The sequence below is a fragment of the Phasianus colchicus genome, chromosome 2, assembly GCF_987193195.1.
Source record: "Phasianus colchicus chromosome 2, bPhaCol1.hap1.1, whole genome shotgun sequence".
Classification (NCBI taxonomy): Eukaryota; Metazoa; Chordata; class Aves; order Galliformes; family Phasianidae; genus Phasianus; species Phasianus colchicus.
In genome coordinates this window covers 55,354,497-55,470,856 of record NC_143437.1, presented here as the reverse complement: position 1 = coordinate 55,470,856, position 116,360 = coordinate 55,354,497, and the positions used below count along the sequence as shown (strand labels likewise).

The window sequence follows — 116,360 nt, the reverse complement described above, 5'->3', positions numbered from 1 at the left end:
TGGGTCTTATGTACTAAATCAGGTTCTTAGAAATACATGGTTCTTTGTACTGCCATACCAAATCTTTATCGGTATGGCAAAACACTGATTTTATTTTATTTTTTTAATTGTCCTCTTTTTTTTTTTTTTTTTTTTTTAATAACAGCCTTTGAATTTGCTGCCTTAATAGCATTTGGTGCAGCTTCACCTGCACTTAATTTTTTATACGACAATGTACTGCCTTGTAGATAAATAAAGTGTGTTCTTTTTTACTTAAACCCATATGGTCTCCTAATCTTGTTTGTCTTTAATGTTTAGGCAGTGTTGTTCTAGGCAACAATCTAGCCAAGAAGGTTTTTTTCCAGCACACTTAGATAAGTAAGGAGTAGAGTGTTGCATACAGCATAAGTAGCCTCAACATCCTCAGTTGTTGAAAAGCTGAAAAAGCACAGCACAAGACCGTCCATGGGATGCTGTGGGCTCAAGGTACATCTGTGGTGATGTGAAGTCCAGGTCAGCCTCAGCTGGTGGGAGGCTTTATGCATCTTTTGTGCAAAACTGCTCTTCTCCCAGAATACTAGCTAACTTATTTCTTCATTGAAGACCATCAGATCAGGGACCAGTAGAGTTAAGAGCAAAATATTCTGGAGCTCCTATACTGTAGGACAGACTTTTTCACACTTTCTTAAGAAACCAGAGGTTGGTATACATTTTGAAACTCAAGCACATAACTTGGTACAGCATGTAATTGGGCAGACCTGAGAATGTCCAGCCCCAGGAAAGCTAGAGAGTACTGCCTTTCAAAAAAAGAAAAGAAGAAAAAAAGAAAAAAAGAAAAAGCAAACAACTTGCCAGGAAAACTTTATTAAGGATACTGAAGTGCATCCTTTGCTGATAGTTGTGTAAGCTCTCCAAAGTTGTCCTTGAGAGCAGAGTTCAACTCTGTGCAGGAAGCAATTGAGGTCAGTCTCCAGAGCTCTCTGCAGGTTGCTGGTAAGGGCTGGGGCAGCTTCAAAGCCTCATGGCTGTTCAGAGGAGAGCTGTCCCAGCAAAGATGTGTACCATGATGGGAGTATCCTTCGCAGCTCTACTCTGCTGGGCTCATACTGGGCACTGCACTAATTTTAGAGAGGGGAACCTGAACTTTCCAGGATCCTACAGGTTGGCACAAGGAGTGGGAGAGGATTGATGAAGAGAAGGACCAGTTTCCAGGCTTACGTAGCAGGGGGCCCAAGGAGAGGCAATCTGAGGTAGCTCTGGAGCAGTTACTGCAGGCAGGACCACGGATCTGAGTAGAGATTACAGAGAAGAGGAAGTCTGCCGGAGTGCTTATGTGTGTGAAGGTTGTGGGCTTGAGCCATAGAAACACTTGTGCAAGATGTGTGAGGGGACTGCAGGACTGCATGGCGTGCAACTTGGGAAGGGGGAAAGGTCTGCCTTTGAGGTACGCCACAGTTTGAGCAACATATTACAGCTTAAAAGCAAAAAAAAAAAAAAAAAAGGAAAAAGAAAGAAACACCAGGCTTACAATCCAGTCTCAGAGGGAAAGCTCTTGCCATGTGGGGCTCCAGCTGCAACTGTACTGGGCATGGCTGCATTTAAACAGATTATGTAGGGGCTATCTATCTGCACAGTGCAGAGCAGTGCTGGGAAGCACAGGGGCTCACCTTGCAGGTGCCCAGCATGAGGATTTTTTTTTTTTTCCAAAACCTACAGTTGCCTAAAATGCGCTCTTACATGCAAAATCATTGCCATAATTCTCTTGTTGATGGGCATGCTTACCTCTAATATAGAGGAAAATGTTTCTTTTTCCTCCTCTCTCATTTCATTGAAAATGCAAAACACTTGCTAGATTAAGAGAGATTTACATATGATTCTGCATGCATGTGGCGCTCAGCATGAGTGAAGGAAAAGGCTTTGTTTGTATGCTGTAGCCCAGGAACCTAATTAGTTTTCCTCCACCAATACTCAATAAATTTCTTTCGCCACCTCCTACATGTCTTTCTCACACAAATATCCCCACCACATGACTATGTTCTGCCTATAGCCAAAATACACGCCTTTATTCCAGCAGTTCAAGAGGTATCTTCTGTGACTGTCAAATTCTGTCTTGTGTATTGGCAAGCAAACTCTGTGTAAATGGTGTCAGGGGCAGATGTTTGGCCTTGCAGTGACCCTTTGTGCAGGTGTATAGCCATCCCAGACCCATTCAAAGTCAGAGTAACCTCCCAAAATGAAGGGAAAACAGGTTCAGTCAAGTTCTCATTTAATGGAGGTAAGATATTTGGCTCAAATTCCAACTTAATAATGTTGTCAGTGGGAATTCTTTTGATTTCTGAAAAGAATGTAAATTATAATTTCAGCATGTGCCACTAATTAAAAATAAAGAGGCAAAGGAGCCAGGGCAAAAATAAAGGGAAATACCAGAGCATGAGGTGTTTCCCAGCTAGACTATGTAACCCTCTAGCTTTCCTCAGCATACTGTTCCTCAGTAAAGCATACTTTGTCACAGAAGTAGGACCTGTGGGACTTGAACTCCTACAACTTCAATCCCACAAGTCATACCTCTGTGAGCATCAGACTACAATGAGAAGGTGCCAGAGATGGAAATGTTTTAGGAAAAAATAAAACAAAACAAAACAAAAACTACCATTTGAATGAACAAGAAGGATTTTGTAGTTGGGAGCCAAAACTGCAAGTCTGCTTGAGGGTAAAGCACAGAGTCCAGCACTGAATATTCTGTAACACGGAGTGATTTTTCAAATAAGCCAGAAGAAAATGTGGGTTTTTTTTCTCAGTATTTATTGTCGTGATACTTGCCCAAGCCAGCTAACTCAATGGCCACCAACTCCCTCTGAAGCATACATAGCCAGTCACATAAGAAGAGAATGTTGCTATGGGGCTGTAGCATTGTAGTCTTCACCTCCTCCTATTCCTGCCACATTTAATTGTATTTCTGTTCTATGCCGGCTGTGGGACAGGGCTGATGGCAAAGTTCAGAAAGCAAAGATATTCTTAGAAATCTATTAAAAAACTCTGTACCCCTTGAAATGGAAAAGACTATGTTAAAAGTATTCCTATTTGGGGAAGATGAATGGTTCAAGGCATTCTTCTGCATCTTACTTGCCTCCTTATTCCCTGGCATAAGTGGTATCAGTTGATAGCCCCAGTGCTGCTCAGGCTCAGTGTTCTGATGCTCTAACTGGGAAGCCAAAGAAAGACACTGGCCACCTCTTCCAATTACTGGGATAGTGTCTTAATTCAGATAGAAACCATCATTCCTGATCAAATTTGCTTGCTTCCTTTGACTCTTTTCTTTGAATTTGACTTAGAAGTCTCAGCAGTTTTCACTAAAGATTCCTCATACCACCACAAACTCATCTGTGACTTCTTTGCTCTCAATGACTCCTACAGGTAACATAATAAAGATATGAAGGTCCAAATTCTGCCTTCAGATGTGCTTGCAAACTGACATTGGACATGCAACATGCAACATGCATTGTTAAATTGTAAAATGTAGCCACTCCACCATTATTTGTCTGTAAATTCTTTGTGATCATGATTTTTTCACACTGCCTCTTGATACATGGCATTTTTACAAGGCATTTTTCTTGTCCACTTGAATATCACAACAGTTACTGATTTTGTTTTACTTCTTAACAAGCTTCTGCTTCTTGGGCTGCATGGATGCCCACTTACAGACTTGCTCATCTTACACCTGAGGAAATTTCATTTCATGGGGAAAGAATTTTTCTAGCTGATCAAATTACTGCTCATCACTACAGATTCAACACACAGTCTTCACACATGCCTGTCAGAGAAGTGTTCACCAACAGCAAAGAAGAAAGTTTCAGGAAGTTCTCTCTGAACAGGTTTCTACCCTAACCATTGAGACCATCTCTGTATCTCCCAGTTCCTGCTGGCCCAGCTGCAAGCCTGTCGTGGCTGTCCTGATAAAGTCAGCAGTGTGAGAATCTTGAAAGTGTGCATGCAGGTGTGCTTTCCTGCAAGCCCTATCTCTGCTCGCTTCTTCTAATGTTTCATTAACACTCTCATCAATGTGCATCAATATAAGAGTTATCTGAACTCAGAGGGAGGCCATAGCTATCTAAGTGATGAGTTTTCAGCATTTAGGTTCCTATTAGTTGTAGGCAAAGACCACAGAGGTACCGGCTCAGCCTTCCTGTGCAGATAAAGGTGTGCATTGCGCTGCTTGCATCTGCTGCCAGTGGGGAGATAGAAACCTTCACAAGTTTTTCAGCTTGTACCTACCTAGCCATGCTCACCGCACACCACAATAAAATAGAGGAATTGCCATGATTTGCTTCAGTCAAAGCCTGAAACACCTTTCAGTGAAGTAACAAAGAAAGGCAGTGATGCTTCATTTTTCTTTTCAGCTCTGCGCATTCTCCTGGCCACTCCTAGTCTTCCCATTCCTGCTTCTGGCAGATTCAGCTCTATTTCAAAGCATACCCTTCTGAAAGGTTTTGCCTCCCAAACACCTCTAAAAGTTGATTGCAAAAAGTAGCTGGTTTCTGTGACCTCAGAAAGTTCAAGGCCTCGCTTTGTGAGAATGGAGAATATAGATTATTTCTCACTTCACTGCTGACAGGCCCCACACAGTGATGAAGACAGGCCCCATGAATTTAGGATGGCAGTCCTGTTACCCCTTGTAAGAAATTGCCCTTGTTGAAGAGGGAACTGGGTTTGTATACATATCCAGTACCATCCTCTGGCCAAGCTCCATCTGTGCTCAACATCCTTTCACTGAGGTGACCTCCCCAGGCGGATGGAACAGGTTGTCTGCCTGCTCTCCCATCAGGATCAGCTTTGGCATCCTTTCTGCAGGGACCAGGATGGGGACAATGCTTCCTGCCACTTTATGAATGTCCTGTGGTGGGTCCCCAGGAGCAGCAACCCACAGTGAGACATCTTGAGTTAAATCCAATTAAGGCATGCCCTTAACTTTCTCTAATCAAAGAGGTTAGAGTAATCCTTTCCTTGCCAACCTCTGATTTGTAGCCACATTCTCTAACAGAAAACCTAGAATACAAATTGCCCTTCATATAGCAGTAAGCTACAGAGGCAGTGTGATAGTCATCCTTCCATCACCACACTAAAAAACCAGCACAACTAGTTTAGATCTCAAAAAAAATAGCCCCCCTGTCACAGAGGAGGAGTGAGCCTGACACACCTGCCCCGCGATTTTGCCACAGGCATCACAGAGCAGCAAACTCACTTACATGATGATTAAAATAAGCTGCCAGATTTTTTTTCCTATTGTTAAGTTGTCACTTCTAAGGCTTACTGTGCTGTCTGACATTCAAAAAAATAACCTGTTATCATCCTCTCTGGCACTTGATCAATGCAACAACTGGGTTTTTATATGACAGCTTGAATGGATAGAGTGTGAAATTTAAATGATACCTTAGTTTGTCTTCCTAACTGTCGGGGTACAAGTTCCTCTTCCTTCCTCTTTAACACATGTAACTGACTTTTTTTTTTTTTTTTTTTAAGGATTTTCAATAGCAGAAATTAGTCTATTGTCTAAAGGGCAGGAAGTATTCCAGAAGGCCTGAAGTCTCACTCTGGCCTCATGCACTTGCTTAAAATTGATGCTGACTGCTACAGTTTCAGTATTGCAATGCCAAAGCAGGTTTTTACTCCCTAATCCAAACTTCCCACTAGAATCGAGCTTAGAGGAAGCAGGAGATCCTGATGGCTATATGTGTAGGTGTGGTCTTACCAGTTTTCTATTAGTTGTGCATGTAGGCTGGCAAAGGGCAGGATGGCTGTCGGATGGCCTAGAGCACTGATGAGATGCTGTGAGAAGCTGCATGGTGAGTAACACAACAGAACAACAAACACGTTGTCCTCGCATTTTCTAGTCACTGAATGTCCGAAGGAAGTTTGCATTTGTAAGAGACGTGCTGCAAGTCAGCAAAGGAGAGGCACTGATTTACCCCAGGAGGTGATTGTTTTTTGTGTTTGCTTATGTTAAGTGCAAACAAATGCAAACAAATTCATGTATCTCCCTAAATATACATTTACTTATCCTATTAAAAACTGTAAGAATATTTTAGTGGGGAGACATAAATCCCAACTAGCAGTTGAGCCTATCACAGTTTGCGTATCACACGCTTGAGTAATGGAGACATTTGGCCACTGGAACAGAAATCATACGGGCCAGAATTCAGAAAAACATCAGACTCATAAAAAGAGAAAACAATCCAAACAAGAGATTGCTGTGAGAACATCTTCTGTGATGAGAACTGAAACTGCAAGTCACTGGTTTTCATTGAAAGCAATGCAACCAGGAGTCTGAAATCAGTCATGTCCCCCAACCGATGAGTTGTCTGAAATCTGCCACTTTCCAGAACACATGGATCTTGAGATCTCTCAGCTTCCTCATTTGTGATCACATATTTATGTAAAAGTGTATTTCATGATTAAAATCAAATAATGATAAAGAGGCTAGGGAGGAAAAATGGCTGAAGTTGTCCAAGCCATTTTCTTCTCTTTGATGAATAATGGATTCATTTTTGAATTTGTGTCACAAATTCATCTCACATAAAGCCATTTACAGAGGCTTGTCTGGACACACTGCAGTTCAGAATGGACTGGACTTAATTTCACAATCACATTTTAATGTAATTCGGGCATGCCTGATGCAAATGTTTCAAATGAAGTCAATGGGAGTAATCATGTGAATAACACACGAAGGATTCGGCCTGAAAATCCCTACTACCCTCATTTGTGGGTCAAGGTTGGTCTGCTTGGGGGAAAGCACAATGCAGTGCCAACAGTGAATGGCCTTTACATGGTCCATTTCCGAGAGATATAATGATACCACCAAACCACCAGGACTGTATGCACATAATGAAAAGTGACAATGCAGTCATTTGTGAAGGATATAAGACAGCCACGGTAGTTAGGGCAACATTTGCATAATCACATTAACTTTAAGGACCTACTTTAAAATTGACCTAACAATAGCTGCCATTGTTTAAAGCCACAGCTGCCCATGCTGATCTGAAAACATGCTTGGCCAACTTGTGTTGCAGCCATCTTCTTCAGGAGGATTGAAAAAGTTTGACTGGAAAAATCATGAGCTCCAGGACATCCTGTGAATGCTTGGCCTCCTGTCCTGATTCTGGTAAATGGGAATCCATGGGTTTCAAAGATGCCATTTTTTTTTTCAAGCTGTTGCTTTTTCATTGAGACCGAAGTAATGTATGACATAGCTTTCCTTGTTTTTCAGTATTGTTCATCAAGGTTGTATGAAAAAGCACACACAGATCAGTAAATAACTGCTAAGAATACTGCTAAATATGAATAGTCTAAGCTCTGGTTATTTTAGGCTTGCGTGAGTTGCAGCTAAGATATGAAAAGATCAGAACTTGCACTCCAGGCAGGACACATCAGCCACATGGTCCCCTTAAATATAAGGGGATTATTTCTATCTTCATATGTGTCTTGTACAGATATTTTCCATTGTGAAATTGCTGATACCCAGCCAAAAATATACGTGGGAAGTGTTATTCATTTGAAAAATATTTACTTAAATTATCAATGTATTTCCCACCAGCTGGTCACATGCAAAGTTCTGGTGAAAAAGAGACTCTTACTTCCTAAGACTTCTTGTTCTTGTTCTCATTTGTTCTAGAAAGGCAGCCTTGTCCACCTTGAAAAACATGTTTATTTTAAGCATTTTCAGGATTCTCAGTCAAGCAAGGTGGTACTGGATTAGCTGCAGGGAACTTCAAGTTTCAGTTAGAGTGTGTCTTCTTTGAATAACTCTAACCACAGGTAAGAGAATGACTAGAATACATACTCTAGACTGGAAAACAAATAAAAAGAAATGTCAAAAAAAAAAAGAAGTGTTGTAGCAGAAATGGTTCAGCCATTTCTGAGAATGAGGTTGAGGAAAACTAGTTTATCCTTGCCCTGCTATGCCTAGTTAGCATAGCTCAGCATAAGCCCATGAACTTTAACTGACTTTTTGTTTTGCATTGCATATATCTGTAATTAAAAAATCATTTAGACTCCACAGTCTCACTTGGTCTTAACCCATGATACTGATTCAAAAATATTTTTACATTGTTTTCAAGGGAGAAACACTCCTGCCTCCACACCGTGGATCAGGGACTTGACATTTTATGAGGGCATATTGTTTGTGATTCCCTTTCCTGCACAGATCAACGTAACTGAGCAAGTTGTGACCTCTGAAAATGTCCTTTGGCACAGGAGTGGCAGAAGCTCACTGCAGCTGGCAGCTTACCTATTGCAGAGCCCCTGGGCAGTGGGCACCAGCCATCAGAGGCTGCAGCTGGCCACCCTGTGCTCCTTGCCCTCAGGGCTGGACAGACATGAAGCAGCTCAGCTCAGTTCAGCTCCTGCTGTCTCCCAGCAGGCCTCCCATTGCCCCTTGCTGAGGCTAAATGCAAAGGAAGTCACCTGACACAAGTAAAGAGAGATACAGAGCAAAGTGAGTACAAGGACAAGTTGGAAGAAATAGGAACTACTGGCTAGGATCCATATGTAAATGTGCATATGAGTGTGTGCACGCATGTAAATGTGACTGTGCAATGAAGATTAGTATTATAATGCACACAGAGAAAAGTGGGGAGTGAGAGGAGGGTGAATTAATTGCACGGAGAGCCTCAATTCTGACTCCCCTAACTTTGAAGTACTGTGCTCCCAAGCCTTAATGGACTTTTAATTTATACTTTAAATGATAATTTTCATTTTGCTTATTCAAAAGATGGGCAACATTTTACACCAACACTTTACATTCAAGCAAAGAAAAGTAATTGAAAAGATGCAAATGCTTTTAATGGAAAGATATGCAGAATGCACTTCTGAGTGAAGAACAGGTAAACTGAATGAGCATATTAATATAGGCAAAGCTTCATTAACCACAGTGTTATTTAAATTTTAGGCACTTAATACATCATGAGGATCAGCATTCTTTCCTCATACTCATATCTGAACATACTTAGTCTACTGGAATAATCCAATATACTACATGAGAAATGCAGATACAGCAAAAATAGGAATGAACTCTATGAAACTTTTTCAGAAACATCTATATTTTTCAGCACTTCTATACTGTTTCACTACTTTAGAAACACCTATGCTTTGGGACTGAAAGAAAATACAGATTCACGTCATTTAGATTCACAAACACTGATTTTCCAGTACCAAGGAAAGAAGTGAATTCTGTTGAAAGAAAAAACACAATGGTTGTCTTTGGACAGTCAAAACCAACCTGTGGTAGGCCAAATGATGTAATACCTTAATTTGATCTTATTTTAGATATCCCCTATGGCAGTCCCTTTATCTTAAGTTAATATCAGGATTCATTATGTAGTTTTTACCTTTGGAAATCAGCAGTGTGCTACTTATGCAGTCCCATAGATTTGGTTATTACTGAAAGCATTGAATTAACCATGTATTTAATTATACAGAAAGTCTTGCATATGTTTGTGCTAATCAAATAACAGAAACAGAGGACTGAATGTACATTTTTCAATGTGACAAGGACGACGTGAATAGCCTTGGGATTTCTATCTAGTGAACGTCTTAGATTTTCAAAGGAAAGACCAAAATGTGTAGAGTAAAAACGAATGATGATCTAGAGAATCCATCAGTGTGCTGAGTAAGCAGAGTACCAAACACCTCTGCGTCATCAGACATGTCCAGCACTGCCTGTCTATCAAAAGAATATTTCTGTGTTTGTACATGCAATCAGATGCCATTCCCAGCACACCCTAACATATAAGCCTATACAACACGGCTAAAACCTGTCTAAAAACAAACCTTTACCAAGTGGAATGCTAACAACCAAGCAGCATAGCTTTTAACTCAGACCGTATCCACTAATTTGGCTCATTCAAAGTTTGTACACCCAAAGTGGAAGTTCTCTTCAGGAAATCACACCTTTCTTATGCGTTCGGTCCATTTGAAGCACACATTTTTTCTTCTGTATAAATAATTTGCATTCATGCACCTCAGTTTTAACTATTTGCTAACAGATTAGAGTATTTCAGGTTTTGGTTCCACCATTCTACGCAGGCTATACCACTTACACAAAATGTGCATGTGCGTTGTGAAGGCAATTTGAAATGATGTCAAATAAGAGCTCACAACAACCTAAAATTGCCAATTTACAAATAGCACCTATTGCAAAGAGTTCCGACTATAAATGTGACAGTAAATTCAACCTGTCTGTAAGACAAGAAATAACTAATGCGTCTGGACGTATGATAGAATAGAGACATAAAATAGAGCGATAGCATTGTAAATGCTTTATGCAATTCCCAAAACCAAAGAGAAATAATGAGTCATTTATCTTAATGGCATTGATATTCTGCCAAACATAAGATAACAGTGAAGATTGTGGATAGAAGGACCGGAAACCCATTCATGCACCATGCAACACAGGATTATGTAAGAGTGAACTGGCTATCAAGAAAAGCAACTCATTTACAACACAGTAAGACAAGGTTTATAGGGAGAGCAATATTTTTATTAGACTATCAGATACAGCTTCTTAGACTAACAGTTGAACCAATGCAAAAATATATTGACTTTGCTCTTTGTAGCAGGTAGCAGAATCTCACCCATGTCCTTAAACAATCACAGCTACAGGAGCATTCGTAAGTTACACGAGACACGTGGGACGAAGAGGTGTCCCATGACTACATATGAAACTAGCATTGCAAAATGAGCATCAGCAAGACCTTCCTACACAGTTAAATGTGTCCTTCATGCCACACGTGAGAGTCCAAATGTCACAGAATGCATAGGAGCACACTGTATTCTAAACCAGGTAAGATCCCTTGTTCAACCCCTTTTACATCTTGCCTCTCACACCAGATGATGGTACCTGTTGCAGTACACACAGATGAGATCCATCTACAAACCAGCTCAGTATATTCCATGGCAGAGAAGAGGCTACTGCATGTCTTGGCATGTGCGATTTTCATAATCGTTCTAAATACCAAATGTTATTCTGTAGCCAGCTACCCATGCCACGTACATAAAAATACATTGATTAAAGATAGACTACCATGAGAAGGCAACTCAAAATACAATTAAAAACACCAAACCAACAAACCAACTACCTGTTTCAGAGCCCCCGCATATTTCATTGCAATATTCATGTGTGTTATTTTCAGCTGCTGTAACTCGTTGATCTCCATTTAGCAACTTCTGTATTTTTTCCTCTTTTTAAGACACTTTGAAGGCTTAGGGTTATAGAGTAGTGATGTAAAATAGTAATCTTAGAAAATAGTCTAAGTTAAACTCATGTTCATACCACTGAGTAAAAAGAGAGAGAGAAAAAAAAGGTCTTTTTTCTTCTAATATTATTTCTGAAGCCCACACAAAAATACAGAGCTCTGTTCAGAGTTTTCCATTGAATATTTTGGTATTTTCCCTACACTACAGTCCTTTCGTGGAAACTTATCCTACAAGTTTTATGCTTCCTTGAAATTTAAATATCTTCACTATCAAATTGTTGTTTATTTCTATCACAACAGTGGTTAAAAATATGAAGGAGAGCATTATTGTATGACACACTGTAAGGCAACCTCAGAAAGTTCCCATTGTATTAAGCAGAATTTGCTATTACCAGCTTTATTTAAGAGTTCTATATTGTCATGAGAATAGATACAGCCCTTCAAAGGATCTGTGTGCTATCTGCTGCTCCACTACAGGCAATGAAGGTACCTTCATGAGCAGGTGGGACTATTTATTTTCATCCTACAGCAGCACATTATGACATAAATCTATAGGGTCTCTGTGAGAACTTCTTTTGTGAGCACACATCAAGCCTTACAATTAGTGCTCCTGCGCAATCTTTTGCCTCACATCAGATTATTGGAAGAAATACAAAGCTCCTCTGTTGAGGAAATATAATAATGATAAGGTGTGGCACGTATTATAAAGTGGCTGCTTCTCTCTTCTGTATACAGTACTCAGTTTGGGATTCCTTCCATGCAGTCACTGTCTTTCAAGATTAAAAAAAGAAGAGAAAGAAAGAAAGGAAAAAAAAGGAAAAAAGAAAGAAAGAAAGAAAAAAAAAACACAAAAAGAGAAAAAAAAAGAAGAAAAAAGGGGAAGGGAAAAGAAAAAGAAAGGGGAAAATTTCAAAAAATTTCTTTTGAGTCCGCGCAGCAGTCAGGCACACACATCCTGTTGCCTGTTTTGTGCCTTGCCATGCTATGTGGCAATACAATAACTTTGATCCCCAGGGAGGTGAAGCGGAAGTTGGTCTTCACCATTTAATTTTTTTATAGATAGCAAAGTCCATCCTTCCACCTGCATCCAAAGCATTGAGGCAGCTGGCAGAACAAAGCGCTAGAGAAAAATAGTTGACCAGAATCTATGTGAAATTGCCAGCATACAGGTGCAGTCTTGTTTTTCATCTCAGTTGCAGCAGTCTCTAGTGACTGGCAATGTTTTACTGAGACTAATTAACCCTTTTTTTGCCTGGAGTCGACCGAAGCAAAAAACATTACCACCCCCCATCCCCCCCCCAAAAAACCCACCCAAACAAACCCAAGGCACCACCCAAGTTTAAAGTTAAGTGAGTAACAAAATGAAGTCCAAAACAATGGCACAAACTAAAAGGTTGCTACAAGGCTTAAAAAAAAAAAAAAAAGACTGCCAGAGTAATGGGAAAATTTTGCATCTTGGGATCTCTGAGGCTGTTCCAAGCACTAGCATGTTGTTTCTCACACCTGAATGAGAATGTGAAGATAAACACAGAAATCACTCACTGCTGAAGCACAGCCAATGCTTGAGCATAAAGGAAAAGTTGTTAAACAAGGAATAGTAGAACTAAACAATAAACTTGGGTAAGTACTGTAGACAGGAAGTTGGGAAATATAAACAACTGAACATAGAGATAAGAATTTGAGGATAGATAAGAATTCCCAAAGACCTAGCTTGGCTGAGATGTCAACATTAAACATTCCTTTGGATCTTCAAGGAGAAGTGGCCAAGAAGCCTTACAATCCTTAACTTTCTTTCTGGAAGAAGCCAGGTGAAATCAAATTACCTCTGCAAAAGGCAGGGGCATTCCCCATGATGCAGTTTCTTGCGCTCCTTCTCTGTCTGGTTGTTCAGGTCCTAAACTGTGGGCTTCCAATACTCCCCTGGGGAGATTATTCCCTAATCCCAGTGTTAGGATTCTTCCATTTATATGCAGGTTAAGTTTTGCTTCTCATTTTCATCTCATTCTTGCTATTTATACCTCCCCCATTAAGAAGAAAATGTTGATCATTATTATTTACAAGTCTCAAATATTTATCTGATTTTCATCTCCTCACTAGCTAGATGGCTGTCAGGAAGCTGAGATGTTTACTTCTCTGCACATTTCCACGCAGGTCACTCCAAGTGACAGCTGAGCTCTGCTCTGGATCCCCCAGCTGCCCACCACAGCCTCAAGAATGGCACCACCAAAAAAAGCTGAGTGAGGCCATTGCAGGAGGGCCTAATAGGAAAGTGACCCCTGAGCTTATTTTTACCTTCATCCTTTGGTGTGGCCACGTTCAGAGGTGAGACAGGTACATACAGAAAAAAATAACTGAGATGCTGCCTGGCTCTGTTTCTCTGACAGTCTTCCATGATTTCTGTACCTCAGTTTCCAAGGTGGAGAGGGAGCTTTGTGGCCAGTCTTAAGTTGTGACAAACCCTCAATTCTGACCCGTCAAAGCCTCTGTATTCATAAATAAGGTGGTTTTGGTAAATACAGGACATATAGGACACAGCAAGCTGCAGGAGGGATAATGCTGAAGAATGCTGGCACCATGAGTTCAGATCCAGTGCCAGTGCTGCTGGGTGCTCCCAGATTCACTCCAGTGAACCAGCTCAAAACACCTCACCAGCCTGGAGCTCAGGATATCTCAGCTGCCACCACAGGCCTGGCCCTCCACAAAATGGCCTGCTACATGCTACAGCAGTGATAGCAAGTGGAGTGATGGCTCAGACCCGTGAGAGGGAAGGAGGTCTGCTGCCAGCTGGAGCTGCAGGAAGGCAGGACTGCCATCAACTGCCTGGCAGCCTTAGGCAAGGCTGCACTCAGACTGTGCTGCTGCGCCTGTGGTGCCTTCAGTATTCCCCTCATGCTGAAGAATGCCTCTCACTGATTCAGTGAAAGGAAGACCACTTCTTGTGCCAAGACACTTCAGCAGCCAGCTTTACACATTATGTTGGCGACAAAAATAGAAAATGCAGTTGCAAAGAATCTCAAGATGTCATGTTAATTCTAGTGTTTTTAGGCAGCACCGAGCCTATGAACCATTCCTGCAGCAGATTTGCTCAGCCTCCTCTTGCGTGTCCTCAGCAGCGGAGATGTTGTAGTTCAAGCTCATTCCTTCCATTTGGATTGGCAAATCTCATAGAGAATAACCTTCTTTCCCTCTTTGCTGCATGATCAACAGTATTAATAAATGAAACAGAGTGAGATTTAGAAATATTGTTCTTTAAGTCTTCAGTTGAAAGTTCACACAGCTTAGTAACACAGAATACGTTCCCTGTAGGCCACACAGGGCTCCTAGTGTCATTGCTCAGGACTTGACTGGATTCACTCTGTTACACTAAAATTCCAAAGCAAGTGGAATTTGAGCTTGCAAAATGACTTCCTCCCACTCATAAGTCATATCACTTTGCATATGTTTGAATGGTCAAACATCTATTTAGTCCTTGGAATGATTTGTTCTTTCATTAATGGAGACTAGATGAAAGCTGCAGATAACAGCTTATAGTGATTGAACATGAAGCAGAACTCCTTTATTGTACAGGATCTGCAACCTGAGCACCATGGCAATAATCTAATGATGCCAAAACTTGGATGCCCTTCAAATACACTGGAACAATAGGTGCTGTCAGCATGACCTACATGAGGTACCAGCAGCTGAGCAGCCAGAGCCCAAGGTTTCCCTATGGGTGAAGGGTGAGCATAGCATCACAGGAGCACACAGCAAAAGTTGTGCATGCAGAAAGCTGGATGAGGAACAGCACTGCCCAGACTCTCGGTGTGTCTGAGTGCCCCATTTTTATTTAGGCCTTTCAGAACCTGTCTGCCATCAGCACCATTGCTAAAACGCATGCAGGGCTGAATCAGGTGCATACAGAGCAGCTATGCCAAGCAGCTCCCATGACTTCAGTGCAACCTGCCCAGAATAAAATTGTGTAAACATTTATACTGTCAGAAATTCTACATTTTAAAGTTTATAGCAAATCAGCTTGTGTAAGGGATGTGGGGTGGAAGTTAAACCCTGAAGCTGCTCCTCTTTAGAGCAGACAATGGAGGAACCTTCACAGGGCCAAGTTTGGTTCTCACCACAGACAATAAAATAAATTGATTGAGTGCATTCAGCTGTACATCAGTTGCTGTAGAACAAATGTGCAGCTTCCATCGCTTGCCACCAAGTTATTTTAATGGTCAGTCGGATTATTCAATGTGAATGCTATAAAATCCATATGTACTTGGTATAGTACGAAACTAAAATACAGTTGGAGTGAATACATTTTGCTCGAAGGCAAAAAGTGATTTCTCAGCCTAATACTTCAGTAAATTTGGCATTTTCAGGGTGTTTGTGGGAATTGGAAAGGGTGGAGAAAATAACCCAACCAAAACACAGAGTAGTTAATTTCCTGTCTAGTATTTTCCTCCTTTCTGCCAAACGGCTACAATATTTCCTGAATAGAAATAGTGTTAATTTTGAGCCTTGGAGAAAGGTTCCTCCATTGAGAAAAAATGTGAGATCATTACAAATCACTCACTGACTGAAATCACAAAAGAAGAAAAACAGACTTGAAAAAAGGCCCAGTTTACAATGGTGAAATATTTCCAACTGGACTGTGGTATTTATTCTGGTTTAAACATATTGCTCAATGAATTGATGAACTGAAGGTGCACAAGTCAGGACCCACCAGGAGTCCCTCCTTCCTTACCATAGTAGTAGGCCATATATTTTTCAAAAGTCTAAGTGGTTACAGCCTCTGTTAGTCCAGTTTCAATGTAAACCAACCCTTAATGAGGGTGTGCTCACAAGTGAGATGAGCACCAGAACTGCAGCATGACCCTTGGATCTTTTGACACTGCATTATTATTTCAAATATTGTAAAAAAAAAAAAAGCACCGTCTCCCTCATTACTTCTTAATGCGTTTTGCCATCAAATTAGGACACTGTCCAAAGTGTGAGGTGCATTCCTGTTTGTGGGGGACAACAACTTGAGTACTTTCTCTGCCAGCTTATCCAGTATTTATCTTCTCTGTCTGTTTTGATGGTAATTATCACTTATGAATGCAAGAAACCCGAGGGGAAAAGACTTCTCTTTCCTTGCCATGGAATACACTTCAAGGCTTTAAGTTTTTCTGGCTAGACTTCCACCCCAGAGTTTTGCTCCAGCAGGGCTTGCTCTACAGTCTGTTTGAGAGCTGCCAGGGGAAAGCGTGTTGTCTTAACTTAGAGTCACCAATACAGCTGAATAATCCTCCCTTCCAAAGAAAGACCTTCTTCAGAACTTTTTCATCACACATCTGCTATTGTCAGTCCCCCAAAATAAGATCAATACAAATGTCTATCCAAGCTGTAATACTGAAAAATGCAAGTTTACAAAAGTATGTTAAAAAAACCCTCCAAACTTAGTCTCACCATAAATACAGACTATTTGCCAACTACTTACTGAGTCATACCAGTGCACAACAGCCAAACTTTTGAGATTATGCTAGACAAGGGCTTGAGGTCTGTATATTGTCAAGGCATTCTTATACAGATTAGCTCCCGGGCTGTCTCCAGGAGAAATATTAGTATCTCCAGCTAAAGACAGGGAAATAGAGGTGGAAGTTCAATCTACCCAAGGCCATACTATAAATCACTGGAAGAGTGCGATTAAAACTGAATAGCCATGGGCTCATGAGTTCTGGAGAAAGATTCAGGGTCAGGATTTTTGCTCTAGTTAGAAATTTACGACAGGGAAGATAACGATTAAAACACTTTCACTGTCATTTTTTTTTTCTAAGAGCAGTCAAGCACCAGCACTGATCTAGTAGGTCTTACCAATGCTATATTAAAGGAAGAAAAAGGCAACTAATAATACATGTAACACGGAGACTGAAAGGAAATATTTGACCATCTAATTTAAATGGTCCCAGAAATACTTGTTTTGTCTCTGTCACACTGCTGTCAAACAAAACTAATCTTGCCCACCAAAGAGAGAGGAAAAATAATAGCCATGTTGTGTAAACAAACAAACAAACAAACAAATAAAAATCACATAGGCATAAGTTATACAAAACAGAGGGCTGCTAACCTGTTGCTTTCTATAAACACCAACACAAGATTAAGGATTGCTGTCATGTTCTCACTGCTGTTCCCTAGGCTCTCTTCAATTTGTCTACAGGATTCAGTATGCAGTGACTAAAACTAAAGAAAAGTACTCCTGGTGACACAAGATCAGATGTTCAACAACATCAGGGATACATTTTATCCCTACTAATATCAACACTCAGATAACTTTCTTTGAAAAAAAAAGACTGTATTATTGATTCACTTTGTGTTTGAGCCTACTGTCCCTAGCATAGTTTTTTTTCCCAATAAAACTAAGATATATTTTATATATTTATACCTTTTGTTTCCTTCTTCCTGTATTTTGCACTGACGGCTATTTTAGTAATTTCATCATTTGTTTTATTTTCCAAAATCATTTTTAATTATGGTCACGTCCTACAAAGAGCATGCAAACTCCTGGTGTCACACACAAATTTTACAAATCCTACAACTTCACCCAACTCATTAATGGAAATAGTGAATAGATGTGACAGAGAACTGACCTCGGGGACCTCCCTTGCAATATCTCCCTGGTATGATAACTGAAATTGGGTAAGTCTTTTTTGAATGCAGCTTTTCTTTTTTCATTAGTTATGCATCAATTCCTCATGATAGTTTCATCTAGACCGTATTTCTCTTCATTTATTAAAAATAACATATGAGAGAGCAACAAAAATCTTACCAACATCAACATTTGTTACACCTACGGTGCAGTCTTATTCACTTAGAACAGTTGCACTGCCAGAAAGGAAATTCATTAGAGTATTCAATGTCAATGTTTTTTAAACAAAGGTTTTGTCTAAAAAAAATGTCTTCAAGGAAGCAGAGAAATTCTCTGTGACAAACTATCAATACTGCCAACGTTTCCTGTGACACTGTAATTATTGTTTTTTTCAAAATTATCTTAAAAATCACAGCTGGTATTTTTGTTAAATACCATAAAACGTAACTTAGGAGAATAAGGTCATTGATTTTTAAACAACTGTTAAAGATTGAAGTGAATCAATCATATTTCAGTTTAAAACATTATGAAAAAAAGCCATGAAAACAGATGCAAATTACATCCAATAAAATGGGAACAAAAAGCCATTTTGACATACTCTGTGAAATTATTTCCTTGGTGTTTGGAGAGAACTATGATTCCACAGCTTTACACTGAATTTGGTAAAGAGCTTTTCCTCCCAGAGCAGATGCTTCAGCACGTTAGGGCAGAAGCAGCAAAAACCAGTTCCATTCAAACCTTTCCAGTCAAAGAAAGTTATAATGATAGAAACAAACCACCAGCCAACCAACCTAAACAAAAACCCCGTGCTTCAAAAAGGCCGATACAAAACAAGGCAGCTCTATCAATATTTGCACACATTTGTCCAGGAGTGAATAAGTTCTTTGAGCTGTATGAAGAAGTGAGTCACTGGGGATGGATGGCAGGGTGTCCGCCAGAGAGAGGCGCGGGCTTTGGTGCCCGGGCGCCTGGCACGCTGCCACCCATCCCATTTCTCCATTTCAGCTGGAATGCTAGAGAGGAGGCGGGAGGCCAGCAGGGAGCGGTGAGAGGTTCTGAGGGAGGGTGGGAGCAGCATCGTAAGTCCTGTGTGCTCAGCGTGTGTGACACTGGCCTCTGCTCAGGAATACATACAGTGCCTGATCCATGCTTCTGCACCAAGCAGCAAAGTGGCAGCGTGCTGCTCACGTGCTCCTCTGCTGGCTATGCACATGTTTAAACTGCAAGTGTGCGGGCTTGGCACAGCACAAGCAAACCTCTTGCTTCTTTCTGACTGAACTCATTGAATCCAATCTGACCCTGCAAAATATTCTCATGCAAGAAGCTTCCAGGCACAAGGGAACTCTGCAAGGGAGGCTAACTACTGCCCAGCTAAAGTTCTGGGTACAGATACGCATCTCTTTAAATTTGGAAGCTGTGTCTTCCATTGTCGAGTCCCAAGAAAAGCTCTAAGCTTGCCTGATTCCAGGTCCACAATATGATGGCAATGTTCCAGAAAAAAAGATAGCAAGAGTTCAAACAAATTAGGAACAGGTTTCTTCAGTGTTACAGAGATAAGTTTCCAATACATATTACCACACGTTCAAAAAAAGGAAAACAATAATAATTAAAAAAAAAAAAGTTATACCCCAACACATTCACGGATGTTACGGTGCTACTCCTAGCGTGGGAACCTGGCAAAGTTTGGGTGACTCAGTGAAGCAACCTCAGCCTACAAAGACTGAATCTTGGCTTTGTCTGAGCCATGTGTCAACCTCAGTGTGCTACAGCACTCAGTCTTTCCTCTCCATGTAAAACTTATTCCTAGAATAAGCAACTGGAGCTAAATGTTAGGCTTATCTTTTGGTGGCAGGATAAGTCTACATGCACTTGTTGCTTAGGCAGAAAGGGATTTCAGTTTTATTCTCCTCCAATCCTCCCAGGTTTTCATAGCCAAGGGAGGAACCTTCATTGGTGGTGATATGACCATCAGTTACTGGCCCTGCATTGGCACATGCCTGTTTTACTGGCATGAAAAAATGAATGCTAAGTATTGTCCAGATAAATAAGTAATAAAAAATAAATATCTCCTGGTGAGCCAAAGTGAATCAGGATTTTACTACACGATAGTCTGAATTAATCTGAGGGTGTTGAGAGGTGGATCTCAGTAACGGGCAGAACAGGAGGCAGGTAATGGTACTTTCAGATAATGTTCACATGGGTTTCTGCCCCTCAACAATTTGTTCAACAATCAGAACCTGGGCATTAACAGATTTGTTCTTCCCACCTTGTGAATTCAGGCTATTCACAGACCAAATTTCAGGCAACCAAGTCTATACCTCTTGGCATATGAACCTGATGTCAAAAAACTGCCTTGAGGGATTCTCAGCAAATGCCGGTTGCTCAACTTTCCAAATGTGACCTGAAAACCTAAGCTATTTTGTTGCCAAAGAGTATAAAGAGCTAAATTCCAGCAATGCTGAATTCCAAGAACTGTCATCAAAGACTTTTTCTACCTTCGAAAAAAAAAAAAAACAATATAAAAAACAACCAACCTCGCCTGATAGAGTGGAAAGAAAAAGCAGCTGCAGTCACCATTTCACTCTTCACTCAAGCATGTGGCAAGGAGCCTGTCAGAGCTTCCAGCCTCCTCACCTGTGCTGGTTTAAGGACTCAGCACACACCTGGAAAGCAGCGAGCCTGAGCCCATGCCAGCTCAGAGCAGCCCCACCTCAGAGCTGTACCAGCATTCCACCTGTGTTAACAGAAAAGATGCTTTCACACACCCTCAGATGAAACTCGGGTCCAGCCAGGACCAGCCATGCTGCTGTTCAGAAGAAGGGATGGGGGGAGTCTGGCCGGTGTCCTGGGCCACAATGCAGAGTGCGCCGAGTGCCCCTTCTGCCCTTTTCATGATGTCACCTTCTCATTATGACATTATACCAAACTACAATGGGGATTAACCACCCCCTATAAGCTTATTATAGGCTTATGTGGGCTGTTAAAGCTTGGCTTTAGATGGCATTTCTTTTAATGAGTCTGGGGCTGATGTCACTCCTATAGCCGTGACTGTACACTTCCATTAAGCACTAAAACTAATACAGAACATGAAATTAACTTGCTTTACTCAGTGTCGTTGCAAAGGTGTCAAAAATCCCCGTGACATACACAAGAAAAAAAAAATGTTTGATGATGCAATGGCAAAAGAAACCACCTTTGTAGTGGAACTAAAGGAACATTTCCAGTCTGTGATAAACAACCACTGCCAAATGAGTAACACGTGGGGATGAGAACTAATTGCATTTACCATGCTCCTCTCACCTGCAGATGTGGATAGACCCAGAAAGGCTTAATTTGTGCACGTTAAAACAAGAAGTGAAAGCACAGAAGCAAAACCACCTATTCTTCTTAAGAAAATTTGGGAAGGCGGAAAGAAGGATTTTCTTCTATTTATACAGCCATACAGTGCATGGAGAACCTCCTTTAATCACCTCCCTCAGAACAAAACAATGAGACATTAAAAAAATGATTTGTGAGAAATTTGTACCAATTCATTCCGCAGCTCATAGAATTTCATTGAAATCTCTTCACTATTATTAAGCAAAATTGAATGTTTTTAGCACGGGCAAAGAAACAAAAATAAGGAGCAATCAAAAGAAAATTAAACTAGTGCTGAGTGTTTCAGCTCCAGTTCAGAATTTCATGGGGCCTGCACTGACTCAGTGTACAAAAATGGGGTTCCTTCGCTGAGCATGCCCACAGAACATCATTAACTGCCCTTCTGACTCCCAGGAGAGTAGGGTCTAAGCCAATATATTCTGCAAGGATTTCCTTTCCAGCTCATACCCTGCTCTGCCTCTGCCACAGACACTGCCTGATGTTAGCAAATGTGGCTCTGGGAAAGATTTCTAGATTCAGAGAAATAAGGGCAATGTTGGGCTGATGCTTTTTTCTTTTTTTTTTTTCTTTTTCCTTTCCAGTTATACCTGCATTTTATGTGACTTCAGGGTTTTCAAACAGCTATATCATAACAGTCTGTCGCAAGTGTATTGAGTGTTTCAGTTTGCCAGACCTGTCATAATAAATTAATTACAGGATGTTGCAGAAGTGGCTGAGTTCCAGCAGCATCTTGCACAGTTTAATATAGCCCTATTTCCCCATTTCGATGTATTTGTGGTTAGATAAATCCTCAGAAAATTTACAGCTGCTACACACTAGTTTATTATGCTCCCTGCCTGTGCAGGCGATATAAGTGCAAAAAGAATGTGATGTCTTCTCAGTGCATAGATTTTACTGATATTGCTTTACCGGTGTGGAAACATTTTTCTTCTAAATGTGGCATCTGCAGTTTCTTCCGAGTATTTGCATTTGAGCATTACACAGGACTCATAAGCTTGTTTGCCACCACCAAACTGTGCAAATTAATTTAGCCTGAAAAAAATCCTCACAAAAAAACCCCCCACAAAACAGATAGCTGAAATTGGAGGTGGAAACTCCATAGCAGAGCTATCATTTTCATTTATGAGAGCAAGCTAAAATTATTTTTGCAATCTTTTAAGTCAGCGTACATTGTTGTACAAACTACAGCCATGATGTGGCTCCTGGAAGCCTGGCCAGCTCTGCTGGAACTTTGAGCACAGTGGTGCATTGCCTCTAAGCAGCTTACAGGACTGGGACTCTCAATACACGTGTAACCGCTGAAGAACAGAGCGCCCTGAAGGGGAAGGCAGCAACCAGGCAGCATGCAACAGGCATGGCATTTGCCAGAAACTCTGTGAGTGAGGCACATCTCTGTATAACAATACGTTCATATGATACACGATGCTCAAACCGGTAGATAAATACTGTGTGTGACATTCTCATCACTGCTCTGTTTTACACTGGATAAAGAGGCCAAGAGGGCATTAAACTGAAGTAGAGGCACACATGGCAGCAGACAACAGCTAGAAAAATGCCCTCTAAAGATCTGTGCCAGCAGCAGAATTAGGGAACTAAAGTGACAGCCACCCCAACAGCACAGGTCAGATGTGTGGAGCTTTCTGGATTCCAGCTCAAAGTTATGGCTGAGTCATGGATTTCTGAGAAGCCACAGGAGAATATTCATCATGGGCTCCAAAATTTCATCCAAGCTCCTGTAAATAGCACAACATTTAAATGTATCAAAAGGTGAAGTGGTTAAATATCTTAATTTCTAAAGTCCAAAAAACACCCAAGCTCTGCTCTAACACTCCTCCCCTCTATCTTCTGTTCCTTCTTCTTAAGTTCCAATTTCTAATTGCCACATTCTTGCAAGTCTCACCCAGACAGTAGTCTTCTTCTTAAGTTGCTTATTTCCCTCTCTCAGACCTCTGCTTGTTTCTATTCCTTACATGCAACAGTTCTTTTCCTAATGCATGTTTTTTGTACTTTCAAGCAGTGTAAATCCTTGAACGATGCAATATGTTTTTACAAGTGCAGGTGTACATCCACATAGTAGCTTGTCCAAAACATTCTGTGTAGCCATTGGATAGAACACTTAGGAAAGAAACACTCAGCACAAGCCTGGACTCGAATCGTTCCAGCCCTCCTTTACTGTTCAAAAACACTTCCATCTCCTCCCAAATTCACGTCCATTAAATAGGCTGTACTGCACACATACTAATTTCATATGTGCTAGAAAAGGATCATTAGACCCCCCCCAATCAGTCTTTGTGTTTACCAAACAAGTGTTTTTGCTTTAGTCTGTTCCCGCCTTAAATGAAGTATTTCCTATTCACCTTAGTAATTAGAGCAGAAGGATGTAGTGAATGAAATGCCTCATTATCAAGTTTGCATCCACAGACTCTGCAGAATGGCGACCATGCCGGCTATTTTTCGTAGCTGTCTGCTTTTGCTTGTAATGGGCCATTGTTAACCCTAAGTGATCCTGACATTCAATTCTCCATCAGACAATTGGGTCCAGCCGGCAGATTTAGTTCACTAGTCAACAGAGACTTTCGGTTGTCATGTTCCTCTGTGTTCTCATTAGCCCTTGTTTGACTGTGATCCATCCCCTATTGCCTTCTGAATTAAGTGATGCTACAAATACACTTATTGTATTCTACGCTGTCTGTTCCTCAAACTATTTTAAGGAAAAAACTAAATGCAATCTGATGGCTATTGGGAAACACAGGAAAAAAGTGCCATCCCTTCGTTCCTATTTTGTTAATTTATGCTTTCATTGTTCACAATATCTCCGCCAAATTATAAAAATGTAATAGCAGCTCTATGTTGCAACCACACACACACATAAAATATAAAAACGCCAGAACAATGAAAGACCTACTGTGCTGTTATCGCCAGGCAGTTATAAATATCTACTATTTACCCTTTTTTAAACACGGTTTTATCTGTGTTGTGCTAGCAATGAACCAGTATCACCCTGTAAAAACTCCTCCAACAGATGTTTTTAATTCTGGTATTTCATATCAGGGCTTAGCGAGCAACTTTGCAGGGCACTCGTGCTAGAGTACTGATCGTAGTTCTGCAACTTATACAAACAAGGAAAAATTTCAATAGGTATTCTGAACTCGCTGTGAATTCTTTTAAATACTTGGACAACTGTCAGCAAATGCAGACAATGTTCATATTGAAGTGACAAAAAATACATAGGTTGCATTAACATAGAAACAACATGCATTAAGGAAAGTTTAATTTCAAATCATTTAAAAATCATTACCCTCTTCCAAACGGTTTAAAAGTATTATTCTCTTGCAACTTTAAGATACCAATGACAACATCTGAAGAATGAAGAAACTCCTAAAATTGAAAACAAAAAGTAAAAACTGCCTTTTCTATAATGCCCTGTCAATAATTTGTTGTGAAGTGATCTGTCTGCAAGTTCTAACCTAAATACTGAAGGAACACTTGGAGTTTTTTTTTTTTTTTAATTGCAGATCCTTACTTTTCTTCATTTTCTGTTAAATGAATGCAAAAAGCTCTAAAACAGCAGCAATCTGGTATAAAGCAATAGAAGAGTCCAGCCAACCACGTGATAGGGAGGAAAAAATTACAAAAGATATTGTAATTACAAGAAAACATTATGAAAAGTTTATTTCCAACTCCACACATTTTCATGCTTAGCTCTTATCTGATTTCTTCTGCTTAATTGTTATTTGGAACCATGCCTTGGAAGACACTACTGCTGCCTCTCCTCTCAATTTGGAAAGTGTGGCAAAGCAGCTCTATTCAGCTTCAGAGCAGTGAACATAATTGGAGCCCTAGTTCGCAAGCATGAAAGGAGGTGCTGCGCCTTTGATTAGAACTACCATCTCTCCGTGGTGTTTATCTGAAGTGTTATTTCTGTCTTCAGCATCCACAATGCCAAATTAATGTTTTACAATGCCTTCCAATGAGCTCCCAGATCTTGGCTACTGCTCAGCTCTTCCTGACGTGGAGCTTGATGTCATGCTCTACCCTTATTTTAAGTGTGACCCAGGATATTTTAGAGAAACCTAAGATATCGAGATTTTTCTCTATTATAAAATCTTTAAATCCCTTTAAATTCAAATATATTGCAAAAAGCTGCAATGTAAGAAGCTAGGAGCCTTGCCAAAAGCAGCAGTCCCAGGACTAAGAGAATTTCATACAACTGACCACTGGAAAAGAGACATTCATAATGTTCCAGTACACATACATGCCCCATTTAGAGGAGAACTTCCTACACATATGCACTAGGCATGCAGCTAGGATTGTAAGCAAATTACTGTTACCAATGGGGCTAAAAAGAGAATATTCTGCTCCTTTTCACTGAAAAGAAACAAGTAAAAGAAACAAGTTTACAGGTTTTTCTGGCTTTAAAATATGTGCAGGAAAGATACTACAATATATAGCAACTAGTGCTCTGCATGTGGGTGCATTTCACACATCAGTGCCCAACACTGTTTTTCTCACTTCTTTTTTTAATGGAATCAAGTGCCCTGTCTACTAAATAAGGGCTTTCTAATTTTATGTTATTTATTGCTTCAGAGGGGGAGGAGGAAGAATTTCCTAGCAGAGCAAAAATAAACTGGACATCATCAGCCAGAAAAGAATATCAACACTAACTGATAGAAAGTGTTTCATTTAATATAAAACATAAATTATTTAGAATTGCAGATAATTAGTGAAATCATTAGTGAAAGTGTACAACATAATACTCAAGAACCCCCCCCCCCCCAAAAAAAACCAAACAATTAATGACATACAACTGAAAGAGTAAAGCAAACAACACAGTTTGAAATGAAATATCTCATTCAGACAGAAGACTGTATATTTGGCAAGACTGCTGCCAAAGCAGCAGGAACTCTGACAAAACTGCAATGCACCCTTACTATGTGCATAAAACTTCATTTGAAAATATAAGTGCCTGAAATTTGCAACACCTATTTGTATTGGTAAGCATGGGTAGTCCCACTGAAGTCAGAGCAGTTGCATAGTTAGTTACTAAACCATTTGCTTAAGTGCTGCAAAATGTGGTCCCAGTGAATATTTCCCATCAGGAGAACACAATTTTTAAAAGCTTGTTTCTTCAGGTAAAATGTAATACCAGCATTCCTTTGAAATTTCACCATTCTGAACGCTGCTCAATTTTACAACAAAACCATAAAATGCTTATTCAAGAACTTCAGTTGCGGTCAAGCTTGCTCTGTTCTAGATCACACTTATGACTCTATTCTCTGCTTGCAGTAGACCGATCTGCAGTCCACAGAAATGTCTGATCAGCCTGACTTAGAATATAATCACATAGTTAACACTACATTTCTCAGTGGGGTTCTCATGAAATATGAAAGTGCATTTCAGATTTTACCAGTACAATGAGGAGCTGAGCATTCAAGTTCTGTTAATTTCAAGGAACAAAATTGTTCTGAACAGGCTTACACCACTGGTAACTCACAACCAGCTCCATTTTGTGCATTTGATTAATTTATTTCTTTGTTGTTGTTATTTCTTTCTTTCAATCCTAGAAGTGAAGTTGCAGTTGCAGCATTCAAATGTAAGAGTATACTGCATGTCACACCAGTATTTGGAATTAAATGATGACTACACATCATAGCATTCAGGCTCAAAAGCACTATTTGTCTTTCCACTTGTGCTTAAGTTTGAGCCTCTCACCGGCCTTTTCTTCCTCTTCAATTCCACCCCATGGGCTGTAGGTTCATTTTCAACACCATTAGCTGATGATACAGGAGAATCGAGACCCATTAAGTAGGGCTGATTTTCTATCTCGTTCTTCTGTATCCTTTTCTTCTTTTTCTTTACGCTTCTAGAGAAAAGTGGATATAAAAAGAGTAAAAGAAACAAAGTTAGCTCAAATTTAGAGCTTTTTCCACACACAGCTGATGTGTTAGAGCAATTGTCTGCCTGTTCCCCTTGAGTACAATGCTGAAACAGCTACAAAAACTACTGTTCCACTGCAGAACAAAGACAGAAAAAAACACGAGGACAAAATATGTGACCACTCTACTACGATGCTTTTCAACATGTCACAGCACTGCCTTGAAAAGAACTGATCCTGACCTTAAAAATCAGCAAGGCTTGATTGACAGTCAACAGATGTAATAAAAAATACCAATTACAATCTCCACCATCACAGAAGTCATTGCAAGAGCCTTTTTATTTTTTTCCTTTTCTAAGTTTATGCATCAAAATTCTTGCAATTAAAGATAAATTCATGGCTTACTTATTGAACATTTTAAGGGAGACGACAGTCAGGTAAAGTGCAAAAGATTAGTTTTCCTATTTTAACTTACCTGAACTATGACACATTCATAGGATTAGTCAGTTAAATGTCTATTTGTACTTGTTAGGCTTCATAAAATGACAAAGGTATCAGTCAAATTCCTTTATTTTTCCCAGTTAGTTGCTTGAACAAGGGAATAAGACTGGTCTTGCAGATGATGCCAGGGACTGCAGATGTTACACCACTTCTACTATATATTCCCATTCTTAGCAGAAGTTGTAACTTTAACTGTATAATAGTTTAACTGTAATCTATCAAGGGCAGCTACTGTGTTCATCCAAAATTTGTACTGCACATTGCACAAACTAACACTGGTTTGTGTTATGTTGGATGCTGTTGAAGCATGTAATTAAGCAGAAGAATCAAGACTACAGAATGCAATGGATGTTTCTAATTTCCCCAAAAACTCTGCTGCAAGATCACTATACCTGGTGACATTGTACTAATATTTTTTATATTTTAAAACATTCATGTATTAGCCTTACTAATGGAATTATTATTATCTACCTATAAGTTTGATACATATTTTCAAAACACATAAATTGCTGCAGCTCTAATACTAGAATATCCCAAGGGAGAAGATTCAGGATGTTATGACCCTCTGCATTAGGATTCCTAGGACAAATTGAGAAGTATTGCTGCTTGAGGAAATCAGGATTCAAAATCATAATTAATTGTTAAACATAATTTTCCACCAAACTGAGTGTTCATCTGGATCTGACGTATAATCACTGTAAAATTATGGAGAGAGCACTATCTTGTGTAGCACAAGAGAACTGTAAAATGAGAATATATCTAATAAGATAAAAGTCTGCACAGAGAAATGGCATCTAATCACTAATATTTAAATGATGAAGCTATCCTGCAGATTTTCAGCAAAAAACTAATCAAATTCTGAGAAGTAGTTTTCATCTTCTTACTATTTGAACAATCACATCAGGTGTGATAATGTAACAAATGTTTGAGATACTCCAATAAAAACCCTATTTCACTTGGTATCTTTTATATGGAGCTTTCTGCTTCCTCTGAAGACTGCAGAAGACTGGTTAACTGCTTGGCTAAGATAAAAAAAAAAAACAACTGTCACCTTGGAGAAAGTTTGTTTTCATATTGCAAAACTATCTTCCATTTGGAAATTCTGAAAGGTAGGTTACCATTCAGTTCATTCTACAGCAGGTATTGTGGCCATACCATTTTAATAGGAAAAATGGCAAACCTCATTTGAAGGTTCAAATAAAGGTATAGTGAGTTGTGGATGTGCTAAATTTCATTTCTCTGTAGAGAAATCGTGTACCTAGTTATCACATCTCAACTGATTCCAGGGGTCCATCCTGAGACTGGTGCTCTTCAACATTTTATCAATGACCCAGACAGTGGGATTGAGTACACCCTCAGCAAGTTTGCACACAGCAACAAGCTTAGTGGTAAAGTTGATACAAAAGAAGGAAGGGATGGTCCCCAAAGGGACCTGGACAAGCTTGAGGAGTGGGCTCACATGAACCTAATGAGGTACAAGGCCAAGCGCAAGATGTTGCGCTTGGAGATTGAGAGAAGAGCTCATTGAGACCAGCTCTGCTAAGAAGGACTTTGGGGTTCTGGTGGATGGAAAACTGGACGTGAACCATCAGTGTGCACTTTCAGCCTGACAGGCAAACTGTAAACTGGGTTGCATCAAAAGAAGAGTGGCCAGCAGGGCAAGGGAGAGGCAACTGTCCTCTATTCTACCCTTGTGAGGCTCCACCCACAATACCATGATCAGGCCTGGAGCCCCCAGCACAAAATGGGGAGCTGTTGGAGTGGGTCCAGAAGTGGGCCATGAAGATGATCAAAGGGCTGCAGGACCTCTCCTACGAGCTGGGGTTGCTCACTACAGAGAAGAGAAGGCTGAGGGGAGACATTCCAGTACTCACAGGGAGCTCATAAACATGATGGAGACTCACTTTGTACACAGTCTGATAGAGATAGGAGAAGGGGGAGTGGTTTTAAACTAAAAGAGGAAAGATTTACATTAGATGCTAGAAGGAAATTCTTAACACAGAGGGTATTAAGGCACCAGAACAGGGGGCTGAGAGAAGTTCCATCCCTGGAAGTGTTGAACACCATGCTAGATGGAGTCCAGGGCAGCATGATTTAGTGGCCATGAAAGTCACTCTATGATTCTATAGTTTAGCTACTACTTAATTCCTATTATATAATCACATGTGACAGGGATATTAAGTATATTTTTACAGAAAATAGGAAGAAAATGGAAACTTTTACATGAATCAAATATTTAAGTAGAGATTAGACTGGATCTCAAGTCATGTTGAAATAGCTTTTAGATGCTACAATAACAAACTTTACCAGTTAAGATCTTAACACTTGCATATATGTCATTTTCTAGGGTACTTCAAGTCACAACAAATGCAGTGAACAAGAAAATACAGCTCTGTTCTAATCCCTCTTCATCATGATTTTAGTACAAAGAAGTGAGATATTTAGTGAAAAATATGCAGCCATGTTTCAGAGATGTTTTGATATCTAATGTGTTCAGTATAAATAATTTATAAGCAGAAACATGAAACAGTCTTTCAAAGTGGTTTAAGGTGCAAGAAGATTCTTTTCTCTTTCAGCTCTTAAAATAAGGCAAGAACTTATAGTTACTTCTAAAAAAAACTTTGACATGTTATATTCTAGTTCATGGAAAAACTTGCAAAGTATGTACTTTCAAAGCAGCAAAAACATAATGAAGTCTAGAATCTCTGGTCACAGGGAAGGAAAATACAACACTGTGTTACTTACTGCACTGCAGTTCTTCCTTTTCGTGTTAACTCTGCCCTGATAAAGGATAACATCAAATACTATCTCACAGCATTTGTCACTGCCTCACTAACAATCAGGTATAAATGGCTCAGTACCCTGAGAACTTGCAAATGAGGCTTGCAATACTGCAAAATCAGACAGCAATGACATGAAACAGGACTTCATTTCCATGATGCTTCAGCTCCTGAAAGTTCAGCAGAAGGGTGTACATTGCAGTGACACAGGCATGCATACGTCTTGTCTCAGTGTTCTGAAATGCAACTGAAGAGTTTGGGGGTTCTATGTCTCCAAGATGACATTGCTGTGTGATCTATTCTCAGGGTTGACTTAGTTTTCATAAAAATGAATATTTAACATTTGATATGAGTCAAAATTAATGAATTTCATTAAATCATTGTGATTTCATATTTCAAATCTGTACTGCCACAGTCTTCAATAGTTTCTTGAGAAAAGGCACTCAAAATAATTGGTTGCTCTAGTTCCATTAATGCAGTTTTATCAAATTTCTGATACTGACTTCTGACAGAGTCAACTGTCACGGTAACTGCACACTTAAGGCATTTCCTTCCTTAAGTCCTAAGTCCTATGAGAATAGTTATGAGGTCAAAATTCAACCCTGTATTCTATAATTTTACAATGCATTCCTCATCAAAGATGGGTATTAAAATTTCTGCTCACAATTTATTTTCAAATCCAGCTACAGGTGGGAGGTAAAAAAAAATTTAGGAATTCAAAGTTAAAATCAGAGATAAATATGCATCTATACTGTATATGCAAGTATTCTTTGTATGATGTGTGAACCAATCTGGAAAATAATCAGTGAAGTAACTTCGCTTCGATGGCAGATATCTGTAATGGCAAACCCAACAAGTGCTTTTAGGTGTATTTTTCCAAGTATAAATGCTTGCAATAGCTAAAAACATTGTGGAAGCTCTTGTTCAAAATGTTGACGTCTTACCTTCTTACAGCTTTCACACAAGAAATGCATAAAATTTTTAGGAAATGCAAGCAACATAATCTAAGTATTAAATTATGTCTTCTCAGAATGTGACCCTTTCCATTTTGCATTAATTTTTAGAAAGTGCAAAAAGAATCTTCTGTTTGTATAAAGCCTAACACATAGGTAAGGAATGCCACAGGACAAGGCTCTACTCTTTAGTTACGATTCCCATATACACAATAGTATACAATTTTGTGCGTATGTATATATAAACTGTTATTTCCTTCACATTTTAGATGTGAAGCACTCTTTTTGAATGAGTACCCTAGAGCCATTTTCTTGTTTTGCTAGCTAAGACAAAATAACCCTGTAGACATTTGTCACTGTTTTCTAGCAGACGTAACACTACAGATTAGTTAAAATATTTCTTGCTTACTGTGTTGCAGGTGAGTCTCTATCTGTGTCACGCTCTGAGATGCATTTCAGGTCCCCTGACTTACTGATGACTGGTGACATCTGTAAAATTAAAAAAAAGAAAAAAAGCAGGAAGGTAAAAAGAAGAAAGACAACAGGGCCAACACATGTGCATTGAAAACCCACCAGCTTCCTGAATAAGGAGAGAATATACCTCATTTGAAAAAGAATGTCTATCAGCCATAAAATGTTAACTCCTATGTGGTTACAAACAAGGAAACAGTAGCCTGCTTTAAAAAAAAAGAGAAAGCTACTTGCAAATAAAAGACAGTTTACAAGTACGTAAAAACAAGAAGTTAAGAATCTACTTTTAAGTAAGTTTACAATATATAAAGTCCATAAGGAATTACAGTTATTTCTGCTACTGCATGGATAAAGATAGAATGCTACAAAGCCATCTCATTGTATGTTTTTGACACCTGCCTTTTTAAAAACAAAACAAACCTCTAGGTAACTTCAGGTTACTAGAAAAATTTAAGTAAACACTCTTGTTACTAATATAAGGTAGGTAGTGGCTCTCTACGCTACTCACTTACTTACTGCAAGAATTATCAAAAGGACATGGCGACTGCTCTTCCTGAGTTTAACATTTTCACAGAAAGATCGCTTTCTCTGCCACCTTCCACACTCACAAAGATCTGGTAACTACCCCTATACTTTCACTTTCATGGAGAACAGAACCCAATCCAACTGAGAGGCCTGATGTTCTCACTCAAAATTTGTTCTCTTGGAATACGGCCTACACTATGCACCCAGCCGTGGCCTTCAGGCACACTGTAGGTTTAGATATAATATCACAAATTCATTGATGAAAAACTGCTGTGGATGTGGACCTGTACTTCAGGCTGACAAGATTGCCACATTCTGTAAGCATCCGTTTGGTACAGCACACACGAGAGAAAACCAAGAGTAACAACCAGACAGGCCCTGTGAGAGTAGTTCCTGTGAAGATCTTGGAAACTGGAGAGAAGGTTTCTTTCAGAATAGTAGAGCCTGAGGCATAGAAGAGAGGGAGAGATTAGATCTGGTACTTTCCAAAAAGCAGGATCTTTCACAGAGTAAAGAGAAGAATGGTCTTGAAACTAATTTGGCCCATGCTTACAATTTTTTAGCTCAGCTTCAGATGCATAGTCTAAAGCAAAACCTAGTACATTATTTCTGAATTTCTCAAATAGCTATGGTGCTAAAAAAAAATATGCCCACTCAGTTTTGCCAAGCACAGAAGTACTCATCTGCTTGTAAATAAGATCCTTAATATTTTGGTATCATCCTGAATGGCTCCAGGAAGGAGTCAGTGAAAGGACCATCTCTGAAAGCACAGCTAAAAATGAGTGAGCATCTTTCAGCAGTTCTAAAGTGCCAGACAACATCTAAAAAAGCAACCAGGAAATCAACAAGAATTTTCTGGAAGGAACAAAGAGGGGGGGGAAAGATAGATCTTGACCATCTAGTCTGCCAACTACTTATTTCATTTTGACCTCATATGCAGTGTATACTACAGTCACTCCAGATCGAACGGAAACAGAAAACAATGGGTTGCTACACAGCAATTTTTTTAAAAAATAAGTATATTAAAGTAAGCAATTTTTACAAAATCAGCATGTTTTAAAAATTCAATATGTTAAAACAGAATGAAAATACTGTTTTCAAACACTAAACTTATCCGACACAGATTTCAAAGCTCTAAAGAATAAAACTTAGCATTTCTCTGTCAAGTGCTATTGTCCAGGTTTTATTCTGATTAAGTCAATCTGGATTAGAATTATCTTCACATACAAATACTGTATTGGAACAAGAATTTGCATTTTCCAAACTTCAGTTTCAGGCCTTGAAGAGTTCAATTACTTTCTTAAAATTTAATTAATTGAAAAAAAAACCAACCACAACTACTATGTGATGTGAGTAATTGAATGATATTTGAACTTTTTTTTCTTCTTCCAGCTTTCTGGTATTATTTTGTAATATGGTATTATTTTACTGATGACTTAAAAGAAACAGGATCAAGACCCCACTGAGTTACTGAATTCATATATGCATGCCTCTCACAACAGCCAAGTTCAAACATTAGTCACTATAAATAGTCTGCTGAAACAACAGTTTTGTGGATTAGTTTACATAAAAATCAGCATAATTTAGCACTGGGCTGAGAAAAAAACCTATTTCACACACAAAATCCTTGTTAATACAGCAGTAAACTTCAGACTACGTCAATGATAAAAGTAAACACAAAAGGAAGAAATATAATGCCTCTGATACGAACATACAAGGGACTGCTGGAAAGGAAATGACTCTTAAATAACAAATCCTTCCTACAGCATTGGTAACTTTGAGCTCCTTGCCAAATACAATCACACATTCCCTTTGCCTGCTGTCAGAGCAAAATCTTTCCCTGAAAATCCTCTGTGAACAGTGTTCAACTAGGTTTTTTTTTTTTTTTTTTTACTATCCTTTGAGTGAATATAACTGAACTTCTGTATTTTACTAATAATATAATTTCGTATGGATCTTTCCAAAGCCAATTCCAGTAGCATTTCCTTAAATGTCACTACAGAAGACTGAAATACTTTTCCGTACCAAAACACAGAAAATTATCCTTGGTTTAAAGTTATGAGATTAAAGTATCCACTAAATTAAACAGCCTAACTGAAAGTTCCTATGATCTGTTTAAAAACTACTCGTTACATTGGTAGGCTTTTATATATATTCAAGCACAGCATTTCAGCATGGGTACCAAGGAAAGAAAAGCATGCAATTGGACTACCTTGGAATAGCTGTGTTCAGCTGGCATGGTAATTAATGAGAATTCCTAGGGTATGTAGGGACAGACTCCTAGTTCTCCAGAGTACTGTCTGAATACGATAGCTTTCTTTCTTACCTCATTCCTACAAACTTTCAAGCTTGTAATGAGGCAGGAACCGCACTGAAACAAGATCTTTTTGAAGCACATCTCACTGCCACTATCGTCTCTTCTTTCCTATCTCCCTTAGCCCAGTCCTTGACCTATTTTTCCCATCTCAGTGATGTATGCAAGCAGCAGTAGTATACTGAAGGAACAAGTGAGATGGGGGCAGCTGCAAGAAGATGGTGCTACAAGAGGATGAAAACAGTGCAGTGAATGAGGCAAGGGAGAGTAGGGGGACATGCAAGTATGTAGCTAAGGAGGTTGAGGTAATACTTGGATGCTGACAGTGCGCCAGGGGCACATGTAAACAGCAGCAGAGGTCTATAGCACAGAGGAACTGATGGGACTGCTTATCTGCTCTTTCTAAAACTCTTGACCTCTTGTAATGTATGGGCAGATTTCACAGGAAAATCTGAACAACTATCCACTATAGTCAGTGTACTGACAACACTGTACTACTAAGTACAGTTACAGATATGGTGTTAACTATTAAAATCATCCACATTGCAGAATTACTAGGGATGTGGTTGCTCAAAAGAGAATGTGTCAGATAATTAATATGAATATCCTGAATTTCTCTGTTCAAAAGAACAAACACTGGACACAGTATAACAGATTTTCTGCAGTGCCACCAGTGGTGCTCCATTTTGTTGCCATATTCTATTTCTCCACTCTTTGAAATATACAATGCACCAGAAAGGCAGGAGAATATCAGTTCATTCTGAAGGCCCTTTTACTATACTTACTATCAAAAAGACAAATTGCAATAAAATATTCACTTCCCTTTTCTAGAAGATGTGCATGCTTTCCAGTTCATTTGGTCTCAATTCTTGGATGCTAAACACTTTCTCTGTGTTTCCACAAAAGAAGCAATAAAGGAAAAAAAAAAAAAGGCTAAGTACACAATCACTTATCAATTACACAAGTCCTTCTCCCTGCTGCAGAATCCACAGCAGTAAGTCAGGCATTAAATGCTCCCTGTGCTACTCACAGAACAAATCAGAAGTATCAGAACACACTTCATAGGAAAACATGAAGCAGAAGGCTTCTAAAGGAAATACGTAGGACAAGGTCTCATAAGTCTAAGTCCTTGTCAGTGCGTTCCTCTAAGCTAAGTAGAGTTATCTGTATAACCAATGGTCTGGAGAGGTCTCTGACAGACTAAGAGGCAGGTGGACAGAATGGAACGGTGCAGGCAACCTGAAATTATTTCTTTCCTCTATTTAGGTGACTGAAGTGATGGAAGTAAATGTGCTTGCTCTATAGCCTCCTCTGTACAACCTAACACTCCCAGAGAAGCTATTTCTACAGAACCTCATCTAATAAAAGATTTATTGGATCATTGAGGGCAAGAACAAACATGTCTTTGTCTTTTGATACTAATCTTTAGAATACTAAACTCTCTTAGAATTAACTTTATATTTTCTATTACACAGTCTGTGGATGACAACATTTATACCAACATACTTTACATCCCCAGAACTATGTTGATGTCTCCTGTCAAAACTGCTCTAGTGAATCAAATTTAGGAGAAATGCTGTGACACCACACCACGTTCCTAATTTTCCTTCCTCCTATATTGCACCTCTCCAAAGATGTCCCCATTAAATGAGAAACTGACAGAAAACTTTGCTGATGGAGTTACACAGATTTAAATTGACCTCACTTCTCCTGAACTAAGTATTTGAAATTACCCCTGCAGGAATGCTAGAGCAACAGGGAGAGGACTTTGCTTCATCTAGTCTTTGAAAATGCAAAATCCTGGGCCTGCTCTCAGCTAGGAGAGACCAGCAGACTGAAGCTCTACAGTTTAGAACAGGTGTTTTCAGTCTTGAATTCTTGGCCTCTGGGAACTTATCTGTGGTTAAAGCTTTGCATTTAAATTTGCATAAAAATGGTTCAATCCTGTTCAGAAAGAGGCTACGGGGACACAAGGAAAAACAATGGGGAAGAGAGAATTTAGCTTGCTCCTGAGAACCATTTTAATAATATAAATGTCCATCAGTAGTATTTTTGGTTCTGTTTCAGCTCAGTTTAATTCTTCCTATCTTTAAGCAGACAGCAATCACTTACAGCAAATGGCTATGGATGTGATACCATGAGATATCTACTTTTCCCAATAAATAAACTTGCTTATGAAGCAAATAACAGTATTTCAATAACTTAAATAATAGTATAAACAGAGGCACAAATATTCATGAGACAGAATTCATAGGAGGTGGTTTTGGACCTGAATAAGAAAGAGCTACCAGCTCTGTATTTTAGAATTAGGACCAGGCACACTAAATAAAGAGGAATTCAACTTCAACAGAACAAACTCCCTTTTATCGGGAAAACAGAATCTAAAAATAAGAAACTATAGCACTAAAAAGGTGAAATAGGTGAGATAATGAGATAATCTACTCCTAGTACATGGTACCATAGTAAATTTCCTTTAGATTTCTTCAGGAAAAATCAAAGTAATTGCCATTCCAAGATCATGATTTGCAAAGTCACATGTATATTACAGTGCTGCGGAAGAACACACAGCAACTTTGCAGAATGATTCTATAAAAGTACACTTTCAGCTCAGAAGGTGTCAATGACTTGAGAAGAAGAGATCTGTAATCATATGAGGCAAGGATGAAGAACGCAGTTACTAGTCTCAGTATTTTAATCCAATTTAGTATCCCATTTTTGTGGGTCTGCAACTTCTCTGGACCTTCAAAATAAACACACCTCTGTGTGTTGTAAGTGTTGAAAGTCTTCAGCTCTATTCACTGTGAAAGTTTTATCATATCAATTTTTTTAAATGTGTCCTCCTTTGAAATTCTGTTTTTCCTTATTCTTGTTTGGCCAAACAGATAATTGGTCACTGAAGTGTTTCCCAGTAACTAGAAGAAAGACACAAAGAAAAATATAGAAGCAGAATAAACTATAACATGACGCTGTTTTGACTGAACTACTAGCAAAGTCTCTAGCTAGTATTTTTTGAAATACTGTTGAGTAAGCTTTCTATGCTTTTTAATTTTTAAATAAAATTAATAAATTTTGAATACACAAAAACATCCAACCACACTGAGTGAGCTTAAGCCTGGAAGAAAAGCCTCAATAGATTGGCAGGTTAATTCTACAGATGTGGGGCTAAGTCTAATAACCTGCTCTGGGGAAAAAAAAAAAAAAAAAAAGAGTGAGAATGTGAATTATTTATGTGAACACAGTGATAATCTCAAATCTTGTTTAAATATACATGAAGTCAAATTTTGATCATCTCTAGTCAGATTATCCAAACCATGCAATAACAATGTAGTTCTAGGAAGTAAACCATCTCTTTTCATGCATACAAACATTATTTTATACCTTGACTTCACTTTTCCAAGATACATATACTAGAAAAAAATATTTTCTTACAGTTTGTATGGATATTTTAAGTTACTGATTTGTTTATTTTTCATCACTCCTCCCTATTATTACTACATAACCTCAAACTGAAATACTTAACATTCAGAATCCTTTTGGATTCAGTTTAAAGAATACATGGTAGGACACCAAGTAATAAAAGGTATTCACAACATTTTTAGACAGTAGAAAATTTCTGGTCAAAAAATGAAGTATCTCAGACTTGCGAAAGTTTTGAAAAATCACAAATTCTCATTTCTAACTGAAAACTATCTGAACTCCTGCCTTTTCTGCTTTCACCTTAAGGAACCTGAAAACAGTAGATGTATTGCAGCTGGATGACAGGTCTATTTCCATTTCTTGGGATTCTTCAACAGCATAGTGAGAACTTCACTCCACGAAATCTCTATTGGCAGTTTAAATGTATGTTGTAATTAAAGATGATTATGACTTAATTTTGTGGCTCAGGAGTTAAGTAACTCATAACGCAGGAAAACAAGGTTTGCATAAAATTATTATATTATGAATGCAAAGCCGATGCTAGAAATAATTTTGAAAGCTCTTTGAACTACAGGAAAATGGTCTGCATTTGCAAAGATTAATGTTAGATCCTAAGTATTGCATACCCTTCTAATGTTAATGATTGCATTTTATTCACTCATCGTAAATTCTGATGATTAGTTAGATACATGTGCTTATAATACTTGCAGTTGGAAAACTAGTTTTAAAAAGACTATCTGGTATTCTCAGTGATTAGAACTAAAGTATTCTTTATTTACTTTTTAGACTTTTTTTTTATTTCTACAGTCTTAACAGAACTAAATATTTCAGCATTCCTCAAAAAAATACATGAAGAACAAGAGGCACATCAGACCTGGATATAAGTATCTAGGAAAGCATGCTTGTGGCCAAAAAAGAAGCTCAACAAAAAAACATTTACTTATATTTTCTAGTCTGTGCTAACAACTTAAGCAATGACTTAATTATTCTTTTTTTTTTTTTTTCTCCCAGAGAAAATAGGCTATTTTTTTTTTTGCTATTACAGAACAATGATTTTTCATATTTATCACGTAGAAGAAATTGGTGTTTCTTTTCAGCTCTAATAATGAAAAAATGAAAAGAATAGGAAGAAAAGTTGCTGTGTCACTGCTGCAACACAGGAACTGCCATAACTGATCAGCCCCTCAGTGGTCCTCTTAGCAGTTTTGTCTGAGAAGTATCTGGTATTGCTGAAAGCCAAACCTCTGTAGAACTTCACTATGACAAACAGCTCATTGACAGTTTGCTTCTTTTATGCAGCACTCAGCAGCTCTTGTTAAAACCATTACACTTCAAGTCATCTCACGCTTCCCACAGAGAATTGACTCATTTGCTGTAACTCCAACTCACTATCTTTTTGGTGAGTTATACAATGTATACGTCAGTACACTAAATACTTACGTAACTTGGAAAAAAAATCAACTAGATTTGTGTTTTTCAGTTATTTAGTTGCTTTTGGAATTTTAGTCATTATCTTAGCCTAAGCTTTGATATGAAAAAAATAAATATCTGTGAATGTCTAAGTTTTAATAGCATCTTGTAGCAGCTAGTTCACCAGATCAATTAAACAAAAACAAAAATTTCCTTCTACAACACTATGTTCGTTCCATCATGGCTTAATTCTCCCAGATCTTGTTTAACAAAAGGGAGGAGAAAGGAGGATGCATCCAGTACACCTCTCTACACCAAGTATTATTTTATTTACTCTCTTCCTCATTGCTCATTGTTTAATATTGCTAAGTATATTCTCCTATACCATTTTTTCTAGCACTTTTCTCTTTTGTGGCAGTGTTTAATGCTACTCAAGATGAAAAGCAACACATCTGCCTGGACTACTACTGCAACCTTATGCATTTGAATATATGTATGTATTACATGTGCTTTACTAGAAAATTCAAACTAATGATTAAATTTAAATTTTTCAATTTAATTTGAAGTGCCAGCAGAACAGAGTAAAGAAAATCTCAGTGAAAAATTACTAAAATTAAGCGCTACTGGAAGTGTTACTAGTAATACAAAAACTACTGTTAGAACAGTATGTCAGCTACAGACATTTGACAAAATCTAAAATAATCAAACATTATTTCTCATAAAGTTGAATAATAAATACCAGTTGTATTAGTTAGTACTGGTTAGTATTGTTTAGTAACCAATTAACATTGGGCAGCATGCTTAACTGTAAACTAGTAAACAAACTAGATTTCTATTAAACTGAAACAGAAAAAAAAATTAAGATAAAGATTATTAAGTCTTAAATGACAGTATATAGCTCAGCTCTTCTCCGTTTCTTTCTAATCTGTTATGTGTGAAACAGAGCATAGCAACATATTCCCTCTGTGATACCTTTGCCTCTGGTAATGCAGATAACAGTTAAATGAAATCTTCATGCTTTCCAGTAATGTAGTTATTTTTCTTATATTTGTTCCATATTTAGAGAAGATCACATATCTGGAAGTAAATCACCCCTGCCTTTATGGGAAAATGGTTTGGCTATGAGTTTTTCAGCTACCAAGTGGTAACAGATACTTCAGATTAATTACTACTACTTGGTGTAGTGATTAATTTCATTTTTAAAGTATAGTTAGAAACAACACTCAGTAATTCAATTTACAGCAGCTGGCTTCAACAAGACAGTTGGCTTCAATAAGACTGCCAAGTGAGTAATCTGCACTAAATAACTTATTGAATGCTACCTCCCTATTCATGTATATAAAAACAAAGTTGCACAGAATAGGTTAATACAAGTGGCTCTGAGTGTTTTAACCTTCAACATTACAACATACATCATGTAGCAAAGATAAATCATCTGATAAAAGAAAAAAAGTAACCAAGACACTGCATACGTTAGGTCCTGCAAATAAGATGAAATATTATACTCAATTTTCGAGAAGTACATGGGGAAGTCAAGCCACCTTCGAGGCATCTGAACAGAAGTCCTTTTAAAATCAGAGATATTGGTAGCATTTGACTAAATGAGTAGCTGTGGAAAGAATACTTAGGAGAAGTACAAACGTATTGGAATAAAATATAATTCTTAAATTCTAACAGTTATTCATTTCTATCACTTCTTTGCTTAAAAACTATCCTTTGGTGTAAGACAATCATAAACCCTACTTTGCAGAAGGGGAAAATAAACTACACAAAGTTTCTGATCACAGTCTTGAGACATGAGAATCCTTTGGCAAGCTTTGCACAGCTCTGCACTCTAAACATTAAAAAAAAACAACGAACATCCTACTTTTTTTTTTTTTCCCCTTTACATACATTTTCTCTAACTTCTGGTTGCTGTTCTAACTGCATTCTGACTTTTAACTATAATAACAAAAGTAGGAATATTTCTGCGTGCAAAAAAAGTATGTAGTATGTAAACAAAACGTTATATGTAACTGCAACTCAAAAGCTGTTTACTATGAGAGTGATGTTAGATCTCGTCATGACAAAAGCCTTAATTACTGGTAAATATTCCTATTTAATTACTTAGAACATCCTTTAGGGATAAAAATAATTAACCAAAGAGGCAACCTCTGGAAGTACTAAGTAGTATCTTACATATTACCGCAGAAAACAATTACACCTGGATTTGAGAAAAAGGGGTGGAGTCATAAAAAAGCCTTATATTGTTTTCTTTAAGGTTTCTTGATATTTATTTCCTTTGTTCGTTCAAACTATAGTGTTGCTGCAGTGTATCCTCCTGAATAACGTATAGGATGGGAGCAGTCATTCACATCAGAGGACCATCAGCAGCTTTTAAACAGAAACATCCACTGACAAGTAAGTAGGTTTGCATGAAGGGTATTGCATGGTCTGGTAATGAGGCTTTATGATGACATTACCTATCTTAATTAGGAAAGTACTAAATAGATGAAAAAAAACTCTCGAGAGAAAACATCACAGCATTTTTTCTTTTCCTTCTCTAAGCGACCTGATAGATATGGAAATCTCATAGCAAAAAGTTTGAAGAATCTGTGAGCAGTGCATATTACAGGAAGGACAAGCAAATGACAGAAAATATGTCAGGTTTTGACAAATCCATGTTGTTCCTTCAACAGTTACTTCTGCTGGGTAGCTATTAGATACTTCTGTCAGCTTTGGAGACAAAGGTAGTTTAGGTGCTCATTATAATGATGCAAGAGTAAGGTAGAGTATTTAATTGCCACATGACAAAACAGATCCACACAAGAAATGAATGTTAGATATCTCCTGGAAAAAAACAAACAAACAAACAAACCTCTATCTGCTGTCCTAGAATGAAGTCTACATGTCACAATTTTTGTAAAAAAGAAGGAAAATTAATACAGTCCACCTGGCATACAAAGGACATACTCCATCACTACTGTAGAAAAAATCCTTTCTTCTCAAATTAATACCTTATGGGGTATCGGGGAACTTTTCTCTATTTCTTCAGGTCCTTTGGGTAGAAGAGGAGCACAGTCTGATACTAGTCCTGAAGGCTGTTCTGCATATTCTTCTGAAAACAGAAATCATAATTCACCATTGTGAGCACTATGAAACAATAAGAGAAGTATCTAATTTATATGAACAACTGTGACATTACTAGCCAATAATTGTATGTGAACTAAAGTAAAAAAAACTTTGAAGCTATACTTTGTAAGGTAACTGGTCAAAACTTGCCCATTCATTTTGTTTATATTAGTATGTTTAGATTTAAACTCAGGCCTCTGAATTTAAATAGGTTTCTGGCTTATTTTGCAAGAAAGAGAGGAAGGAGAAAATGCACAGGATGTGTGAGGGGAGGACAAAGGAGAAGGATGTCGGTTCAGCTAATTTTAAGTAGCATCATCTAGTTAGCACAGTAGTATGTCCAAGTTTTTAAAGGAAGAGGCATAGATAATAGAGTTCACTTGGAAGACAGAGGAAGGAACTAGAAAATGGAGGAGAACATCTTGAGAAACATTGGGTTAAAAGATTTCTAAATATCAGTATAACTGATAGCTTGATAGTTTAGGAAAGCAAATGTATTTCCTGTAGCGTGTAATCACATGCTATATTCATAAAGTGGATACTAATAACTGACAGGACACTGAACACCTTTATGTCAGTTGACTCATTAGGATGACTCCTACATTATTTGTTCAGTTGCATTAGTTTAATCCTAACCACTTTAATTACAAGAGCCTGGTAGCAAGTTCAGTGCTCAGATGCAAGATTTAACCATGATTGTTCTTTTAAAACTTCATAATGGAATTCGTCTATCTGGAAACAGCGTTCTCCATAAGAGCTGGGGGGTGGAGGAAACAAGAGTTTTTACAAGATGCAATCGGTTAGATCTAACAGATATTGCCTAAAAAAGCTAAGATGCCAGTAAAATGCTAAAATATGTTCTAAAATATTGCCAAGGTAGGGCACGAATCAGGAGGTTATATGTAAGAAGGGATGAGGAATCAATCCAGTTTACTGATAATCAAGCCAGTACAATTTAAGCAGGAATGTTTAACTAAGCATCAATATATTCTAAAGTCAGGTATGTCAACTTGCTACATGGTTAGCTAACTTTATATGATTTCTGCATCATAATAAATCATCGTTATGCCACCTGTGTGCTACATAAACTCAAATTTTCAAAATAATAAGCAGTACAGCATGGTAAAATCTTATACCATCAGTTAAACCCACATCAGTATACCAGGAAGACAGCAGTAAACTTACTTTCACCAGCCACATAATTAGCTGGAAAATAGCCTTGCTGTCCATTTGCTAGGCTGCCAAACCACCAGTTATCATTATCTTTGTATAACACTTGGATAATGTCACTGCGATGGATGGTTAGCTCATCTGATCGATGCGCTGTGTAGTCATAAAGAGCCACTACCTAAAAGAGAGATAAGAGCACCACAGCTTTATCACAACTGTGCCACAGAGAAAAAAGCACAACATTCACTTCCTCTTGCAGAAAAGCAGCTGAAACCAAAGCTGCACTTTGGTAAAAGCTGAGGCTGTCTCAAGTTTTGCTAATGGGATCAGGGGTGGTGGGAAAGCAGCAGGAGAGGCAAGATAAAGGACTGTGGGATTTTAGAAATGGTTAAGAACATTCAATTCACTAAGATTAGCTTCAAAACAGCAGCTGTTAGTTTTATAAGCAATTTACTTGTGAAGCAAAAGAAAAAAAACACTTCATACATTCACTTTCTCAGAATTGTTACACCACCTTCAGATCCCACTCTGAGTGCGTATGAAGCATATGTGTTCAAATAAATACTTCAGCAGTGCTACAGTTTTACCAGAAGGAAAAGTTCAGTGGAAAAATGTTATTGTAAAGTTTTGCTTTGATCACTTCACATTTTTCTTGTTTCTTTGGAAATACACATTTGCATAAAGTATTTTATAAATATCTGCAAAAAATTGGTGTATATTCTACTCACATAACAAAGCCATTTGTCAGTGAAAAACAGGACATCGATACTTTTCAGGATGAAAGTGCAAACAGTGGTCAGCACCATGCACACTACATAGAATACATTGCCAGAAGCTTGCTTTCTACTCTGAATGTGAAAATATAAAATATAATTTCTTATTTATTTCCTATGCTCTGTGAACAAAAATCTGTTCTGACAAATTCAGAGCCAGAAATGACTGAAAAGAGGTGAACTGAAAGAAGAGAGGAATTGCTCACTTCTCTCATTGTAAGTGAAGATCATAAACATGACTTCTTTATACAAAGGGCACTATTCCCCTATATAGAATCCTCACCTTTATGAAATCATAAATAAAAAGATAAGGAACAGGGATTGTTAGGGAGTGACAGAAGGATATAGGGTACTAAAGACAGTAAAGTTACTGTGCGAATGGAGATTTGCACAATTTTTTTTTTAATTACCTATGCTTGCATTTAAATCTGAAGAGTGCTGAACTGCAGTGTTTTTCATATTTGTTATTTCTATTTTCAGTATGATCACCTATGAGTTATGTGTGTAAAAATATAGCCAATGTCATTTATATTTTCATACTCGCACTTCACTGATGAATCACTTATGAATGGGAAAATATGAAAACGCTTTTACCACTGAAAACTGTATGTGGTAATTTGTGAGCTGGTTGGCAACAAAGAAGTAATATCACCACAGCTGTAGGTATACAAGAGATTTATCTAAATGTGCATTCAGTAAGCATGAACTTAAATATAAGTAGTTAAACAAGGACCATCTTCTGTCATAATTCTCCTCCTAGCATTAAGAAAGATACTGCAGCAATTACAAGTGATATTGAGTATAGAAATACAAATGAAAAAATAGAATAGAACCATATTAAAATGCACTACAGAGCTCCATACAGAATCAGTGCAGAACTGGAAGCTTACATGATCGTGCCCAGTAAGGGGTGCTCTAACAATGCCCACTTCAGCTCAATGGTTAAGGTTTTCTTAGTAATAGTACTATGAAAATCATGAGGTCACTTAAGGTAAAAGGAATTTTATGCTAACCATTTGGCAGAATGAAAGGCAGAGTAACGCTTATTTCTTTTTGCAGTGCCTTTTGTAAGATAGCATTAGTGCAAATGTTTTGTTGTTTGGAAAAAAATCACAAAAATTAATTAACATGGAAACACTGCCAACAAACTGTTCAAACTAACCAAGCAAGTCCCACTTACTTCTGTCTCTTCAATAAAAAATTAAAATACCAATGTGTCCTGTAATACAACTGGTTTAGCAAGCCTGACAGTTTAAATGAAATGTGGAAATTGCCATAATATTCTCTAGCGATAAATAACCAGAAAATAAGCATGAGAGGAATACAGGAAATGTATCTCAGGACCAAAGAAGAATGTAAAGGACCTCGTAATTATGCCCAAAGCAATGGAATTTCTCCTGATGTGACATTCAGATATTTGTTAAATGTTGTCTGAGTTCAAATTCAAGAAAAAAAAAATCTATATCCATCAACATTTTAAAAAATCATTTTTCAGAAATGATGTAAAACCACCAGTAAGATGGTTATGAACACTGTACAGTGACAAGGAAAATCTATGGTGGCAAAAAAAAAAATCCTTAATTCATGCTAAAAAAACACAAGTGCTTTCAAAGACACAGGTCCAGTGTGACAGGTATAGAGATACTGCAAAAAATTACATAATACTTACTGTCTCTTGCTCAAGCAGACAACTGCTTCCTCCTCTTTCCCCCAGTGCAGCTAGATGGTCATCACTCTAGAAGATGAAATATTATAGCACAGTATTAAAGGCTATTGATAAACTACAATTTTACACTTCTTCCATATGCCATGCCTATTCTAAAAAAAATCTGCAATAAAAATGTTTTTTCAAAAAAAGAAAAAGCAGAAGTGATGTTGAGCAATCCAGAGTAATGCTGGCTATGTAGATACTTATAGAACTTAAAAAGCTTTTCAAATGTGTATGCTGCACTAAAGACAACATGTGGGAGGACAGAGGATTGACGATTATACAGTCTAAGCTTGTCTGCACTGCAAATATTACAGTAGATGCTTAAGAAATCATTGCAGTGAACTTTACCTCTGAACTGGTATGCAGAAGATTTCACTTTCACATAAGGAAGAATTTCAGGCTGGTTTTAATAACCAATACTTAAACATTCAGTTCTAATAGCTCCATCTTTGCCACTTAACTCTTCAGACTTCCAGTAAAGCCACAGGAATACCACTGCATATATAAGGCAATCATTAGGATGTGACAGTACTTACAAAACTCGGTTTCTATTAAAAAAAAAACAGCCCTTAATTCGCAACAAAATATAAAATAGAAATACAGTGAAAACTAGCAGAAAAAAAAAAGAAAGAAAAATGGAAGAGATGGAAGTTTTTTTGCCTAATTTTTTCCAATGGCCTGTTTTCAGAAAGGAGAAACCAGTTTTCCCTAGATTTTGCATGCATCAAAGGATACTAACTACAGTGTGGAACAAATATTACATAGTAGTAAAACTATTTTAGAAGAGAAGAATCAAATGTGAATAATGTGAAGTAAACAACATTTCCACCCATAACAGATTGTGCCACATTGCAAACAACATTGAAATTTGAGAATTTCTACCCAACTTCTTTTATTTTCTATTTCTTAATTTGGTTGATCCAAGAAACATCATTATTACAATCTTCAGCAGAGTAAACAGCATTCTCTGTGACAGAGATTCTTGCCCTTACATATTGCTTTCTTAACTTTGCTAAGCTTATCATATAGATGAAATGCTCCTAAAAATCAAGGCACCTGAAAACCAAGGTTCCATCTCATCTCCAGGCATCATCGCCATAGTTACATACACACAATTGCATACTGATGAATGCAATATAAAAGTGAACAGTTGCACTCAGTTCTTAAAATTTACCAAAACAACTAAGCCTACTACCCTACTACAATTCTGAATAATTATGCGTATACACAAAGGAGAATTAAAAAAAATAAAGTAACTGCCTGATTTGATAAGCAAATTTTCAGCAAAGAACAGTGGAAGCACAGTTCAGAGTATGAGGCATGATCAGTGGTCTACTGGTAGCTAGCAGTGCCTTACAGGTTTCAGCTATTTCTCATTTTTCACTGTCAAGGTTAAGAGAACTGTGTAGGCAACGTGCTTAGCCTGTGGGATGGGAGTGCCTCCTGTTGCTCAAAAATGATTCATCAGAATTATTAGCAGTATTATTTAGGTATCTAGTTCAGGTACTCACATTGCCCCATTGTTGTGTCTCAATCTGTCTCTCTCTTTTTAATGAAGTATTTATGCACTTTCAAACACTCAGTGTAAGAAGACCTTGAAGAGAGCGAGTAGTTTGGAAATAACAATCTGAAATCCATGAGTCATCCTGAGACTATGCTGAATGTTCTCAGACACCGTGTTAAACTTCTAAGGCAACAACAATCCAGAGAGTTTCTTCTTAAAGAGGCCCAGGGAGCAGGGCCCAGCTGCCCCTAACCGCACTGGCAGTCCTGGTGGCAGCTGGCTGCTGCACCAGCCGGGAAATTGCCGTGGCTGCTTACCACAGGCATGCCAACCCTGCACGGTACCAAAGCTGGCTCTGCAGTGCCATGTTTTTCATCAAATATTGCTAACTATCAGGTACTCTGCAAGAAAAACCTGGTGCAAACAACTGCCTGTTCAGTTTAAGAATGTTATTTTTTTAGTGCTGCGTCACAACAGTAAGCTACATTTTCAGGATTGCAGTAAAGCAACAGGTATACTGTAGCATGTGAATACATTGTTCTTAGTATTAGTGTCTTCTTTTTTAATGCAAGCTGGAAACTAATTAATCCTTCTCTTCCATCCAAACAGATGTGAGGCCTGAAGATAAGTTCTTAGGAGCTGCTCTTAAAGTGCAGCTTAAAGTAGACCATTTGTGAGGGAAAAAAGCCTGCCATGTCACATTGATTTGGCTCAAACAAAACTGCAAGGAACTTTCAGCATAAGGAACATCCTCAGACAAAGACAAATGGACCAGCTCCAGGCCATGGAACATGATATTGATTATCCACAATACATCCACGTGGATAACTGAGATATTTCTAAGAAAAACAGGAAACATTTTAAGAACTAATAATAAGAGAGCGTTTCAGGTAAGAGTAAGCTGATAATAACAGCGCTAATTAAAATGTTTATGGCTTCTCCATAACTGAGTGGTTTCAGTGATTGTGGTAATGGAGGTTTTGCTTTTATTCAGAGAGATATAAGGTGGCCAGCAAGATTTGGGCATCAGATAGCAGATAGTGTTCATAGCCTTATGAGAAGCAGCTTTGAATAAGAACAAGTGATGTGTTATCACTGTCTTTTCTGTTTAAAAAAAATAATCAGCATTTTATTTCTATATTTCAAATACAAGAAGTATTTAAATTTAAAGAAAAAAATCATGGAAAATTTTAAAGTTTACTGGTGGTTTCATATGCTTCTTCCTTATATGCAAACAAATTCTTTACTGTCAGAATAAACATAAAAATCAAGATATATGACATTTAGTCATTAACTCCTACTTACTCAATTTAAAAAATAAACTTGTCTAAGATCAGTCTTAGGCATACACTACACAAACATGGTGAATACAATGACTGTAAATCCAGGGCTCAAGTCAACCTCTGCTCTGTTCCTGTTGAAAGGACTGACCCAGTGACATGAAGGAGGACATCATCTCTTCCTTGGATGCTGCACAGTTGCCACTGCTTCTCTCCACCTCCCTACACCTGTTCTTTGCAAGATGTAAGAGAAGCTGGAGAGCTTGTGCAGACACTCCAGCAAGGACACTGGGAATCAATGTCAAAGCTTCCCTTGTCTGGTCAACAGATCTGTACCTCAGAGCTTAACAGCCAAAGTTCTGAGACTGGCATCAAAATCTGATAACATTTAATGCATTTTTAAAACTTACAGAGTCAATCAGAACGTTTACAGTTACCACATTGTTTTCATTTTTCCTTATAAAGTCGAGGGTTAGAAATTAACTTAATCCTTTCCTTCCTTAAGAATGTCATGCAAACTCTTTACTCCAGTAACTGAAGTTTTAAATGAAATACTAAATAAGCTGAGACTTAACATAAAATAATTGAATACTGTTAGCACTGTCACATTTTTGTTCATGTTCTCTGGTCCAATTAATTGTCAACACACACTCAGCTAAGGACACTTAACCGCACAAATTCAGTCTACAGGAAACAGAATGACAAGGACGGCATTAATAGCTAAATTAAAATGATTCTAAAAGCATTAACTGCTAAGAATAATGTACTCTTCTTTGGTCTTTTAATGAATCTGTCTGCTGTCAGAAAACTACTGTAAAGTTACTTCCTTAGGCTTCAGATGACTACATTCCTTATTTGATTACAGCTCTTCAATATTTAATGAGCATGGGAATCTATAATCTGCCTAGAGGAAAAAAAAAAAAAAGAAAACAACCTGTGCCAGGTTGCACTTTATTGAAACCTGCAATGTACAAACAGAAAACAGAAATGCAAACACAGCTGCTGCAGTAAAGCCCACAGGGCTAGGAAAATAAAAAAGAAAAAGAGAGAGAAAATTTAAAAAAAAAAAAAAAAAAGGATCAATTCAGATGTATGGAGAATACTCGAGCTCCTGAAGTTATTCGAAAGCTGTTCTGTCATTTGTCAATATTTTACTTGCTTGATTAAAACAACTTGGTTTAATTGTACTTGCAACACATACATATTTCTGCATATTATTATTTATACACCAGAAAATGTAACAAAAACATTAAAACCCTTAATCTAACCCTCAGGAAAAAAGAAATATTTAAAATTAGCTGCTATTTACTATTTAGTTGATCTTCTATTTGTTTGTAAAGCTTTCTGTGACACAGAAAACTAACATACCAACTAAAAAATGAATGCATACATATTCGTAACAATTATATGAGAGTTAAAAAATTGGAAATGCATAAACAATAAGCATTTAGTCAACAAAGAAATAGCGATGTAAAACTGCAGTTTCAAAATTACTTGGTGAATCCCATGTGTCTTACAAGCCTTCCATAACTTTATTAACACAGAATATTAAATCATGGTATTCCATACATGAGGGGACGGAGCATTAACACCTGAGTACAACAGGCCCAAGTCATCCAGAGCCTCGTGTAATTTCAGTCCAGAACAAACTCACTCTTCCATCACTAGTCCCCATTATGATCAATCCAGGTTAATGAGTTGGAAGTAATGGCATTACAGATTCTGTTGTTTTTTATTACCATGATTTCAGGAAATGAGAAATATAAGAAAGGGAAAAATTACTATAAGTTTTCAATGAGACTTACAGAGAAGCCATTAAATTAATGGAGAATAGTTGCGATATCATTTGTTAAAATAGGTGAAATATTAGCAAACAGTAAAAACACAGGATTTAATTTCAAGTTCTTGCTCCATTTTTCTCTCTCTACTTCCCGATTTATTTCTAAACAGCAATAAATAAATGATTTTAAAAAAGGTTCAATTTACAGATACCTGATCTCTCAATCAGCTACCTGCAAAAAAACCTTATTTGCCCATACAGACGATTTGCTTGAATATACTTTTTTTGTGAATAAGGGCAGGATAAAAAGAAAACCTCTCTACAATGAAAACTTGTGAATAATGACATTTTATAGTTAGACATCAATTTAAAAAAAATGCAAAGATAGAATTCCTTACCATCTGTATTCTGCCCAATAGTGTTCGGCTAAGAGGGTTTCCTACTGGGCTGAAACACCCTGTGAAAAGAAAAAGCTGTGAATTTTGTGCTTGTTATCCTCTTCCACCGAATAAATCATTTTATTTTAATATCATTATGTTAGCAGGATATGTTTGACAAAATTCTAATGAAAAGCAGCAGCATCTTTCAATCACAACTACGCATCCTTCAGTCAGAAACAGTTGGAGGGTGTATTTAACTAACAGACCTGACACAAGGTTAACTAATCCAATATTTTCATTCAAATGATTTGGAGAAATAGCTCGAGCAATGTCCACATGCCACCTCGTGCTCAGAGCTGACGCTATTATCTAGCCTGTATTGCTTCTCTCTTCACTGAATTTCCAAGGAATGCACACAAAGTTTTCCAACAGATCACAAAAACTCTCAAAGGAATTACTTCCTTATTTTATCTGAAAGAATAAGTATGTCTATTCAGTAGTTCTCTTTGATCATCTGAGTCCCTATCACAACACATCTTGCTGTTTATTTTATTCACTGTATAGAATAGTGCATTTGAACAAGCACTTGTAAATTCTTTTCTTTTCAAACTATTATGTTAACTACTAAGCCAAGAGAAATCCTTTCATCATTTATGGATTTTTCTTTTTTGTTATTGGTCTCCTCAGCTGTATACTTAAGAAAACATCTTTAAAAGACACAAAAATCTGAAAATTGTTGAACACGACAATGAAAACTGCTACTCCTTTGCTGGAGAATGGTTTCTCTTTTCTTAAGAACAGAGAGGCCAGACAAGACAGAGTTAAGCTCACTGTGTTTTCTCAACAAGACATAAGATTTCGAACAAGATTTGCTTTCAAATGAGAATAAATTATGAAAATTCATTTTCATTTACCACTCCAAATCCTATTCTTGAGGAGCCCAGAATCTGAATAAAGAGGATTTTTTCAGATTCAGATTCCCATGCACTGGCAGAGGTCCATGGGGAAGCTTGCACAACTTATCTTACTGTATACTTTCTGAAGTCTAGTGGTTTAGACTTTCACAGGAGATTTGTTCATAAATGTTTAATCATTAGATATTAAGATATTTCTAAATATAATAAAAGCTGTAAGTTCAAACAATCAGAGTTAAACCATGCTCCTGCAGATCTTCTGCATGTCAGTAATTTTTTACTTATGGGAAATCCTAAGTACATTAATTAACTTTTCAATTTCGAATATGAATTAAAAAAATCAAAAAATTGTGTATAAATTCTGAAACAGTTTATTCTGAAAGACTTGCATTGATTTTTTTTTACTTTAGTATTTCTATTTCTTTCTGGAAGAGGAATAGAGATGAGAATAGAAAACATTTTCTGAATTCAACACACACTCAAAGATAACAGACCTTAAGCTTTCTTTTCTTCAAATAAGTTATTCCTCAAAACATTTGTTCAGCATTAACACCAAAGGTCAGTGCTTCTACTAATGCTGCTATCTACAAAGTTGGTATTCACAAAGTCCAACACTTACAAGACATGCTGCTATAGAGATGACACTGCAAGTTGGTAGATAAAGCCCTGCATACTGATGTCATATCAACTACTGGATCAAAAGCAATCAGAACTTAAGAATAATAAAATGTCTGCAAGATAAAAAAATCTTTTTTTTCATCTATACAATTGTTTTATCTATGCTAAGGTAAGAGTTGAAAAAAAACAAATGAACAATTTCTTATTTGATTTTTTTTTTAATATACAATCAGTAGCACCGATTACTTTCTTCAAAGATGCACTGTTGGAGTTCTTCAGCAGTATGTGAGTACTCCTGTGGGTCTCTATATGCAGCTACTTATCAGGTGAAGACTTAATTGGAAAATATTGGTTCAACCATAAAACCTGGATGAAGGCAGTGCAAACCTGCTCTGCTGCAAGCACTGGACGAGACAGATTTGAAACTTAAAGACGTCAGGAGTGCTGTGTTGAGTTCTAGCAGACAGCACCAATTCTGACTTAGCATTTCCTGTGAGCAGAGCCTTCTTCCAAGACAAGCAGGAAATTCCTATTGCTTCATTTGAGGTGCAAACACTGACCAGAGCAGAGTACATCCAGTTTGAAGCATTCTATGATTCACAGAGCCAATGTTGTTTTTGTTTGTACTTATCATCATCTTGTTACTCCAGACTATTCTTTAGTATCATCCTTCAGCTGTATTCAGTTATCAAGCATTCCTTTATTAGCACGCACAATGATGACAATGACATTTAAAAACAACAGTAGAAACCTCCCTTATCCATGAAGGTGCATTCAGCAAGCAAAGGAATATCCATCTCTTCTTTCTCAAAAGATGCAGTAGATTCTTGAAGCAATTTTTCACAGCTATTGGCTTAACATGGCTCCACACTTGATTTAGTGTGTAAATGACACTGAGCAAGTGTGACTAACAGTCTCAGTAGCGGTTGCTTCAGTTCTCTCTGATCCTAGATGTGCAAACTTTGAACTACTGCAGTGAGGTAGTGAAACTGAGGCCAGGATTGCAGAAAACCACTTGCATTTCATCCAAAAATGATGTTTATGGAACACCATGACCTGCTGAGGCTCTCACCTAGAGCAAGTCAGATAAAGAGTCACGCCTGGGAAAACCATCCCCCCAGGTTATTCTGGGCTGCCTTATCTTACAGACCCTTCAGAACCTGTAATGGAGAAGCACTTCTATTGATTCAGGGGATTTACTTGAACTCAAACAAACATTCCTCTAAACAGCCTCTGCTGTGCTCACCTTCAAAACCCTGTACATGTCAAGGAGTTAATCTTCCCCACAAAAGCATTACAATTTGAATTACTGTATTTCCTATTACCCCGCACTGATTCTCCAGTAGTCTCTTTCATATGGAGTTTTACATGAGAAGAATATTTTTCTAGGGGAACCAATCACTGATGTCTAAACAGGATGTTATATGTCTTAAAATGATTGGTGCCATTGCTTTTTATCATATGACCAGAATTTCCAGACTTTTACAATTTAACTTCTTTTATTGTTTTGTAAATCCAAGTATGCATTGACGTTACGTAAATGCTGACAGAATTTGTATTTTTTGAGAAAAAAAGCCTCCTTCCATGAGGAGTCTGAAACAATATTAGCTTCCTGTACTATTTGAACAATGAACTAAAAGTGCATCTTTTGTCACTTTCTGGCAGCATAATCTCTGCCAGAATAAATGAGACTAAAGAGAAAAGACATAAACCTGGTAGTTGTCCTCATATCCAAAAAGTAAGTCTGTGCTATGAGATCCCCAGCTTCATTATGTGCTTTCACTGAAAGCTCTAGATAAGCACAGCATGAACTGATAAAATTCCAAATAGTTGGGCTGAAATACACAGGAAAGTAGAAGAGTTCAGCAGCACACAGATTAGATTTAAACAAAAATTTATATGAAGTGGCCTCTACGTCACAGCAATGATAGTAGCAACAATGCCACACAGAAGCACTAGCAATTAATTGAGAACACTTCCTATTAAACAGCATCATCATTATGCATTTTAAATTAACAAGAGAGCCAGAAGAGGGGGAAAAATTCTCAGTAGTCATAGGATCGCACTATTACCCTATTGAAGCATCTACAACCACCTAATATTTAATATTTATAGAAAAAAAATCTGTTTTAATAGAGACTAAGAGAGCACTCATCACAGAATTCATGCCTTTTATTCACTTTCTGAAAGAATTTTTTTTCTCCCTTCATGAAATTCACTTGATAAACTCTTTCTGTTGGTTAATAAAGGTATTTTTGCATGATAAAACTCCTGTAACTCTCATCTCATGGAAACTACAGTTAGGAAAATCAACTCAAGATGAAGTACAAAATGTCCTTAGAAAACCACTGAGCAATATCACTGAAGAAATAACTAAAGATAATATTCGTACTCATTCTTGTGATGAATCCTCTAAAGCACATGGAGAAAAAACAAATTACTCTGAAGTTTACATTAATTAATAATTTATTTTAAAAGGAAAAGAAAACAAACTCTGAAAGACATAAAGACATGAAAATAACATGAAAATAAACTATGCTTCTAGGAAACAGTATTTCTTATTGCAGACATACATCTTGTAATTTATATTGTGGCCTCTTGCAACATAGCATAGTTAAAATATACCCAAATGAAAAATTCATATAAGTTAAATATGTTTGTATCAGCTCAGCCCATTTTCCTATCCACCTTTTGTGGCTTTAAAACTATTTTAAGTAAAAAAGATTAAGATTTCAGCAGAGTCACCTATTCAAAACCGTGAATTCTCTGTCAAGAAGGTATTCTAGTATGCACTGTAATCTCTAATTCAGGTTTCATAGGACAGCTTTTTTGTCTGTTTTTAAAGTAAAAGTTTTTAGAGCAGCATTACTCCTTTCTGGGATTTTTCAAGTGAGGCATTAGGTAACAGAAAGAGGATCATTTTGTAATAGCATAGTATGTATTTATTTTCCCTCAAAGGCTTTATTCTCACAACAATTATGCTTTAACTGATCAAACAGAATTCATTAAATAAAACAATTGTTTATACATTGGATAAGAAACTGTTTCTCTTATGTACAAGATCACACTTTCAAAACCCAGTGCAAACATTTTCAGATGCAGTTCACATAATATTAAAGGAATGGGTGTACGTTTTTGTTTTACCACCAAAACACATTTTACTGATATCCAACTCTGCAGGTAAGAACCAACTTCAAATTCACACCACTTAATCTAAATCACATGGTACTGACTGAGTGGAAAATGGATAGGATCAAAGTGTGTTGCAAAATGTTTCTAAGTGTAATCTGTACCATAACTTTTAAAACTACTTCAGAACAAAATCCGCTGAAACCGTAGAACAAGAAAACTAATTTCAAAAGTTGCTCCTTGTCTTATTCTCAACAAAATTTAGCAGCCTTTCTAAAACAGTTCTCCTCGCTACTAGTATGAGGCCAAAGGATATGGTTATTTTTTTTCATTCTGTATCATGCACATCACTTAAAACAGACAGTTCTCACATGCCATGTTTAAATGTACATACAAAAGCGTTAGGACGGCACAACTCCTGAATGCAAAGGACTTCTGCAAACACTCGCATGGTTCCTGCAATGTTTTCTGCAAGCTTGCAGAACTCTACCCAAAACACGCAAGCCCACGCTGTTACAGCCCCTCCTCGTCTCTTCCCTGCTTATTTCTTCTTCCAGAGTAATTGTACCACCTCCTCAATGTAGCACTTATTTTCTAAATGAGATTCCAATTTGTTGCCTAGATCTATTCACTTAAAAACAATGCATAAAATCAATAGGACAAATAAAATATTTCTGCTTATTCCCTTACTTGCTATAAAGCTCATTTATTTTATCTTTCAGATACAAGAACCTTTCTTCAAGTCATACTCTTAAGAAAAAAAAAAAAAGAGTAAGAAATTTCAGCTTTACTGCTGCCAAATGTCACTGCTCCAGTTAAGGCATGAGACTGACCTAGGTGGCAGTGACAAAACAAACAAATAAACAAAAAAGCCAAAAGAGCTGTGCTGTTAGGTGGCAGAGAATAACATTCACTTTTTTTTTTTTTTTTTTTTCCCCATTCCCATTACTACTACAGAAACTCACAAACTAACAAAATAAAAGTAACTTGGGAACATATGTCAGTAGATCAGGCTGTGGCTGCCATGTAAAATATGACACTATACAGAAAAATCTGAACAGGAGGTTTTAAGTTGCTCAGGGACATGATTTAGTGGAGGGTTGTTAGAGTTAGGGTAGTATGGCTAGGTTGAGGTTGGACTTGATCTTCAAGGTGTTTTCCAATCTGAGCAATTCTATGATTCTATGATAAGCTTTCCATTTAAAAGTATGTAATATTCACCTCTTTACAAGTGATTTACTAAATGCTGCTCTTAGAAAGTGTTATCTAGAAAACTAACACCAGAGAGTTACAAAATTTAGTACCACGCAGTTCTATGCACGCTGCCGCTGTTTCTGTTACACCAGCAAGTGATTTTCCAGCAGATGCCCCAGCTCCCAGGCATTAGGAGAAGCTTGGCTTCTGAAACCATGAGTCAGTCATGTTTCTCCACAACTGTGCAAGACAACTAGTCTTATATGCTTAAACACAGTAACTTTCCTATTCAAGGACTGATATAGCTACGTATGGTTACTACATCTGGTTGTCTGATTCCCCAGCCCAAATGACCAACTATGCCCTTGCAAGCAGAATTAAGTCAGTGCTAGATCACTGGGATGGAGCAAGACTTGAATTCACACCTGTAGATCCACAAAGAGATATCTTCACTGCAACACCAGTTAATTCCAACATTCATATAAGAGATCTCAGAATCAGACAGCACCAACATGAAAAACACTATGCTTCTGGCAGTGCCATATCCCACAAAGATAATTATACCTACCATCAGCCAAAGGAATGCATAGAGATAACTCATGCAAGGTTAGCCACCATTTTCACTTCTGGTCCAAGGTGTACAAGGACACAAACACGTAAGCATTCTGCATCCTCAAAAAGGAACTACGGAGACAGACTGTCAGTGGCTTTGAGGAGAATACTGTTTCCATATACACACATTCATCCTGTATTCAGACATAATGAACAGGCAGAATTTGGCCCCTATTTACAAAAGGTATAATGAAGTAAAAGCTATTGCATCACAAAAACAATAAAAAAAATCCAACTTTTTAATTAGAGATTAAAATCAAATACATTTAGGAGCCTACACACCCACCTAATTATTTCTGAGTAATCTTATCAAATCATCATCTTACATTTTTCTTGCAAATGTTAAGTTTCTACAGTACCATATATAAACAACGCAAGTAGTAGCACGTGTCCCAAGCATTCTTTTGAAGTAAAGAATATATATTGAATTCATGCTAATCAGGAACGTGCTAATTTATAACAACCTCTAACGTTACATCATAATGGAATTAGATAGAATTGAAAACTAAATTGGGGCTATAGCATCCTGTTGTTTCTTTCTACAACAGAGAGAATGGAAAATGACTCTACAACAAACATTAATAAGCCTGTATAGATAAAATCAGCATTCTGAAATCAGATTGGCAATATTATTTACAAGTTCTAGATAGCAGATAAAAAAGATGCAAGGAAAACACAGACTGTGACACATAGTTTGGATTAACAAGGGTTATTTTTCTAACAGATATCCTCAGAAAGTAATTATTCTTTTTGCTAAGCTCGTCAGAACCATTTAAAAGCAAAAAAGCTAAATTAAATTTGAAAAGGAAACTTGTTTTGTATTGTATTAAACAAAGCTTGTCATGTTACCCTTTTGAAAAGTATGTTCAAGAAACAGAGAAATTGCAGTCTTCTAGAATCGAGTGCACAACAATGAAGAAGTAACCCTCACATTGGTGTTTGGTAGTATTCTTTCATCCATAGTGCTGTATTACTTTACCCTCCTCGAATCAGAGGAAATAGAGCTCTTAAGGAGAATTCAAAGTTTTCCTAAAATATGTTGTGACAGTCATGATTTGACACAAATTTTAGAGCTGCAGATAAAGTTGAATTCTGAGTATCTGCTGACCTCGGGAGGTCTTTTCGTGTCTTTAGAAAACATACTTGACCAGAGATAAAAGACAAAGATGAAAATTAAGCAAGAAAGGAAAACAGAGTAATTTACTTTATGTGGTTCCTCTCACAACCGAAATTCAGCAATGGCCAGTTAATTACATCACCCTTCCTCTCTCTCTCTCTTTTTTTTTTTTTTTTTACTAATATCATGAGCAGTTAAAATTGCTACTGACTGGGGCCTCATACCACATCTCCAGTATCCCAAAATTCACACAAAAGCAGCAGCAAAGTTTTCATATTAATCAATAAGAGAAATGGCATATTTTGAGGTCTCAATGCTCAAGGACAGGGAATTCTGCTCCATATCTTACTATGAAAGAGTAACCCATTACTATACATTGTGCATTATTAAAGATACCTGGGTTTCTTTAAAACTGACTTCACTGCTAACTGCTATAAAAAAAGTTTATTGATTTGAAAAGATCAAACAACCAGGGAAAACAAAGAAAACCATCTACTAGCATTGTCAAAGGTTGGGACTGTGAAAGCATATACCTTAACAGGCTTGTTCACATAAAAATACAGCTATTAGATCTTCCTAGATGGCTTCTCCACATTTGCACATGCCAAATTATCAGCTCAAACACTGGTGATACAGACAATTCCAGACACACCTTGTTCTCTTTGCAGGTTTCTTGGAACTTACGTCGAAAAGGATTTGTTTTTGGTAAGAAGAGAAGATGATTTACAGGAAGATCCTTAATTCAAACCACAAATTCAATCGCTGAAGATCCTTTGCATATATGATTAGGTAAAATGATGGATGAGTCCCTTACGCACCATAGCACAAGGACAATTTTCTGATAAAATGCTGCTATCAAGGAAGACACTATATGGTATGTTAAACGCCCATTACATGGGCAGTACACTTCAGAGTCTCCAAGAAAAAGTCACATATATGATTCAGTTTTTAGTACAGAAGAAGTCAAATTTGAAGCAAATAGAAAGGAGCTGTAAAATACTTTAAGACTGAGCAGATGAACATAAAAGCTGAAAAACTTATCACAAATTTATCTATATGTAGTTCAAAACAAAAATTCTGAATTCATTTCCAGAATGAAAAATTGCAGCTCAATGAGACTTGGAGTCCTTAAAATAAGTAAATTTCAAGTCAGTTTTAGCTTGCATCTGGTTCACAACAGAAATTCTTCAAAGAGCAATGTGTTGTACACAAGCTATCAAGAGCTTTGCTACAACAGATTCTCCTGAATAAACATAGAGGGTGACAGACCTTGCTGCTCAAGACAGCCTAAAACAAAAAACTTCAAGGACTTTGTTAATATTATTATAGAGGTAAACTCAGCTTAAATGTGGTTATCCAAAATAAAAATTTAAAGATGCAAGGAGTAGTATTTTTCATGCAAAAAATAACAGAAAATACGACATTTTACAAAGTTCATCTAAACTGTTATAATCCTTACCAGAAAGAAGGCTAGGGGAATTGCTTCTTATTCTGTACTGGGGGATGGGGACAAACAGAAGTTTCAAGAAAGAATACTCAAAACATGTCCTGTTAGTACTCCATTTATCACAACAAAAGATGTTCAACATGCATTAAGTAAGCTACAACATTCTGTTTTATTCTTTGGCATATTAGCTGCAGCAGTCCTTTTCCTTTGGCCAGTCAGGCTCTGCATAGATTCTGGAAAGACTTGTATCAATCTATATGTATCATTGTAACACACCTCAGTAAATCTAGAAAAATAAAAAGCAGAGAGGTAACAGATGCTACCTCTGACGTAGAGATGGCATCCTTTTTTCATAAAAAGAGATAATGACAGGATAGGGAATGGGGATGCCACGAACTGCAACCAATCCTCAGATAAGATAAACTATTTCAAATACTATCTGTTATTCAGCCTGAATAAAAGTCTTGTGCAAAAGGTCTGTCTGGCATGTTGGAGCTAGGCCTGGGGTCAAGTGCTCAGAAAATACTCTAAGGAGTTTTTCTGCTTGCATTTTTTTTTTTTTCTTTTTAAGTTCAAGCTTACATGACATTTGGATCTTCTAAGAGAAAAGGAGGAAGTAAAAACTGAGGGGACCAAGTCCCACTTATGAGTTGAAAGATAAGGAAGGAACAAGTGCAACCTGTTATTTCTTTTGAATGTGCCTTAAGGTGACAGGAAACTCCAAAATAAAAGTTTGAAGGAGTGATATGCAGAGTTTTAATGTGATTCTGTTACCTCATTTGAAGTCATTGTTCCTTACAACCTCCAGTGAGCAAGAAAGCAAGCCAACAGTGAGGAGACAAGCTCTGGTGAAACTCTCACTTCACCTGGATCAAAACAGCATGTTGAGGCCAACTTCGTAAATATTACCAGGTCACAATAGCAAGGTTTAAGTTACCCACCCATACTGGCCCTCACTTCTCTGTACACTTTTTCTTCATGCTTCCTCAGCATCCTCTACCATCAGTTTCTACAGACTAACAGAACTGGTACTAAGCTATAAGGAGCTACATTGATCCCAGAAACAATGTATAAATTGCAGACTGTAGTATGGTCCACAGATACCCAAAGTGAGTTTGAAAAGCACTGTACTAAAAGAATAAGTCACCTGAGGGAAGTTGGTTCTGACTGAATTTGATTTTCAGCAATGAGGTTAACAAGCTGCACCTGAATCCATGAAAGTTCAGTTGTTTCACACAAATAAAAAAAAAGATCTAAAAAATAAAAAAGGGTATTTAAAAGAGCCAAAGAAGTATGTATGCAAACAAAGAATGAATAACACATCTTAAAAACAAGGTCATTTTTCAGAGTACTTGTCAAAACAGAGAACGAAATCAAGACACCCAGGTCCCCTCTGGGGGAGATGCCTGTCTCCTGTGTACCACAGGCACTACTGGGTCTTTCATACAGTCCTTTCAGTTCCTCAGGAAATGATAAGAAGGACTGGAGCAATACATAGAAGGATGCATTTGATCGACTCGTTCATGCATACTTATTGCTACACACAGAGCAACCTTGCTGACATTAACTTTCTTCCAGGCAGAGTTGATACTCTACTGCAACAGCTCTTTGGCAGAAGTGTTTCCACCTCTAGAAACAGCTACAATTCCATTTAAGCATGCACTTTGTCAACATGTGCCTTCTCATGCCTGAATAGTTCAAAAAATACAGACAAGCTTAGACTGAAAACAGTTAACAAGACCTCTCTACTTAGGAATTAATTAGATCTGGTTGTTTTAGGATCCATATAATTGAGAAAGTAAGGGCACACTCAGGCCAAATCACTTTTGGCAGAGTCCTTCCACAGTACTACGTCACACCCTGATTTTGCAATCTATACCTGCTGCTGCCAAACAGAGAGTAATGCTTCATTTAATCCACACCCTTGTATAATTTGGCTGAGAGCACTTCCTTTACCCTGAAGGCACAGCAGTAATTACCTTAACACACCAATTTCAAGTAAATATAAATGGTGTTCTTTTGATAAAGTTTTTGGAATCTTCAAAGATTGCTGTTATTGTGCTACGTGTTTGGTGTAATTTTTAGTGAAATATTTTAATTAACTTGCCTAGAAGAAACATGAAAAAGAACATATAATAAAGGAACATGTGTATCTTTGATCTCAGTATAAACAATTCTTGCAAGTTTAACTAGAAAATACAAACTCTTCTGACATTTATAACATCTTATCAATCAGACAGAGGAAACTGGATAACCAACCTTTTAAAACTGAAGAACTAGATTGTCATTAATGTTAATGGTTTTGTCTCTGTCTTTACTATTCTGTTGGAAAATTTTTGTGGTTTGATGAATCTATTTATGCATTTTTTGTTTTCAAATTACAAAAAGATTTTTACCATTCATTTTATAAAAGCAAGCACTCAGATCTTTTATTTTAAATTAAGGACCTGTAACTGTGCCTTGGGCCAAAACTCTGACACTGGCAACTGATAGTGGGGGCTGCAGAGCTCTGTGAAATTCCTTTCCCTGCAGAATTTCCTGAGCAGCCTTTGAGCCATTGCGAAGATGTGGCTCTGTCCTGGTACTCTTGAACAGAGTAAGAAAAGATTTTTCTTTTTTAATTCTCTTTAATATCTTGTCCCTAAACGCAAGGTGAGAGATAAGAACACATTAAAATGAACCATTTTCCCCATGGGAACTCCCATTCAAATTAACATGTAGACATACATAATAAGCATTTTAGACTCAATGTTCTGCTTTGTTTTTACCTGGCATCAGTGTAGATATCTCAGTTCACATTTGCCGAAAATCTGATGTGTGTATTTAGCTGGCACTTTGTCTCTACTCAGTTCTTATCTTCTTTTGAGAATAAAAAGAAATTCTAGCAATTGAATCCAAAACTATGCAGTGCCCTACAATTAAAATACAGTCTTGTATTGAATTTAAAGACATTATCTTTGCTTATTAGGAGAAAATTTAAAAAAAACAAAAACCTAGAGACTAAAATAAAATTTATTTCAGTGTTAGTTTTCTGTTCTTTCTCTTAATAGTTATTTTCATCCATAATGTTTGTGAGTTTAAAATAATGTTATGACCATTCCAAGGTGAAAAGGAAGCTTGCTCGCTCTCTGAAGTACTAAAAATAATTAGGAAAAGATTTAAAAAAAAAAATCAGACCACGAGGGGGAAAAAATACGAAAACTTTTGTGTAAGTATCATTTGTTTCATTCTTTTCTTAAACATTATCTACTTCCCTTTTGTAAGTTTTTTAATGTATAAAAAAATGAAAAATATTATCCGTCATTACCTGCTTGTTCCTCTTAGCATCTTGCATTACATTCAACCTCTTTGAAATGAAAATGGTTCAGTAACCCCACTATTTAGAACTATTCGGTATGTATTTGGAAGTCTTTACCACAGAATGATCCTGACATGATTTTAAGATGCAGGACTAAAAATAAGAATCTCAAAGCAACTCAAAATTTCTTTCATTTGAACTAGGACATTATGGTGAAGTGCTATACCATTTTAATAGCTCCAACCTGTACAACACTTCAGGCTTAAGCACTTTTTCTCACCACAGTGAATCTAAATTAATCTTTGGGGTGAACTAATAAGGCAGCACACACTGAAGTTCAACAGGGAATGCATACAACCAGATTTTTCAAAACAAAATTGAGTTCTTTGTTTAACTTTACCTTCTCCACATAAGTCTTTTATACACTTTAACTATTTCTTAAAAAAACCAAAAAAACAAAAAAACAAAAAACAGATTTTATTCCTAATGTAAAATCTGATAAAATACAGTACTTACAGTAATGCTAAGGTATTAAAAAAAAAAAAAAAAAAAGACATTCAGTGATGCCCATGCCATTCAGTTTGTTTGCATGAATCAGGTCCCCGTAAACAGACCCCTCTTAAACGGCACTTCTACTGGCACTCCCACTAAACAGAAACAGTCCTTCAAGGTCAGCATTATATAACTTCTGTACAGCAGTGTGGGAAAGCCTGCAGTGCTTGCTACTGGCTGTACTGCATGCTTTCTCTTAGTCATCTTCTGTCTGTTAACCAGCACTTTCAGTTCTCTTTGAAAATGCCACCAAACTCTGTTCAAACATCAGAGATACACTACAAATATTACACTGCATGTTGTATTGGGACAACACAGCGTACAGCAGTCTTCAATTCGTATGCATTCTGTCACCTCTTTAATATCTCTTCACTCTCTTCAGGTTAATTTACTGCCATTTATTTTCACATTAGAGAAGTAATCTACTCTAACAGTAATACCGAATTCACTGTTCATTTGATTTTTAATGATAGTTTCTATAAGTCTTTTTTTCCTCTATAGTTTCTTTCTCAAGAGTTGCAAAGAGTAAGGCCACACTGAACCTGCTTTCTATACTCATCCCTGCTTCACAAAATTATGTTTTAAGTAAGAAAAATATTTGCCATAACAACAATAAATTATTAGAGTCTCCAGGCACTGCAATGGCAGCACTGAATCATAGAATGGCTTGGGTTGAAAAGGACCACAATGATCATCTGGTTTCAACTCCCCTGGTATTTGCTGCAGGGTCACCAACCACTAGACCAGGCTGCCCAGAGCCACATCCAGCCTGGCCTTGAATGCCTCCAGGGATGGGGCATCCACAACCTCTTTGGACAGCTGTTATAGCATTGGGAAGGAAATATAAAACATTAAAATAATAATAATAAAAAAAGTGTAGCATTAACTTATCTATGAGGATATAACTTTTGACACTTCAGTGATTTCACAAAAATGTGAATTCTGTTACATGATGTACTTTATTCTACAAAAGTGTATTTTAAAAGTCTTTAATTGACGCATAAATATTTTTCATGTCCAAAGCAGAAATTTACTATCTGGTTGGGATTGAAAAGATGAACAGTCTATCAAATACAACGGAGGACTTAAATGCAAAGTCAGTTTTGCTTACATCTTCAGAGAATGAGCAAGACCACTTTGAAGCTCTTGCTTTATATAGGTGGAAAACACCTTTGACTGTCAGTTGTGTTAATGAAGAGGAAATTTCTAATTATTCTCAACCTTGCCAAAGCACTAAGTTTTTTGTTTTTGAGATTTTTTCAAGATACAAGAACCATCACGTTTCTAGCACATAATGTAATTAATTTTTAAGAGCAAGTTTAATTAACTGGTTTTTGAAGTCAAGTTTTTAGTGAAAGGATGTACGCAATACTTATAGTTGAGTTTCAGTCTTCCACATAGTTAACAATTAGGGTCACTACTTGTTATAATTACTTATAACATAAAATTTATTTCAGAAAACAGGCCCTGAATACAGTGAGAGTTACTGAAGAGACTGCTGAACACAGCCATAAAATGCAAACCAATTCTCTCACGGTACGCCACACATCTGCAAAACCATGTCTTTGTGCATAGGAAAGTGTCCTCACCATTGAAAGATGCTTAAAATATTAAGGAGGCAAGGCAAACAAAAAACACTGAAGATTTTAACGTCAGTAAACTGACAATTGAAAGCTAGCGCTTTTGCAACTTCCAACTTGTTTTTATCAAAATTAACCTGTCTCATGACATTTGAAACCCAGCTCACTTTCCCTATTAGTGGGTGAACAGTACAATGCTTGGTGAATTTTGCTTTACAATAATAGGAAAAACTGACATTAAAGGATCAAAAAGTCATATCACTATGAATGCTTGGCTGCCACAAGACAATTATCCCTGTGGTAGCTTTTCCAACATCTTCTACTTCTGTACTTGGCACTGGTGATACCACCTCTAGTGTTACATTCAGTTTTGAGCCCCTCACTACAGGGAAAACATTAAGGCACTAGAGCATGTCCAAAGAAAGGCAACACAGCTGGTGAACGGTCTGGTGCATAAGTCTTATGGGGAGTGGCTGAGAGGACTAGGATTATTTAGTCTGGAGAAGGCTCAGAGGCGGCCTTATCACTCTCTACAACTGCCTGACAGTGAGGCAGGGGTTGGCCTCTACTAGATATAACAAAATTTAAAAGTCAGGAAAGATTTGCAGCATTAATATTATTGCTGATAATCACAAAGTTAAATAATCAGTTCTTCCACTGTTTCTACCTAATGGAAGACCTAGACATTTGTTATGTTAAAATAATAAATTGCTGCATGTATCCAGGCTACCATACTGTCCATATCTCAAGACGTAACTGCAATGTTAATAGAACAAGAACATACAGCAGGTACAGAGTTAAAGAGACTGCTAACAGGACTTTACACATGCTATCTTTATGGATTCCACTGTAATGGGGATTCTGCAATTTGTTTTGAGATGCATTACATACACAGCAAAAAGGTGACAGGAAAGTGTGAGGAAGAAAGAGTAACAGCCAGCATAACCCTCAGGAAGAGGCAAACATCCACTAAATAAAAATGAGTGGTTCTTGTATTACAGGTAGTTAATGATGCCATATTATTTTACGATAAGAAAATAGTGCATACGTACATTTTAAAAATAAAAAAAAAAGGTTTTCTTCTTCCAGCACATTCCACAGGTAAGTAGATCTGGTTTAGTATATACTATATCATGTCCAAAAGTGAAACTAAATTAGCAGTTCATAGCTAAAACCACACTTAATAACAAATGGGGAAAGACTAACTAGGTAAGTAGAGCTTTCTCCTGCATTTCAAAGATGACAATTCTGTCACATCAGTAGAACTTGAGACTCTCCAAAATGACAGATAAAAATCATTTAGGATTGTTCAAATTTTCTTAAAGGAAATCTATTTCATTCATATGCCACTGAATTTTTCATGGTCTTTTTCTCTTAAAAAACTTCATTTTCTTACTGCCTTCATTGACTGAAGAAAGTCCATTAAAATGTATTTCTTTTTACTATACTTCTCTATAATTAACACTCTGTATCTAAGGATTTTGTTGCGATATTAGTCATTTTCTGCAACAACTGTTTTGGAAGCACACAAACATCTCAGCACATATCTGTTTGAACATGCTATTTAAGAAGTCTCCATCAACAAGTTCATCTGTGTTTCTACAACTCCAAGAGAGCTGCTTTGAGCACTATTACATATACACATTTGAAACAAAGTATATGTTGAAGTCCTTTAGAGGACAAGCCCACTTATTGTAACCACTTACTTTAACAAGTAACAACAGAATAAGTACAAGACAGAATATGTATCCTCTTTATGTAAGATTTTCATGTGCTAGAAGCAACAAGCACTTGCTCGGAAATACATCAATATTATGGCTCCAACAGCTCTTTTCATAAAATAGAAAAACAAATGAAGAACTTAATTGGTAGTTAACCATTTGTGCTGAAGCTAAAAGTGACTGCAAGATTGGTTCATCTTCTGGTACATGCTAAGGACTCATTCTTGATAAATATATAATGTAATCCAAACATGATTCGCAAAGAAAACAATCTCCCATTAGGAGATAATTCTGTATAATTATAGATACCATTGCTTTCTGTACTATCAACATTTTAAATCTCTGCTACCTTTCTTCAGATCACCATTTCACAGACTTCTTTTTACTTTTCTCAAAGATGCAAAACCAGAAACACTTGGAAACTAAGATTCCACCGTGGAAAATAAGCACCACAAAAACACACAGGTTCATTGCTTAAATTTTCCTCAAAATCTTTGAACACAAAATGTTTTAGGAAAAAAAAGCACCTCTTAAATATGGACAAAATACAAGTGCAAACAGACTACTGAGCAGTACTGCTAAATAAACTACTTTTCTTACTGCTGGTTTCCTACATTAATATGTATGATTTTAAAAATACAGTTTCATTGTTTTGCAGTTCCTGTGCTCAAGATACATTAAAAAAATGTTAAATTAAGAAAAGTTGGCAATCACACACTGTTCTAGCAACTTACAGCACTAATAAATAGATGCACAACTTAAAGAAAAATACAATATCACTGTAGCAGATCTACAAGAAACTCTATCTGTGGTATGCCTGGAATTGTCTCAAACATGCGCAAGATAAAACCATCACTATGACAATAGACAAACAGCTCAATGATGTGGTCGGAGGAAGGAGCACTGTAGAGATACTATGATCTCATTCTGGCCCAAATTCCCACGTTCAAGGAGGACAGAGTGATCAATTGATAATAATTGTGGACCCCAACATCTAGCAGGCATACAAGAATTCCTAAGAGAATTCTGGATGAGCGTTCTCACAGACAGAGGATCACCACTAGCTGGATAAATGTTGGTACCTGGCCAGGGATCACCTATTCAGTCCATCTCTTTCTCTCTTTCTCCCTTTTTTCCCCAGTCTTTTAAAGTTGCTAAGTAATGCAAGACTCTATAAAGTTGCCTGGTTTAGCTGCACAGCTTAGATAAACAGAATTGTAAGAGTGCCAATACTTTTAAGATAATTGCATTGCAGAAATTCTCATTAAAATTGATCATTGTGTTTGGACTCTGAGTGCTTTTCACCTTAATCTAACTGTAGGGATTTGCAAATCTGGTCACATATCTCTCCCTTCATGGGTGGAATGTGATAATCACATTTAACAAACTAGCCACTCCCTGGAAGAGCTACAAAGAAAAATTTATAAAGATAGAAAAAAAAAATGTCACGGAAGTTTTGACACGTTCACTAGACAGAGTAATCATATAAAGAAAGACACATACCGCTTTTACCTGAGAAAGAATACAGAGGATTCAATGGCGTGCTCAAAGTGTTCGGCAGTCTTAGTTTGGAGTGCGGCGACAGCGATGATGTAGCAGGAAGCAAGAGATTTGAGCTTGTCTGTAATAGGAAAGACAAATCAGAAACCAACGTGTAATTTCCTGGGTTACTTGATGCAACATCATATAGAGAAACAATTACTCATTCTAAAGAATTATTAAAATATAGGAAAAAATACAAGACAAGCAGACAGCTAATAGCAATTTCCATGGGTAGGTTTTTTGGACATTTAGTTGTGGAAAAAGTATTGACAGATCTACAAACAAATCACATTTTTTCAGAAACACAAATTCTCAAGTAGTGAAAAGTGTAAAAAAAAGTCTAAATTATCATCTTGTTGCATCTTAGTACATAAAAATTAAATGGCATTTATATACGGTTATAAACTGCAATATTTAAAATAACTTCTCACTTTTCAATACTCAAACAATGCAACATCTAAGAAGAGATTACATAATATTAGTCTGAAATGAAAAAAAAGTCTTAAATCAGTCCTAACACACCAAACTTATTTCTGCAAGTCAGTATAGCACACTTTGTCCAAAATACCAGACACATCCTTCAAGTAAGCTTCACAAAAAATACATGTAGTCATAATTTCCATAACAACAAACATAATGTAGTTAAAATTTGATTTGCTGTGGAGTTTCCTGGCATACATGAAGCTAGTGCAATGCGTAAACCTTTCCCAAACTGTACCCAATACATTATCCCATAGAGGCTATGCAAAATATATGGCAATCAGAGGTTTTCACATAATCAAATAAAGAATTTCACTATTTGTTAAATGTTTTATCTCGCTTCCTTTGGTAAACTAGCCAAAGGTGAGGAAAATAGATCTTAAAATATTTGAAACTTTCCCCTGTAAAACGATTTGAATACTAAAATTTTGGGGAGAGTTATTTTACATTAAATAATCCATTACTGTTAATCCTTTCAAAAACCCAGACCCATTTCGCAATCTAGTATGGTCACCTAATGCAACTAAAACCCTACTTCCAGAGATGCGCTTTCTTAGGCTTCAGTAATCTTTAATCAGACACTTAAACTTCATTTGGGGGTCCAAAATATCACAGTGACATTTTTCTAATTTTCAATCTATTGGCTTTTAAATTTTATTTAACAAATGGAGACAGCAAAGAGAGTCAAACTTATTTCCAGAAGCAGTATAATTTGTCTAAGTACCATTTCCGCCATATAATAAACAGTTCAGTGGGTCTCAATAAAGCCAAGCATTTGGCCACTGGCAGGTGTTCTGGGTTGAAGGTAATACAGCACCAATCATGTACGCTGAGTAACCTGACTGAGACATGGAAGATATCTGTTATCATCTCTTCTACATTATTATACTAGACTTTAATGTAACTGTTTTGGACAGGGTAGTAAAATGGACTTAACTGCGCTGAAAGAAGCACCTGATAAAACCTCTCAGCAACTGCATACAAGTCTTAGGACCATATACCAAAACTGGACAGAGAGAATCATAGAATCCTTAGAGCTGGAAGTGACCTTTAAAGGCCATCTAGTCCAACTACCCTGCAATGAGCAGGGACATCCACAGTTAGATCAGGCTGCCCAGAGCCTGGTCCAGGCTGGCCTTGAAAGTCTCCAGGGATGGGCATTCACCACAACCACAACCAGAACAACTAGTGAACATGATATAAAAGCATTAACACATCTAGATATTCAATTTAGCTGAATGTCAATAAACAGCAATTGTGAAATGCAAGCAGAACGGCAAGGGCTATTCTGAACAACCACCAGAACCAATCTGGTTTTTGCAAATTCTACATATCTAAGCAATTAAGTTTCATTAATATGAAGTTTTCTCTGATACACACAAATACAGTAGAAAGCCATTAGCTTATATCTTTACTCAAATACAGAAAAGCAATCTTGTTATGCAAACTTGTTGAGCTCAGTTTCCCAGTATTTCATCTCCTGTTACTGACTGTTAACTACAGTGGGGGCATTTCTGCAGGAAGACAAACTAGAAGATCAGCCCCTTGCATGAAATCTGTGATGGGCACACATTATAGTTTTTTTCCCATCATCAATGGAACAAAAGCATACTTTCCAGTTAAGAATACTCATGAAACTTTTTGGAATTCCTCTGACAGCAAACAATTGGTTCCCAGTGCAATAGGGAATAAAGACAGGTTGAATGTATCAGCCTTTGGTCATCAAACTAAAGAAAGCAGAGCAAACTATTTGAAACTAGCTTTTAGAAACACTTAACTTCTCTGGCTCATCCCAGGGAGTGGGGAGGGAATCAAGAGAAAATTGTCTTGATTGCGGTGCTTGAATTATATTATGTTAGGTTGGACACCTCTATTTTAAATGTAAGAAATCTCACAAGAGTGATGCATTCCTCCACTTAATAGCAGTGAAGTTCACTGCAGGTGAAATATACAAGACTGCCCATCTGAACTAAATGCAGAATACGAGCTTTTATGACCTCAGTGCCATGCTCCCAAGTATTATTTAAATCTCTTAAAAGGTCCAGAAAGAAAAAAAATCGCTGACAATATTATAACAGAGAAAGGAATCATTCAGCTTTAAAATGAGAACTGATGATTCACATAGGTGTTTCTAGGTAAAGTATGATGTCTTATGAAGAGTAATTAATTCTCCTACAACGGACACAGAAGGCTACAGAATAGAGTGAAGCAATCTTTCACTTTTTTTTTTTTTTGAAATTCATGCTGAGGGAAGACGTTGCTAAATATCTTTACAACAACGAGCAAAGTTGGCTAAGATGACCAACCATCAATCTACTTATTTTTCACAACAGGCTTTGCTTGCTTCATGCAAAAACCACAGTTTTATCAAAGACACAGTTTGCTACTATCCTGAATTGAGTAAAACTAAGAGTTATAACATTTGTGTAGTTTTTGTAGCAATAAAGGATACCTAGATAATTTTTGCCAAGTTTAAACAAAGCTGATTTGCATTTTTCTTTTTTTGTGTTTGGGGAGCTCTATGCAAATTATGCAAATAAGCACTTTCAGTAGAACTAGTTTTTACATTAAAACTAAATTCTGAGAGACAGAAAAACAGAATACTATAAAACTTCACATGCTGACAAGGACCTTCTTTTTTTTTTTTCATAAGAATGCAATTTTATGATCTTTCCAATCAATACAAAGCAAGATTTCCATATATACATTCTTACTTGCAAGTCAAATCAAGTTGGCCAGCTCTATACCACCTCTCACTCTTTCAGTTTTGTTCAGTACGGACAAAGCCATTGTCTGTAGCAGATGTATCTCAACTCACAGCAATTATATATATTCCAGTCCTAAGTAACGTCACAGAGTTCCTGAATTTCAATGACAAGCTTACCGCAAAACCTTTCATCCTTTTTAAGATTTTGTTGTTGTTGTTAAGAATTAAAAGTATTAAGCTTCTTTCTTTTAGTCACAAGGAAAACCAAATTCTTTGTTCAAGGTACAAAACAGTTGCTATACCATGCAGCTTCACTCAGTCATACTCAGAGAGTATGATCTTTCCTGGTTTGGAGAAAACTGGTATTTCTTCAGCATGCAAACATGCATGGAAATACACATGATAGCAGAATGGCATCAGCATAAGAAGTAAAAACTAGATCTTAGCACAGTAAAACCCTGTAGGCTATACATAAAGGGACTCCATCAAGGTTGGTTTTGATTCTTGCTATCAAAAATAGGATAGGATAAAAAAAAAAAATCCATGACTTTTCTTTACTAGTTAAAGAAAGCAAATAACCTTTTCATGGAAATGAAAATAGATGCAACTTGCATTTCATTCAAAATGGACCCAAATATTGTCTTGTGATTTTATTTCTCCTCCTTCTAAAGAAAACAGACACCAGAAACTCTTTGACTGACAGCTGCTTAATTATGTATAGAAACAAATTCCTCTCCATTTGATGGTAAAAGCCATTAGGACATAATCCTAAACACAGCATGCAGTTTCAGGTAACCATGTAAATAGTCAGACATTTGTAAGCTCCTTCCCAGCGTTAATTCATCTTTACCAAAGCATTTGCTTAAACTCTAGGTTCTTCCTACCACATATAAATTTTTCCTAGGTAGAACTTCACCTTTTGAACATCTCTGGAAAAGTAAAGAAATCAGGTTTTCTTCTTCTTTTTTTTTTTTTTTTCCTGGTGAAAATCTCATTATCATCCCTATTATTCTAGACCACAGAAAAGTGAATTTCTAGAAACCAGTTTGCATTTCATTACATTGCTTCTAAAATGAAGCACTTAAACAAAAATTGTAATCTAATTTGTGTTGACTAGTCTTCATTTGCTTACTCCAGAGATTAACTGTAAAGCACACGTAGAGAAAGCAAAAAAAACCCAAAACAACCCTGACAATTTCCTCATAATAAAGCAGCACTTTTGAATGTAAATCTGTAGTTAATCTCTTTTTGTTTGAATAAGAAATGAATTGCTTACTCCAGTTAACAGAAAATTCAAAGGAATTTGCAAAACTACTAAAATCATTTGAGGTTTAATCATGCATATCATAAAATCAGCATAGAATGGCTTGGGTTGGAAGGGACCCCAAGGACCATCAAGTTCCAATCCCCTTGCCACAGGCAGGGTTGTCAGCCACTAGATCAAGTACTAGATCAGACTGCCCAGGGCCCCATCCAACTAGGCCTTAAATATCTCCAAGGAAGGGGGCATCCACACTCCTCTTGATTTGAGCCACAAACTGCGTTCCTCCCACACCCAACATGTTGAAGGAAAGTATCTCCACTCCCAATAAACATTAATTTAAAAAGTGGGCAATCAAGTGAATTGAATCAGTGTACATTTATGGTCTTTTCTCCCATAAAATGTCCTTGTTAACAAAAGCTGCTTTCTCCACACTTTGGTGATAATAAGGCTGTTTGCACAAGCAGATATAATTTGTTCTCTTTTACCAGTATGACTGAGCCAAGCTTTCTCTGCTCTATATATGATTTGAATAAACATGACATTGCTCAGATGTCCCTGTTTTCTTTGTTCAGCAGGGAGAAAACAGTAACATTTCTTTAATTTTAGACAAACATTACTGGCAAGAAAACTAATTTTAATAAATAAAATTAAAGGATCAATCAGCAAAATCCACACACATTAAAATGCTTATCATCATCTTCATTCATCCTCAGATAAAATAGTTACAATGGCTATAAATTTATGCCAGAAAATGACTGCAATACGTTTCTCATGTCTGACATACTTTCTATATAAAGTGAAAGTCATGGAAAGAAAAATAGTACATACCAGAAGTATCAGGTATCAAAATACAGTCATACAGCTTCATCATCAAAGTTCAATATATTAAACGTAATCTGAGGTAAAATACTTCTGGATGTTCTCCCAGTACCTACTCTCTCAATGAATTCTGGTGTAGTAATATGGTCAAGGAACCAAAAAAAAGCCACCAAACAGTTGTTGGTAGTCCATTGTATAGGAAAGAATTCCGCATATAGCATTGAAAAATTTGAGTAACAGAATTTTGGCAATCATTTCTATAACATTTTCATAGTATTTTTACACAGAAATATGCTGTGAAGATGACTGGAAAAGCCAAGCATCCTTAATTTAGAATTATTCACATACTAAGAGATGAGGCAACCAACATGTAATTGATTCCAGGATTAGTACTACAGAGTATAAACAGATGTTGTCATTAAGATTTTTTTCTCTTTCAAGTTATTGCATGGAGTTTTCGACCCCCCCCCAAAAAAAATAATTTAAAAAAAAAATCACAGCTAGGATATTTTACTTCTACAAGAAGCACTTCTCTCTGTTTTTACATATCATATATTATCCTCATTATGAAAAATATAAACACATATTTTGATTGATAGGTGGAAGTGAAATTTTAAGTACATAAATAGAAACACTGAAAGAAAAGCATTTAAGTGACCTCTCTATGTCTAAAGAAGGGTTAAGTGTTTTTCTATCAAAAACTTCTGAGAATATAAATGTATCTCAGCATTAATTCCCCAAGGCAGAAATAAGTAATACAAGTGCTGCCCCAAAATCAATGCCACCTATTTTATTGCACTGGCCCATGACATCAGAGGTGGATGCTGGTGGTATGACAACAGAGGTTGAACCTTCCCATCAATATTCTGTTATATGTTGTTGCTGTGTGACAGATGGCAGCAGAGGGGCAGCCTGACAAAATGTTATCCTGCATGGAAGTGCATATGAAGCAAACGTGTTACTGAATCCCTCCATGCAGAAAAAATTGCATCCATTAACATTCACTGACGCTGAATTTTTATGGAGACCAAACAGTGGGTGTGAGCACAGTGAGGTGCTGGGTGGTGAGTTTGATGAAAGTAAATTGTAGAATAGAAAACAAGAACTTGAATAAGTCTATACATTAAGAGAAACCTTGGCAAAAGCTGGCAAAAAACAACCTCTATCAAATGCAATAAAATCCAGGCAGGAAGGAGACAAATGAAAACCACAGGAAACCATACTTCATATGTTGTGCTACTCATGGAACAATTTGGTTTTACCTGGTTGTTTACACTGGTTATATAATCTGAGCGTGCCTTTGCACTGGAGGTTTTAAGAAACTGCCACCTTTGCTGTGGTAAGTAAGCTGTATGGTCCAGAAATGGAACAGTCACTGTATTATTTTATCCAAGTTGTGCAGACTGAACTCCTTTAACAAAACTTTAAGTGGAAGACTGATTACTAAAAACTATAAAGCCAACTCCTATAGTTATTTAAGCAAATCTTTAACAAATTTCCAAAGAAAAGGAAGGCCTATACTATGCCTGCAAGTCAAGGCAGAAGCATCATGTGAGATTCACTGAAAAATCATGTAAAACGTTCCCATGCATAGCAGAATCAAGCAGTCTTTCAATCTACATGCATGACTACTTTCCAAGAAAGTAAAACTAAAAGTGCATCTACATTCATATCTTTAACTTGAAGAAGTAATGCACTTTTTGAGTATATCCCAGAGTCATTGTCACTTATTGTGTGCACTTTGCACTGCAGAGCGATTCTAATCTACAAGAACTGGATTTCTCTTGCTTACTGTCCTTCTCTCCTTTTTATAAGCCCTTCCTTCTGCTGATGTTCCCTGTGCTAAGGCTTTTCTTTCTAGTACTGCTCTTCTTTAACTGTTTGTTTCATCTAGTGGTAACATACCTCTTCAGTCACCCAGAGCAGTGCTACCCACCCAAGGAAATGACATTGTTCAACAATTTATAGTGAGCATTCAAAAACTCCTCTGTAAGCACAAGAACTTTATACCACTGGTATTGGCAAACTGCTGATTTCAGGACCATCACTAAACATAAGAAGAACCTGTGATGAACGCTGGATAAAGTTCAGAAGATGAAGGCTGTTTTTGAAAGATTTGGGAGGACAGCTAGGTGTTTTTGGCAGCACGTCCGTATCCTGGCTACAGAGGTCCTGCTCTGCTGTAAAATTCCTCTTCTTATAACTTAAAAAATCCCTGTGAGGGATCATCATCATTCACAGACTTCCGTGGGACAGAGATCAGACTGGATGTGGACTTTTTCAAATGCCGTCCTGCACTGTTTAGAAACCCATACAGCGAAAGGGTTCAGATGACCTTTCCAAAATCTCCCTAATATATGGTCCACAAGCAGAGGGCTTGGAGGATGCTGTCCAAGACTTTGGTCACACTTCTGCTAACAGTGGACTTGTTCATCCTAAACTGGTCTGTCATTTAAAAATGAGAGGTTAGGATTACAAAACGATAGCAGCTGAAAGTCATCCTCTTAAACACACAAAGTTTACACCATTTCATCTAACTACAGGAAACATGTAGTACAAAATTCTTGTCAGAAGATCTCAATGTACTTTACAGAAACCAAAATTAAAAGCTCATAATCATCATTCTATAGTCTAACTGTCACATGACCCTACTAAAACAGATTTGTCTCCCAGAATCCAGAATCCTTGGATCAAACTGCTGTAACAACAACAACAAAAAAAACCTTCAAGAAATTTATTATCTCCATCATCTTCTTCAGAAAAAGACATGCAGAAGAGCAAGAATCTTTTCTCCCTGAAAATCTTTCTAAAGAATTTTCCCCAAATGCAAGGTTAGATGCTCAATTATCTTCGTATTATGTCTCTCATTGTCTCATAATAAAGCATAATGGGGATGTATAGGCCAGAGAACCAGACTAGATATAATCCTAATGAAAACCTCTAAAATTTGATGAGAATAGCTACAGGGTCCTCAGTAACAAGTACTTTTATCTAATGACCAGTATGTTTCTGCTTCACTATTATTAATGCAGACAAAGCCTAAGGCTACATAAAAATCAACATGCACTAAAAAGTACTTAAAATGAAAAATAATACATGGAAACCCAAATGCAGTTCATGTAATTGCGAATATTAATTATAACTGCACAGTTTTGAAATATTTTGCATTCTTGTCAAAAGTGAGGTAGTCTGAAGTTGGTGAATTTTGCTTACTTGAATTTATTGTTAATTACAAAAGCTTTTAATTACTGAGAAACAAGCAAGGCAGTAAAAAAAAATACTGTAAGAAAACATCTCTCCTTCCTCTTTATCTGCTTCAACTTCATTTGAAACACATCTTCCCTTTTTGTAGTCTCTAGCTGCCTTGTTTTAATGCTGTGTAACACTTAGTCCGTTTAAAAGGTAAAGCAATGTATAGTGCAGAAGATGGGTTAGTGACTAGCAGTATTTCTTGGTCTGTCACTGTTTCTTACCCTTTTCAATAGCTTTGGTGTGGGTCCTCTACAGGTCAAAGTCCCCTCAGGAGTTGTACCTGCTCCAGCAGGGATTTCTCACGGGTTGCAGTTCTTTGAGGGATGTACATACTCCTATCTTTTCTTCTGTGTCCTCACACACCTTCTCTCATGCTTCCCTTTGTGCCTTTTCCATTATCTCATTCTGTAGCTCCATTTGTGCATGGCTCTGTGTTTCTTCCTCAAATCCTTTCTTCTTTATTTCCAAACATGCCTCCTCATGTGCTTCCCTTTGCACCTTCTGTACCTCCTGCCCCTTGCAGCTACATTTTCCCTTAACTATGTTTTTCTGGAGGTACCATATGCTTTTCTGATCATTTTCAGTTTCATCGTGAAGTGGGACCAAACTCCTTTTATGGAGCTTACTGGAAATGGCTACGACCAACAGAAGGCAATTCATCCCACATAGTTGAGCCCTACACAGTCAATCCTCTGACATGAAACTCCTGTTCCTTAGGCCAAACAGTTCTATAGGTGAATAGATGAAAAGAAATAATAACCAACAACTTTTCTAAAGCTTAGCTACAGTGATCCAGGGAGTAGACAGTATGAATGGCAATAGGCATTGAAAAAATCCATTCCTAACCACCAGTAATTTATAAAAAAAACAAAAAAAACAACCAAGTGTTAAGCTTTATGTGATTGATCTCTTCTAAAGAGTTAGTCAGGGGTGCAACAACATTACAGAAATATGTATTCATTTCTGAAGAGATCTCAAGACTATACACATATGTTTTGCTACATAAACTACTATAAGAATATGAACTTTGAGAAAACTGCATACTCCTGCAAAATAGAAAAAAAATGACTTACCATTACAGAATCAAGTTTTTGTTTCAGCTTTTGCATTCGCATTGATGTTCTTGCAACACTGGCAAACTGATCTGCTGGAGACATCATTGAACTTTTTTGCATAGGAATTTCAGAAAAACTGCTAATAATTTGCGGGCCTCTTGGTGCAGCTGTGCTAAGTGATGAGCTGAGATCCTTTACAAGTTCAGCTTCTTGTTGTGCAACTGTGAAAACAACCAATATTAATGTGACAGGTGAAGACTTACATTGTCAAGAGAAAAAAAATGTTCAGTGACCTCTATCATTTTGCCAGTCACATCTTCAGTGAAACACCATCAGAATTTGTACTAATAGTGCTAAGGAGAAAACCTCAAAAAGACATGAAACTTTCCCCATATGCTTCCTAATCACAATGCCTCCCTTCTGTTATCTTTGTTCAGTAACCTTTCATTCTGCACTCATATTATGGTATTGCTGATAAACAACGGCATTCTCCACAAAGAAACATTGACGATGGGAAAATATTTTCAAAAGCGAGGAAATATATAGCTTGCAATAAGTTCAAATAAGCTTGTTATACCTGCTCTGAAATTTTCTTTGTTAGACACGTGTATAAGTACAGGAGTTCTTCTTAGGAAGCAGCTGACTCATCTAGAACAGGATACTTTCGATGGAAGCTGCGTGCACTCTCATTTAAACAAATAATTTGAATTTTGTAATTTTCTCAAGTCAATAAATGTTAACAGAATTTTACATGTAACTTCTGTCCAAGGTATTTATAAAACTTCTGGTGTGTGTAAAACATACTGTTGGAGTCTGAAAAAAACTGTGTCAATGACTAAAATTAATATTACTGTATGATTAACTCTTTCAACACTGCAGCAATAAGACTATCTTCTGAAAGCAGTGTGTGCTTTCAGCCAGAAAAGGAACAAAAAGTTAGTAACAGACAACGTAGAAAAAACCACAACCTATGCAAAATCTTACTGCCACCAGTGACTTAGTTAAAGTCAGATGATACAAATAACTACCAGTGTGATATCAGTGTGATCTCTAAATATACGTGCACATACATTATTAGCTTTTTAAAGATTCACTGCCTACTGAAAAGTACTAAATTTGTTTTAAAGGAATCCTTCAACTGACAAATTTTCCATTGCTCTCTAGAATGCATGTACCATACTAGGTTGAAGTTTAGTACTAAATATTGACTGCAAAGTCATTCCACTTTACTTTCCTGTAAAAGTCAAGTGGTTCAATAGACAAATAACTTGAACTGTGAGATTTGATATGAGTAATCTCAGTAGTGCATGTTATTTAAAAAGCAAAGTTATAAAGTCAGGATTAGCTTTATAAACCTACATTCATGGCAAACAAATTAAACAAAAGAATCTGTCAGAGATAAGCAAAATTTAATGCTTAATTCTCATTCACATTATCTACTATGAAAATCTAATAATACATCCTTAGTTGAAACAGTGACACTGCTAAAGTTAGCCACAAAACACAAAGCCAGATAAACGTGCAAATGACAGTCTGGATTTTGTTCTGCGGACCACAAACTCACAGCTAACATTTCTGACCATCTTCTCTTTAACAAGTAGATAACATGAGAAATAAACATCATCTGCCACATATTCACATCAGAAGCTTAACATTAATTAAAAAAATCTATATGATCTCATATATCAATTACCTTCTACGCTACTAACAAAGCCAACATGAAATACTGAGATTTTTTAAGCTGTTCACTAATTCTCAGAACAATGTTACTTCCTGGCTTCATAATCCACCTTCATATTGACAAGGGGATTTTAAGTAATACAAAGGCTGCTCTGAAAATAATGCCTCCTATTCTGTTGGCCCAAGATGTCAGAGGTGGATGTTGGTGGTATGGCAGTAGAGGCTGAACCTTCCCACTAACATCCTGTTACATTTTTTTGCCATGAAACAGACAGAGAGGGGCACAGTCTGACAAAATGGCATCTAACATGGAAGCATATATGAAACAAAGCATGAAATGGAATTCCTCTGTGAAGAAAAAACAGCACCCATTGACATTCATCAACCATGGCATCCTGACTTGCATCAGAAATAGCGTAGCCAGCAGGAGCAGAGAGGTGATCATCCTCCTGTACTCAGCTTTGGTGAGGCTGCACCTCAAATACTGTATTCAGTTTTCTGCCCCTCACTAAAGGAGAACCTGGAGTGCATCCAGAGAAGGACAATTGTGCTAGTGAGAGGTCTGGAGCACAAATCTTATGAGGAGTGTCTCAGGAAACTAGGACTGTTTAGTCTAGAGAGGATGAGGCTCAGGGGTGACGTTAATGCTCTCCACAACTACCTGAAAGGAGGTTGTGGTGAAGTGTTGACCTCCTCTTCACAATAACTAGCAATAGAAGTAGAGAAAATGGCCTCAAGTTGCACTGGGGAGGTTAAGTTTGGATATTTAGAATCATCAAATCACCAACGTTGGAAAAGAGCTCCAAGATCATGTAGTCCAACTTTCACCTACCACCAATACTTTTTCTAACATCCAACCTGAATCTCCCCTGGCGCAGCTTGAAGCCATTATCTCTAGTCCTGTTGCTATTAAAGAAAAATTTCTTCTCCAAAAGAGCGGTCAGGTACTGCAACAGGCTGCTCAGGGAGGTGGTCGACTCACCATCCCAAGAGGTGTTCAAGAAATGCTTAGATGTGGAACTAAGGGACATGGTTTAGTGAGGAAATATTGATGGTAGGTGGATGACTGGAATATAAGATCTACTTAGAGGTCTTTTCAAACCTTAGTGATTCTATGACACTTGCTGAATGTTTACAGAGACTAAAGAGCAGATGTGAACACAGTGAGTGGTACACGCCACATTCCAGATGGCCAGACACAGTTGTTACACCATGAAATGAAGAATGTCTAGATCAGTTCATCTGTGTGAATCGGCGCATTACAACCAGGGAACTGCAAATAGAACTGAAGATCAACTTCAATGCATTGGAAAGAATGCAATATTCAAACATCACCACCAAAGTTTATGCCATGTGGGCCCCACACATAATCACACAAGAAAAGAAAGACTTCCCTATGCAAGTTTGTCAGGAACTATTGAACTAGTATTAGGTGGAAGGTGACAGTTTCCTGGTAATGATGCAATCCAGTCAAGAGACATGGTGTCACCAGTCTAAGCAGGAGTCACAACAGTCGTCCATGGAGTAGTGAGGTGAATTCCATATTGAAGTAAAAGTTCAAGACACAGCCCTCAGCAGGTAAAGTGATGTGCATTGTCCTCTGGGATAGTAAAGGGGTAATCCTTTTCCTGTACCCAGACAAACCATGAACTCTGACAGCTACGCTGTGATACTGACTAAACTGAATGTTCAAACTTAAGACAACCTTTCTCTTGCAACACGACAGCAGACCCTAAACCCATCTGAAGAGCAAATTGCCAACCTTGGCAACTGCAGACTATCTTACCACACTCACTGTATTGTCCAGATTTGGTACATTCTCACTTCCATATGTTTGGATTGAAAGATGGACTGCGTGGGCAACATTTTCCAAGCAGTCACAGCACTTGTGAACCAGTGGATCACTTCCACTGGTGCAGATTTTCACAAGCACAGAAAACTGGTGCTTGTTCATCAGTAATGAAAATGCATTGCTAATGCTGGTGACTAAGTTGAAAAATAAGTGTTTTATAGCTGAGAATTTGCTCTATCAAATAGTTCTTCATACCTGTTGCAGTTTCCATGGAAATAAACAGGAGGCATTACTGTCAGAGTGATCACTGTGTCTGTACAACGCTGCCTAATTGCCAAGAAGTGCTGAGAGAATCACACAACATCACACAACAATAACATACAATAATACATCTATCGTTGAAGTAGAAAGACTTGTGGTGTCTAATCCAATTTCCTGTTCCGGGTTAAGTCCAGTCATGTTTTGGTATCTCCCAGGATAAGGATATTTACTATGATCAATTGACCATTTCTTTTTTTCTTAAAGAAGTACAAACACTAGGCAAATAACTATTAAAATAAAAAAAATTACATGTATATGTATAAAGAGAGTTTGTACTGTACCTTTATAATCATAGATATATACAAGTATTGGTTGGTTTTGACCAAAGGCACAAAATGACACCATATGTTCATGTGGATGAAAGGCAACGTCACGAAGTGGAGATGTGAAGGAAAGTTCAGAATATATTGCCACCTGATCTCCTACAGAAGTGAAACAAAGTTATTGGTATCATGGAAATGTATTTGATACAGCTGACTAACTGCAGTATTTTGCAGAGTGCCAAAACACTTAAAGGCTTTGTTTACCTTTTTGAAGTAGGTAATGATTCTGAAGCTGTAAGCTAAATCATTTCTACACTATTAAAATAGAATCAAACATTCAGCTGAACAACTTCAATGATATATGACTGTAGATAGAAAAAAAGTCAAGTACTTAGAGAGTATACTACTTCTTGAGTTGGTTAAGGCTTATATTTTTAAAATGCACCGACCACCACTTTAAATAAACGTTCTTCATATAATTTCCTTGTTGAAAAGTATTACGTGACGCAAAACAAAAAAGTACTGCAAGCTTTTGAGTTATTCAAGAAGTCAGAAAGGTTAGCAGTGTTGCAACAGCTATAGGAAACCCCAGAGGATGCATCAGGTTAGCTGAACTGTGCTCTTCTGGTAAGCAAGTTCTGGAAAGGTGGTGCTACACAGCATGTGCTCGTGCTTTTATTTCACTGTCTTAGTTGTGGATATCAATTAGATAATATTGACCATGGGAGTGAAAATTGACCAAAACGTGATTTAAAAAAATGAAATAAAATTTGCACTTCAGATGATCACATTGTGTGTGAATATATACATAGTACATAAAGTAAGAAAGAGTGAAAGCTGAGCGAAAATACATTAACACAGTCTCTCTCTCTCGTATTGTATTTATCTACTTATATTAAGTTTTGAGACAAATTATGTAGTGGCATGGATGTGAGCTGATCTAGTTGGAAACATAGAAAGAAATTCAAAATGAAACTGTTGCCTAGCTGCCAGTTTTAAATTATTTAGTATTTTTCCTTTTAAAAAATTCTTTACATCATAATCAAGGACAAGTTTTTGTCAAGAAAACTAGAGAGCATTTGTTACCTTTTGCTGGTTCTTTTTTTGCTGTTACCTCATACAATCAAGATTACAAAGTCTTTATCTTTTCTCATCTAGATATATTCCAGAAATATTTTGGTAGTAAAGTTATTTTAAAATTATTAAGTCTGAGGAATAATTTATGAAGAACCGTTATACTCCAAAGGCCTAACACACTCAGAATCTCTTATCAGCCCTGGGAAATGAGAAACATTTTGTACAACAATAGCCTAATCCCCAAATTAAAAAAGAAAAAACACAACAACCACCCAAATCTAAATCAAATCAAAAACAATCAACAAGAAAACTGATTTGACTTAAAGCATTTTTGTGTATTTCAAGATGCTTATCTGCACACGCGAACTGTGGAACTTTAGCTCAGCTTAAGATGTTCCACTCCTGCTGAATACCACAAATTCTCTCTCTACTTATTTGTTTCCTCTAAACAATTAGATACTAGAAATTAATGAGTTACTTGAAAGATGGAGCTAAGGCTCCAAGATTTAAGAACATCTTACTGATGGTTTCACCTCATATCAAAAGTGTTTCAGTAAAGCTTACAAAACCTTTTCCTCTCAATCTTGACAAATTCAGTTAAAATCATAAGATAATTACCTGTCTCTGGATTCCATACATATGCTTTTCCATCTTCGCTTCCAGAAAAAAGAAATGTACCACATGGGGTTAAAGTGCTGTGAATCTTCTCTCTGTAATTTGTAGCACCTATATATTTCTTTGTAGCCAAGCTGAAAATAAAGAATAGTTTGTAAATGTAGAAGATACTTCAATTTTAGACAACTTCTTGTCTCAGCCCTTTCCTGTATCTCAGGAAAATAAACAGTCATTCCCAAATATGTAAGCACCCACTTTTTGCTGAGTGCAACTCTTACCCTTTATTTTCCCTACTTTTTAAATGAACTTGAAATTACTCATAAAAGTTTATACCTTTGTCTTTCATTAAAAAAAAAAAAAAAAGTATATACTTAGATATAGAGAATAGATACAGATACAGGTATTTGAGTTTTCCCGATTCGGGGCTTCAAAGAAAATGTGGAAATTAGTACTATTATTCCAAGCTCTGCCAAAAATGTTTTCATTATGCTTTATGAGTTTAACTGCAACTCAGTAATGTGTAAGTTTATCTAGCATCTCCCCTTAAACTTTTCAGGCTATTATTTACTTCATTACAAAAGCAGCAGAAGAATCAACAAATTTTAGACAAACATCTTTTACTGTTAATGTTAATATTTTAACATCATTTTCCTACTTAAGAGTAGGAATCTTTATCATTGAGAAAGTACTGGTCAGCATAGTCATAATGATCTAAAAAATGAACTAGTTTGTTAAATAATTTGTAAGCATCATGTAAGACAGAACTGGCAATAGGATTTAAACCAGCATCTCAGCTTGCAATAGAACACCTCCAACATCACATACAGCTGGAAGAGGTATGGAAGAAGTGCAAAGTGGAGAAGGAAATTATACTGTGATGCAGATTTTGAGGCAAGAAAAATAGTAATAGGCTAAAAACAGCCCTCCAAGAGAACAGTAATTTTTAAAAGGTTACTGCAGAAGCAATGGACATAAGCCAGGAGAATTGCAATGTGATTTATATTACAAGACACAGCATTACTTTTAACGATATTCTGAATAAATATATCTGAGATACGATTACGTTTGGCAAGCTTTGGATGCTTTGAAGATCATATTGCAAGAGCATATTTGCCCAAGCGAGAGTTTAGGTTGTGTGAACAGAAAGACAGTATCTCTGAGATGTGTAGAATAGCTTTGTATGATGTGAAACTAACCTTTATACGAAAGGAACCCTAATGTCTGAAACAAAATGCTGATCACATACCTGAGTGACAGGACAGCATTATTCAAAAAGATTTTTAAAAGTTGAAAGAGGACAGCTCAGAACAACTAGCCATCAAAGTGAATTGTGTTGATCTGTGACCTCCACCCCCTCTTTTCTCATGCATGGAATGAAAAGTTAATGATGACGTGCAAACTTATCATTCCCGGGTATCTGACTCTGTGGTTTATCGATAGATTTAAGCCAGTGTAACTGTGGGCTGTGGTCAAAGCAGTAGTCCTGCTGCTAACCTCTCCACCCTTATTTTCCCAGGCTCTCTCTCATTTCTCTAGTGTATTAGCAGCTATCAGATGGGTTAGATTAGATAATTGATTTAAATTAATATTAATCATTTGCTTTTGTAGGTTGATTTTCAGCTGGATCAGTTCACTGATCTGACTTACCCTGCAAAGATCTCTAGAACTGATAAACAGAAAATACTAGGAATACATGGCTAAAGGTGTGCTGTATTCTACTGATAAGATGACTTAAAATAATTGTGCAATTGCATATCATGTTAACTCCTTAAAGAGATTAAATATGCATGTCCAATTTTCTCTCTGAAACTAAACTCTTCACTATTCTGAAATGGTTCTGATAGGACATCAACATCTACTTTAAAAAAAAGGCTACAAGTTATTTCAGTTCATCTACAGATTTCAGGCTTTCATTGAGTGGATACGTTTAACCTTCTAGCACGGTCATTATAATTTACCATTTACAGTAACAAAGAGTCACTTTTAGGACTAGAAAGCCTTCAGCTAGCTCAAACACACAATCCAATACATTCAGTAGTGAGATCTCTGGGGGTGGTAGCCCATGACAAGAGAGAACACAAACAAGTACATTATAAACAGATATGGTTTCTCATGCTGTCAGAGAGTAAAGGTATTTCCCACAGGCAATTTCATGTAGAAAACCAGGGACTGTTGATTTTCTACAGTGAGGGAAAGAAGGGAGCCCATGAAATTGAGAATGAATCATTTACAAAGAGCATTCCTTCGTAAAACTCTTCAGAGGAGAATGTTCAGATGCATCTTATCAATGTATGTACCTGATGAAAGTTAGGTTTTTCTAAGTTTCACTCAATGATAGGATGAGAAGCAATGGACACAAACTGAAATACAGGATATTCTATTTACAGCTAAGCTTCTTTTTTTTTTTCCCATACTTTGAAGATGTACAAACACTAGACCATGTTGCTTACAGAAGACACGGACTTTTCCCTTTGGAGACGTTCAAAACACAATTGGACAATGCCTGAGCAACCTACTCTTATCCTCTTATTAGTGAGATTGGGTTAGACACTCTTCAGGTCCCATCCAACCTCACTAACTCCAGTGATTTTGTCAACCTCACTTCTTGCAATCTGTTAGTAGAGCTTTACATTCACAACTATTAAAACAAGAAAGTAATCAAGAATTAGGTTAAAAAAAATCTCACCACTTGCTCAATACAACCATAATATGTACATAATTGCATTATTCAATATACATGATGACAATTTTCATTATACTTTTAACATGAAAACACTTTTCCAGGCACTTCCCAATATGAAACTAAGAGAAATACATGAATGTTAAAATTTCAAAGTTACTCTCAAGCCTAGATTCCATTTTTAAAAGGGAATGCAATCTTTAGGAGATTAGAGTATTATTTTTCACGTTGCCTTAAGCTCTAGAGTAACCTAGTCATTTTTAGCTATTTTATTCTAAAAGGCATACCCAACATCACACAGAAGGCCTACAATACAACAGTGTTTTGAGATGATCTTCCAACACTAATATTTCTACCTTTAATTATTAGGACATCTTTCTTCTTCACAATTATACATGTAGCAGTTTTATGGAGTCTAATTTCTCCACTAAGAAAATTTTAAAATAAAAGTAAACACACAGTAATACCCAAATCTACTTACATTCTGAGATCAGTAATTCTCAGGGTACTGTCTTTGGCATGGATTAATAAACGTCTTCCATTTGGATGCACCTCCAAATGATTTATTGGAGTTCCTTTAAGATCATTTTCTTTTATTTCCTACAGAAAGATGAGAAAAAGTTGTGTTTTAGTACTCAAGTTTGTAAACATTATTATTCTTTTTTCTCTTCCATTGCTCTTTTCCTGCTCTCTTCACTCTATTCGGTTAAGGAAAACGTTTGATCCTAGATCCCTAAGCAATCAGCTTTTCGTAACCATAAGGCAGATTCTATTATGAGTGAGCTTCTGAAACACAGCTGATGACAGAAACACTGACTGAACACTAGGCCTCAAAGGTATTAACAAAGGTGACTGACTGTTTTATTGTTTTCTCTAGAGAATAAATCTAATGAATTCGCATCTATCTGTTAATATGACATAATTAAACTTCAAGCATTTTCATGTTTTATATGCCAAAAATAACGTGCGAAATAATTAAAAAATGCTGTCAATGACTCACAACATGATTTTGTATTGTTAACAAGTTATTTCCAGTTAAACAAGTTAATTTATTAAAAAAAAATGAATTCTAATCAAGTGACTAGATTTGCAACACTTCACATAAAAATTACAATGCTAGTTTAAGAAACCTGTATACTTTATTAATTCTCCAGTGTTGAAACAGGCATTGAGAACTTCCTTTCACAGATGTATCCCAAACTATTATCACTCCTGAACTATCTCCTGAGAACATGTGGAGCCCTGTGAAATAAAAAAAAAATCAATTCAGAATACCATACAAAAGAACAAATAAAGACAAGGAGTTATGAACAAAAAAAGCTGCTTCTATTATTTTCAGGAATAGGCAAATACAAATTACTTCATGTTTTGCTGTGACATAATCAGTGCAAACACAATTTGCTTGTACTAGAGAATGAAAGTTGATACCGTAAATTTGGATTTACCAAATAAGTTAGGCACCAGGATGCTGAAAATGTTATTAAATTCATTCATTTTCTATTCATATGCTAAAATTGAACATTCATAGCTCAGTGAGGATTACAGAGAATTACATGAGTTGAGTTGGAAGAAACATTTAAAAGTCATCTAGTCCAACCCTCTTGCAATGAACAGGGACACCTACATCTAGATCAGGTTGCTTAGAGTCCCCTCCAGCCTGACTGAATATCTTCAGGGACAGGTCATCTTTGACAGTACATCTTTGGGCAACCAGCTCCAGTGCTTCACAACCCTTATAGTTTTTTTGTTTTTGTTTTTTTTTTAAAAAAGGCCTTATATTCAGTCTCAATCTCTCCTCCTTCAGTTTGAAACCATTTTCTTTCACAAGGTTTGAAACCTTGCCCTTTCACAACAGCTTTTGCTAAAGAGTCAGTCCCTTTTTTACTTATAGCCTCCTTTCAGATACTGAAAGGCTGTTCTCAGGTCTCCTACGAGCCTTCTCCAATCTCAACAGCCCCAGCTCTCACAGCCTGTCCTCATAGGAGAGATATTGCATCATTTGGATCATTTTTATGGCCCTCCTCTGGACACACTCCAACAGGTCCATGTGTCTCTTGTAGTGAGGACTTCACATCTGGATGTAGTACTCCAGGTGAAGTCTCATCAACGCAGAGTAGAGGTGCAGGATCAGCACCCTCACCCCGATGGCCACACTTTTTCTTTTCTCTTTCTTTTTTTTTTTTTTTTTTTTTTTAAACGCAGCCCAGAATACAGTTGGTTTCTGGACTGAGAAGGTACACTGCTATCCAGTCTGACCACCTTCCAGCCACCAGTACCTGCAAGTCTTTTTCCACAGGGCTTTGCACAATCCCTTAATTCCCCAGCTTTTATTGATAGTGAATGATAGTGATGACCATCTTGTGCTTATCTATATATTCTCCAAGAGCAACTTGAACATGTTCCAGTAGTTGATCTTAACTTAGGCACAAATTCTGCCTAGGAAAAATGCATCTTTTTCCTCTACTTAGTAACTATACCCATTAATATTTCCAAAAACGAATCACACAACTACTATGGAAGTCACTGATACCCAAAGTCAAATACTTTCAAGTACATTATTCATTCACCCATTTTCAACTCTCCTCACTAGAGTATTATGTCGGTGCACCTGTGACACTACCCACTTTCAGCTGTTAATCTACTAGTTAACATTATTCACAACATTTGAACTAATCTCTGCCCTCTTATCTCACCACCTTTCCACTTCAGTCTAGCATTAAAATTCTCAGTCTTATTTCTGTTATTCTATTTTTTATTTGTTTGTAGTTGGCAACTTTAAACAATATAGAGCATCTGTCTTTGTTACTGTTCTGATCATGTAATCTTCTCAAGTGCTGACAGTTCTCTCAATCTGGTTTCAAACTTCCTGCTTCTGCTCTTAAATGATTATGTAATGCTTCAATTCCTTATCCAAACATGCTTTTTTCCCCTATTTACCTCTCTACACTAGCTACCAGGCTTTCCACCTGCATATTTATGCATTTGCATCCTCTGAATAGCAATATCTGTACTTTATCTTCTGCTTTTTTTTTGCTGCAATATATACAAAACATTAACTAACAAATATTAGATAGTTATAGGGACAATACAAACTAAACTGGTATCAAAATTTGTCCAGTCACTGGTGAGTGACTACACATTTGTTTGTTCATCTTTTCTATGCTTACCATTCCTGATTACCCTTCAATTACATCAGGAACTACACGTCCCTTTGTGCTTGTCCAAAGCAGTTTCAAATAACACACAATACTAATATATTAATTACAAATAGAACTAAAATGATTTTATCATACCATTTCACATTGCCTCTAGGAAATAAATCAAGTTGCACAAAACTAGTCTTCAATTGAAGTGAGTAATATTTGAAGAAGTAATACCAGGTATATACCTTCTGAATCAAAACAAAGTGTGTTGATGAAACTTTTGTGACCATCAAGCTCTTGCAGCAGTTGCCCATGGATTTCTTTCACATTGGCATTCCATATTCTAATTACAGCATCGTAACATCCTGTCACCACCAAAGAGTCAGAAACTGGGTGGTACTTTGCAGTGTAAACAAATGAAGGATGAGGGAAAACTTTCTTTGCAGATGCAACCTGTGTTTCAATCTTCCACATTCTAAAAGGAAAAAATGTTAGGATATCTACTGAATAAAGCAATAATATACATAGGTATAACTGATGCCTTACTTTACGCTAGTGGTTCTAAAGTCAAATGCTTGCTAACACTTAACAGCTATTTTTAATCTTCCCAATTTGTTCCACATATAATCCCCTAATACGCTGTTTTCAAACAAGAATTAAGGTACATCTAATACCTCACATAGTACTCTGCCTTGTAGGTAAAGGAGTACTTATTTAATGGATATTTTGCACATTTTAAAATACACTAAGTATTTCATGGAATGGTTTGTTTTTTTTCTTTCTTCAGTTATAAACACATTACTAAGAGTGGGGTATCATTAAAAGAAAAACAAAATAGAAGTAAAAAAAGAATAAAAACACAACTCACAAACAACACATTCAGGACCAATAAAAAAAATTAAAACACAGAAAATTTTAAAAACAATTATCTACCATACAGTGGCGATCATGATCTCAAAGACATTTTTTTCAGATAAGTGCATAGTAAGAACTGAGTTTATTTCCTGTCCTTTACTATCCACAGCTGTAATATCAAGGGTTTGGTTTTTTTTGTTTGTTTGTTTTTAAGGAGTGTTGTTCCATGCTCATCTGTTGAACCTTTTCCTAAGATGAACTCATAAATGCAATGGTACGTGGACTATGAAATAGAGGCAGATAGCACACTGCAGAGAGCGCACATGGAATCTAATTGTTTGAGTGCTATCCTTCCAGGTTTTGTTTCCAGTGAATGCTGAAGAATTCTAGGATCACTCTGAGGTGAGCTCGTTACAAAATTACAGTCCCTGAGAGTACATCCATTAACTTGCAACTTAATGTACAAAGTCACAAACCTATCTTAGAATGGTTTTGCTCTAACAGCAGAAAAGCTTATTCAGTGCTCAGAAATAACGAGCTATTAAATCTTAGGTAGGCGCAAGGGCAGCATTGCCAGTAGAAAACACTATATAAAGAAGGATTCACTTAACTTCTCAGTTTTCCCTTCAGGCTTTTGTACAATCTGAGTGATGATCCAGGTAATAAACTGATATGACTTTAAAATAACAAAGGTTCTTTCCATCCTCATTCTTTAATTCTAATATGTTTCAAAGGTCAAATAATTCCAACATTAAGGGAAAAAGAAGAAAATCCTTTCCTGAACTGAGTCACTTTGAAGGTAAAGGACAATAAACACAGGAAATAACTCATACTATGACTACGCATAGCACACAGAAAAGGAGGTAGAAGGCTGTAGTTTAATCTTGCTGCCACAAATTTCAAGAATTCAGGAACATTCATGGCATTCATACAAATAAACATAAACAATTGAAACTGACACTTCCTATAATATAAAAAAAACTTATTTTATCTGAATCCAAATTAAAATATATATATATATATATTCTCTTTATTCATATACAGAAAAAGATAGGGGGATAGCAAAAAAGCTCCACACATATATCATTTAACAATTTTTCTGGTATTTTAATTATGCAACTCCCTGTAGCATTACTGAATTGCATAACAGAAGTAGATAGGGATCTGAAGAACTTAACAAAAAAAGCCTATGAAAACCTATGAAGTTGCTCATAACAAAATTCTGCAGTGTCATGGGCATATTTTCCTGTTTTCTACAGTTTCGAGAGTTTTGCTTCTAAACCTCAAACAGATTAGGATTTTAGCATTAACACTGCATGGTAGTACACTTTTTAATTGTAGAGGAAAGTGTGTAAACATTCAGACATTAAAATAAGACAGTCAAATTCCAATTACAGTAATTTAAGTTGCAATATTTAGCTATATGTCCAGAAAAATCAAGATTTACATACGTGCAAAATGGCAGATTTCAACACATTTCACAAATTTTAGATTTTCTATTTCCTGCCTCATGTACAAATTTGCAAGTTTAATGAAGAGTTCACAATATGACGGTTTCTCCAAGGACAGAATATTCCAACTGTCTCAATGATTTCTTGAAATATAGAGCCTTTTTTATTCATTGGTTTGCTGGGCTTTAGATTTAGATGCTGCCATTTTTGTGAAAGTTTTACTCTCAAATATATACACACAAAACTGTGTCACTTTCTTTCATGCTACTGAAGCTGTCTGCCAGAAGATTTCTATCATACGTACCTGACAGTACCATCAGAGGATGCAGTAAGAAGGTGTTGACTGTCCTTTGACCAACAAAGATCATACACTATGTTAAGGTGACCGTAGAATTCTCTCAGGAACTGTCCAGAAGGAATTTCATACACTAATGAAAGTTTAAATAGAAAAATAAACATTTGAAAGCATTAACAATCAATTGTACACAAATAAAGCAAAGATTAATCTAGCCTGAGGCTGAGTTTTTGCTAATACAAGTTAGTTTATTTTCTTTATGTTCTTATTTTCAGAAAACAGTAACAAACAGTTGCTAGGTGTTCATGGACAGCAAGCATACACTTCCATCTAGTGGTTCACAGATGTCACAGATGTCTTAACCCTTCCTAACTCTTCAGATACTGGGTTCACCAGGTTTAAATTGGTAAATCAACAATTAGGATAAAGTACATCAGTTATAGAAAAATACTCCACAGTTTCAACTTACAAGCAATGGGATAGCCATTCTTTCCTGCACATGCTGCTGCCAGGGTTCTTCCATCACGAGAGAAACGAATACAGAAACAGCCCATATCTCCACCTCGCAGTGAAAACAGATGTTTGTTTGGAATGCGACAAGCCTAGCTTTTCAGACAAGAATTGGGGTTACAAAGTTAAAAATATTGACAAAACAACACTCGAAACACTTTCTCAGCTCTTGTCTTGCATAAATCTTCAAAAACTACTAACATTTGAAGGGAATTCAAAAGAAAAAAAGAAAATCAACCTTATAAACAGAGAGAGTTCTTCTGTGCAACTTCCACCACATTTAACTTGTCAGTTGTATGTTCATTTGTTTCTTTAGTACAGACAAGTCTTTAAAACTCAAGGAAATCTAAGAAAACGTCCTTCATTTTAAAGATACACTTTGCCATGACTATCCTTCATATTATACGCTATGGAGTTAGCAACTCAAGTTTCATAATAAAACTTTTAGTAATTTAATAGCTGCAGTGTGAGCTCAGAAAACTAACTACAGGCACACAAAAGTTTGGTCCGCCAAATCACCTTTAGCATTCCTCATCTGTATTGTAATCCCCTATTATTATAATTATTTTTCCAATGTTTAACTTTCAAGAAGTTACATAGGTATTATAGTGTTTCTTCATCTCTTAAAATACCCCCTCTTTTATCCATGGGCTTTTTCTCCAAAACTAAATTCAAAACTTAAGAGAAACTAAACAAACCAGAGTAGTCATTTGACTATTTAACCTAAATTTGATTTATTTTTAAGAATGACAAATGAACAGATTTCTATGCACTTAAAATATACAAATATTCTTATGATCTGCTTATGAAATAATTTAGTATACATTCTTCACTTAAGAATACAAGTAAATGCATCTTGGTAAAAACTATATATGTGAGGAAGAGTATTTCTGCTTTTTAACCTCTCTCTAAAATAAAACATTACAACGTTGAATCAATTTCAGCTTCAAAAAAACTTTTTACTTAAATTTCATATAATTTTGAGTTCATATAAAAATATTTCATATGGAACTCAGTTCTTAATAGAGCATTTTGGAAAAATACCATCTATCTATATTTATGGAGAAATAAAAATATATTTTGAAGATAATTTATCTTTAAAGGTAAAATAATTTTTCTGTATACAAAGAAAATAATAACTTGAATGATTAATTTTTTTTTGGAAAAACATTGGCTTTAGTATTCTTCAGAGCAATATCCTGCTAACATTACAAAAATGTTTTCAATGGACATCAAATCACAAAACAGATCACTGTTAGTAACAGAAGCTTAGTTAAGAATAAAGGAGTGTCAATTTTACTTTTTATTGCAAACTAATATTCTTAGGATTTTTCTTTCACTTGTCTTTGAATAAACACTTATTTGCAGAATGGCACTTTCTGGAAAATTAACATTAACATGAACAAACATTTTAGGAAACCTGCCATTTGTAGCAAGAAAATCAGCACTATGAAACAGACTTACCTATTCTTTATCATTATAATTAGCAAGCCTTACTGGGAAATAAAGGTTTAGATATGTTGAAGTGTTCTCCTTGAAAGTAGGTGTACAATTTAGCTTAAACTTGAGAACTGTTTTCCTAACTTACTTACTTTCCTTACTTACGTACCTGAATAGCCTTTCAGATTCCTAGAGAATTCTGGAAATAAAAACACTTGACTCTTTTGAGAAAAATAGTTGGGTGAACTATATTGGTTGGAAGCTGTGCCTTCTCTGCTACCTCAGAGAGATCTTTGCGTTTTGTGCTTTTAGTTGTGCTATGAAGCATTAAAACATCAGAAAGAACAAAACACATCATACAGATAAAGCTATTAAGAGGTAGTAAAACTTCAAATTATTTTTTTACTTAAAAAGGAAAATAAAACACCTCACCTGTCCAGGCAGCCTTGACCACTTTAGCTGGTCTTTTTTCTCCTCTGGAGAACTGACTTCACGTGATTTTTTAGATCCCTCCCCATTGACCTCACACAGTGTTGCACTACTTTGTTCCTGTTGAACGGCCACCATAGAATGGAAAGAAGGGGCAACCTTAAGGCAAAAAAACTAATTATTAGGGAAAAAGTTCAGAAAATAAACAGCGTCATATCTGAAAAGATTTAAAAGTACTTTTAACTTCAAGTGCGTTTTTTTTTTTTTTTTTTTACAGATGAAAAACAAAGAGACTGGAAAGAGTCTCATACATATGAGACTCTCTCAAATATTAAGAAATTTATTATAATAAGTGACTTACTGTTTCTCTCACTTACAGAATTTACACATTTGCATGAGTCCAGTGACTTAAAACATCATTCCTCCTAATGAGAAAGAATATCTTTTTTCCAGAAAGTACCCTGGATAATCTGTCAGTGGCAGAATATGCAATGCTACAAATGGAAGAAAGTGTCTATTTTTCCAAAGATAGCCACAAAGCACTGAGTTTGGAACGGATATCTTAAGATGCAAAGTTGTTATTATAGCTAGTTATGTACTATTTTACATTCTACACACAAGACTAGCATTTATATACATGCACACATACATATGACACACACACTGAAGCTATTTATACAGATTTTTCTGTAGGAGCCTAGTATCAGTAAATATATAAAATTTAACTTACATGATCTGGCAATTTTATGCCTCTTACAGTAACATATAAAGTTGATGGGTAACGATTTCTAGGACATTTTGCCCACCAGTCATAAACTTCAACAACGTCTGAATGTGACCTGGTCTTTGAAGGTGGGTAATACAATTGCAGACGGAGTTTTCCATCAACGTTTAGAACTCCATTTGCACCAACAAGCTGTGAAAGTGAGTAAAAAGAGAAGTGCATAATGTTGTAATGCTATAATGTGATTGAAAACACGGCAATGACAGTGGGATAGCAGAGTCCCAGGCACAGTAAGTGAGGATAAGCTCAAGTACAGCAGCCGTAGATGCAGAAACAATGGTTTTTTTTAAAAAAAAAAAGCTGCTCACCTTTGGAAGGACTCAGGTAAGCAGGGATCTCCAGCAAGATACCCCTGCCTCCACTGCCAACCCTTAAAAGAACCTTGGAGGGAATGGATCCTGGCTCCACCCCTTCAAGTCACTCAGGTGTATTGCATACACCGGAGCTCCCCTAGGTTGGCATTACCTTCCCACCAGGTGCTCAATCACTGGTTCAGGCCATGACTTAGCATATCCACTACAAATGTTTACACAAAACTAACAAAAATCTTTCATTATTTCTATTATTATAAATAAATGTAGCATAAATTCTGAAATCCACTTCCCTCTGGCGAAGATTGCTATTCCTAAAAGTGGTAACGAAATAATTAAATACCTTCATCATGAAATCATGTAGATTAACACTTAGATGGTAGTCTAGATCTTAGAGTACATTTCACAAGCACAACAGTGATATCTTGCAGACGGGAAGACCTCCACAGCCTCATTTATTTTTTTTTAAATAACCATTTGCTAGAATCACTAAAATCCTTAATGACTGTAAATCCATAAAAAATCTCTTCTAAATCTGCCTCCTCATCCACACTTGGGTTGTTAGATTTAGGGTAGTATGTTTAAGTTGCAGTTGGGCTTGATAATCTTAGAAGTCTTTTCCAACCTGTGCAATTCTGTGATTCTACGATAACTTTGATTTCTAGAGCTCAGGGCATTAGTAAGACAGACTCAGAGCAGAAGATATAGGAAAACTTTTCAAACTTCAGAGGAAATTGATGTAAATAGAGTAAGAAAAGTAAATTGCTATTCCTCTCTGAACATTAAGTCATACTGTCAAAAGAAGTCAGAAGTTAATACTGTTTTTCATTCTGTGTATCTACTGCCATTAATAATGATCATCACTTATCTAAACACTTCTACACTGGTTGACAGATGAAAGGATAACGCAGACAGATGCAACAGTAATGAAGAACAGGTCATAGTTTTATTTGTATTTATGAGCTTGAAATCCATCCTTCCTTTTGTTCAGGAGCACAGCTCTAGCTGTATGCACACCCAGGCAGGGGATTCTGATTCCTGTAGAATCATCTTGGGATGAGATAAGAATCATTACAGAATGATCAGGAGGATCCCTGTGCTTTCCCGTAAGCTTGCAGTCCATTTATCTTCTCCTGTATGTCTCATGTTACGGACTGCTTCACGGTTGTCAAAATTTATCATCCACAGAGATAGTTAAAAACAAACAACCCTGAAGCAGGTTAAAACATAAGAACCTTGTTAGATCTGAAAAGACCAAACGAAGACACTTGAGTTTCCTCTACCTAGAGTTAAAAAAGTGTGACATGCAGGCTCTATCTCACTGCTGCAGCATCTCAAGCTCCACAATTAAAAATGGTAGTCATTTTATTATCAGGCTAGGGAGTCTTTCTGAAGACTGGTCAACTGAAAATAGCAAGTTTCTCCTTTCCCTGTGAGAGATAGCCTCCTTCTACTCTTGATGAGCAAATAAAACATGGAAATTATTCCACATTCTATTCCCTCTCAAAAAAATAGTTATTCTTTACTGAATTTCCTGTGAACTTGATCTAGAGAAGAGAGAAGGAAGGATGTGAACAGCCAAGCAGGAAAGGATTAGTTTTTCATCTCCACTGCCTGGATATATTCATTTACCACATACTATTAGTTATTTTATATAATAAAAAAGGTTTCTAATATTTTCTTCTTTAAAATATTTACAATACCTTTAGAAATGCCCAACAGATTTTTCGGGAACCACAGTCCTGAATCTGTGCATCAGAGTTGACTTTCACTTCATCCATACTTAGAAAATCAAGGATCTGCAAGCATTAGTAGGAACATAACTGTACTTTTAGTGACTATATACTTTATGGCAATAAAAAAATAGCGCTGAAAATACACTAGATGTGATTTATTACAGATTTCAGTTTTATAGAATTACAAAAAAAAAGTACTTCTTCCGCACAATGACACAATTAGAAGCAAAAGGACCTTTTGATTTTACCTGATGATTATTTATGATCTGTTTTAAAAAAGAACTGTTTTTTTTTCTTTAAGATCAGGTTTATTTTTTTTCCCCCTTCTTTCTCAATAAAAAACGGAAGAAGATCATGAATAATTTTCATAAATCCTATAGTTCATAAATCATACCTACAAATAACATTCCTAACAGGCAAAACAAGCTGTAAATTAATCTAAATGGAAAAGATCAGTCAAAAAGCTAATTTTCCTTCTTAACTTCATCAGATATGTCTGTAAGAGCCTTCATTTTTCTCATCAGATCAGAATCTTCTCATATATAGCAACTTCTTTAAGTTTATGAAGCATATAAAAAAAAACTTAAAATCATTTTATTTTCTAAGTTATACTTCAAAAACCATGGTGTTCAAACAGCAGGTTTTTGGTGTAGTCATACTTTTGGTTTCACCATCAAGATTCCCATGAAGAATCCTTACACACAACTATAGTTATATCTGTGCTGACTAGAGACTCTTAATTCTAGAGATGTGTTCCTTTACGAGAATCACAGAAAATAAAAAAAACATATGGTGATATCGTATATGTAAGGCATTTGAAATTAGAAAAACAAGGAATAAAGAAATATTTATTGTATTAGCTTTGCAATTTCAGTTAAATACTGCAGAATCTCTCTATGTATACACTTTTTACAATAACTGAAGTACTAAAGCAGAAAATTATATTAAAAACATACCCTACAATTTCTAAAATGTTAACAGAAAACAAGGCAACAGCTTGTTCATTGGTACAACGGAAAAGAAGCGCTGCTGCAAGCAGACTGTCTTTGAGTTTCCAGTACTTAAGCTTCTTTTCATATTTCAAGAATTGCCACCCCAGATACATGCATGGGCTGGGAGAAGAACTCATTGAGAGCAGCCCTGCAGAGAAAGATTTGAGGGCCCTTGTGTATGAAAACCTGGACATGAGTCAGCAGTGTGCTCTTCCAGACTAGGGGGGCCACGAAGATGAGCCGTATTCAGAGGGCTGAAGAACTTTTCCTATGAAGAGAGGCTGAGGGACCTGGGCTTGTTCAGGAGAAGTACTCTACAAAGACCTTACTGTGCTCTTCTTGTACTTAAAGGGGGCTTATAAAAAGATATCTATATTTTAGTCTCATAGTGACAGGACAAGAAAGAACATTTTTAAACTAAGAAGGAGAGTCAGATTAGATGTTAGACAGAAATTCTTTACTGAGAGGATGGTGAGGTAATGGCACAGGCTGCCCAGAGAAGCTGTGGGTGCCCCATCCCTGAAGGCATTCAAGGCAGGTTGAACGGGGCTCTGGGTAACCTGATCTGGTGGATGACAACCCTGCCCACAAGGTTGTCAAGTGGGTTGAAAATCTAACATTCCTTCTAACTCAAGCCATTCTATGTTTTAAAGATGAATGTGGAAAAGAAAGTATTATCTTTTTTATGTGGTATCATCCCTCCAGATTTGGAGTGATCTGAATGAGCTTTTGAACATTGAATTTGTTAACTGAGTTCATAAGAAAGCTTGATTCTTCTTACAGATCAGGGGTTTTTTGGCTTTTAAATAAGTGATGTTAACAATCACCAATACTACTTTGTGAAACCTCCACTTAATGCTATATATATTAAAGCTTACCTTGTAATTCAATATAACTGAAATAAAACACTTGAATAAGTCATATATACACTCTTGAATAAACACAAACTTTACAAGATCATAACAATCAAAACATTGAAATATTTTATCTTACCTCAAAAAACAGAATTACTTGAGGGCTTTCTTCAGTATTTTGAATAAAATAATTAAAGCGCTCATTAAATATGACTTGTTCTTCCCATTCTGGGACTGTTGATTTAAATTGTCTAAAGTCATACGGCTGCGTCATAATAGGAAGAATGTGGTCGATTTGCTCTTCCTCAGAGTAAGACACAACTTTCCTCTCCCTGTATAAAAATTTACAAAAAGTTATAATTGTTATAATGCCTTAAAACCAAATATCTTAAAAACAAAACTCAAACAAAACAGTAACTTTAATTAACAAAAGCAAGGAAAAATACAAGATAACATTTGATTTTAGGAAAAAAAAAAAACACACAACGGTTAAAGCAATTGGCAATGTACATAGAAATGTGGCACAGTGAATTTAAAAATTCTAACAGTCATGCTACTTTGACCAAATCTATGCATAATGATTCTGATAGAGTCTATGGCATAAAAAGTGTTAGAATTTGGTTTTCAGGATAATTATAGATAATAACCGTGAAAGGAAGTAACGAAAGTGATTAGAAAAATGTAAAGAACTGAACTTCACTTAAAGATTTTAGAAGTTATTTTATGAAAGTGAAAAGGCAAATGCTGCTTACGCCACAAGAGTTGTGTGTGCTTACTTGGCATCTGAGCCAAGAAAATTTGAGAAATTGCCTCTCAGGAAAGAATACAGAATAAACAGTGCAGTAAACATGCAGACCTTAAAAACAATTAAAAAATAGCACAGATCATTTGAAAGAGTCGAAAAAGAACAAACATCATCCTAATCTACTAGGTATCTAGGTATTAGTATGCATTACCAAAGAATGAGAAGCTGCCAAGAGACCTTACAAGCTTCAAATTCAGTGTTATTTTCACATTCCATTTTATAGGGATAAAAAAAAATACATATTTATAACAATCATAGACAACAGAAACAGTTCACTACACAAAAGTCACCTATGATCCTTCTTGACATATAAGCCACTTTTCTGATCAACGATATGGATTTTAACTACAGGATGAGATACAAGATCAGTTTTAAGTCGATCAGATCGATGGATATAAATTCCCAACACAAGATCATCATCAGAACCAAATTTAGACTGAGTTGAAATTTCTGAAGTCCTCATTTCCTCATCATTTTCTGTAGTAACGCCTGTGTTATCTTCTACAAACAGTAAGAAACAAACAAAAAAATACAAAACACAGATTACTGTAGCAGCTTAACAGCAACTTAATGAGTAAAAATATTTCATATTCTCATAACATTCAATGGTAAAGTACTAGTATTTCATATGTTCTTTTTGTACTAGACTAGAATAAAATCATAAAATTTGCAACATTTTAAACATGGTTGAATGCACACAATATATATAAATGCATGTAAACGACTTCTATTAAAAATATTTAAAAGCAGAGGTCTTTCTCTTGATTGACATAAGCTCTTCTCTGCCATAATTACTTAAAATTAATATAGTTCACAAACCTGCCCTGGGCTATGGCCTATAATTTTATTTTTTAAAAACTATATAAGCAACAACTGATGCCTTCTCTAGTGCATTCACCCAGAATCTATCAAACACTGGCTGAAGAACATCCCAATTTAGAACTAACAGTTACTATTAAGCCATGCTTCATAGTTAGCAAAATATGAATTTGTGTTATGCCCCTTTTTAAAAAAATTGCTTCCTATTTTGGACTCTGCAATATTTGAGGAAATTAATTCTCCAATATGACTATGTGCTACCTGAAAAAGTATTTCTCATGTTTGAACTGAGCAACAGGTTAAAACAGTGACAATAGGCCATTAATAAAGTAAGATGTGATTAAATAATCAAAAGGTAATTAGAATATGAAACTAAATAATAATCTATAAAGCTAGTGTATATATATAAAATACTATATTATTCCTAAAATACACTTCTTCACAATTTTAAAACTAACTCCAGTAAACGAATTCTCAAGATTATATGCAGATACACTAAATTAACTTCCTTACAACCGATTATTGGAATTGGAAGCAAAAAAAATACAACTAATTAAAGAAACAGATGCAACTTCAACTCCAGTCTCAGCCACTGTTGTGACAGTACTAGTGGCAAAATATTTAGATAAGAAACAAAAAGAAAAAAACAAAGTGATTTGGATATAGCAGCACACATTCATTTTGCTAGCAGACCTTTTTTGGTTTTCTTTTTAACCTTCTTTGCCTTAGGTTTCTGTTTTTCCATGCTTTTCTCCAGGTTCTGTTCTTCTGATACAAATTCTCTTTCCAATAAACGATTTTCATTGTTACCTTCTGCTGGATGATGCTGCAGCTCAGAAAGGGACATTGCACTGCAATGTAATAGATTACTGTCAACAATTGCATTCTATGACATATGGAAAAATTGTATGGAAGATTCAGAATCTGTAAGTTTAATATTAATGTCAACAGTGTTCTGAAACACTGTTCTGTAACATCTATTTCATAACAGCATTATCCAGTTAGCTCATCACTTAACATATAAATACAAAAACTCCCTGACTATCTTAATATGAAAAACGTTGCTTAAGATTCATACACAAATGGTATACTTATCACAATACCTTGTTTCAGCTTCGCATACAACTGCGACTTCTTTCTTCTTTTTCTTCTTTTTGCCCACTTCATCACTCAATGCAACTTCATCGCTTTGAACAGCAGAGGTAAATTCAGACATCTGTTCTTTAAGTTTCATTCTTATTTTCTTTTTAATTGCATTTACCTCATTCTCAGCCACATGCAACTGATAGGCTTGAATTAGCTCTTCTTCCTCTTCTAATTCAATTGCATTTCTCCCTTCAGTGAAGGAATTTTTAATCTTCCCATCACCTTCTTGATGAGGTATGTCCGTTTGTGATTTACTTTTTGTCTTTTTCTTTGGAAAATCATTAAGCTTTTTTTCAAAACTCTCCAATTTAGCTTCACATAAATTTTCCTCCTCATTAAATTGTTCTTGTAACAATGATTTCTTTTTCTTCTTGTTAGACTTTGTTTGCTTGCTCGCCTCTCCACTAACAACATCGTTATTTATTTTCTCTGTGATTGATGCTTTCTCTCTGAGTTTATTTTTTGTAAATCGGGGACTCTGTTCTTCAGGATTGTACGTGTTGTTTATAATTGCTTCATCATTCCCACTTTCTTTTGTTAGATCGATATTACTTCTGAAAGTGTCAAGCTATAAATGAAAAGAATATGAAATATACTTGTAATAAAATTACATTCTAAGGATGAACATACTACTTCACGTTATTTCTTCAGTAATATTACACAAAGCAAAATCAAGGATCTAATAGCTTTTATGTTTAAAATTAACAAGTGACAGACTGAAATACAACAGATAATACACACTGGAAAAAAAAATGTATTTGGACACTTGACCTTCAGTACAGTTTCACTATGTTTTCAAATGACTCATGCATATCTATCAAATAAGAAACCAGTAAGTCCACCCCAAGTATACTGCGTAAGTATGCTTTACACTATGACAGATGTGAAAACAACATGCAGCATGAAAACAAATATTTTCACCCATTTAAAATGCAAGTTAGAGACAAGCTTCAGGGACCATAAAGATCATGTTGATTGTTAGCCTTTGATAGATCATTACTCCATCAAGCCTTGTACTGAACTTACAAGACAAAATGTTGGTAGCAGGAGGGCTGCAGGAGTGGCCTCTGTGAGCAGAGACCAGCACCACCCTGTGTCAGATCCCAGCCAGATCCAGCTGCTCCAACACAGATCTATCACTGTGAAAGTAAATTTAAAAAAAAAAAAAAAAAAAAAAAAAACAAGCATGTCCAACAGCAACTGGCAGACAGGAGAGAGAAACATGAGAAAAACCTGGCAGACAGGAGTGAGAAACATGAGAAAACCGCCCCGCAGCCTCCAAGGTAGTGCAGAAGGAGGGCAGGAGGTACTCCAGGTGCAGAGCAGCAGCTCCCTGCTGCCTAGGAGAGGCCCACAGAGGAACAGGCTGTCTCCCTACAGCCCCTGGGCACTGCATGGAGCAAATCTCTACATGCAGCCACGGAGGAGCCCATGGTGTAACAGTTGATGAGGCCTGAAGGAGGCACAGCCCACGGAGAGCCCCGCAGGAGCAGCCCAGGCTGGAGCTGCAGCTCATGGAGAGGGACCCACAGTGGGGCAGGAGGGCTGGGGGACCAAAGCTAGAACAGTACCTAAAGGGTGGGCCCCATACTATGGAGTTGTGTTGGGGTAGTGCTTGCAGAGCTGCAGCCTGTGGGAAACACACACAGGATTGGTTCAGAAATGTCATCCCATGGGATGCACCCCGCGCTGGAGTAGAGGCAGAGTGACCATGAAGGAACAGCAGAGATAAGGCATTATGAGATGAGACACATCTTCTTAGTTAGCATTTAGTTCTCAATGCTCTAGTCTGTTATCAATAGGCAATAAATTAATCTTTCAAACTGAGTCCATTTTACCCGTGACAGTAATTTGTGAAAGACTTCCTTGTCCTTATCCATCCCATGAGTTACATTTTCATTGCATCTTTCTCCCCCTTGTGTTGAGGAGGAGACAAGCTATGTGGATCTTGGCTACATAAACAGTGCTAAACCATAACGCAAAAAGAATTCTTTCAGAAACCAAAATCAAAAACCTATTATCTAACCTGCTTGGGTGCTTCCAAAATAACTGTGGTGTGTAAGAATCATTTCCTAAGAGAAACCTGGATTTGGCAAAATCCTGCTTGAAGTATTAACTAGAACCTGTTATTTATTATGCTTACAAATGAAATCATTTGCCCACAAAAATGCAGTCCAGTCACTTAATTATATTTATTTTTCAGAAAAAAAAGACAGCAAACAAAAAACAGAATATCCTCATAATGAGATGAAAAAAGCATCACAAACTTCAGCAAATTCCAAGAACGTTAAAAAAAATACAGCAGACAGCACAAAGCTGTTTTAAGAGAGTTCTTGAAACACAAGTTCCTCAGACACATAGTCTATGTGATCTTAACTTAGGCCATGTTTTCTACACATACAATTTAATTACAAAAAGTAATTAAAACATCACTTGCATCAGACTGGGTGCTGGACAGATAAGAGGACACTGCTAGAAAGATCATCTATCTGAAAAGCAGAACCACAGAAGATCAGCTAAGAGCAACTGTCTATGTAAAACACACTTGATCCAAGTTAGAAAAAGCATCTCATCTGGAAAAGCAGCTCAGAGGACAGTGATGCCTTTGGAGTAACTCCAACATGTCTGGTCCTGATCTCCTCAGCTTAAAGCATAGAACAAACAAGGTGGCTTTTTTCAGGACCGTCACATTAGGATAACCAGGCAGAGGGAGCCACCTGCCCAAGAATAGGTTTGCTTGTGCAGCTGACTTAACAGGAGAGGGTCGGGGGGGGGGGGGGCACAGGCTGGCTAACACGTAAGCCAAGCTCATTTGCCAGCTGTACTCCAGAGCTGACACCCAGCAGTCTCTTTTATAAAAAAGACTTCTCATATGTTTGTGTTTGGAACCTGGAAACACAAACTGTTTTTGCTCATGATATCAAGCATTACATAGGCAACTATGTCTTCCCACAACACAGACAGACCTCAAAAGAATAAGAACCAGCATTTGCCAACTCACTGAAGGGCTGAGCTGGCCACTGACTCTGCTTGCAGTGAGATAGTAAATAAAGAACCTGAAATGAACACACATAATGCAGTCCTGCCTTGAATATAATGCCTTAGTTTTCAATGTATGCTCATCTCAGTATTATCAGCTGGTTAGGCTGTAGTCTAGGAAAGAATTTCTTGACTCAGTCTTGTTTGTCACCTGGTAGAAAACTTTATAGACTTTTTTTTGTTAGTTATATCTTCTTTTCTACAATCTATACTGATGTAGATGTATTAAATCCTTGCTTGATCTGACATTTAGCTCATTCTAATAATTTGTAATAAGAAGTACAACTGGGGAAAAAAATAAGTATAGTGACTGTTAGCTTTGGAAGGGTTAATAGCAAATTCCTTTCCTGACTGTGTCCTAATGGCTTGCTTTTTCAGCCCTGCCTCGAAGCTTCAGAGCCACTGCACCTCTGGCTACTAAGGAGCAAAGTAGATCTTCACCAGGGCAACTGACATCTGTATCTATTTGCATTACAATCCCTTCATTCCTATCAGCTGTGACTTGAAACTCACCCTGCCCTACAGCCATGGCTTCTCCACTTCCAGTCATGCTGCTTCCTTTCTCTCCAGCTAATAGGCAACATAGAATGCAGCAGGCAAGCAGTCTCTTTATCATCACATCTGACACTTAAAAAAAATCACAGCAGCCTTCTGCAGTTCCAAACTCAGGTCTCAAGGAACACTGAACTATGAAGGAAAGGTTTTATTACTTGAAGAAAGACTAGGTCAGTAAGGACAAAAGCAGCAGCCTGAGACATTTCCAGTGGAAACATGCTCTCAGCCATGACCTGTTTCTGATCAAACTTGGGAAACCATTTATGGCAATTATGTGGCACAAAGACAAACATCACTGATGAATTTCACATTACTTAAAGACATCCAAAACTCCGTACAGTTGTTGTATGAAGTGAGCAAAACTGGAAGAGAACCAGACAAATCTCATCATCCCCTTCTCTTGCTTTCTCACAAACATTTATTTCTCAAAAAGAAATGAAAGGCATTTGCTGAATCATTCATAGAAATTCCTACCTAAATGCAGCATGGAAAATATCAATGTGAACTCTTAAATCTTTGACAGACTTTAAGGAAATATTCAAAACTGTCAGTATGAGGTTTCAATACATGCTGTTCTCAATTTTTTTTTTTTTTAGTTTTTTGATTGGTTTAAATTCACAGCTCCACCCACAGTAATACTAAAAATGCTCCTTTACTGGTGTGTATTAGCTTTTGCTTCTGTTCACCATGATTCTACTTCAAGCATTTCTAGCTAACTCCAAAACAGTAGCGTTTTTATATCAGAAACATTTGAACTGAAAACCAACTTAAAAATCAAAGTAAGCATTAGATTTTTATGTGAGTAGTATATAGTTGCATGTGAATATGCAATTGTGTGCTCAAAAACACATCATCCTTAAAATTTACAAATTTTAAAAAAAGATCATATTTCATAGAAGCACAGAATGGCTTGGGTTGGAAGTTATCTTAAAGATCATTTACTCCCATCAGCATCAGAATACTCATACAGTTACATTTGTGCTGCAAAAGATTTCTGTATTATTGTATTAGCAGGGCTTTTACTATCACTTTTGCAGAAGTCTTCTTTCAGAAACTGATGGCAACCTTGCAAGGAGTTGTTAGCTGTGACTACTGGCTTAAGTAATGTAATAGCCAGTAATGCACTGAGCTTCAGTGTAGAACAACCTTCATCCACTGTTTGTATTTCTTTTTCATAGAGAATGATCTTCAGAACAGCAATACCATACTCCTTGGTCTTCTCATGATAACCCTTACAACTAGAACAGGCCCATACTTACAATTGTCTCTCTATCAGGGACTATTTAAGCAATCGAGAGGCACTGTTCAAAATGTAAATATGGCTGAGATGCTCAAAAGGATGTTTTGACATTTAATTTCTTAAGCTGTTACTAGTTGTATTTAACTGTGGCAATGTTTGCATACTATGTTTCAAAACCTGTAATACATAACTCAGCACAGATGCTTGCAGGCCATCTGTGTTTCCCTTCTTTGCTACTGAAGTAAACCTAAAAACAGAATACTCTTGTAGTTACACATGCCAGCAAACCAAGAGGCTTTTTAATATTTTAAACATCACACTGATTCTCTGTATATACTATTGACAACCTAATATATGCTCCAAGGCTCACAAAGTAAAGATACGTATATATGTTATCCATAAATATTAGCTTCAGATGATCAAATGACAGACTTACACTTCTGTATGACAACTTTAAGTTTTATCTATAAGTATATTTAGTAGTCACATAATAAATAACAAATATATGTAAAGATCTGAGGCTATATAAAATAGCATTCCATTGTCTTTAACAAGTTACACAAGAATGAACTTTCACTTCCAACATGTAGAATGGATGCAACTGCAAGATAAAAGATAGACAACATAAAACCTAACAGGAAGAAAATAAGAAAAAAAATAATCAACTTGTCTTTTAAGCAAATTCCTTTCCTTGGAAATTCTAATCATCGTCAATAGCTGGGATTATATAGGACTCAAACACTACATTTCTGTTCAGGAAAAACATTATGATATGAACTCAGAGGAATCTTTCAGGTTCTTTTAATGAGAGATATGCCACAAACAAAGAAGTCATCTAACCATGCAGCCATTTTGATAGAAGCATTCCTAATCTGCAGTTGTAAGTTATGGCATGATCTTTAAAATGGGTGTACTACATAAGTACACATGCAACAACACGGGTAAAGAAACATACTTCAGCACATGCAGAAATATGTTGATTATGGAGATCAAAATGAAAAACATTTCAAGTGTCACTTAATGTTGTTTGTAAATTCCTATATCAGTAATTGATGATGATCTAAGTTCTTATAAGTTCTCAATTCACAGATGTATTACACATCTGTATTACTCTCAAAACCAAATACTGTTATGGCTACGATCCTACATTATTCTATCATTCAGATTCCTACTGACATCAATAGTGAATATAAAAATTGCAACAATTAAAAAAAACATAATGGGAAAAAAGTACTGACAGACTTCAAATGAGTGCACGTACCACTTATTCTTTTCCAAAATTACTTACCAAATAATTCTGACATGCCTCTGAAATAAAACTTCTGGTATGTAAACAATAAATAAAACCCATGTTAAACCGAAAGACATTTAAGCATTTCGTCCAAAGTATTAACTGTATTTCAGCACATTTCATTTCTGAAGTACATTTTCCTGGTCTTTTTCCACTGAGGAAGGCAGCTAACCAAAAGTCGGATGCATCCAAACTTACCACAATATTCTCCTGAGAATGGGACTTCTTTTTCCTTGATTTGTTTTTGTCTGCTAGGCCAGCATGACGTCTGAAGATTTCCTCAAAGCGAACTTTGGTTTTTGCCTTTGCCTCACTTTCAACTGAAAAAAGTAAATTAGACTGATTCAAAAATGACTACTCCTATGAAAGTGCTTTAACATAACAGGAGGCAGTAATTACTTTTATCAGGAAAAAATTTACCAAGAAATGTGTTTAGTATTCAGTTAAGAATTTCCACTGACAGTGTAAACTGCAAGAGGATCACTTGGCAACATGGTACAAACATGGCTGCTATTCACTGACGAGACTGGCACTATTTTTAATCTGTTTCCTGAATAAAGCAGATTTTTTAAACAGCACACACATCAGGATCAGCAAAAGACCTTGGGATAGCCAAAGCAAAGCACAGGCAATTGCCCTCATCATTTATGAACAGTGGTACCCTGATAAAAGAGGTTAACATATTGTCCCCAGGAAAAGGAGCAGCTCTGGGTTCTTACTGAGCCCGAAACAAATCTTCAAGAGGAAGAAGCACCTATGGATCTAAAATCAGCTAATGTTGAGAGCCCCCGCCTTTCTCTGAACCACAATATTGTTATCAGCAGCATTTTGACCCTTGAAGTAGTAGGTGTTCTAGCCCTGCTACTCTGTGCCTAGGTAATGCTTATTTTGTAGCTAAATGATTAAAAATGCAAACCAGCACACCACCAGAAAAGGCTACTGAGTCCTCAGCTAAAGCATATTTACCACTGTAATTAAAATATTTAAAGAAGCAGACAAATTTTAAAAAATAAAATAAAAAAGCAGTACTTTGAAAACCAGATACAATCATGGGCTCAAAACAAAAGCAATGCAGCTTGAAAAATTCATCAACAGAAGACGCTCCTATCACATCTATCTGTTCTATCTATTAAAATACACATTAGAAATTAAACACAAATATTCTTACCTGTTGGCATTTTCAGTCCTCAGTTAAAGGTGGTTCAGCAGAACAGCTGCTTCTTCCTCAGGATTCATCTTTTTTTTTTTTTTTCCAAAGTAATTAACAATTTTAATTAACACAACTGGTCCATGGACTTGAAGCTACAAATTGAATGCATCAAGTATGAGTAAGGGTCTTTCAGACAGTCTAGAAATAAGTATTTCTCTAAATTACAAGTTCTCTGCTGTCAAACATCAGCACCTAATTCAGCATCTAATACTTGTTATTTCAAAGCAAAAAATAAAAAGCTATAGCAAGCTAAATAGATATTTTTCTGAATAGCCAAGTATTTCAGCAGTGCAGTCCTCAAAGAACAAGCACTCCTACTGTACACTTCATTTATATGAAGTCATTTATACTGAAACTTCCCTAATCAGATTCCTATCTGATAGCATCTTAAAGAAGTCCCATTTTAGCCAACTGATAGCCTACAATGAAAAAGATTCACAGTTGTCAGCAAATCTGACTTCAGTGCAGTTCTACAAATGCTTTATGTAAACATAAATTTTTATATTTTGTATGAAGAAGACAAAGAATTACATGAAACCTTCCTGTAAAGAAAAAATGTTATGCCCTCCTGGTTGTGGAGAAAAGCTTGAAAATGCAATACAAAGCTGGAAGGCAAATAAAAATATTACACATATTTATCTCTTCATCAAGAAAAATGACAATGTTGTAGGGGAACTGCTAGGTCAGTTGAACTGGTGTTGGAGCACCTGATGAAGGGATGGCTGGCCCAGGGGGCACAGCTAAATTGTTTGCACCTATGTCCCCTACCTGACCAGAAAGGCTGGATCCAGGGTTGAGCTGCCCTGGGCTAATGTAAGGGCCAGCCACTGTAGGGAGGATCTCTCTTAGACTTTTTCCTAAGGAGGAGTGCTGCATAGCCGGAGAGCCCCTTCAGTAGTTAGGTGAGTTCAGCTCTTCCGAGATTATTGGTCTACCTGTGAATATTTTGCTTGGTATTGCCAAGAACACATCAGAAGCAATTCTACTTCCTTGTAATCATAATAGCTGTATAATAAAAAAAAAAAGAAATTAAAAAAAAGCTGTTTTGTAAACAGTGGAATTAATGAAACCTACCTTCCTATGACCTACAAACGCATTGTGTTTCCCTTGGCCTTCTATGCAATACACTATCATCCCTACCTACCTTTCCAATAGCATGTCAGGCAAGAACTCCAAATTCTTCCTACATAACAGCCTGTGTTAGACACTACTCACACACTCACAGGACCTAGAATACAACAGTCCTAGTAAATTAAGATGTACTAGTAAATTTTACTAAGCTATACTCATTAATTCTCCCTGGAACAGCTTCAGTCCAAACCATCTAGCAGTCTCCTGAACAGTACTTGTATACAGATTAGGAGTTGGTGCAAATTATGTGCCTGAGCATCTGCACTATCGTAGCCTCAGGTTCCTCCTGTCTCTTTCAGTGTTATTTGCTTCTTCTTTAACCCCCACTGGTACAAGCTATCAATTACTTAGAGTAGCTTGGTCTGATAACTGACAAAACCAAACCAAATTAAGAAACAAACAAGCAAACAAAAATAGGCAAAGTGTATAGTTGGTTTGAGGTTAAATAAGTGCTGTTTAGTCAGTTGGCAAATGTTGTTAGTTTTATGTACTAAGCATCCAACAATGTAAGAACGTCTGAAATGCCCAAGGATGACCAAAGTGACTCCACAGGAAATGATCTATTCTGTAGTATGCTTCATCCTTTCACCCACCAGGGTACAAATATTTTCCCTTACTAAAAATGTTTCTACTTGTAGAGCAAAGCTTTATCAGCACAGTTAAACAGTGACTGTTCAAAGTAACACAAATGCCTTATTCTTACAGGGAATGAAAACAGAAAACTCTACTGAAAGTACATTTGCTTTTGAAATTTATACTGTTAAACAAAACATGTCCATTTTAAAAGTATAGTTCATCATAAACTAGGAAAACACTCATAATTTGAAGGAGTAGAAAACAATACAATGATAAAACTTAGCATAGTAACACTGGGATCACTCACTGCGAGTGGCAGGAATGTGTAAGATTCTCTTACGATTAGTTTACTGATTTCAACCACCTCTCCAAAAATATAATTATAAAGATCAAATGAAATGATAAAGCGTACTTCACAAGAACAAAAAAGTACAAGATGACATAGAGCAAAGCAGTGCAGTAAGTAAAGTACAAACCTACTTCAAGTACGGACACAACAACAAGAAAACCTGCAGGCAAATTAATTTTGCAGATACTTTTCCTCATAATGGAACAAATACCTTTCCCAAGGCCAGGCTCATCTTACGTGACCAGTAGTCTCTGTGAAATGCATAGGTTTGCCAAATTCACCAGGGACTGCATCATTTTCCATTTACCTCTGAGCTTTCAGAAAAAAAAGTATCTATCATCTTATCTCAATAAAATTGAGATTAAATTCTATAATGATAGTGCTTTTCTTTCATACACATTTCTAGTTTAGAACTACATGACATCTGACGGTTAAAGCAACTATTAGAGTGGTGTAAATATAGATCATTAATCAACAGGGATAAGAACTGTTTATATAACATCACCTTAAAATAGGAGAGATTTAACCTTACATTAGAGATCAACAACCACAAGACCCCAGAATGGCCCAGGTTGGAAGGGACCTCAAGGATCATGAATCTCCAACCCCTCTGCCACATGCAGGGCCACCAATCTCCCCATTTAATACTAGACCAGGCTGCCCAGGGTCCCATCCAATCTGGCCTTGCACACCTCCAGGGACAGGGCATCCACAACCTCTCTAGGCAGCCTGTTCCAGCACCTCACCACTATCTCTGTAAAGAACTTCCTCCTGACACCCAACCTAAAATAAACTCACTGAGATTAATCTGGTAAATGTACTGTTGCCTGACCAGATTTAATCTTTTCCATGTTAATTAACATAAGGCAATCCAGAAACAACAAAAATGCTTATCTGGGAACAGAAGTCTATTCCAGCCATCAGGAATAACCAGGAAAAATAAATCATGAAATCTTTCAAGAACCAATGGAGACCTTCCAGAAAAAGCAACTTGCTCTTCTCTAATATTTCACAGAATCACAGAATTGCCAGGGTTGGAAGGTACCTCAAGGATCATGAATCTCCAACCCCCCTGCCACACGCAGGGCCACCAACCATTCCACCTAATGCTAGACCAGACTGCCCAGTGCCCCATCCAATCTGGCCTTGAATACCTCCAGGGACTGATTCTGCATCAATTTCTGTTCTTTTCACATTTGCAGTACAGTGAGTTGCTATATTCTGCATCTACAACATGGGTATTCTCAATATAAAACGTCACACTACCCTGGAAAAATGTTTTTATTAATAAATGAATGACAAACTCAAAAGCAACCTATATTATAATCACTGGAATTTGTATAAGTTGTACTATAGAATGGGAATTCAGAAGTCTTCCAGCAGCTCTTTGTTTATATCTCAACCCTTAGATGAGGTCAGTCATCTCACAGCAGGAGATCTTGGATTTTACCAGTAGGTTTCTCAATCAGGTATCTCTAGGGACCACTACCTCTAGATACACATAAAAGCTTTAATGCAGAATTATACAGGAAAATAATACTGAGTCAAATCTGTTCATTTTTACTAATCATAAATGTGAGTTCACAAAGCAGGGGCATCATTCCCAAAAAATCAGTATTTAAGTCAAGAAAGCTGACAGCCAACTTTATTAATGCCATGCAAGTATCCACGAACTTGCCTGTCACAACAGCCTATGAGAGCTGCACGGACATGCCTGCAAACACCCTGTGTTCACACTACCTCGAGAGGATATTTTTAAAAGAACCACAGAATGGCTGGATAAGAAGGGATGTCAAAGCCCACTCAGCCCCAACCCCTGCCATGGGCAGGGCTGCCCTCACCAGCTCAGGCTGCCCAGCGCCCCATCCAGCCTGGCCTTGAGCACCTCCAGGGATGGAACAAAATGCTCTCTGTTTCGCTTCGCACGGAGCAGTGGCGGCAGCGAGAGGGACACAAACCATCACTGCCCGCGGCACACAAGGCTAACCGAGGGGCTGAACCTAGGGCTGCTCAGCCTGTAGGAGGCTCAGCCACCACCGGCGTGTCCCCCCGAGCCCAGAGGCCCGCCCGTCAGCTCCACGCCGCCAGCCCTCCGAGCACCGCCCGTGCGCACCAACGACTGCGTCACAGCGCGCTCCGCATCCACCGCCGACCCCCGACCGCCAACGGGAGCCGGGAGAGACAGCAGCGGGCTGGAGGCGGATTCCAATCTGCCCGCCTCCGGACCCCAGCCGTCCGCTGCTTGTCGCGGCCCCGCTTTCCCGCCCGCCCGCGGCGCGACGACATCACTCACATCGGGCCCGTCCGCCTCGGCGGCGCCTCACCGTCTCCCCCGCCAGTGTGCTCTCCCTTACGCAGCGCTCCCCCCTCCGCAACGCCGCCCAGGTGGTTTGGCCGAAAACAATCCCCGCTGCCAGGGAAACCGCGCGTCTGGCGCATGCGCGCGGAGGGGGGGGAGCGCTGGGTCTCGCTGGGGCGGAACGTGCTCGCGGGTCTTCCCGCCGGCAAGGAGCGCATGCGCAAAGTGTTGTCCGCATGTGGATGCGGTTGTTTGCGTAGTGGGAGCGGGCGGCCTGGCGGGTGTTTGTGCGCATGTGGGGCGGTGCTTTGCCGGTCTCGGTGGTGCTGGTGGCTCCCGCGCGCCTTAGTGCCCGGAGGTGGCGGGAGCTGCCCGCCGGCGGGACTCCTGGCGGCGCGGTGGCCGTGTGCCAATGGGTACAGCCTAGAGGCGGGCTAACGTGAAGGATTCTGCAGTCGTGACGTTCACAGTTCCCAAGGGAACCGTCCCTAGCATTCTGTCAGAAGAATGTAGCTCCTGAAATTGTTTACTTATATCTGAAGTACCAGTGGCAGACGCTTTCTTTTTCCAGTAGTTGCTTGCCCTCCCCAATCTGAAATGCATGTGTGCACCTAAGTGATAGGTAGGGAATGAAGTATCACAACTATTGCATTCGGAATAAACATATAGAACTTGTAAGCCAATTAGAATTAACTAGAATTACTCCGGAGTTAACATTTCTGTAGAGATCACTCCCAGGTTTACACGTATTTTTTTGTTTTCCTCATGCTTCGTACTTTCACGCAGTACTTCTTAATCTATTGCTAATTACAGAGAATTAGAATGTGTGTGGGAATATGTGCAAAACTTCCAGAATATGATGCTTAGGGTTGTCATCCATGATAGCCTGCTAGAGTTCTTATAAGAGTAAATTTGGTGTCAGACTTACAATATTAATTCTGAACTAGCATGGGTTGAAAAGCAATCATCTTCACTCCCAAAGTCTGCAGAGTTGTATATCAACTGGAGCTGGTGTAGATTGATGATTTAAGCACTATTCTTTCAGATATATAAGTTTTGTGGGGCTTTAAGGAGCCAATTGTGAGTCAGTGAATATTGAAGACTACCCAAAGCCATCTATGTACTATACTGAACTCTAAACTTAGAGATTGCTTGTGAAGTTTCACATTTATCTGGTATAATATTGCATAAGCACTGTCCTCCCCCATTAATCAGCCTAATATTGTGCACATACACAGATGTTCTAGCACTGTTGGCAGACTGATCTCAGTGACGAAATGAAATCCTATTCCATGGAAGACTTTTTGGACCAGCATACATAGTCTTCTAGTGGAGTCATTGTCATATTATGATAATAATATATCCACAAGCAAGGAGGTTGTGGATGCCCCATCCCTGGAGGCATTCAAGGCCAGACTGGATGTGACTCTGGGCAGCCTGATCTGGTGGTTGGTGACCCTGCGCATAGCAGGGGGTTGAAAATAGATGATCATTGTGGTCCTTTTCAACCCAGGCCATTTTATGATTCTGTGATATTAGGAAAAATAATTAACACTGCTTTGCCTTTCCATGGCCACACTGTGAGGGAAAGACTGTGCAGTGACAGTGTTTCATGGTGTATGCTAGTATCCCCAATACTGGATTTCAATAGCTTCATTGCAGATGAGGAAAGAGCCTAGAATTAGATTAGGGAGAGCAAAGGCTGAAGAGGTAGTTCTGTATCCTGTGCAGATATTGTAACAACTGAAGAAAGGAGAATTTGAGGCAAGGTTTTTGGAAGCTAGAAGTCATTTAGTTTTATTGATGACATGGTTTGTGTATTGTCTAGTTGGAAGGAACTGAAAAGCAAATGGTGCTGCTGTACCCCGCATGACAGTAATTTAGGAGGTGGGCTCTCTGAGGAAGGCTCGTAGCTAATCAAAATGGAGATGGAGTTCTCTTCACTGTATTGAAGCTTCTAGGTTATAATTAACATTCATCTAATTAGTTGAGACAGAAAGAAATATAGAATATATTGCTGTATTTGGCAAGCCAACAGACTTGAGGAAAGTGAGACGTATTGAAATGAGTAGTGATTAAAGTGATTAACCCTTTATGGTGAACTCCGAAGAGTGCTGTCACTCTTGAAATTATGCTTCCTGTTCAGATAAGTATTGGGATCAAATGAGAATCACCAGATTCTCACGGGTAAGAATTGGTGCCCACTGTA

General features: G+C 37.0%; 1 protein-coding gene across 7 annotated transcripts; it reads right to left on the bottom strand.

Moving 5' to 3' along the window:
* Positions 1-23,233: 23,233 nt before the first annotated feature.
* On the bottom strand, positions 23,234-114,347 carry AHI1 (Abelson helper integration site 1). Of its 7 annotated transcripts, XM_090135753.1 has the most exons (27): positions 114,146-114,347; positions 110,941-111,024; positions 110,565-110,801; positions 109,755-109,888; positions 108,785-108,906; positions 102,419-103,029; positions 102,009-102,166; positions 100,787-100,997; positions 99,831-100,023; positions 97,813-97,908; positions 95,745-95,930; positions 95,018-95,173; positions 93,105-93,237; positions 92,645-92,768; positions 90,280-90,509; positions 88,030-88,133; positions 87,373-87,491; positions 84,215-84,345; positions 82,538-82,678; positions 78,482-78,684; positions 68,848-68,965; positions 51,181-51,239; positions 46,177-46,242; positions 43,750-43,912; positions 42,450-42,550; positions 31,726-31,805; positions 23,235-27,070 (listed from the first exon to the last, which is right to left on the bottom strand). In XM_090135753.1, exons 4-27 carry the CDS (start codon positions 109,762-109,764, stop codon positions 26,848-26,850), a joined length of 3,738 nt encoding a protein of 1,245 aa, XP_089991879.1. In that variant the 5' UTR covers positions 109,765-109,888; positions 110,565-110,801; positions 110,941-111,024; positions 114,146-114,347; the 3' UTR covers positions 23,235-26,847. The 7 variants fall into 7 exon arrangements, with proteins under 7 accessions (XP_089991882.1, XP_089991879.1, XP_031466652.2 ...); XM_031610792.2 differs by lacking the exon at positions 110,565-110,801; XM_090135754.1 differs by lacking the exon at positions 110,941-111,024.
* Positions 114,348-116,360: the final 2,013 nt, after the last annotated feature.

Excerpts from the sequence above, each read along its gene's own strand:
- AHI1 (XM_090135753.1), bottom strand. Across the intron at positions 92,769-93,104 it reads GAATGGCTATCCCATTGCTT|TGTATGAAATTCCTTCTGGA; the intron begins GTAAGTTGAAAC and ends AACTTTCATTAG. Across the intron at positions 68,966-78,481 it reads AAAAACTTGATTCTGTAATG|ACAAGCTCAAATCTCTTGCT; the intron begins GTAAGTCATTTT and ends TTCCTATTACAG.